The sequence below is a fragment of the Pezoporus occidentalis genome, unplaced genomic scaffold (assembly GCF_034315485.1).
Source record: "Pezoporus occidentalis ecotype Australia unplaced genomic scaffold, CSIRO_AGI_Poc_V1 ctg20, whole genome shotgun sequence".
Classification (NCBI taxonomy): Eukaryota; Metazoa; Chordata; class Aves; order Psittaciformes; family Psittacidae; genus Pezoporus; species Pezoporus occidentalis.
Window position 1 is genome coordinate 5,643,725 of NW_026913856.1, and position 117,606 is coordinate 5,761,330.

Consider the following 117,606-nt stretch of genomic DNA (forward strand, 5'->3'; position numbering starts at 1 on the left):
GTATTTTCCTTAAAGGCCAGTTGCTGGAATCGGCAGAGTCCATGAGACTCTTAGTGTTTGTTTAAAAAGTAAATTACAAACTCCCTTGGTTACTAAGAAAGCTTAAAAACAGAAAGAGAAGGCACCCCACAGCTTTAGAAAACAGAAAGCAAAGAACTGAAAATTTGCCTAGACAAACCAGAAACTGTAACGACTGTTGTGTTTACCTCGGGTGGGGACATTATTAATATATCACTGCATTATTAATGTGTGATGCAAGTGACTAAGCATGAAAAAAGCTCAGCCCATGAAGTTGACAGAAGAAGAGAGAGTTTGCTGGTTGGAAGTGGCATATTTCAGAATCAAGTGTTCCACTCTCTTTCTTATGACTTCCCTTTTTCTTTTTTTGCCCCTGTTAACCATAACAAAATCTGTCCTTGTGAAGGAGAAGAAAGTGACATTTTTTTTTTAATTTAAATTAACTAAAAGGCCCAGGCTGAAAACTTGATTATAGATTCTGTATGCTTAAGGGGCCTTAACAGTGTGCTTTCACCCAGGTGGAATCAGAGTACAAAGAGGAAGAAACCTTTGTTTCATACTGCCTCGCTAATCTCAGCAGTATATCGTTCATTATTCTGCACAGGATTAAAGGTAAGCTCTGTACTGCTGCCTTTGGGACTCAGCAGGGCTGGTCTCCTTTGCAGAAATGGGGTTAAATACTTCTTGATGTGTGGCAGGAAGGTTCTGGAGAGAAGACAGCTGGGTTTAAATTACTCGGCAGAGCCTTCTATGTTCTAGCTTTTGTCTAATAAAGTACTCTGTAGCTCAGCTCCAAAATAAGAGGAATTTGTTAATCATAAATGAAATCTAAAAAGCATTTTATTTGAAAGAGGGAATGGTATCTTCAAATTACTGGTCTAGTCAAAATAAAAAAGGTGGAAAAAACAGTTTGTGTGTATGAAATTTTTAATATCATTACAAACATACACAAATAGGTTCCAGGACACTCAGCTAAAGATAACCAAGCTATTTTTAATTCCCTCCATTTTGGAGATCAAGCTAAAAAAGCATCTGTAAATTCAATTGCTATGTTCTCTATTCTAAACATTGTCTCCTGTTAAATGACAGATATGTTACACGGTTTCCATTGAAAGAAGGTTGGTTGTTTATTCATGTTCTTCTCACTGTTGGTAAAGTTCAGATTTAGTGTTTGTTCTTAAAACAGCAAATACAGCGTGTAAGTTCAGATTTTCAGTCATATGTTACTGATTGAGGTGTTGGTAGCTGCCACTCACAAACCTATTGCGAAGCTTATGAATTTCGTAGGACAAAAATCTGTTGGGAGATGCAAAAGGCTTCTTATATGTAGTTTTTAATATGATAAGTGAAATAATATGACTCTGTCTATATGTGAACGCATGTATTTGCGAAAGAGCCTGTCATGTGGTGGCTGGTACCTGCTTGAATGTCTGAAAAATGGTCCTTTGCCAACAGAGGCTCTTCTGAAGCTGCAAAGTTAAATTTGCTCTACACGGTACTCAGGAGACCATTACTGCAGACCACGGGCCTCAGCAAATTTGCACAGGTTGCAGCACCGTGTCTTCTCCATCTGCAGGCGCCTGAGCAGGGTACCCCGCAGAGTACACAGCTACTCCGATTTGTTCTGCAAGCTAGAAGGCAGTCTGAGAGACCAGAAAACTGCACCAGCCTATACTAAATATCTAATTTATTCAGTATTTTAGTCATTAGTAGATATATTGTCTAAATTGTCTCCCCCCTCCTCCCCTCGTTAACAAATACGTTAATAAGATTGGGTTTCCATGCTGGGGTCTGTGTACCTCACCCAATACTAACTCCTACCTTGATCTGTTGACGCACAGGATCTCTAACACTGTATATTAAAAAGATGCTTATCATAAAAAGTAGAACAGAAGGTTTTGACCCTTTAATGTGACTCATTCAGTTATGACTGCAGTGCATAAAGATAACAGCAGTTGCAATAACGATTTGCATTCTATACAACTACACTGATCCTAGAGATACACCAGATGGATGCTCTTCCAAGGCACAGGCATCTGCAATGCATATCCCAGAAGAGTATTTCTCATTCTACCCCTATTCAGAAATTACCACTCAAGTACATCATTAATTTTTCAACCGTATTTTGATTTTAGTGAGAATTTGACAGGTGTTTTTACATGATTACATGCTTATTTGTATTAAGACCAGTGCTCTCTCTCCATGCCTAGTGCTTTGATTAGCTAGAGGGCTTTTCTAAACTTTTCTGATGTAGCATGTGTTGGATTAAAGCTGATCTTTGCATGAGTGAGCACAGATGGAAGGAACTTCTCCTCCCTTCCTGTGTGCCCTGAAGGAAGGCCTTAGACAACAATAAATCCCTGCAATCAGCCATGTATAAAGTGGCTATATAAAGCCATAAGGAGAAAGTCCTGGGTTATGTCTGTTTAGTGGCCCCAGGAGAGCTTCTACCACAGTAGTAAAGTCAATGTTAAGAAGACTTCTGCAGAACCAGAGGAAAATGGGTAATGACCAGCGACACAGCTCATTGCATCAGTGCTCGGTGTATGTTCTTGTCAGTGCAGCACACCATAAGATCCCTCCAGGGCCCCCTGCGATGAGTTCAGAGCAATGGTTAACTGCTCCAGTTTGGCCTTGCTCATTGCCGTGCCCAGCCTGACTTAAGTTACCCTTCTTTGTGCCTCTCAGAGCTTACAAGTGTGAGACTGGGAGGCTAAAGCAGATGATAGCAGAGCACTCTTCTCTCCTAAACTCACCCTGGGTGCTACTCTGTAGTGGGAAAGAATTTAAAGGCTGAAAGGTAACAAGGGGGAAGAGCTGGACTTTTGGTGAGCTGCAACTCACTCCATCCAGAACTATTGTCAAATGCTGTCTTTTCCCCCAGTGCTTCCCACTTGCAATCATACTGGTTTTAGGGGAGATTTCATTAGCTAAGAAAGCACAGGAGAAAAGTTTTCCTGGTTCCCTACACAGCCTCGTGCAGTTTACCTGTTCTGCTGAGGCCTTGCTAACATTAAATTGCTCACTGTTTATAGCTGCTGGCATTTTATCTCTGTGGATGCAGTGGCTGTAGTATTTTACATTTCATCTGAAGGTGTGACCGCAGGCCCTTTAAATAACTGGTGTTCTGTGCAGCGAGCAAAACTGGCGCAAGACACTGAATAAGTAGTTAGTATGTGCATAAAAAAACACACCTTGACACTTAGTTCAGATTTCTCACGTCTTTTTAAGTTTCTATTGATCATCCCAAGTCACAGAGCGAAGTTTCTGACCAACTGAAACTTAAAAAAAAAGAATTCTGACAAGTGAAAAGTTTTTTTCTGGCATAACTTGCTTTGCTATGAGGAAATACCATTCCTAAGTCAGGATACTAGCATAAAACCTGGAAGCCATATTCTGCCCAAGGCATTCTACTGCTATGAGATCTCTGGCAAACCTCCTCACTCTCTGGGCCTCATGCCTTTGAAAATGTGAAATATACTTTCCTATTTTTTTTTTTATTGTTTTGACATCTAGAAATTAAGATTAGTGCAGAAATTGGAAAGGACAGTGCTGTAATTTGTGTATAAGGACAGAGAGCAGTAACTCCTCAGAAATTGTTTTAAACATACTGCTTGCAAATCAGAAGGGACAGGGGGATTGAACTGAGTAGCTGAATGTTCTAGGATTCAGACAAACATTGCAGCAGGCAACAGGCCAGGCACTTAAAAGAGCAACCTCCCTTCCTTCATGTCAGCTTTTCTGCTAGCAACTCAAGTAGTTTATCTAAATCAATATTTACTTTAAATATTATGATTAAGTGACAATAATTTACCAAGATTAAAATGAAGCTGTGATAAGAACGGAGCCAAACATACATTAGAACACTTTTAACAAGAAATACACTTTGCAAGGAGGGTGGACCCCACTATGCTGAGATGTGCTGAGGGTGTCAGACCTGTCACACCATATGGTTGTGTTTGAAGGTGGGTCCCCATAAAGGTCGTGATTTAGGTTGTGCTGCTATGACTGGAAAATATTCTCAGAGGTCAGCTTTGTGCTACAAAGGCCCTTTGAGACACTAAAGATGATCCTAAAAACCCAATCAAGGCTTTCCAGCATAGCTGAAGCTATTGCTGTGAGGTGCTGGGATGATACAGGACTGTTCCACTAGTGACAACAATCACTGGAAGGGGCATCCTTTCCCTCCTCCCTCCAGACAGCAGCAATTGGTGCCATCTCAACAGTGGAACAGGGCAGCTGGGCAATGGCTGATGGGCCACCACGAGCAACCTCAAGTTAAGGACTAGCCTTATTACTATGTCTTGTACATAAGCAAATTTGTGTTCTTTGACAAGAGAGGAACTTTACAAAACAAATGAGTTTTTTAATAAAACATAAAAAAAATAAAGCAAGATGTCCTCTGCATTCACTGGCCCCTAGGATTCCAGCAGCCAAGCAGTTCACGTGGATGTGTGTGCAAATACCCTATTATACATCCATCCAAGAAGCAGTACACAGCTCTCCCGAGGTAATACCACTCCACTTACAGGAACTGTCTTCAGCTAGTCTTAAATGATCACAGACTTCTCTCCCACAGGTTGGCACTTGCTTTCTGATATGAAACAGGAATGACACCTAGTCCTGAGAAGGTGGCACGCAATTTCATTTGATGACCAATGTAAAATCTTCTTCAGAGTCCTGCAGGTGAAAAGTTCATAAAAGAAAAGCTTGAAAGTGAAGTTTTCTCTACAAAACTTCTGCTTCTAGGTTTTGTAATGAGAAAATCTACCTGAGTTACCGTGCATCCCGCTAAGGAGTGTAAATACTATGATGGTGCTAGATAACCTGTCAGTAAGAGTCTCTAAAATAGTTGTTCCCCCTGCCTAACGACTCTTTAACATTTCTTGCAACTGATGGGATAAAGCTATTCCACCTCTATCTTCTACATAAAAGCTGTATTTTCTTTACAGCTCCTGTGAGGAAGTGGCACCAGTTTTGTGATCATAATTTATTATATCCATGAGGCCACATAGCAATAGCTGTGACTCTGGTTCACGCCTTGCTTTATTCTTCAGGGGAATTAATCAAAACTGCATTACCAAATATGACAATAAGGCAAGGTTGAAGTTTCCAAGGCTGTATTTAGGAAAGTGTCAGTGCCAACACTATAAATTCAATTTTTTGAGGGATTTGTAATTGAAATGTAAAAATATACTCCCAGCTGAAAGACTCTCTTTTCAGATCTTAAAATACGAACTGTGATTATATTTTTTAACAATTCAAGGACCCTTTTAAAATTATAAAAAGAAAGTTAAACTGGGAAAAAAATGAAAAAAGGAAGGAAGATTTTATTCTAGTGGCTAACCTTCCTTTTAAACACACAGGCTTTGCTGGGCCAGATTCAACTCAGAGAACTGATTTTCCCACACCTCTCCTCAGTACATGTATACAGGGTTTTTTTTTGCTGAGGACTGAACCCATCACCTGATAATTATCTGTGACTGTGAAGTCCATAGTCTTTACAGGGAATTCTGTTGTCTGTGTGCTTTTGAGGTTTGACATCTGGATGACAGAGCTGCTGATTCTGACAGTAACTGGAACCTTCAGTTGTGATTGCGAGAGTGTCTGAGTACACTTCTGGAGTACTGGATGTGCTGAGTTACCATTTATTGGTTTGTTTTTAAGGATTGCTTGCTTCATCTCTATATGGCTGAGATTTTGTTACATCCAGCAATTCAATGTTATGATCTCCACTGCAGCTATGATATTCTTCCATAGACAAATTCTCTCTGTTTGATGACTCTTAAGAGAGAGTTTAATGAGATAACTCTAGGGTTGTGCAAGAAACGTTGGGAGGTTTTAGTCTTCCTTCCAGGACACCACTGAAGCACAACCACACTGAAATATGTCTAGACCAAAGCTGGGTATACTTTGCAGTAGTGCTTCACTTCTGCAGCAAAGTCTCTGAGTATCATAAAGATGGTCAACTACATGCCTGTGTGGCTTGCGAGTTGTTCAAGGGTGGTTCCTGTGCTGAAGCTATGCCATATTAGGAGGCTGTTTGTACTTGGGCAAGTGAAGCAGAACCAGGAGAGGCTGCTGAGGTTGGTATTTGCTGTAACTCAGATTCACTGTCAACGTACCCAGATGAATTCTGGATCTGACAGCTGGAATTCAGAGCATACTGTTATCTCCTGCTTGTAAAATGCCCACGATCTTGTGCACCCTTTGGCTTTCTGTGGTGTGGAGTGTGTACTTTGTGGCTTCGACCATACAAATGTTTTCGTATTAGCTTTTGCAGCTGGGGAAGTTGGCTGCTTGGTGCTAGCATTCTGTCACCCTTCACATAATTTCAAAGGCAGCTTCAACAGGAAACATTGAAGGCTTTAAAGATGAAAGGGTAAAAACAAAGCATGGGAGAGACATCTTGGTGTGACTGATACATATTTTACTATTCCTGTTTTTTTTGACTATCATGTCTCCTGTTAAGATGTTGTTCTGTGAGTTCGTAACTGCGTCACATGTTAGGAAGGGGGTCTGACTTGTGGAAAAATGTGAAGAGTCTTTAGCAAGGCAGCTCGTGAAATAACGAAGGATGATGAGCTTGTAATGGTCATTTTTTTTTATTTTGCATTGAAAATGATCCACACCCTTCACAGGTATTAGGTTTCAGGCTTTGTTTCCTTTTGTGGTGGTATATTTTGAATGCACTTGTCAATTCTGATCCTGATAAATCAGACTTATGTAAAACTCTCTGGTGCTTTTAACTATGATAAAGACTTGTTAGTTTGGCTTTGTGAGGAGTTTCCCAAATTGTCCCTACAGCTTTTGCTGGGTACAATTGACATTTTCTTCTCTTTCTAGGTAGCTAGGTAATAGTGCTGTTGATGTTTGCAAAACTTGTCCCTACCCCATTCCAGGTATCATTTTGTTTCAGTCATTTCTGCGTGTCTAGGGTGTATTTATAAAATATAATGTTTGGCTACTGTTTAACCATTCATAAAACTGAGTGAAATTATGGGAAACATTTATTTCCTTGCAGTAGATTAGATTCTAGTCTGTTAAAAGGCGTCCTTCTCACTCCTTTGTGCCAGCTACCAGTGTTGGGAGGAGAGGAGATGAAGAGCTACCTCTGCCAGACTTCAATGTTTGGGAACCAACATTTGGAACATGGGTTCTGCTGTTGTAACATGGAGCAGCCCTTGCAGAAATGGCCAAGAGCTTCCCCTGCACAGGGAAATGTGTTCCTTACAAACACTGTGACATTCCTAGCTTTGGCTTCTAGGCATTTGTTTTGTAGTCCTCTGAACTCGGTAGTCCAGAGGAGGACCACGAGGATGATGAGGGGACTGGAGCACCTCCGGTATGAAGATAGGCTGAGGAAGTTGGGGCTGTTCAGCCTGGAGAAGAGAAGGCTGCGTGGAGACCTCATAGCAGCCTTCCAGTATCTGAAAGGGGCCTATAGGGATGCTGGAGAGGGACTCTTCTTTAGGGACTGTAGTGATAGGACAAGGGGTAACGGGTTAAAACTTAAACAGAGGTTTAAGTTTAAATTGGATATAAGGAAGAAGTTCTTTACTGTAAGGGTGGTGGGGCACTGGAATGGGTTGCCCAGGGAAGCTGTGAATGCTCCATCCCCGGGGGTGTTCAAGGCCAGGTTGGACAGACCCTTGGGTGACACGGTTTAGTGTGAGGTGTCCCTGCCGATGGCAGGGGGCTAGGAACTGTTTGATCTTAAGGTCCTTTCCAACCCTAAGTATCCCATGAGCCTATGAACTGCTGTGACTTGTCCCATTTTCTGCCTGTGAACACAGGAACTTTCTCCAGGTTTGTCAAATTGGTCTGGGACAAACCCCAATACCTCAAATTCTACAGCAGTACTGGGGCTTGACCTCAGAACAGTATGACGTGTTGTCCCTGCTCTTCTGAATCCTAACCTGGTAAATACTTTCAGTACCGCCGATTGTAAGCTGAAGTGGTTGTGTTACATCGCACTTTTTAAGCGATCCACTACAACGAGTAAATTTTGACTTGAAAACCTTAACTCCAGTGACAGTAAAGTTCTAAAGCCTTTCCCTAAACCCGCTCTCTCAAAGTTCCGTTCGGTACGGCAATTCCCAGCCGCGCTAGAGACCTTTCCTCTCCGCACGAGCAGAACATACAAACTGCTAAGCGGCGGGGCAGCACCGCGCCGCCCGACACGGCAGGAGGGGGCACAGCGCGGCTCTCCCTCCCGCCTCACGGTGCCTGTGGGGCCCGCAGGGGACAGCGGCAGCGGGGAGCTCGCCTCGACACCCGCACCGCGGGGAGGCGGAGAAAGGGGGGGGGGGGGGGGGGTGTGAAGAGCCCCGTCCTGCTGAGGAGCGGTAGCACCGGCCCGGACCCGCCTGAGGGGAACTGGCACCGAGCGCCCAGCCAGCCCCGCGCGCCAGGAGGTGGCCGTAGGGGGGGGGTCACGTGACCCCGCCCCTTCCCGGTTGCGGCAGAAGCAGAAGCGGGAGCCCCGGGAGCGCGGCGGGACGGAGCTCCCCCGCCGCTGCCAGGTGAGGGCGGTCCCCGTGGATGGGGCAGCAGGTGCCGCTGGGCTGGGGCGGAGCAGCCGCGTCCCGCGCAGGTTTCACGCCGTGGGTGCGAGGGAGGGTCGTAGGGGGTGAGGCATGGGCGGGCTGCGCAGCAGCAGGTGCGAGGGAAGGCCGTGCCGGCGTGCCTGGCGCTGCCCTGAACGGGACAGGGGCTCCTTGAGGGGACCCCGCCGCCCCGCACCCTGTGGCCGCTCTCCGCCGCAGGCCAGGCTGCCGTAGAAAAAGGAAGGGAACCTTCAACTTGTGCCTGACAGCAGCCCTGTGCCGTGCATGGCTCTGCCCAGGGTGAGGGCCCCAGCGTGGGGCCTCCAGGCCATGACAAGTGTGCAGCCAGCCTTCCTGGTGCGGTTCCACTGCCCTGCGTTGGTCTGAGGGCCGCAGCTGCGTCGCGGGGCAATGCACAAAGACCCATGCGTTGATTGTAATTTACTAGCTCTGTGGTACTGCTGTGTTGGCGGTGGACATGCATACTGGCGGTGCTGTGCTTGGGTGAGGTGATGTCCTAAATTAATCCAAAGGCAGGATGCAGTGGTCCTTTTGCAGTGCTGAAAGCACAAAGAAACTTATAAATTGATGAGTCAAACTTTGAATAGCACTTCTTGGATATACTCATGAGCCTGGAAAGTACCTGCTGTGTCATGTAGGTGAAGTTTTAACAGAGTATCGATTCACCAGTGCTTATCTGTGATGTTCTTTACTAGCATGTACATTTGTAGTTAGCCTTTAGTACAGTTTTTCCTCTCTTTGTGTTATCATAAAGGGAGTTAAGAGTTGTAGACTGATCTTCAGATAAGAAGGGTTTGTTTCTGTAAAGTAGTGTAATAAAGTAAAACTAACTACACAGATTTCTGGGTAGATTAAGTAGCTTTTTTTTCCTGTGTCTATGTTCACTTGCTTACTTGTAGTGAGTCTTTCTGACTTTTTAGTCCCAATCAGTCTGGCTTTTCAATTAAAAAAAGTATCAAAACTACTCTTACTACACAAACAGTAACAGATGGTCCCAGTTCTGTATGTGGTACAGGACACCATCAATATTTAGCTCCTATGGTGGCTGTAATCAGAAGGAAACAGTCATATATTGGTGTGTGTGTCTGAACTGGAGCTTATGATATGTTTCTGTGATTGCTAGCTCACTTGTTGAATCGTGTAAGTGAAGTGGGGGTTCTTTCTACTTTAGGCTTCAATAGCTCTTCGGCAGAAGAGCAATAATGCTTCTGTTGCTCATAAGGGTGTCTTTAGCTCATACCCTGCTGGCTTAGAGGTATGCAGAAAATGGGGCAAGGAGGCTCATTATAGAGCTCTGTCTGTGTGAATAGGTAGAAATAGTGTTGATTCAAATAGTTGTGCAGTGATGGGTATAAGAAGGCTGAGGGGCACCTGTGGGTACATGTAAGAATCTTAATATTTAAAATATTAGCTCTAATAACAAGGGCTTCTGTTAGTTTTTTTTGGAGGTCTAATATGTTTTACTGTCAGGCAGCTCAATGTGACATTATTCTGAAACTGGAGCAGGTTGCCAAAGCAGGAGACAAGTGGTTAGTGGTAATGAGCAAATGTAACAGAACTCTTTCCACCTTTTCTGGTGAAGTAGATATCTTCAACTACAGCATTGTTTCACAATAAGTTAAAAACTACGGCTTAGGATTTAAGTTAGTCTAAAACTGCTCTTTGCTCTGTTTTTGGAAGAAAGAGCTACTTTAAAAGGGGAAGTCCAGTATTTTATATTCAGCGGAAACTGTTTTAAGAAGCTGCCTCTGAGAGGCAGTTCCTTTGTACATAGGGACTAATTTGTCAAAAATACTGGCGGCATTGCCTTTATATTAAATAGCTATACTTAGAAACTCCTTGTTGTTCTAAGTCATGTTTCATTTTACATCTGCACCTTGTTCTGTGAAAAGCAGAGAAGATGTATAATTTGTTATAGTCTCCTGAAAAACTATGCTCATTGAAAAGTTGAGGGGTTTATTATTGCAGTGAATTGTTACTGAAATGGTTAAACCTTGTTCCAAATCACAGCATATTCCTTTTATTACAATTCTTAATGTAAAGAGTGAAGTGAGAAGATGGGGTTTCTTTGTCAGAAAACCAGACATGCTACAAAGATTCTGTTTTTTTTTGTTTTCCCTTCCTTTCATTTCTGTTATTACAAGTCAGTGTAGCAAGACGAGTGTGGCTGTCTTGTTAGGGGCAAGCCCATGCTAATTTAAATGATCATCTGATTAGTTCCAGGGAATCAAAGAGGATCAGTTACATTCTGGCTAAAATCTTCTGCTGCTTGTTAAACTTAAAAGTTGTCTGCTCTCTTTCACTTGTAGGATTGGGATATATATATATATTTCAGTATTCCAAGGATATTCAATTTTCATATTAAAATAACAATTTATAGATACTAAGTACCAAATAACCGGTAAAATGTTTTGCAAAACACAGAGTGAGATGTGGTTCATGCTGTAGAGCATTTTAGGTTCACTGTGGGCAGTGCTGAAGAGACCACTCTGTAGTTAAGAAGGGACTATTGTTGTCTTCTCTGTAAAGGAAAAAGGTGTTTATTGGATTGGTAGAATTTAAAAAGGGATTGGGATGGCTGCACCAAACTGCTTCAGACAGATTGCACGGAAAGCAGCTAGTGACACACTGTTGAAAGACAGTTTTGTGGTATTAATGGGAGCAGAAAAAAGCACTCTTTAGTGAAGAGTAGGTCAGGAGATAGTGACATGGGGGAGGAGGATCAGAAGAAGGGGAAGCGAGAAGTGTCATGGTTGAATTAGCTATCAACACGGAAACTGAAACTGCTTATGACGGAGAGTAGTGGACTGAGGAGAGAGGAACAGAACCAGAGGAGATGCTGTGGCTGGTGACTGCATGTGCACAGAGATTTTTTTAAACTTTTCCTATTCAGGGTTGTGGTTAAGGGGGGTGTTTGGGAACTGTGGGGCAGCAGCGCCTGCTACTTGTGTGAAAACGATACGCTTCCTTCTTTGTGCATGGATGAAAGAGCAGGTTCCAGGGCATCCTGTTTGCAAATAATATTGCAGAGGAGTGTTTGGGCTTGTAGTTAGCTTTTGATGCAGTGATGTGTGGGAGACCAAAGCACAGAAACTCATGAGAGCTGCTGCACACGCATTTCTCTTTTGCCTGTTTTATGCCAAGATGTGTCCCAAAGCGTGCATACAAATACCTGCCACGTGACATGTGAGTAAGGAGAAGTAGACTGTGTAGGAGAAACAGCCTTAAGTTTCAAAAGGGCATAAACTGAGTCGTCTTAGACAAAGCCAGCATTTGTTTCAGTATTTGTATTTAGTCATATTTTCCCCTCATTTTCTTTAAATCTCTGAGGAGGACCGTTAGCTGGTTTGAATTTTCATATAGCTCTCACATAGGTTTAAATTCTTACATAACGCAAGAGTTCACACAAGCTGGTGTCGTTATTTCATGTGTTATCTTGTCACTGGATTGGTAGGCTTCCATCATCAGCACTTCCTCGCTCCTGATGTAGTATCAGGAAGATGGCAGCTCTGGCCGAAGTGCCTGTGATGCTTCTCAGACTTCAGAGGTCTCTTCAGGCAGCAAGCTCATGCTTCATTAGTAATACAGGGCAAAGAAGAACAACAAATTTGCCGCTGTTCACCATGGAAACAGTATTTTGATTATCTGAAAATGGCATTGGGAATATAAAAAAAATCATGAGAGTAGAGAAAGATTTTTTTAGTATGATTCAGATCTGTTGCAGATATTTCTCGTGTTGACATGTAGGTTGTCAATATTTAGGACAAAATGAATTTCCAGATATTTCTTACAGTAATGGAAACTAAATTATCCTTAGTTTCAAGAATTTAAAAGTTCACTTCCGGCTCACAGAGAACTTGTGAGTTTTTTATGGATCATAATTTTACAAATAACCTAAAGCAATAAAGAAATTCCTATAAGAATGGTGATATCTCATAAAAGTTACTTCTGTCTCTGTGTCAGAGAGTATCTCCATGAGCAAAGACCTCTCACTATATAAATTAATAAAAGCAGATTTGATGCTTGAAAGAAGTTTGCTAGGGTTAAAGTGTACATTTTTGATGTCTTAGGAGACTCTTTGTTTGTAATAAATTTTGCTGCATTGTGTCTACCAAAGCATCACTGGTACCTCCCTCTGTGAAGACTGTTCATACTTTCAGGATAAAATGGCAAAGATGCTGTTAATGTAAGCCGTGTGTCTACTGTTTTAAATACTGAATTTTCTCTGTTTTCTTTCTTTTTTTAGACACTGAAAACCCATAAAAGTTTGACTAAAAAATATAAAAATGCCCAGAAAAAGTATTGACTATGGAGGTCTTCCAGAGTATGAGAAAAGCCAGATCAAAAGGACCTTGGAGTTGGGAACTGTTATGACAGTATTCAGTCTTAAGAAGAGTAGTCCAGAAAGGAGGACTATTCAGGTCATAATGGAAACCAGGCAGGTGGCATGGAGCAAAACAGCTGACAAGATTGAAGGTTTCTGTGAGTATTTGCCAAGTGTACCTGAACTTGGGGTTACTAATAGATTGCTATAATTGTCAAGTGTTGATTTAATGATTCTTTGTTAACAACATGAAGTTTTTGTCTGAAAGGAGTTTGATAATTTGCTGAGAATATTCTGAGTCATTGCAATGTAGATGAAGAATCTTCTGCAACTTGTTATTTAGGTATTTAACGCTACTTAAATATGATTAATGTGCTTTTGCCCTAAGCCCTGATCTTAAAGTCTTCATCTTTAAATATGATGGTGCTTGTGTTATCTGAATTGAGTTACTGAGTGACAGCTCTTTTCCATCACTAAGCATCAAGATGTCTTGTAAATTCAAACACGCAGTACTTCTTTACGCTCTCTCAAAAAAAAACCTTTCCAAATTCAAGGAAACTGAAGTGAAATTTCTGTTTTTGCTGTTTCAGTATAGAAATCATTATTTATGACCAGTATTGGAAAGTACCAATGACTTAGAAGGATGAAGCTGTGGGTTATAAGGCATAGTTTCAGGGTCCTGAGTTGATACTGTCTCTTTAATTAGTATCTAAAGTGATTGACTAAACCCATTATTTATAACAGATTTGGGAAATGGAAGTGTAAAGATACATCGGACTGCAAAAGCTATGGTAGAAGAATAAACTGAGACTCATCTTCCGTTTTTACTGAACATGGCTGATGTCAACCAAGCTCAGCCTGTGCTTTCTGGTATTTGTACAGCTCCTGTTATTATAATGTAATCACAGTGCTTTCATACGACTTCTTTTATTTATTTAGCTCTTATCATGGGCATGATTTTACTATGCAACTGCTGAATGGTGTTTATCTTCAATAACAGAATTGAACTGTTTGTCTGAATTGCAGAAACATTTATTGGCCAGCCAGCTAATATGAGAAACATAGAGTTTAGGAACTGGGGCTATTTGGGAAAAGAAATTGTGATAAGACGTTGGAGTTTGGAGTTGGAGAGCTGGGAAGGCTGAGCAGGTAGGTATACTGAAGTGCAAGAACCTACAGAGGTGAGAATCAAAGTTACTCAGCAGACAAGGTTTTCAGTGAGGAACAAGTTAATCAAGGCCCAAGAGAAGAAAAATGGTTTATGAACACAGGAGTCTGAGGCATAGTTAAGGGAGGGGGTGCAAGACATGCACCAAGAAGCTGCATGATTTTTGAATAGTGTAGCTTGCCTTCATGCTCCTTACTTAGAAGTACTAAATCTCTGCTACTGTTTTGATTGGTTCCTGTCTCATTCCTTGTGAAACTAGAAATACAATGTAGTGGAATGAAAGACCAGTTGTCTGGAGGATGTTTTAATTATTGGTAGTGAAAATATGGTCATACAGAGTGTTATGGGGAAAAGCAAGCAGGTCTGGACACTGTAATTAACAAGTACTCTGGATCATAATCTTTCAGTGTCCCAGTTTCTCATGTGGAAAATGAGGGTAATTATTGCTTCCTGTAAAGACCTGTTAGAATGTGAGTACATTATTGGTTCTGATATGCTCAAATCCCAAAGTGAGGTGTGCCAAAAAAGAAGTCCTGAGAGAAGATAACAATTCAGTTATGAGAGAATTGCTTGAATATGCTCACCAAATAAAGCCTGAGGTTATGCATACAGCAATAAGATTAAAGCAAAATAGAAAATGACCACTTAGTGGGTGAACAAGGCATTAGAGTCCTCTGATAGAAAGAGTTTGTGATCATGTATTTGAAGGCTTAGCATAGCCATTTGCACAGAAGGGCTGAATTAAACATTGTACAGGCTGTGCATTCTGGATTTTGGGGTCAACTTTTCACTGTTTGACTTGTAATCTTCTATCAAAGCTTCCTGGGGGTGTTGTGTGTTTGTGGTAGTACATCCTGATAATTAGCTTGCTGTATGTATAGGTTTTAACCTTTTTAAAAGAAGATGAATATTGTACTTCGACTCTTACACCTGGATAATGCACCAGGGTAATGACTCACTTCCAGTTGCACAAGCAGTCATTACTAGAACGGGGAATATAGCTACAGACCTGTGACTTATCCAAAAGCCGTGTGCCTCTCTCCCTGAGAATTGTAGTACTGAAGCAGTTCTTTAGCTGATCAACATTTAAGTGACCTTTATAATGGTAGAATCTTCAGATCTGAGAATATGCCCTACTCTAAAGCATGAATATGTAAAATACTGTTTTGTTGTCTAAAAAGCAATTAATCTGCCCAAAACCAAGCTGTGTTTTGCAGGCATTGTTTCAGAGTATAATATGAACAGTTGTTACAATTTACCATGAATGGTATCTGATCTGCTTGAAATGAAAGTCACTGCAGTTTTAACTTGCTGACAGTGTTTTTACTGAAGAGGAAGGAAATATGGAAATATTTATTTATTATTTAAATGCTGCTATTTCTTCTTTTAACTGGAACTCAGGCTTTCTTTTGCTTGAAAAGTGGAAAAATTATGGATTTGAAGCTTTCATATTTGGTAACTGAATGGCTGAATTTGAATACCAATGATGGGGAATTAAACTTTTATTTCTCTAGAGCTATACTGAGGACATGGTACCACCTTTGTGGTAGAGAAAGATTATTTTGACTTGTATATATAAATGTAGATATGACCGACTCCAAGTATTCAGTGGCAGATTTTGTTGACTTTGTAAAAAGTAAAAAATAAATATTTTTTAGTGGCTGAGGGCACAGAATTATCATCTCCAGTATTATATTGCTTAATACGCTTGTGCTGTACAAGAAATAGTATTTGTGATGCAATCTTAATGGTTGCTCTTTGCATGTCCTACACTCCAGTAAGAATTAAAATTCAGTATGAGTGGGAAAGGTAAGATGGCTTCCTGTTGAGTGTGTGCTATTTTAACTCAAGCAACTGCTCTTTACAGAAGGCAAAACCCCAAATGTTTGCATCTGTTGTGGTGTTTGTGTGTCTAAATCAGATAGTGAGGACAGTTCACTTTGAGACACACAAATAGGCTGTTAATAGATAGAGAAGATGGAGACTGACTTCTATATTTTATGTTAATGCTCGTCCTTTAGAAATTAAGAAAAAGTTTTGTAGTGTTGGGAATTTTGGATGTCTTAGTGTGTGTTTTCTTGCTGGTAAACTGTAAATGTCTGAAAGACACTAAAATCCTCTAATCTAGAGTTGCTCATAATTATTACAAGGTCCTTTTTCAAGTTTGGTTAATGTTATTTTGGAAGTGATTTAAGTTAAACCTCACAATAACAAAAAGGTATCTACTCTTAATTCTGGAACCCGTGCAAAGGAGATACAGGATTAGGTATACTGATCTAAATGTTTAGACAACTCCATGGCCATGAATGTGGCAGTACTGTGTATTTGAAATTGCATTACTCTTGAAAGGGTCTCTTTCATTAAAATCCTGTCAGCAGTTCTGTTTAGAGTGGAAGAGTTGTTAAAGTTATGGCTGTTTCCTGCTCAGTGCAGGTGTTTTTCTCTGGATTAGTACGTAAAATGGAGATAATCTGGATGAGAAAGTAAAATGGAGCCACCTTTCTTTAGATAACTCTTTCTAAACCCATCCCTTCCGTGTGGGAAGACGTAAGGATATACAAAGGCTAGGAAATCTGGTTTAAACAGTCTCTGTCTTCATTGTATGACCACACCATGACTAAGTATTGGAGATTTTACATTGACCTTCTGAAAGACTTGAGTTGCCATTTACAAAAGGAATTTTCTAACAAAAACGATCTGGGGAGAAACCTCTGTGTTTTCCTTAAATGAAAGAGGACAGGTTATTTGTGTCCTTTAGGGCAGGATGTCCTATTTTGAAATTAGATCAGAAGGCCAAATTTTAAGATGATACGTACCAAGTAAATCCTCTCACTGTAATAGAGCAGCTGAATTTTTGGCCATGTTTTTAACTTGGCAAGTTACTGTGGTACTGAGAATGGTGCTGTATGATTTTTTAATTCTTCAAATACAAGAGTTTATTTCAGCTTTTGGTAAGTTTTAGCTTTACAAATCGGAGACATGACATTACGTACCAGCTCTTCTAGTGGTAGTCCTCCCTGCCCACCTGCGGGAGGGGAAGCACCAGCACAACAGTATCTGCTCACACCCTTCCTGAGTTGTCCTAACGGTGTTGATAACCTGTGCATGAGAAGCTTTCCTTTACTGTAGAGCTGTGCAGCCAAGAGTTGTGCAAGTCAAGTGAATTATTGGATGATGGGGCAATTTTTGTGAGATCAAGCTAGCTATTGAGCTTGTCCAAGCTAATCAGACTTGCTGGAGACAGTAGATTCTGCTCTCTGTAAGGGAACTCTGATCCTCTTGTACAGTGTGCATTTCTGCGGTTTACTGTGATTCTGCTGTTGTAAAATGTGATGCTTTGTAGGCCCAAACAAAGATTAAGTTAAGTGACTGTTGGTCATCTTTCCTTGCTTTTTAGCCTGTAAACTTAGGAGGCACTACAAAACTAAGCACCTTTCAAGTTAAATAAAATTTGTCCATGTTTTCTATCTGTTGGAGCTTCAAGTTTCCTTCTAGATGAAAGGAGAAAGATTAGCAATGGAAAAAGAGGGGCTGCCTGTCCTGAAATGTTTTTCAGGTTTAGTGGAGGCCAGAGAAGTTTTTAGTACTGCTTCTCTTTGGTCGTCTGCTAAAACTGCACAGTACCTTGCATACACCTTTCCTGTGTCAGATGGATCCAACACAATCCATTGTCAAAACCAAAATGCATAGAAGGGAGCAGTGATCCTTTGAGAATGTTTTTATCATGGATGTTTGGTATGCAGGGTTTCATTAGTGTATTAAAATGAATGCCAGCAACGTGCTTCCTTATGTGGGCCCGCAGGGAGCTATGCGAATGGCTGAAGGAAGCAGGTCTGAGCTAGATGTGACTGTGTTCACCTGTGCTTGGGCTTCTTTTAGTGATCTTGCTATTGTTCTGTACATGGAGACATTTAGCTCCGACATAGTCTGAGGGAAGTACTTGTAGACACTGGCTACAAAATGTCAGAGTTTTTTCTTCTGCCTCTTACTTATTAATAACATTTCCTTGTATTCTGCATTGTCCTTATTTTAAACTGTTAAAGATAACCTGAAGTTTGCTGGGTGGACTATGGGACTGCTTGTAGGGCTCAGCATCTCAGCACTGTTTATTGTAAGTTACCTAGGTCAGCGGTGGTTGATATGACTTACGGTGACAAATGTTTTTCCCTTGAGGAGTTAGATGGGTTTTGTTTGATTATTTGTATCGTGGATTTGTTTTCCCTTTGTTGTATTTTGTATGTTGCAGAGTGCTATTAATGCTTTATCAGATCACCCATGCTTTGAAGCCCTTGTGGTTTGTTCCACTCCTCCATTTATGTTTCTTGGTATGCACCCTAGCTCTATTTTCAGTGGAGCCCCTGTCATTGGTTGCAGTAGGAGAAATCTGCTCCATTTCTTGGATGAGAAGTAAATTTTGCTGACCTTTGCAATGACCTGGTGAAAGGGTAGTGACTGTCACAGAGTGCAGAATGAGGTCTTGGGGACTAAGGGTTATGCACAGGAATGGTATTTCTGACAGTGTGTATTAAGCAGATAACTTACAAGGCTAGTTCACCTGTCTGCCAGGAGACAGCTGGGAGAATGAAAGGCTCCTCCAGAGCAAAGTTTAGTTCTTGCTCTGAATTAATGTCTCCTGTAGTCTCTTCCTCTGGCCACTGAATATATCAGAAGCAGTTGGTTTAAGTGTGGGAGTTCTGTTGCAAAGCATTTTAAATGTAAAAGTGTAACTTGAACTTTGGGTGGAATTTTGAGTGTAAAAGCACAAAAATCAGGAGCACTTTTTGCAAGGCCATGGATCTAAAACCGATGGCACTAAATCTGCAGCTGGTATCGGTACCACTGCCAGGAGAAATAAGTAAATCTCTTGGAAGTTTAGGGTGGACGACAGTATGCCTCCACCACTTTTTCCTGCTAGCACAGCCTGACTTAGAAGCTGCCTGGTGCTAGCAAAGGCATCTGGCAATTTGGATAGTGTAGCAGGGGAAAGTGTGTGGTGGGGACCCGGTATGACTTGGCTATGGATTGTTTACCCATAGGTTTTATTGACCGTCGTATGTTCATGGTTTGCAGTTTAAGAACTACAGATCTTGGTAACTATAGTAGGGCCAAACTAACTTTTGTTTTACCAACACATGAGAGAAGGAAGCCTGAGATTCTTCATAGAGAGGGAGCTAAATTCCTTGTTTAATTTGTAGTGGGCCTTTTTTTTTTTTGCAGAAGCTAATTCATGCATAGTAGATACATGACTGTGAAGCTGTGACATACCAGCATGATTTTTTGCAGTGTGTTGCTCAGCAAGGCACTTCCTTATGGCTCTGCTGTGTATTTTTGTATGTTTACCCTTTGCAACTGTGTGTGGGTCTGCGTGACGGCCCCTGGGTCACACACACCCTGTGTTGTTTCTTCCCACTTCAGGCTCTCACAGGCTGGCCGTACAATGGATGTGTGTGTGTTGTGCATCACCGTGGTATCTGGGGGTCAATTCTGCCTCCACATCAGCTACACTGCTGCGCTGTTTCTTTGCTAGGATACCAAGTGGCCCACAAACAAATGTACTGTCATAGCTGAGAGAGCGGTGGAGGGAACTATGGGACAGCAGTGAAAGGCAGAAGGGAAGGAAGAGGTGGCCAAGAGTGAGAACTGCTTGTCGCTACTCTGCTAAGAGACATGTCTGTCTTGGCTGACTGAGGTTTTGCTGAGAGTACCTTTCAGTAGCAAACAGGGCCTCTCAGATTTCCTCATATTCTGGTACACACATTTATATGCATGTGAATAAATTAGAGCCCAAAGAGGTTATGGTATTTAAGGTTGTAGAGCAAGTAGGTGACAAAGTGTAAATCTCCAGGAAGCTGATCCATAATTTCCATAATCCAGAATTCATTCTTTATCAGATGCAAAGTGCTTTAAGGAAAATTATTAAGGGAAAGTTTGTGGTGATTAGAGTTTGATTAGTCACTGGAAAATGTATGAGTTTCTTCATACTCTTCTGTGAATCCTTGCATTAAGTGGTGATTCACAGGCAGGAGAATTTATGCTCTGAGAAATCCTTTGAATGTGCAAGTGTCTGTTTCTCTGTAATACAAGCATGGGCGTTTCAAGGAAGATTCTGTTGAGGATGTAAGATGATTTATCTCTTTTATTGCCTTTTATATGAAGAGGCAGTCTGCTTTTGTAAAATGATTTAAAGCATAATTTAATCCCTTAAACTTTGGAAAAGTAAGATCACTTATCTTTTTTTTTTTTGATGTGTTTGATTCATTGCAGACTACTCAAGAAATAAAAAAAGCAACTAGTGACCATTTAAGCACACAAGTAGTAGGCTTAAAGCATTGGAGGACCATGTTTGGGAAAAGTTTATATATCAGCTGTTAAAATACTTTTTGTGTATGCAGAGCAAGAGGTTAGGGTATAGGTGAGGTTGAAAGAGAAAGGGGAATAGATGTGTTAGTACTAATGTAGTCTGAAAACTTTTTGTTTCCCAGAGGGTGAGACACCTGTGTTTGGGAATGGCAGAGATGCAGACCTCTTGTCAATGTAATTGCAAATTTATGAAGCAGAGGAATAAAGGCTAATTAAATTGAGGCTTTGGATGCTTATGGTATGCCTAGGTATAACACACAGTAACCATTTCTATTTTCCTCACTCCAGAACTTTATTAATGCATTAGAGCTGTCTTATACCCCTTTTTAAGAGAAAGATATGACTGACAATGCATAACGTTTTATTTTAGGGTTAACGTGGACTGCTAATTTCACATGCATAACGTTTTATTTTAGGGTTAACGTGGACTGCTAATTTCACATTGTCTCTTCTCCTGTTTGTTTTTTTTTTTTTCTTTAATGTTTTTACTGAGTTTATAGAACAAAATGACTGTGGCCCACTTCTAGATACATTTGCCATCTCAAAAGTCATTTGTTGTTACTGATCTTATGCCTAATCTATGAAAAAGAGTTATCATAGATGGTTAAGTTCACTTGAGATTTTTCCTCCTGCTGAAAAGAGATTTTACAGAATTTGTCCTCTAGAATGTGATTTAAAGAAAAAAAACTCCAGTATGAAACCAAGTTGAATTTTCATGTTTCACAGGTATATTAAACAAGGGAGTGAATGGAAACCAAGCACGTACCTAGTAAATGTGTAGAATTAGAGCCTGTGGGAGCTGCTCTGGTTTTTCTTGATCTGAAAGTTTGCGCTGTGTTTGTGTTTTCAGATTGTGTTACGCTGCCAAGCAAAAATCACTAGTTTCTGTAAAATGTGGCACCTGGATATTTAATGATTAAAGCTCATTGGAGAAGCAGTGCATCTATAATACAGTTGTGTAGATAACATGACCAGATAAGAGGCCACATAAAATTTACAGGGCGAGGTGAAATGCAGGGATGTATAACTTAATGTAATGGCAACCTTATGTATGTTCCCACAGGCGGTGCTGTTCCAGCTAACAAGGTTTGGGTTTTTTTAAATCTTTTTTCTTGTTGTATTTAGTGAATTTTATCCCTAAAACTAAATTTTGCTAATTTGGCTTTTAAAATCTTTTCTAAAATGACCTGCCAAAGAGAGCAAATTTTGGTTCTGCACATCCTTTTGGGTGTCAGATACGTTGGGAAACTTAAAAAACTAACCTCTAACAGACTATTTATGGGAGTGGCTTGCATTCTTTAACATAGATGGGGGGGTTATTTTTTTTTTCATAGGTTAAACAGCTAATTAATTTAATCGGCATTAACAATTCTACTAATGTGAACTTCTTCTATGGGGGAAAATGAACAGCACTCCCCCACCCGCCCTTTGGATAAGATGGTATGAAGATTTATAGCATCTATACCTTTTTCGGAGAAGTGGTGAATATCTATATATTCTGCTGAGGAAAGTGAAGTGAGTGCTCCTTTTGGCTTGAATGTTAGGCCTGACCTTGCGAATTTCCAGTAGTGACTTTGGTAGTTTATTTTTTCCTGGTAGTACAATTTCTGTCTGAATTACCTTATTGTTTCAGACATACAATAGTAATAAATAAACTTAACTCACATTTGCTTTCTGTATTCTGAATACTGTTAAAAATCAGGATGTCATTGCGCAAGTGAATCCACGTTGTGCTCTTTGTGGAGTTCTTTTGTTCAAAAGAAGATTAAAACTCACCTGTTTCTGTTTTGAAATTGCTGTGCTCTGGTTGTTACCCAAGGGATCTTTGTGTAAGTCTTCTTTTGAGTATGTAGAGCTTGGTTTCTGTGGTCAAATGAAAAAAATGAATGTGTGTAGCCTTTAGCTGTTTTCAAATTATTTCTTCCCTTTAGCAGCTCAGTTCTGCAATGTTTAATGCTATCTTAGAACAACCAGAATTTCTGTCAGCGAATAGGGGCTGGAATGAACTTCATGGACCTGAATGTGGTTGATATTGGGCACATATGTAAATTTTACCTCTTCTAATCTCATTTTATGAAGGTGCCTTTTAATTTTTTAAATACGAAATCAATAGCTATTTGGTAAGTATGGCCCCTTGAATTCAGAGCTCAAACTGGGAAGGACTGTAGTATATTGTTGCTCTATTAAGCCGTCAGGTTCTGTTTTACTGTCTGCCTTTAGGTGTAACTGAAGGAAAGGTAACAGGAATTCAAACTTATAAGTATCTGACTAAATGCAACTGCAGCCAGCTTATTTGAATGGAGATCAATGGAGTTGTTGAGTGCCAAATGTTTATTGTTAAGTTTATGGCAGTGAAGAGCTGTAACAGGCACTCTGGAAGTCACTGAGCAATTAATCTGTGCAGTCTCTGAAAAGTAGCTATGTAGTAATGTAATGATGCAGTGAATTAACCGATTTGCTGAACAACACACAACAGCAGGAGCTCAAGTTCAGCAGCTATTGGCTCTGAACTACAATGAATGGTAATTCAAAGTGCCTTGGAGTCCAGTCTTGTTAAAGAGCCACTTGAGGGAGTTGTCGGAATCAACAGGTGACTGATGAGGCTGCCAAGGAGACCCTTCTAACCTGTGGAAATAATCACATGAAAGAATGGATGAAATATAAGCTGGTATTGTAGGTTTTCAGAGTGACACTAGACTTCTGAACTGTTTGGCTGGAGATGGAATGCGTTGGCAGTGTCATCCTTGTCTTGCCGGGTGTGAGTCAACTTCTCTATAGGGCATACTTTGATTTATGCTTCCTTTGGAAACGCACTGTTTTACAGAAATCACACCTGAAAGCATATTGAATTTCATCTGATACTGCAAACTGCATATGCCCAGGTCTCTGCCTTTTTTCAGGTGTGTCAGGGCCCAGCAATATCTGTCTGCAAAGCCTAGTCAGGATACAGCTCTGCAATTAGCATGTGGGATTGAGAAAGACAAAGGCTGTATTAGTGCAAGGCAGTCAGAAGATAGAGGCGATGTGCTTGTAGTTCTGGCACAGACATGAAGTTGCATTTTAACTGTTCAGTGACAGATTGTGCTATGAAAAGTTCACAGTAACTGCGTAACAGCTCAATTGGTACAGCTGATGTACTAATCTGAGTCTGAAACATGCTGTGGCCTTTCCTGGCCTGTTCCTTTCTTGGTTCAGTTGGGATCAGCCATTCTGGAGTTAGTGGGCATTGTGTGGAGGGTGCAGATGACTCCAGACTACCTGGGGAGACAGAACTGAGCGCCAGGCCAAAGTTTATGCTTGCTGTACATGTGTCTTTTCCCTCTCTGTTTTTCTGCCTTGGCTTTTCCTTCAGTAATACAGAATAATGCATCCTAAATGACACTATAAAATGTCATTAAAATATATGCAGGTAGTTTTCACTAATTTTCTGAAATTATGTATTATTTTTTCCTTTCTGTAAAAATCTAAATGTTTAATAAAACTTGTGTTTTATACATGTGTTTCATGTATTATTTGAGTAAAAGTAATGATAACTTGGCAGGACATCCATAGTATGTTGTCTCTGTTTACTGAATGTTTAACAACTGTGGTGTAGTAATCTCTTTTTCAAAGGCCAGCTGGGGAAACGATAATACTGTTACCAGTGTGAAACCTGTGCATACAAAAATCCTTGTGCCTATATTTATATACCATATGTTCACACAGGAGAATGGGATGGTAGGATTGAATGGTTGTAATGCAAGGAAAAGAACTGCAGTGAATATATATGTAACGGGGGGAAGACATTGAGTAAGTATGTTTGTTTCAGAGGTCAGTATGAGGTAAGAGCTACTTGAAATGACAGCAGCAACGCAGGTTGTGAAATCTGTTTTATTGCTGCTTATAGTTTATACTTTGAGGGAGGCTTTGTGGTGTGGTGTTCATGTGTGTGGATTTATAGGAGTCTGAAGTGAAAGGTCTGCCTTGATCTGAAGTTACAACTGTATTTTCAGCAGGGATTTGCTGAGTGAAGGGAAAGCAGAGGAGGTGACTCTTGCCCACTATTAGAATGAGCCAGCATGGTGCACAGTTTTCTGCAGCCATGCAGGTCCTTCCCGCTCTGTTTGGGTGCTTTCTGTCTCTACGTCCTGATTCTTCTCTGCTGATACTAATGTGAATTGGTGGGCTTAGATCATAGAATCATAGATTAGTTAGGGTTGGAAAGGACCTCATGATCCTGCCATGGGCAGGGACACCCCACACTAAACCATGTCACCCAAGGCTCTGTCTGACCTGGCCTGGAACACTCCCAGGGATGGAGCATTCACAACCTCCCTGGGCAACCCATTCCAGTGCCCCACCACCCTTACAGTAAAAAGCTCCTTCCTTATATCCAATCTAAACTTTCCCTGTTTAAATTTTATGCCGTTACGTCTTCTCCTATCACTACAATTCCTAATGAAGAGTCCCTCTCCAGCATCCTTATAGGCGCCCTTCAGATACTGGAAGGCTGCTATGAGGTCTCCATGCAGCCTTCTCTTCTCCAAGCTGAATAGCCCCATCTTTCTCAGCCTATCATCTTTTTCAGGTGGATATTCAGACACACTGCTAGGAATCTAAGTGAGACTTTGGATGGTAAGAGGATTAGAGTTATCAGAAGGAGCTTTTGGTTTCTGGTCATTTATGGTCATGTCATGAATTTATTTTAGAAGTTTGCATCTGAATTTAGGGGCCTTGACCAAGCAGATAGCAAATCTTAGGAGATATTTTCATGGTTTGAAAGGGTGGCTGAGACCTGGAGGTTGAGATGTGTAAAGGTCTATCTTGAAGATAATTACACGTGGAAAAGTAAGTTTAAGAAAAATGCTTGTGTCCTACGATTGGTTTAGGTTAACCTTTGAGGTCCCATTTTTCCAATGTAAGTTGTTTAATGACTGGGAGAAAGGAGTGTCTGGTGGAAAGTTTGGCTTGGGATACTTTGCAGAGAATAAGAAATTTCAAGATGAATCAATGTTTTATTATCAGGACTTTATTGATGAACTTCCTTGCTTGTCTGTCCCTTGTTTCCATGTTGGCATCAAAGAAACCCAGCATTACACAGGCTGGAGCTTTAACCAGTGTTGATCTCTTACTCGTTGGTAGCAGAGCTGCTTTTTCATTATGTTATTAACTGTCTTCTGTTTCTGATGAGGTGCTCATTTAAAACGGGTTATATTGTGGCATTCTTAAATGCATAGACAGAAACCCTCAGCTATTTTCCTTGGATCTTTCTAAGTCTGATAAGCACATTGCACTAGCAGCCATGAAATATTTTTTTTCATCCTGTAGCTCATAAGTCAAGGCTGTCCGAAAGTGGGAAGAGCTGTTTATTTGTCTGGTCCACAGGCAGAACAAAACCACTTCCTCAGTTTTTCTAATAAGTATCTTATCTTGAGAGTGCACATATTTCTATTTCAGTGCTGCCTCACTACTGTTGTGTAGGCCATGTAGCAAGGGTTTGTTGAAAAGGGAGCTGCCTTGAGAAAGTACGTGCTTGTGCAGTGCTCCCAGTCTGCTATGCTCTAATACGTACTTGTGTTCTGTAGAAAGCAGCAAGTTGAAAGTGGTACAACACGTTATGTTAACGCCAAAGAGATCTCTGTCATTTATCCAGGAAAAAAATGAAATGTTTTAATTATTAGGCTGGGTTTTTCTCTTTCTATTACTACTTCAAATATTTTTCTTACAAGTGCCACTGACTATACTAGCTGACTAGCTGACAAGATCTATCTAAGATCTGATGAATAATTTTTAGGTGGGTAAATTGGAAGTTGTATCTTTTCTTTTTTGTCTCTGAAACGTTGTCATGGCAATTGGAAATCTCTTGCTTAGAGTATATGCCATTTGTGAAATCTTGTCTTCTGTAACCTGAAAGGGCCATGTGTATACACTTTGTCTGCGGATAATTGGTGACAGTGAAATGATAAAGCTGGGGTAATTTGCATTTCTTGACCAATAAAAATCTCTACGTTTATATACAGAGGTATTTCATACATGTATGCATGCTTTGAGTTCTTCATCTTACTGTATCAGGCTCTGTTGGAATGTAAGTGCAGTTTAACTGACTGAATGTTGTTCCCTTTCAGTGGATCTGTTGGAAATAAAAGAAATTCGCCCAGGAAAGAATTCAAAGGACTTTGAGCGTTGCAAAGCAAAGCAAAGAGAAGAACACTGCTTTACTATTTTTTATGGTACCCAGTTTGTCCTCAACACCTTAAGTTTAGCAGGTACTTTTTTTCTTCTTTGTTTCTTCTTTAAACCTACCAATAGAACAAATCAAGTACATTGATGGAACAATAATGCAGAGAGGGCTGTGGTTTTGACTTGTGCAGTTCAGGAGTGCACCAGGTGTTTAAAGTCTGGAGATACACCTTTTACTTGGCCCTTCACATCCATGAACTGTTGCATTTCTAATGTCTTAGAATCATAGAACAGAATCATAGATTAGTCAGGGTTGGAAAGGACCTTAAGATCATCTAGTTCCAACTCCCCTGCCATGGGCAGGGAACACCACTTCCTTTCAGACAGTGTATTGTGTGAGTGTAGTTTCTGATTTGCACAGTCATTTCTAGCAAGGTAGACTTTGCTGGTTAAATATCTCCAATAAACTTGTCAACATATCAGCAATGCATTTGCTGTTGTTTTCAGTTGGCCAGAATATTGCCCTGGCGTTTTCAGTCTGGCCAAAATGGTTCTGGAAACAATAGTCATGAGTTATAATACAGCTGTATCACAGAAACTTTCCTGTCGCCTATGAACAACTGGAAACTAATTGAGAAAAATGAAGTTCTAGTTTGAGGTATGTGCATAATACTAATCACGTAGTAATACTAAACCTCTTCTAAAAGAGGTTTACTAGGGGACCATAAGTAAAAGTGGAAGGTGATAAACTGAAAATGAAGAGTTCTCTGTGAAACAGGGAAGTTGTATCCTGTACGTAGGGAAAGGGTTGGGGCACTTCTTACTTCAGGTGAGATTACCCATGGTCACAACTCCAAAATTTTAATTTTGAAATTAAAAAGGATATGAGTTCTTACAGTGCAGGCTGAATACAGTTTTCTACTAATGGAGTTTACTAGAGATGTATCTTCTAAATAGTTGTGATGGATCCTCGATTTAGAATCATACAGCCCATTTATTTGAAGGGGCGTGTTGCTGCACAGGACAGTGGGAGCTACTTATCATTTAAATAGTTAAATTAATTGCAAAATCTTAATGGGAGAAAAGGGGAGTGTTTTGTAAGTGTTTTAATGCTTAAATTGCCTTTTTAAAATTGAATTAATAGATTGCAGTACTAGAAGACTTTCTTTTTGCAGTCTGATGCATTGGAAATTAAAGACTGCTCATGACTAATCCACCGTTGTAGGCTTTTCACTTTAAATAAATTTTACCATTGTTGGCTGAAGTCTGTGAAGATTTTCAGTAAGTGGCTGCGGTTAAACACAACTGTGCCAGGTTGACTTCCCCTAACCTCCATCTCCATCCCTCTTCCATGGCTGTTCTCAAAACAGGCCTCTGACAGCGCTTTGGAAACACTTGGTGCCGTGAGACATGTTGCTGTAATGCTGAACTGCAGAACAACGTGTTATAACTTTCAACTAAGGGGGAAATCAGCAAGGAAAAGGAAGTGTTTTGTCGTGGTTTCTTAAAACAATATAAAATAATTGCTACTTAAGGGGAATGGTAGCTGTCATAAAGGGCAGAATTGTCTTGGGAGCAGAATTGGTTTGGCAGTTGTAGCGAGTGTTCTTTCCGAAATTGTAACAAACTGGAAAACATTTCCATGGGGAGCTGAGGCTAGGCTCTAGCTTCATCCTTGGGGAATAAAGCATTGTTTGAAAGTATGTTTAAATAAAATGTAACCTTCATCTTTTGAGAAACTGTTTTGCTTTGAAGGCAGTTAAAAGAATTGCGCAGATTACAGTTCCTGCTGAAAATAATTTTGCAGAACTGGTTTAATTGAAAATGCCTTCATGAAATTTTAGAACCAGCATGCTAAAGAGAATGGACTTTCCCAGCTGAAGGCTGTAATGATAGCATCTCATCTAAGGGCCCAAAAAGTGGTTTCAGCTTAACTGTGGTATTCCTTAGGGAAGGCTATACCCAGCACACAGTTCATCATCTTGGTTGTGTTAGGTCAAAGCAGTATCAAATGTGATCACATTAAATGATGTGGAGGACTCTTCTGGTTTGGGAAATGAAAAAGCAAATTATACCTAAAAAACCCAAGGCAGTGATAAACTGATTTGTAAGGTTGGGAGGAAGATGTATCTGGCTTCTGGTGTTTGGCTGGGTAAAGAATTTTAGACCTTTTTTAAACTTGTATTAAATGTGTTCTATAAGCTACACCAGTTTTGTACATTGCTTCCTTCCTCTTCCTCTTGCCTAAATGTAGTCTGGAACAATTTGTGTTTAAAGGCAAGGTTAGGACAGACATGAATCGGTTGTCTATCAAAAGCCAGTACTTTACAATTTATTTGTTGGTTGCTTGGAATATAATGAACTAGCTTTATGCTACACCACACTGAGTTCTTCTGCTGTGTGCTTCAAGCTGCTTTACATCTAGGTCCCTGGGCTTTTGCCACCTGGGAGGTAGGAGAAAAGAAAATGAATTTGACTGTGTTACTACAGGAGCTCACCAGCACTTCTGTAGTCTCTGTGCTGAAATACTGAAACTTGCATACCCTGAGAAACAGACTTCTAAAAGAAGGTTTTTTTCTTGTCAGAGCTTCCAGAGTTAACATCCTACCCCCAAATTTATGCTGTTTTTATTAATTTTATCATTAGCGATGTGAAGCTATGCAATGAGATTTATTAAAGAGAAAGATTCATCAACCACTTTACATACTAGGGTTTGTCTAAACATCCCAAGTTTGTGCCTTGGTTTTGTGTTGATTTTGTTTCAACGTTTCTAATAGCGTATTATTTTTTTCAGCTGACTCTAAAGATGATGCTGATAAATGGCTGTGTGGCTTGAATATCTTGTATCAAGAGGTCATTAGTGCTCCCACACCTGCGATCACAGAGAGGTATGTGGACATGTTTTCACTTCATGAGACTTGACGTTTCTTTGGAATTGGAAGTGGAAAACCTGAAAGAAACAACTACTCTCCAGTTAGCGTACGACACAGAAAAGCTCATGTGTAAACTCTTTGTCTATTTTGCTATATATGTGTTCTGGAATGCCACTCTGCTCCATCCACTAATGCAGACTTGCAATTTACTTTACTTTGTATACCTACACCAAACCAAAAGTCTCTCAATAAGATCACAAAAATAGCTGGTGTTAGTGTGCATTGACTTCTTGAAAAATTGAAGTGTCTTATGCAGTCACAGTAGGCTTGCTTTAGTAGATGTCCAAATGCATTGTATGGCAATGTGACCAGCTGACTCAGAGAGCCAGGTTGAAGATGAGCTTTTTTTTAAGGCTATCTTTTTTAGCATCCAGCCATATGATGGTGGAACTGCGCCCTTAATGCTTCATAGGAAGTTGCACGTTGAAACTACTTATGCTGAGAGTGCCAGTTTTGTTGAAGGGCTCTTTAACACTATCTCTGTACCTGATCGCTTTTTATCACTGCTGACATTTTTGTTTGTGGTCACTGCTTTTACTTGTTGTGAGGGTATACCTTGTCCTTGCTTGCTACTTGACCAATTTTGGCTTTGACATTGATATTATCTTTACCTGCTTGCTGTTCCAGTTGGGGAGACTGTATTCTTATCTATTCTCATCTACTCCATGGTAATGCAGCAGGCTACTGTAAAAAGTGCTAGTGGGTTCCAGGCTGTGTTTGTGTAGCAGAGTGATTCCTGTAGAGGCTGAGGATAAGCTTTACTAGTGACATTTTAGATCAAAATTGTGTTATGTGAATGTCTGTGTATTTACTATTAATGCTGCTAATAGTATTTTGCTGTGCACCTAATATGGACACACACTCTAATGAGGGTTTTCTTTAGGATTCTCTAAACTCCTTCCCTCTTAATTGTTAATTTTTATGCATCTAACATATCTTTGAGCCAGCAGCCTCAGCTGGCATAAATCTTGACTTGATGGAGTTACTCTGTATTAGCTGAAGTTTTGTCTTGCTTTACCACTTAGATTTTTACAGCTTCTGGTTGCTTGTTTGCTTCTATCCTGCCCACCCTTCCTGTGTTGTTTATGTGGCTTTAAAAAGTATTAAGCAGAAAAGTATGTATTTACAAAGACTTGTTATAAAAGTGGCTGAATCATTAGATGCTACACTGGAAATGTTTTGCTTTATTATAGAGATGTATCTTACGACTCTTAAGTATTTCCATTGAATTTCCTCTGTGGATTTTGGTATTCATTGGCTGTGTTTTCTTTATAATTCTTAGATTAAACCTTTTTTCTTTTTTCCCTCTTTTCCACAAGCTGGCTGAGAAAGCAGATCTATTCTGTTGATCAAACTAGAAGGAACAGGTAAGAAGCTCTCTCTTTGTTCAGTATGTTTTTAGTGAACTTTTGTTGCAGGCTCTAACATGAATGAAAAGCAATAAATATTTTTTTGTCTAATATGCGAAATAAGAGCCCTGAAAATAGTATTTGCTCTTGCTTTAACAACTTGAGTTTTGCCTTTTGCTAAACACAGTGTGTTCATAGCACTCACTCATGTTCATGCATGTGGTATAATGAAGCAAATGATGAAAAATATATAGTTTTGTTTTTTTTGCCTAGAATTAACGTGCCAGAATGAGAGAAGGGAGTTGTCTTCTTCCAGTCTTACTGTAGAGATTAAGCTCATCTGTGCAGGCATGTTAGTTTGTTTGCTTCATAGAGGTCTTTGCCCTTTCACAGCCAAGTTGGAGCCCAGCAGGTTGGACTGTATAACCTGCTGTGAGCATTCCTGTGCAGGTGTGCCGCCAGTTCTTCCTTCATTACTGAACCATGTGTGCATTGGAGTGACTACATTCTAATGTAGACAGATAGGAACCAGCTTTTAAAAGCTTGTTTGGGCATTCATAACAATGAAAGTGCATAAGCAACGTTCAACATGGGCTGCCAAAGATCATGGCAGATGTTTTAGTAATTAGCCTTGTTTCAGTCCTAACATGGCCTGAACATGGCTGGTATGCATGGTATCTAGCTTGAAACTGGTCACAGCAGCAGTGTCAGATATATCCAGAGATAGGGTTGTCCCAGCAATAACTTGAATTCTTTCCTTCAGGAGTCAGAGCTTTGAGGAGAACAGAACAGAATATTGAGAGGAAGAGGAGATTGAAGAAATAACTGAGGATATTAGGGAAGAGGAGAAGGAGGCTACTGGTATACAGAAGATACATTGAGGGTACAGATAGAAGGAATCCAAGTTAATGGTTTGGAATAAGGGCAAAATATTTATTTGTTTATTTATTTATCTTTAAGCAGTTGGCCTGGCTAAATGGGTTTGTCTCTTTCCCACATATTCAAGCACAATATTAGAATAGTCAAAGAAGTCAGAGAATCACCTCTGACCTGATGCTTCTCATGTGAAGGAAGTCCCATGGGTTATAGCTCCGAGTGTGCTGTGCAGCTGTATATGTTTGCGTTTCAGTAGTTTGCTTCAGGTCCGTGTGTGATGTGGGTTTGTAGCTCTTCGAACAGCAAAGGAGACTTGCTTTTACCTCAATGGATTCAGCCGCATACTTCTTAGCATTGCTATCAACCCTGCGACACTGAGGAGAGTGTTAGCCCCTCCTCTCTCACATCTGTTACTTTACCATGATTCTGCTCTTTGTCTGCAACATGCATTTTATTCTAAGGTGTAATTCAGTATAGAAAAGTACATATGTTTCCTCTCATTCAGGCCTTTTCCTAAAAGCAAAATAAAGTGTGATATTTCATTGTGTGAATAGGACTGTATTACTCCAGGAAATAACACCATTCTGCAGGCAGCTTGCGGCATTGTGCACCTGGCTTTAGTGTGAGCTGAGGAGCCATTTCAAAGCAGTGTTTCCTAAACTGGCCAGAATGGTGAAGGCGCAAGTACCATCCTTTTATTGGATATTGGCTTATACCTCCTGATGTATTGGAAAAGTAGCCCTGCAGTAGGGACATGTTGGTGGGGATCATGAAGCAAAAGCTAATCTTAGGGTAGAGCAGTGGCTGACAGTATGGGTCTACTGAAAGGGTTTCCTTTGTTGCTTTAGCATTGTTTCAGCACTACCAGGCAGTCCAGTTAGGATCAAGGGGGGCTTGCACTGTGTGGAGGGCAGTTTTCTGTTCTCTTGATAGGTGATTCATGCTTTCAGAAAAATTCAGGAAAGGAGTTTGTGCCGAGTTTCATTGTGTTTAGTGTTGCAGTTTCTAGGGAGGTTAATTGTAAAGGTTAGGCTTCCAGGCAAGTCCTGTTTCACAGGCTGAGTTTTTTCCAGTGCTGATGAAGTCCCAGTTCTTTGTTTTGGCTTACACTTGTTTTCCCTGAGGAAATTGCTTGTGCTTGGTGTTTAGGGTACAAACAGAGTGCTCTTTCTTGCTCCTAAAAGCAGTGTTTTTTTTCCAGAGGTCTGGCGACAAGGTGGAAAGCCAGGAATTTCCTGAGTTCTAATCTGGCTTTGGCATGGACTTTGGCTAAGTTCCTTCTTGCTTTGCCTCCTTCCCTCTCTACACAATGGAAATGAGAGTATTTCACAGGGTTGATAGCAGATCTTAGTAGCTGACCAGATACAGCAGGACTCTGGAGTTTTGATATACCTTTTTTTCTTCCCTTATTTTTTCCTCAGTATCAGTCTTAGAGAGCTGAAAACTGTCCTTCCCCAAGTAAACTTCAAAGTGAGCAGCATGAAGTTCTTGAAGGATAAATTTGCGGTAACTACCTGATAACTTCTATCTGGTGTTATTTCTTTTCAGGATGCTGCCTATATTCTTGCTTCTTACTGTGTATGGTTAAATAAATTATATCAGTTAATTTCTCAGCTTGGCTCTGCCTATATCCAAGGCTATAAGAAAATACAGGCATAAATGTTCCTTCTTTTCATTGTTTGGTTGACCAAAGCCAGCACTGCATTTTGAGCCGATACTGTGCAAGTGCATAGGAAAGTGTTTTATTTTTAAAATTAATATATATAAAAAAAAGAATATTTTGGGGTGGTTTTTTTTCGCAATTTGATCATTCACTCCAACTTGTGCTAATATGAGTAACCTCTGAAAGTCATTTCCATTCCTACAGGAATTTTAAATATCCCCACCTTTTCCTGCTTTCCAACTCTCCACCCTTAAAGCATACATTCTTGCTTCTGTTGCTCCAGCTAACAATGACTAAATGGGGCACTACTTCACTCTGTTTTTAGTGGAAACAGAATCAGGGTACAAAATGCAAGGCTAAAGATGTGGGCTGGGAGCACTAGGTTACAAACCAACAATATGTTTACTTTTTTGTATTCTTAAAAAAATAAATTAAAAAAATCCTAAGGGGTTAAGACAAATGGAGTAAAATAGAATGCATGAGAGGGTGGCAGCTAGAATAAGAGTAACTTGTTTACTGTTTGCAAATGCAGTTCGGGGAATTCTAATTTCTCTGTGTGCTGCTTTCTATTGTAGGAAATAGGTGCTCATAAGGAAGAGCTTAGTTTTGAACAGTTTCATTTGTTCTACAAGAAAATCATGTTTGAACAACAGAAATCGGTAAGCTTTTTCATAAGTAGTCTTCAGACTATTAAAGTGCTTGATCAGAATAGAGTTAATGCTGATTATTTTTGTTTCTGTTAGTTACTGATTTCCTTTCCCCCCCATTCTTGTAATAGAAAAAGAGTATAGTCCTATTCTTGAAGTGTGGATAAGTCACCATCGGCAATTTGTCTTAAGATAACGACTCAGTTATTTGTGTTGCTTCTTGTGTGTTGGCAGTACAGATATGCACATATATAATGGGGAATAACTTGAAACTGTGCGTTTGTTCAGGATGTAGAGTGTCTTTTAATTGGCTAGCCCTTCTACTGATAGGAACAAGGGTTTTCCGTACTTGTGTTAATATTTTTATTGCTAAAACATTCTGTAAATCAGATTTATCCTGAGCATCAAATAACAACAATTGTTCTAATTTTCTCTCATGCTTGGAGATTATGAGTGGTGAGTCCATTACAAGACATGCATCAGACAGGTCTTGGGAGGTGGGAATTCTGAGGAATAACATTTCAGCACTGTCTGACTACTCTTTCCATGTATTCATTGCACAGATTCATGAAGCTGGTGGAAACTGCATATGTTTAGTGACTCTGAAAGTCAGGAAGCCTTTAAATCTATGTGAAACGCAGATTTTGAAATTACTTGCATAAATGTCTGTTGATGATGTGCTTGTTGTTGTTCAACTAGTTGTTAAAATAGAAGCTTCAGTAGTCAAAGTCAGTACTGTTTCTTTTGCATACAGCTTTGTTATGCTGTTTAAAAGCAATGCTGAAATTATTGTGAAGTAATAAAGAGTCTCCATTTACTGTCAGGGTTTTAGTTTTGGCCATGAAAGTCTAGTTAATTAGCTTAAGCAGAAAAAGCTGAAGAGTGAAACGCCAGGTAAAGAGGGTATCTGACTTCCTTAAACTCTTGTTATCATCCCTTGTGCATCGTTTCAAAGAAACTCCTCAATTTGCTCAACAACTTTGGTAAGTTTCCTGTGATCTGTAACTACGCTGTGGCAAGCTGGAAGCAATGTAGGTTTTATATTCACGTGAATAAATGTAATGGATAATAAGTAGTTCCTTCTTTTTTTTTGATATCAAACAATAAAAGCTCCCAAGAAACTTAACTTGTCTGTGTATAGAAGGTGTGTTATCAACAGCAAGTTTTTGCCTCAGCATTGCATGTGTTCACACTGAAAGGCCTGAAGTGCAGTTGTCAGCCTTGGCAGTATGTTTCCTATGTGTTTAATTAAAAATGCATCTTGCCAACTTCTGTGAAGCTTCTCTAGAAGAGACAGGCATATATTTCCCCTTCTCAAACCAATGGATATTATTAGATGAAATTAGACAGAAAATTGCATATTGTTTTATTATTTATCTTTTCCCCCTTTGTTGTTTGTTTTAAGATTCTTGATGAATTCAAAAAGGATTCCTCTGTGTTCATTCTTGGGTGAGGCTCTTCATTTGTATTATTTTTCCACATTTCTCTATGTTTATAACGCTGCAGGATTGTCTTTTAATTACATCACTGTTTTTGTGTTCTGCTGCTTTAGTAGGTAAAATGAAATGATACATCTTTTTGCATACAGGAAGGTGAGCTTTGGTACTTAACTTTTCCCAGTTAATCACTTTCAAAAGTACATCAGGAATCCAGGAAGCTTCTTTAAAAGCTCAAAATACAGTAATTAGATAATACAATATTACAATATCCTATTGACATCGTAAAAACTTTCTTGGTGGTGGCAGCACATTTATACTGTAAACCCAAGATACAAATCTGTTGTAATTTTCTGCTATAACATCTGGTGACACTTGCTCTCTTATTTCTTTCCTTCACTTTCCTTTTGTTTTTTTTTTTTTTTGTTTGTTTTTTTTAAGAAATACTGACCGTCCAGATGCCTCAGCAGTTCATCTCCATGACTTCCAGAGATTCCTGCTACGTGAGCAGCAGGTGGGAATGTTGCAGTAATTCCGAGTTCTTTTTCTTGAGGTTGTTGAGCACATTCTATGTCCATTAAAAAGAAATGTGATGTGTCATAGAATATGATTAATGTCAGCTGTGACACTGGGCCTTACAAATACTTTTTCTTTGTTGCCACTGAAGTTCATAAGAACTATTATTTTTCATTTATGTAAAGACTCTGAAGGTGCACCGGAGGACGAGAGGGAGGACAAAGTAAATAAGGTTTTAACTGATCTCCATTTAGTCATGTAGATAAACAGACAAGGATAGAAATGAACACTAGATGTATGTCAAAGAAGATAGCCTGGCCTAGTTACAGCTGTCATCATAGGTACATCAGGGGTAGTGCCTTGGCCATGGCCTCATTTTAGCAGCTCTTACATAAAAAGCTGAGCTGACTGCCTACATTCCAGTCAAAGGTAATTTTCTATTGAATGGAGCCAGTTCAATGTCCCATGTCAGCAAGCAAATAAGTATGGATGGAGATTGGAACTGTGTCTTTACAGTCTTCTCTAATGTTATTTAGCATAGACACCATGGGAGAGGATTGTGCATTATTTGTTAGGTGCTGCTACCCTCCAGGTTTGCATATGTAATTGAAAAGTGAGACTTACCCTTCCTGTATAAGTTTTCTACTTTCTTTTTCTCTGTATTTCGCTGTATTAAAAGAAAGTTCAGATTGCACTTAGAAATGATAGCGGTTATAGTAGTGTGTATTTTGTGGGCCTCAAATCTTTATAAAGGTACTTAGGTGGAGATCTTATTTTTCTCCCTTAGACTTCACAGAGGAAGTATATTCACGAGTATATTGGCAGTAAATTAGCTAGATAAAGGAGAAGTAAGTCACATTTGTAGGTCTCCCTGTTTCTCATACAATTTTATATAGAATAACACCACTTCTAAAGGTTTTACTATATTATTATTGTCTGAAGGAATCTTGGGCACACGATCTCAGTAAAGTCCGAGAACGAATGACAAAGTTTATTGATGACACTATGAGAGAAACTGCTGAACCCTTTCTCTTTGTTGATGAGGTAAGATAGTGATACTTCCTAGTAGCTCCTCTTGGACTTTTCTTTCTTGTTAATAGGTTTCTTTTGCTACACTGGATTTCTTTTAGTCTTTTGAGGCAAAAACATTTAAATTCAGTATCTCTCTTTGTATTGTAGTTCCTTACTTACCTTTTTGCAAAAGAAAACAGTATTTGGGATGAGAAATATGATTCAATAGATGTGCAAGACATGAATAATCCTTTGTCTCACTACTGGATTTCTTCCTCTCATAACACGTAAGTTACCAAAAGTCCCATTCTCTATCCCTGTTCAAACAAACCTAGTGTGTGTTAGGAGAAAGTAAATTATGCCACATATACACTATGTGGGTGTGTGAAACCTTCCAAAAGTGTGATGTAAATGTGGCAAATACAGTCTGTGGGACTTGGTTTTCCCCTTTCCTTAAGATCTTAGAGGTTTTGAGATACAGCTGAGCTCAGCTGCTAGAAAACCCAAACCCTGTATCCTGTTACAAAAATAAAAAGAAGTCTTGAATTGAAACTGTTCCAGCCTCTCTGCTTTCACAAAGTTACTGAAGGAGTTTCCATTTTTTTCCAAGCGCCAACAGCCTCATTGAGCTAGTGTCGGCTCTAATTTTACCTGAACATAACAATGCCATAAGGACTCCACTTGTCCTGTGAGAAAATCTGATACTTTTAGAGTGATCTGAAGGGCAGTGGATTTCTTGCCTTGGGAAAAGAGGCAGTCATGTGTGCATGTGTATAGATACTTTGATAGTTTACAGTGTCACAAAGTGGAAAAGATTAGATCCTGAAAAGGAAAGGAATATGGAGACCTTAAATTAACACATCTACTGATCAGGGACTTGGTTATTTGCCAGCATAAGTATTAGAGCAGAGGTGCCTGAGGCAGAGGAAGAGTACAATTTGCTATCCATGCTCTTTGTTATTTCTAGCTTATTTTACAGTCAGAACTTCAAAGGCCTTTTTATATTGTCACTGGTTTTAGAATTTTGTGCTTAGTAACTTAGATGCTGGTTTCTGTAGTTTGTGTTTAAAGGTATGTATCTGTCCCTTTTCCTTGGCAGTCTATAGTATGCAAGCTCTTTAGCCCAAGTACAAACCTATGTGGTTATGAATTTGGACTATCTTCAGACGAAGGAGATCTGCTCATGTAACACTGTAATAAAAAGAAAGAAGGTGTAAAGAAAGGGAAGAGAGATGAACAAATAAAATATTGCAGGGAATGAAATAAAGTGTATATGGATATAGCTTATAGGTATATTTTGAAGTATAGGGTGGGTATCACTCTAAATACCCTCTACATCCCTCCAACATGATTATGCCTCAGCATGATGAGGTTTAGGTAAGTTTCAGAGCTCATGATTTCCTCTCCAGAAATGTGTCAGCACTGGTTGATGCTTAGATTGAGCCTTTAGCTGCCTATAAGTTGGTGCATTCAAAAATCTGCTAGCATCAAGTTCAGCAGAGTTCAATTCTTCCATCACAAGTAAAAAAGAAAGTGATAATAATAAAGAAAAAATCAGCATGCACTGTCTATGACAAGAGAAGAAATGTTGTGAGTGAGTGGGTGGGAAATGGTTGGAATTGACTGCCTGTCTTCTGCAATTTCCTTTTACTCCTTAGGTATCTGACAGGAGACCAGCTTCGAAGTGAATCCTCCACAGAAGCTTATGTCAGGTGCCTTAGAATGGGCTGTCGATGTATTGAGTGTGAGTAGAGACTTTGTGGAGTGGTTTGTAACTTGCTGCCCATACAAGCAGAGTTTCCCGTTTACCAAGAAAGAAAAAAGAATTGAAATCAAGAACTAGTTTGTTTTCTGAAGCTGAAGTTAGTCATATAAAAAGCACTGATTCCCTAAATTGTTTTTCATATGCCTCACTGTTGCCCCATTCATGTGCTGTGGTTCTTGTTCCCTTGGAATTTTAAGAGTGTATTTATAAATCTTATTTCACTGTACACTGAAACAGTCTTGGCTCTTGGACTTGAACTGGAATCACTTGTGTAGCTTAGATAAGTTTGTCTTCATTGTAATACAGACAAGCCTAATGCACAGAGATTGTAATTTGGTGCCATTTGCCATCGTGTTCAGCTTGCTTGTAAATCAGTTGATGTCTTGTGTATTTGTTTTCCACCAACTGTATATGCATCTTCATCCCTGTACCTTATTGAAAAGTTTTAATTTTGTGTTATTTCACAAGCTACTTGCTACTGCCTGTTCAATTTGGCTAATGCAGATGTATCTCAAATTAGTTTCAGGTTTAAAAATGACAAAAGACATAAACTTTCTACTTGCCACTTTTTGAGTGTATTTATCCCTGGATAATTATTGTGAGCTAGTATGCTGACAATATAGCTACCTGAATTCCTTATTCCCAGATTCCAATATGGTAATGCTTTGGGAAAATTTTATATTGTATTTGATTTATATTGCTCTTACTTAACTGAGCTTAATTTCCTCTGTGAGAAATAGAAATTAATCTAATCGAATATTTTATTAGAACATGAAAATCTCTGACTCAGAATGTGCAACACCAAAGATTTGGGTGTTTCTATGTAGTAGAATTATTTAGGTAACTGCTTAATCTCTTCCTTTTTCAATTGCTTGTCTTTCCTAGTGGATTGCTGGGATGGTCCTGATGGAAAACCCATCATTTACCATGGATGGACACGGACAACAAAGATCAAATTTGATGATGTAGTACAGGCAATCAAAGATCATGCCTTTGTTGCATCTGAGTAAGCTTTGATTCATTTTCCTTAAGCCTGTTTTCATACACTTAGAACTTTCTGAACTTTTTCTATTCTAAAGCAAAAAAGTAATAGCAGAATAATGACATTCCAGTAGTTTTCATTATTGCCAAATGTGGGTCTTTAATAGATTCTGTTTTGAGGAAAATTCCTGTTATGTAACAATTTTCTCATCAGGAAGACAGTGAGGGCCGTAAAGCTATCTGCTTGCTTGGGTCTTTTGTTAAACTGATATGTGAAACATGCTGAAGGTTACGTCTTTTTAATGATAAAGTGCTACAAGTGACAAAGTTAAGTCTGTCAGGTGATGTTTATGTTCTCAGGGAGGTCTTAGCTGAGACAATGTAGAATTCAAAGCATGCCTCCTGAACTGATAACCTGGGTTTAAATCTGCGTCTCTGCTTTGCCTGTCTATAACTTGCACTGAGATATCTTTAGCATGAAAAAAAACACTGCCTAAAAATTGGGAAAATGATAAGGCTGTGGTGTCCTGTTTTTCCACTTTACCAGCTATACATAGAGAAGTGTTATTTTGTCACATGGGACAGTTTCTGCACAGGCATATTGTGTTAATGACAGCCGTAATATATGATGCATTATGGATTCAGACCCATCAGTACCATGAATGCTGTGTGATGCTTTCCCTACTTGCATTAAGGGATACGCTACCCAGAAGGAATATTGAAATATTTCCTGGATACAGAGACAACATTAGAAAAGCCAAAGCTCATCCAGAGATGAAATTGCTGAGGGCTATGAAGGACAGCAAGAAAGACTTCTGCAGTTACAATTGCAACAAAAGGAAGCTGAAGAAAAATGTGAGCCTGCTACTGAGTTGGACAGGAGACTTAGTGACTGGAGAAAGCTGAAGTATTTGATGCTTTCTCTGCCTCAGATTTCAGTACTGGGGCCAGAGCACATGCTGGCCAAGGGAAGTTCACAGAAGTAAGCTTGTTTAGGTTCAAGAAGAGGTTAATGAGGGAGTCTGGCTGCTGCCTTCCACTACCTAGTGGATGATTGTAGGGAAGATGGAGCCAGACTTTTCTCAGAACGCATGTGAAGGAAAACAGACACTATTTTAAGCATAGGTGAAATGAATTGTCACATAATGGTGCTTTTAGCCCTGAAACTGTGTCTGAAATGCTTGGAAAGAATCGTTGTTCTTGCAGATATTCAAATCTTGGCTGAACAAAACTCTGAGCAACCTGATCCAACCTAGTAACTGGTCCTTCCCAAAGAAGGGGTTTTGACTGGATGGCCTCCAGAGGTCCCATCTGACCTTAATAATTCTTTGATTGCACATCTGTTACTAACTGTTGTGCGTCTGTTCCTTTTGTCTTCTTGCTTGTTCTAAATATTTTCTTTGACAGGGTGAGGGAGGCTGTGTTTTTGCTTGCCTTACCAGTGGTAGCAAAAAGAAATTGTCTTCATTGACCTTTGTTTTCTCCATCAAAGATACCCACTCATTCTGTCAATTGAAGAGCACTGTAGCGTGGAGCAGCAGCGACACATGGCCAAAGTGTTCAAGGAAGTATTTGGGGATCAGCTTTTAATGAAGCCTGTTGAAGCCAGTGCAGATCAGCTACCATCACCAACCCAGCTGAAAGAAAAAATCATCATCAAGGTAGGCTCACTTTGTGTGCTTGTAGGTAAAACAAGAAAACAAGAGCAGGAGCCAGAAATACTACTTCTGGCTTCACAGCTTAGCTGTTCGTTTCTGTTGACGGACAACAAACCCCATGCTTTAGGTGTGTACTAGGAACATTCTGCAATATTGCACAGAATTCTGTAAAACTGCATATTAAAGTGCTTGCTATTGGTTTTCTTTGAGTAAGTGTTGCTAGTTCAAGTGCCAGATTGAATGTCAGCTCTTTCCTAAAGGTCTTCCAGCTCCTGAAATGCTGTTGCTAAAATTTCAGGAAGGATTCACTGCTGCAGGTGCTTGTCATGATCTTACACAGTGTGGTCTGCTTAAAGACGAGTGAACTATGTTCTTTAATAGAAAGTTAATTAGTATTATTAACTTTTTTTTTCCCCCCAAATAGTGCCTCTTACTAAAATAAAACCCATAGTACTTGCAGGTTGCACAATTAAGTTGTCAGAATTACTTGCAAGCTGCAAAAGTTAATGGATGTTTACTAGCTCAGTGTGATTTGTGAATCTGATAAAGTTCAACAAGACCAATTGCAAGGTCCTGCACCTGGGTTGGGGCAGTCCCAAGCACAAGTACAGGCTGGATTGAGAGCAGCCCTGAGGAGAAGGAATTGGGGGTGCTGATTGACAAGAAGCTCAATATGACCCAGCAGTGTGTACATGCAGCCCAGAAAGCCAAACACGTCCTGGGATGCATCAAAAGGAGTGTGACCAGCAGGTCCAGGGGGGGAAGTCTCACCTTCTACTCCGTTCTCACAAGACCCGACCTGGATTACAGCATTCAGCTCTGGGGTCCTCAGCATAAGAAGGACATCAACCTGTTGGTCCATGATGATGCTCAAAGGACTGGAGCATCTCTCCTGTGAAAGCAGGCTGAAGAGAGTTGGGTTGCTCAGCCTGGAGAAGAGAAAGCTTCAGGGAGACCTTAGAACATCTTCCCATACCTAAAGGGGCCTACAAGGAAGCTGGGGAGGGACTTTTTACAAGGGCCTGTAATGATAGGACAAGGGGGAATCACTTTACACTGGCACAGGGGAGATTTAGATTAGACATTAAGAAGAAGCTCTTCCCTGTGAGGGTGGTGAGGCACTGGCACAGGTTGCCCAGAGAAGCTGTGGCTGCCCCATCCCTGGCAGTGTTCAAGGCCAGGTTGGATGGGGCTTGGAGCAACCTGGGGAAGGGAAGGTGTCCCGGTCCACGGCAGGGGTTGGAACTGCGTGAGCTTTAAGCACCCTTCCAACCCAAACCATTCTATGATTATATTTAAATATGCAATTTATGAGCCACTTGTGAAACACACGGGTGCTCCTGTTAGAAGGCAGTCACTGTTAGACTGTCTAGGCAATACAGATGTTTTACTCAGTGCTGTTGTGTTGCAACACGAGGCAGATAACCAAATAAAGATCTCTCAGTTTGAAAGTTTTAGTAGAACTTTTCACAAAGCAAAAGTCAGGTGGAATGTGTGGGCTGCTCATGATTTCTTTAGTAAAATAATAATTACTTTTGTCTCTGCTTCTGTTCCCCAGCTTTTATAACAGTACTGCATCCTGGTTATCAAACTTCTGAACAGATGAAATAAGGGTAGATATAAGCATACAGCTCTTAAAGTAGCTCTTAAATCTGCCTCTTAAAGTATGACTGGAAATAATAGCACCCCACTATAAGGTACAAAAGTTCTGTGCGTAAGGTTTTGGTTTTTTTTTTTTTCCCCTCCAATCTGTCTGTTGTTACCTTGCAGAGCATAGAGGGGAGTTGGATAGGCACATGAATAATAACATGACAGATCTGATTTAAAGGGAATTACAAACTAATATGAGTCTTCACAAGAGAACATCCATATCATTCTGTCCTGTCTAAAATAGTGTTGAAGAGCCCTTACGTGATTCAGCACCTGCCAGTAAGCCGACTGTATTGTTTGGCTTTAGTTTGGAAAATGTCAGTAAACAGCCAGAGGCTACTCCTGCTTCAGGGGCCTGTGGGTTTTTTTCAGATAAGCCTGTCAAGTTGAAATCTACCTAAATTAGGTTATGCAGAACTGAATGTAGTTGAGAACTACTAGATATGATTAATCCCATCATTAACTGCAGTTAAGTGTTTGAAGTTATTCTCAGCCCCTTGAGCTGCTGTTTTTTATGAGCTCTCTCAAGAAAGCAGAATTTAGACCCTCTTTTCATAAAGTATTTCCCTTCTGCTCAGTTTTTGTGTAGAACAGTGAATTCCCCATTCAATCTGAATTCCTTATCACTTTGTTTTCGGTTTTGTTCCTTAAGTCCTGTTCTCTGCAGAGGGATTCTTGTTTTAGCCTTATTTCTTGGTATTTGTTACTTCACATTTTCTGTCCTCTGAAGAATGGTGAGCTCATTTCAAACTAGTTGTTTCTTCATTGTTTGACTGATACCTCCAGTAAATTTTTAACCTTTAATTCCAGTGCTGTTGCATAAAGCCTTGTGGAACAGCTGTAGTTATGATAATCACAGAAGGTGGCTGTGAGGTGGAGAGAAACACTTCCTGTAATATTGTTGTCTGTGTATACTGAAATATTTTGACCGATTTTATATGATTCTATGTGAATGAATATGTGTGTTTTGTTTTGTTTTGGTTTTTTTTTGGTTTGTTTGTTTTTAAGCACAAAAAACTGGGGCCAAAGGGAGATATTGACGTGAACTTGGAAGACAAGAAAGAAGAAAAAAACCAGCAAGGAGAACTTTACATGTGGGACACAATAGAACAGGTATCACTTATGTGACATTTGCTGCAGTTTGTTACTAGGTTGTGTCATACTGGAAATTTATATTAATTTTCTCAATATTTGTCAGTTGAATGGATGTGAATGAGGGGAAGAGGTATTCTGTTTATTGTTACAACTAGTTTTGAAATGGTGGTTGTTGAGTTTTCTTCTGTCTTGTTAATGGTTTTAATATCTCTCATTTTTAGAAATGGACTCGGCACTACTGTGCTATTGCTGATGAAAAGCTTTCATTCAGTGATGATATCGAACAGAATGCTGATGAAGATTTAACAAAGGTGATGACTATGTTTTGTTATTTAAGCATGTTCTTTTTATTTACTCAGATTATTTGAGTGTCTAGAGATGCATATTTTTTTATGCCAGTGTTGAAATTGTAGAGGATGTGTGTCAGATAACAAGTGTATGTGGAGAGAAAACCCTTTTAAAAAGGTTTTTTGCCACTGTACTCCAGTTAACCCTATTTTTAATAAAAGAACATTTTCCCTTTGCTAATTTGCAAAGAGGAGTACAAATACAACTGTATTTAAATGCCAATGCTGCTGATGCTTGTGCTGGCAATCAAAGGCTTTATATGCCTTTGTCTAGACATTATTGCGGTTCTCAAACTAGACAGAATGATGAACTAAGGTTTGTTGTGTTAGCATTACAGCACACCTCTTGCACAATACATGTTCGTTTCACGTTTGGAAAGTGTTTGTCATAGGTAAGCGTGTATTACTTGGCTGTTGTGCATGAGAAATATGAAACTCAGTAAGGTTTGCAATAGCAGTGATGTTCAGGGTCGTTTATTATTCTGACCTTTTAGGTTTCCATGCATGTTGTTATGTTGCTAACATACATGTGCATGCTTCATAGTTCTCTGCACATGCACAGCATTTTACCTATTCACCTAGTTGTTAATATCAGTAAAATAATTAAGGAAGGACACAGATGAATCCTGGGAAAAGCTGATTAGAAACTGTAAATAAGCAGTAGGTTTCTTTTTTCCTTGAAAATATATACTGTTATTTGCATTGCTGCATTTTTTCAATATTTGAATAACTCTAAAATTGATCACTGCTCCAAAGAAATGGCTTGACTGGGGAGTAGAGTCAGGGGTGACTATGAAGGTGATTGGCTTGTTTGTGGAAGGGGAAAGTGCAGGGCTAGGAAGCTGAATTCTAGAAATAGTAGATTGTTATATCAGTAATAAGTACTTTGTTTCAAAATCATAAAATTAGAAATGTACTGTAAAAACTCTTATTCTCTGGTCTAGGAGGTGAAACGTACTGAACTGCACTTAAAAGAGAAATGGTTCCATGGGAAAATGAAAGAGGGGAGAACAACTGCTGAGAAACTGCTTCAGGAATATTGTGCTGAAATGGGTGGCAAGGATGGGACATTCCTAGTTAGGGAAAGTGAAGCTTTCCCTAATGATTGCACCTTGTCATTCTGGTATGGTGATTGTCATAAAAGTTTTATGTGGGTTTTGTTTGGTTTATGGCATTGTACAAAAATGTGTGTATTTTTCAAGTACACATTTATAGCTTAGAGGAAATATGAATGAAGAGTTGTTAAAATTACTATGTTATTGATGATATTGTGAAAGACTACTTTCTAAATGAAACTTCAGTCTTAATATCGTGCATTTTGGCAAAGTAGGGTTTATTTGAAGTGTTACAGTTGACAAGAGAGGACTAAGTTTGATTTCCCTCTCTCAATCTCCAGCTTTTCTGGTGCTCAGTCAGGATATAGGATTTGTTATTTCTTCAGGGCTAAAATTCAGTCTTTAAGTTAGGGATAAATTACTGGTTTCTGTGCTGTAAAGGTAGTCTCATGAGTGTACCTTTATTATCAGAGATTGATCTTTTTAATGAAAAGATTCTCTAGAGGGAAAATAATAAAGAATTTTGGGGTGTCTGTGGCTTTATGGTAGTCTGGGTTTGTTTTTTCTTCTGGTTTGGACAGTATGAAGAATAGTGTATCAAATTTATTTCTGACCAAGAGAGCTGTTGGAGCAAATTTTGCAGGGAATAAGTGTATGCCAAATTTAAAGCCATTGTGGGTTGAAAGTTACTGTTTTCAATCCTGTAATATTACTTGTCAGGATTTTTGTTGCTATTCTTCGAGTTTTTTATGAGATGACACAGATTTCTTCCTCTTCACAAGCTCACAAAGTAGTTGGCCAAGAACAGGTGAGGAAATGCTTCGAAAGAAGAAAACCTGTTATAAAACCTCTTTTCCTTATGCCTCTCTTCATTGCTTTAGGAGGTCAGGTAGAGTCCAGCACTGCCGGATCCGATCTTCGAGTGATGGGGACACTGTGAAATACTACCTGACGGACAACCTCACTTTTGATAGCATCTATGATCTCATTCAACACTACAAGGAAGCCCACTTACGATGTGCTGAATTTGAGCTGCGCCTGACTGATGCTGTCCCTAATCCCAGCCCTCACGAGACTAAAGAGTATGTATAACAGAAGGCAAGAACCAGGGCTGTTATGTCAGGGTCCATTGCATTGTTTTAGATGGTCTTTGATTTTTGCATAGAAAATTCCCCAGATTCAGGAGCACACCATTGCTTGTCAGATGTCATAGGAACAGGCTTCCCTGAAAGATGCTAAGATCACCGACTTTGTGAGAACCTGGTACAACAGTTGACTAGCAGCAACTAGGAAAATCAGTGAGAGCTGTAATGCCAATTCCTCCTTTCTCAGCTCTGTGTTCTACAGCACCCAATTGGTTGGCTTGGACATTTAGAAGTTGGCTGTGGCCTGACAACTAAGTAGTCATGATCTGTGCCATGTGGAAACTCTACTACTGGGGCAGTGAGCCCAGTTTCGTTTTCCTGTTCCCGCCCTCCACCTCACCCCTGTCGCAGTTGGTTAGGCTGAATTCGCCCCATGCTGGTAGGAAGTAGTACAGCTTGGAGTTTATTTCCAACAGGCCTTTGCCTGCTGTAGATCCTGAGCAGAGCTTGCTCTTGGTTGCTGACAGTGTAATCACTGCCCTTTGTTCTGTTTTCTTTGCAATGAGAAAAAGTAAATCTCCTTTGCATGTTAAATACTGATCTGTGACTTTAAACTTATTTTTTTGCTCCCCTGCCCTGAGATTTGGGAGTCACTGACCACCTATAGATAACTTTGGAAGCCATTGAGAGAGGAGAGTATTTTCAAGTTGGCCTTTTCTGCCTTTCTGTATGAGGTTGAGATGTACTGCCAGTATAAGTGGCCATAACTTCACTAAAGACTCATTAAATCCAAGATAGGTGTATCCCTACAGTGAAAAAAAACAAAAATACAAACACCTGGTGTTTTCTTCTTTATCTGTGTTTGGGGTTTTCCTTAAATCTACCATGTCAAAACTGAATAAACTACTGAAAACTGAATGGCCTACTGAAAGGAAGAAATGCAGATTTATGATTTCAGACAGACAAGGTGTTCTGATATGTTCTTGATTCTTTCATCCAAAATAAGCTGCTGCATTACAATGTCTTGTAATAAGCTGCTGTCACAGGTGGCAAGATGGAGAAAATCTAATGCATAATTTTTCTTGTAATATTTGAACCTATTGTTAATAACACTTCCTGATATTCTTACTGAATGGCATTGGGCAAGCTTTGTCATCCTTTGTCCATTTTAACTGTTGTAGTTGGTACTATAGCAACTTGAGTCGGGGAGAGGCAGAAGACATGCTGATGCGAATTCCTCGAGATGGAGCCTTTTTAATTAGAAAGAGAGATGAACCTGATTCGTTTGCCATGACTTTCAGGTAAGAAAAGGCAGATATGACTGCATTACGTCGTAGCACAATAGTGTTCTGATTTCCTTACTTAAAAAATAACGTGGGTGGGTTTTTTGTTTTGGTTTGGTTTATTTTTTTTTTTTTAGAGTAATAGAATTCTTGCTTTCAAACGTGCAGTAATTAGCACGGTTGGTTTATATAGTATGGGGATGTATACAAGAGTTGCTTTGTGACTGGAATAAACCTTTATGCTTTTATAAAAAATATTTGGGCATCGACTGTCCCTTTCTTCTAATACAGAACTGTGCATGGCTCTTTTTTTCTTCCTTGACGCTCCTTAGTTCAGGGTGCTATTCTGAAGTTTTCTTTGGTGCTGGTTCAGCAGTGATTCTAGGTCCTTATCCCCTGGAAATCCTAACCCATCATGTAACTGACGGAAATGAAATGTTGAAATGAAATTGTCACTTTTATTACCAGGGAATATACTTTTGAAATTGTGGTTCTTGGAATAACGGTAATAAAATGTATAGCAATGTGGTGTTCTTGATTGTGCCTTCAAATCAAATTGCGGTTCTCTGAAAATGTCTATTTCTGCAACATATAAAATTGGTTTTGAAAAAATAATACTTTTTCCTCTTATTTGCATGCCTTATTGTGTATTGAAGGTGTCCAGAATTCCCCAGTCCCCTCTGTACTTTGGTTTGAAGCTTTCTGCTGTTACCAAGGTGGATGTTGAAGTGACTGGAGCTGCAGCATCTCAATAAAACCATTTCACAGTGGGGAAAACAAGAAGCACCAAAACTTCAGCAGCTTGGAAAGGATACAGGGGTCTTCTGTGGGTGGGATGGTTGCCAGTGTTTCTACTGTGTTACTGTTATCATAACAAGTACAAATCTTGTGTTCAAGCACAAGAATTTTTTCCTTTCAAAATTGATTCCTGCAGTTATGAGAGAGATTATAGGGAAGAGACAGCAAATCGCTTTGAGGGGAGTGTGCCTGTCACTTAGGGGCAGTGGAGCATCATCGTCATCAGGACTCTTGATCATTTGTGTTCATGTGAAGGTGACAGATTACCTATGTGTAGGGGGGAAAATCTAAGCAAAACATGGATATGTTTCAAGGCCGTGTATATCACAGAAAAGTGAGAATGTCTTTTTGTGCATTTAATCAGGCAATTGAAACTCGAATAAAAGAGACTTTGGAAGAGGAAGAAATTATTTCATGTGATTCAGATGCACAAAGGCATTTGTTCCAGTTTACAGCACTGGTGCTTTCACTGCAAGTACCAGTACCTCTTACAGCACCTGCACTTCTTTCACAGAGCGGAAGGCAAGGTGAAGCACTTCCGAATTCAGCAAGAAGGTCGTCACTTTGTGCTTGGAACCTCGGCCTATTTTGAGAGTTTAGTGGAGCTGGTAACGTACTATGAGAAGCATCCGCTGTACAGGAAGATGAAATTGCGTTACCCGGTAACTGAGGAGCTGCTGGAGCGCTACAGCGTGGTGAGTGATGGTCACAGTACAGTTGCTGTAATGTACTGAGTCTCAGATCTAGCGGTGCTGGGTTTGAGTCTAGCTGTGGCAGATGCACATAGTTTTCTTATCTGTGAAACTGAGGTGGTTATACTGACTTCTCTCAAGAAGGTTTGAGATATGTGAAGGAAAGAGCTTCACCTTTGGTTACAGGTCAACTCTTGCCTTCCTCCTGGTTCGATTAGCAAACGGTGCTCTGTGAATTGGGGAATTGTTGCTCTGCTAAAATGAGTTTTTGATAATAGCCTTGCCTGCATTTGGCCCTGCCTCTGTTGCTGCAGTGGGCAGAGATCTTAAAATGATCGTGCAGAGGCCAATTGCTAAGTATTTCAGAAGAAAAGGAAGTATTCTGCTGTGCCTCTGGCTCTGGATGAGTGGTGGCATTTGCTTCACCACAGTAGAGCTATCTCACAGATGGCATCCAACTGCCTTCTGTGGTAAAAAGTGAGAGGTACTTAGAAAGCTCACTTTTTGAGATACACGTGAAGAAATCTCCCTGAGACATACTTGCCTCTGTCCATAGACTGAACTAGGAGCCTGGATAATTAGCTTAGAATAGATGCCTACTTTCTGGATGGACATGTTTCCTGATGAGAGAGGTTTGCTGAGGTAACTGGCTTTTGAAAAGCCTGAGATGACATCTTCTATGTTCAAATATATGTCTGCAGGGACACGTTAGAAAAGCTTCAGGGAAAACACCTCTGTCATGTTTGAGGAAATTAAAATCTGGGCTTTTATTTTTTCTGGGAAGACAAAGAAGGATTGAAAATATTTTAGACCTCAGGATTTTTTATTATGTTGCCTATAGCTAAGGTTCTGCATCCTAGGATCAGGTCCAAATGGGAACTCAAGGAGAGAACAAGATTAAATATATGACTGTGTGTATTGTTTTAGAATTTTTATCTAATAGTGAAACCAGCACTGGGACTAAAGTACTGTAACACAAAAATCATAAGCGTAGGTATTGTCTTCCCTGGTTGCACATAGAAGGGTACTCACAATCTCACAGCTATTTGACTGATTAAGAGACACGTTTGTGAGGTATTGCTGTTTCATTGTGCTTTACTGTTCATTAAACTGAGCCATAGACAGATTAAATAACAAACTCACATTCAGCTATATGCAAGTATAAAAATGAGCGTAACAGGTGTCTTGCTTCCCTCCTCTTCTGTTTGCCTAGGTATTGTCAAAAGGTGGTTTCAGTAATGAATGCTCATTCAGTACTTCTATGATTTTTGATTCTTGTAACTTCATTTTTTTTCCCTTTCTTCCTGTTTTTAGGAAAAAGATATTAACTCCCTTTACGATGTCAAGATGTATGTGGAACCCAGTGAAATCACCCCTACAGTGGTATGCTTAAAGAGAGATATTCACACTTACTGTAGGCTTCTGAGATTTATGAGACTTGCTTGTTGATTTCCTGTCAGCAGTAAAGAAAAGAATTATTGAAAGCGTTAGGCTGCTTGATTTATGGGGGACAGGACAGCAGAAATTTAAAGGGTGTGACGCTTTTCTAGCATTTCTTTAAAAGTTGTACCCACATGTTCTTATTTATATGCTTTCTGTATAAAAATGGTGGCTTTGGTTTATTAATGAATTATTAAGGTTTGTCCTCCTTTAGGATATATATGTTTTAAAAACAAGTGGCACAGCGAATGTCTACTTATCTCTGGGTTTTATTATGCCCTGCCAACTTGTAAATTCCCATAAAAATTTGCCTGCTTGTAAATTTTGTTGGCTGTAATTCTTTTTCGTCTTTTTGGCCAGTGAATTTGCATTGCCGCTGAAGAATTTGGGTAGTAGTAAATCCAAGATAAAGAAATTGCTTGTCCTGCTAAAACTGCATGTCTTCCTAAAGGAAATGTGACCAGCAGGATAGCTGGTGTGGTTTGGAAGTGGAGGCTTTGTAGGCACCTAAGCCTCCAGCCTCCAGCTGTGTATGAATACATGTAATGAAGATAGAGGACTAATATTTCATTATGTGGTTCTCCTTTTTCCCCCCTTTTTTTTTGAGTCTGTGTGTGTCTTGCAGTAATTATGTTACAGCACTCATAAAAGAAAGATTCTTTTTTCCTTTTTTCCAAGCTGGTAACTTGGAAGAATAGCATTTAAGTACCATCACTTGCTACCACCAATAGATGTCACTCTGGAACTTTTGTATTTTAGTAGTGTGTTTTCTAAGCTTCATTACTGAAAAAAAAAAATAAAAAAAAAAAGGATCCAATCCCCTTTTTTAATTTTTTTGTTTGTTTGTTTTAAATAAGATTGCATTATTGATTATTTTATAACCCATCCCCCTGGATAACCCCTTTGCTCTGTTTCTCTTAAAGCCTCAGAGAACTGTGAAAGCCTTGTATGACTACACAGCCAAAAGAAGTGATGAATTGAGCTTCTCTCGAGGAGCTTTAATTCATAATGTCACAAAGGAAACAGGAGGCTGGTAAGGACAAAGACTCCTCGTAGGAGAACTCCTGGTGACTTCTTAGATGGACTTAAAAATTGACCTTCCAGTAGTAGTTTTTAAAAGATTTTTATTGTCTGATTGCTCCTTTCTGACTGTGGCCTTACAAATCTTAATGCCAAAAAAACCAAACCGTCATCCTCAAGTCTTCTTTCATGTCCTTTCCATTTTTCTATCCTGCAGCAATAACCTCAGCCTGCAGAACCTCCGTAGCCCAGTGTATCCAGTATTTCTCCTTTACTACATTAATCCTTCCTGAACACTTGTGTATTCTGGGAAGTCATGCATCTGTTACCATTGACATCATTGCTCTGTTTCTACCCTTGATCTGTTAAGTACTTCTCGGGAATCAAACCCACCTTTTCTAGTTCTCTGTACAGTCTCCTTTCATAAGAGGTTTTCTTTCTTAGAAGGCTTGTAAATTGCTTGGAAAGCTTGGGAATCTAATGTTTCCCTGTAGTTTCTGCAGGGTAATCAACCACATAATAGTATTTTTAGTACTGGAGGGGGAAAAAGCCTCTTAAGTAATTAATTGCAGTTTACAATAACTGTAATCCCTCTGAAATAGTCTGTTACTACAGTTAATGATCACTTTGTTAGAGCTTTTAGCTACTTCATCACTTATATTTTGGTGATAGCCAGCTAGACTGTCACCAGTATGGGGTTATTAATGACCAATTTCTTGAGGATTATTGCTTCATTAATGGCCTATTGAAGCTTTTGAACTATGGGAGGTTTTGTTCATGTTGTGAACTATGGGAGGTTTTGTCGTGTGTGTGTATATATATATACACACTTTCCTTTTTAAATTCAGGTGGAAGGGGGATTATGGAGAAAAGGTCCAACATTATTTTCCATCTAATTATGTTGAAGACCTGTCATCTGAAAACTCTGCTGAGCTTGAAAACCAGGTGAGGGTTAAAGTTTGTCTGCTCTCTTACCCTAGAAGATGCTGCCTGCTGGATGTGCAAGTCTGCTTTAGAGAATTATGACTCTGCATGCTGTGTTTGAGAGAACATGAAATAAAGGAATGAATGTGCTCTTCACCATTCTCTGAATGTTATTGTCAGAACACCCCTTGTAAAAAACTACTTAAGGAGATAGCTGCTTTGGTGCGGTGTTAGGAGGTTATAATGGTTTCCTGCTAATGTAAATCATACCAGTTCAGAGTTTTCAGATACTTTGGCTAAACAATAACGTACCTGAAACTTTTAACTAGTTTGCCTGTATAATTACTGCTTTAATATTTGAAATAAGAAAACTATGTGTAAAACCACATCTTAATAGCCATTTCACACTCCATTATTTTTATGCATAACTAACCCTATACTTTTTGTGAAAAGTAGCTAAAAATCTAGTGTTTGACAAAGTTCTCTTCAACAAAAGAAAACTCCACAGTAATCAGTTTTTGACATTTTTGAGTTTTAAAAATGTTGAATTGTGCTGTTCTGAAGCACTCCCAGTGACTTTCCAGGAGTCTCTGCAGGAAAGCACATATTAGATTTCCATCCACAATCATTGCAGGCTTAAGCAGACAAGAAAAATGACCAGTTGTCAGGACAGAAGCTGCACTCACTATAGTGATTTTCATGTGTTTGTCAAAGTAGGAAATTCTTGAGATGGAAACAGGCTTTTAAACATTATTGTGGGCATGCTTTCAGAGAAACTGAAATTAGGTTTAATGATGCGTGTTTATTTCTGTTAATGTCCTGTTTGTATTCATTTAAGAGAAGATTTAGGGTCAGATTTACCTCGTGTTTTTCAGATTATCGAGGACAATCCATTAGGCTCTCTATGTCGCGGCATACTGGTACTCAATACTTACAATGTTGGTATGTATTTTCTGATGCTTACCTATGGACTTCTGAGCTTTCTGTGTTGAGCAGACTCTTATGTTTTGCAGGAAAGATTAAAAATAAATTAATATGATAAAACTTTATGATACTGACTGTTGCCATAAATCAACAATGACAGCTTAGAAGAACAACTGTTGGATTTCAGTATAAACCTCTTGCTCCTGTGTTGCTCAACAGTGAAAATGCCACAAGGGAAACACAAAAAGCCTTTTGTGTTCATTCTGGAACCTAAGAATCCAGAAGATCCATGTGTTGAGTTTGCAACTGATAAAGTAGAAGAACTCTTTGAGTGGTACCAAAGTATCCGTGAAATCACTTGGAAAACTACAGAAGAGGTATTGCTAAAAATCTATCCCTTATTGTTTTTTATAATGTTCTGCTGTAAATTTACAATTGGATTTGTCTTTAGCTGCCAAACCTTGCTAACACATGGTGCTTTGTTCTGTTGCGTGTTGCTCTGTCTCTTTTATTGATGCTGTAAATCTTGGTCCCCAAAGTCTTTTGGGAATGTAAATTAGCATTTTGTGTAAATTTGTTAACAGGTTTTTTTCAGAGGTATACTGTCTGGGTTGCACTCTGCACCTCAGTGAAGTGCATGTAGTAGCACAAAGTAGATACCATTACAGATTTACGTCTGGTGGCACTGGTTCAGTCCTAGAGTTAAGCGGAAAGAAGCTCAGCTATCAGGCTGTTTCTGTTCAGAGTTGTGAATCCACTAGTGAGTATATGTGAAATCTGAGCTGCCTTTACCTAAACTCTTCTTAATTGTGAGTCCTAACTCTGCTTCCCGGTGAATGCAGTGGCACTGGTAGGGAATTGTTTGGGTAATTATTTATTTGTAACTAATAGGCGCATTCTGCATTTACCAGATCTTCAGTAGTAATATTTCCAAATCCTTGCCTAAAAATTAAAGGATTCTGACTAAGTTTAGCTTCTGTGTCCCTCTAACGGGACATGTGTGCCACTTAAAGACATTCTTCAGGACTTGCTTTTCGTGTTCTGATGTATTAATTTATCTCCCCATCAATCTTTTCTAGTATTTAAGAAGTCTTTGACATGACCAGAAAGCCCTTACAATGACTATGCTTAAGTATACTCTTTCCTTTGTTGCTTTTATTCGTGTTTTACTAAGTGGGTGGTATGAGTGCTAGAAGATATGTTTTGAGTATCATGCTGGCTTGTGCTGTTTATCTGTCATCTGGAGTGGTAATGCTCTGAGGGTCATCATAATCCTATTTATAGCAGGCAGGTTGGTGTCTCAAACAAAGAACTGCAAATTCAGCAACGGAAGAGCCAACAGGAGGTGTTGGCCTATCGTTAGGGGAGGAGGGAGGCAGTTCTTCTGCCAGGCTTCCATTTAGAAATAAGAAGAGAAATGTGACCTAGAAGTGTCTCTAAATGGAATTTTTTTAATGTACAAGCTCTTCAGGGGCTTGGCAGCTTTTTCTCCCACTGTACATTTAGAGGAGTGTTAAACACTATGTATTCAAAGATGCTTTAAAGCTTGTTTCTGTCAGTCGGGGCTTTTCTCACAGCCTGGCTTCTAGAAAGTTCACATGATAGACTGCTGCATGGAGCAGGGAAGAAGCTGTCAAGGAAAGGCCCTTTTTGATAGTACAGTAAACAGGCTGAATTTCATGGAAGGAGAAAGCATGGTGAGATGGCACTATGCTGCAATACAGGTTTTAACTGACTTCATTTTTGGGCAGTGTCCATCATACACAAAAAGTAAAACTAAGCTTCACATATCTTGTCATCTCTGCTTAATAGTGACACTTGCTATGCTCTTAGTAATGGTTGTTCATTGCTATCTCTCCTGCTTGGTTATCACTAGAGGGTTATGTCTAAAGATGAGCTCATAGCATCTAGAAGTATCATTTGCTATTTGGAACTCAGATCACTTGTAAGCAACGTCTGGGAAACTGTGGTGGATGACTAAGTACAATGAGGTTTGGACAGCTTTTTCCCAAGGTTATTTCCAAATCTAAATACCATATTCTTCTTTGTTTGTCTTAGACTTCAGTGTATAATCTCTGGTTCGGTGAAACATTCTGGAAGCCCGTGGCTTCCTAGGTCTGGTTTTCATTCCTCTTCAGTTTGTCTTGTTGAGGGAATTATTTTGGAAGACTTCCTAATTGCTGCTGCTTCATAACCTCTTGGACCAACGCTAATCACTGTTCTGTATGAGACTCTTCTAATATTGTGCAATTGTTTCTTACGTCTGAAAAGCCTCCAGCCCCAGTGTCTTCACTCAAGACAAGTCTCAGTGATTTTAGGAGTTCCCAGTCTCTGGTTGCACAGACCATTGCTCAGCTTCCACAGAGGACGTGCTTCCAAACATGGAAGTAGATAGTGGGTTTATTACTGGTGATAACAAGATTACATGTGATTTCCCACACCTAACATTATTGGTTTGGTGCGCAAATAGAAAGCTAAAGGAATAATGCTTACAGGGTTTGGATTTAGCTATTAGGGAGTTACTAACAACACCTAAGTCCTGCTCAGGACTGTAAATAAATAGATGCTTCATTATCCATTCAATTTTTCTGCATACATTTGCATTTGTGTGAGTTACAGAGTGGAAAATATAACTAAAATTGAGTAGAGTCCATTAAAAGAAAAAAATAAGTAATTGTTGCCAGGTTACTGAGTAGGACTAATCAGGGAAGCACTGAAATACTTGCTTAAGGAAAAAAGCCCCAGGAACACAACCCCTTTCAAAACATACCTCCAACTACACCCCAAACCCACTTGGTTAGCCTGTTCTCTGAATTGGGTCTTTAAGTATATTGCATTTGTGCAGGTGGCTAAGGTATCAGGTAGGAATCTGAGCAACAAAGAATGCATCAACTTTGTAATTGCATTAGAGTGTACCCTGGTGTTACTCTACCATAATGCTCAGTGTATCTGTAATCTAAAACTTCATCACATTTTACAGGAGAACAGGAGGAAATACTGGGAAAAGAATCAGTTGATTGCTATTGAATTATCTGATCTGGTAATCTACTGCAAGCCAACAAGCAAAACCAAGGACAACTTAGGTATTTCCTTTGACATTACATCTGAATTTTACCCTTTCTACTGTCTTTACAGATGTTAGTTGGTATTTTAGAACTGAGGATAAAATCTACCATTTCTATGCTGGAAAACAAACTTCTGCCTCGCCCATGCAGTTTTCAGTGGGACTTCGAAATTGTGCACTAGGGACTTGATGCTATTCAACTGTCACAAAGAAACTCACAAAATTCTAACTAGTACTAGATACACTCTCTCCTAGGTCTTTCTTGGGGAAGTTCACTAGTTATGTGTCAACTGACTTCTTTGAGATGAGAAACTCTGTCTGACGGTCACACTTGTGATCTGTTTGTAAAACCCTTCAAAATGGATGTGCTGTGCATCATGTAATTTTACTGTAAGAACCTGTTTGCTATTTGTGCAAGATATTGGAATGGTATATATAATTTCATAATAGAAATGAGAACTGGGGTCTCTGTAAGTGCTGTGTGGAATCCGACACTGAAATATGTACTACTTATCCCATTTTTTTTTGTCATTGCTGCCTGAGGATCCAGCAAATGTGGCCTTTAAGTTTCTTTGCAAAGCTGTCAATGTGGTTAAGACATTGTAATTATAGTCATTGTTTGAGGCATTGGCTAACCCTGGATCACCCTTTCTTCTCCCCATTTAAACCCTGGAAAAGACGTCTCATTTAAATATGCTATAGTGATCAGAAGTATATTATTAGCAATGAGAAGATGAGAATGTGACTATAGACTCTTATTTGCCCTTCTGCAAAGTGTGTGGCAAGCAGGTAATTTTCACTTCCAGACTTGATGCTCACCCAGTTTGCCTGCATGAAAACTGTGCCAATTATTGCATTAAAGGACAAAACAAAGCAAAGTGAAGCAAAATATTAGTAGAAATGCAGTATAAATGTCGACTGCTCTCTTCCTGTAGTAACCTTTTTCCTCCCTATCCTATGTAGAAAACCCTGATTTCAAAGAAATCCGTTCTTTTGTGGAAACCAAGGCGGAGAGCATTGTTAAGCAAAAGCCAGCTGAGTTGTTGAAATACAACCTGAAGGGACTGACACGTGTCTATCCTAAAGGACAGAGGGTTGACTCATCCAACTATGACCCATTTCGCCTTTGGCTTTGTGGCTCCCAGATGGTGGCTCTTAACTTCCAAACTCCAGGTAATGTTCTTGTTAAAAAGAATCTAAAATCCACCTTCTATTTTGCTATAAACAAGCAGCTTTCTGGCCCCTCTGTCATCCTCCTCACTGTGGTTGTCCTGTTTATTTGTGCTCCCCTGCAAGAAGTGATGTGCAAGAACAGTTTGGTTTTGAATGTGTGGATTGCTTGATAGAGCTGGTCCCCCAAAATCAGCCTCCGAAAGCACTGTTTCTGAGCTTAACTAGCTGCAAACTCTAAAAAGTTTATTTCACCTTGATTCTTATGGTAAGTAGGCAAAAGTATTTCTACTGTATGTTTCAGGTGAGTGAACAGTTGTTCAGCCACAGGGAAGGCTGTACTCCACTTTCTGGTAAGGGCCAGCTAGCTTGTGACACATTGATAGGAAACTAATTGTGAATAGAGATGGGTTTATTGGGATTAAAATTGGTAAGAAATTGCCTGTTAAGGTTCAGTTACTGAAGGGAACCAAGTCTTCCAACTTACCTTTCCAGGTCTTTCTGATAAAGTGGTGAAAGAATTGCAGAGAGGAGCCATTAGTCTGGTACTTCCTTAGCTTTATTCGAATACGGATCTTCTTCTGTTATGACTGTTTAACTCTCTCCTTAGATAAATACATGCAATTGAACCATGCCCTGTTTTCACTTAATGGACGCACTGGCTATGTTCTGCAGCCAGAAAGCATGCGAAATGAAGAATATGACCCAATGCCAAATGACTCGAAAAGGAAACTGCAGATGATTATGACAGTGAGGGTAAATCTCTTTTGTAAATTATGTTTTTCACAAGTCATAAGTATCTATAAAACTAAAACTAAAGCTATTATGTTTCAAAGCAAGATCTGACAGATTGTCAAAATACTGTTTTTAAATGTCAGTGTGTTTGAGAATAAAAACTTAATTCCACTGGTTTCTGAAAAGAAAGCTATATCTTTATCATGCTAATGAAGCACATGCTATAGCACTGAAAACAATCCTGGGATAATTTTATATAATTGCTAATAAAAATTCCAAATGAACTAACTTGCATTTCCAATCTAATGACTTCTCAGTAGCAGGGTCCTAATGGAGGTTGGTCAGCAGCAGACTAACTAGTTCAGAGATTTCTAGTGAGGAAGATAGATATTTATAATGAAATACAGAAATTAAGCAGAAGAAATAGTAAGCTGACCATCCCCTTCATCATATTTGGTTCTCTGTGACTTAATCAAAATGTCATTCTCATTTTTCATGGAGATGGGTTTATAATTAGAAAATTATGCCTTGTTGTCTTCTTGTACCAAAGAGGAATTTAACTGCTGTTCTCAGTTGCTATATAGTAGGAGATACCCTTTAAAAATATGTTTTCTGAGAAGAAACACATTGACTACATTTTATTACAGTCTAGAGAAGAGGTAAACGGGCTGTGAATGTAAAGCAGGAATGTCTTAAAATAGGTATGTAATAAAGACAGAAGAAAGATAACAGAACTTATATTACAGGCCTGGCCTGGGACCACATACTGTATGTAGTGAATGTCAGCTACAGTATCTTGCAGTGAAAATCACTGGGTTACCCAAATGGACAATATTATTAATGGTGGCACAGATAGTGAGTTTAATACATACAAACCTATTCAAGACAGGGAGGGTGGGTTTTTGCATGTTCTTCTAGATCCACCCCCCTCTAGTTCTGTAGGCTACCTTCTGTACAGAAATAATGCTGACAAGTTTCCTTTGGAGGTGATTAACTCAGAGTTGCTTTTGAAGGTTTTAGGTGCTCGTCATCTCCCTAAACCTGGCAGAAGCATTGCTTGTCCCTTTGTAGAGGTAGAGATTTGTGGGGCTGAATATGATAACAACAAATTCAAGACAACAGTTGTGAGTGAGTATCTGCAGTTTTCTGTGTTGTAGGGATATGGCTATACCTCAGGTGTGCTTAAATAAAGTGAGTAGAGGATAAGCATGAATGTACGTTGACTGTAACTGGCCTGTAACCTGTGTTGGGAGGACTAAGTTAACTGTCACCCTGCTTATTCTCTTGCTTGCCTCAGGGCCAGATAATTTGAGAAACTTCAGTGTATATCAAATTCAGAAAAAAATACTATTGCAGTTTGTAACACTACCCCCAGAGTCACAATTCTGTTAAGGTTTTGCCTGTGTACAAGTTTGTGTATTTGCATACTTTTAAAAACTGCTGTCTTGAAAGTGCCTCCAGTAGTGGTAGTCAGTTCTCAAAAGCCTGGCCCAAATGGGGAGTTAACTACTGTGAGAGCCAGACTGTGTTTAGTTAAACTCGGGGTCTAAGACTGGCATCCCCTTGGAGACAGCTTGGGTATATAGGGCTGTGAAATAGCATAATGTGCAACCCAACTGAAGTTTGGTCAAAGCTGAATTGGTGAATTCTGCATAAGGGATGTGTGTTTGTGTGTACATGCACTTCATTTAAGTGCACTGAACTGGGGCAATATCTCAGGCACTTAATAGTTCACCGTTTAATATTTCTAGATACAGCAGTGTTTTTCTAGTAGACAAGGTTCTAATTATCCTAGCCACTCATCCTACTGGAAAATAAATGTGGAATCAGGAGAAGAACATGCACTGTGGCTGTTCCATACTTCAGAGAAGAGGATTATGATTTTAACTTTTTTGGGAAATGACCAAGACTTTAGAGAGCAAACTGGGCTGTGTTTCACATACCAAATTACTCAGTGTTCTATAAATGACTCGAAGACTTGGGCCATGATACATTAGTCTTCTCAGTGCTTTTTTCATGTTTTTACTCTGATATGGAACATGAGGCTCAATAATAAAAGCAACGAATTAGCTTTTTTTTTTTTTTACAGATGTGTCCAAGTATATGTTTAATTACAAATAATAGCTTTAATAATATTAGCTTTTCTTCATGTGTTTCCATCCCTGCCAAGTTTCCTCCTATCTTCCCGCCCAAATAAACAAATACAAACCTTCTGAAGCAAGGTTACAACAGGAGACAGATGGTAAACAGGATTTTTGGGTCTTTGTATCCCCAGAAAATGTCATAGAATACATACTCATATGCGAATGAAGTGAAATTATTGCTTCATACTGCAACTGTTTCCTTTCGTTACAGATGACAATGGCCTTAATCCAGTTTGGGCTCCCTGTCCAGAGCAAGTGAAATTTGAAATTTATGATCCAAATCTAGCGTTCCTGCGCTTTGTTGTGTATGAGGAGGATATGTTCAGTGATCCCAATTTCTTAGCACATGCCACTTTTCCCATCAAAGGAATCAAGTCAGGTAAGATCAGTAGGTATAAAAAGGGGCTAAGTTAGAAAGATGCTGCTCAACACTGATGTATTGTGACTTTGCTCTCAGTAGCAGCTACAACATGTCAAAGGATAAATGATCTTTTGATCTGAGTTCCTTGAATCCAGTGTTTTTTTAGGATACTGGGTGTGTAGTGTATAAATATTTAAAATGATCCTCTCACCCTACCAAAATTTCTTCTTTTTAAAGATAGGAAAGCATTATGTAGAACAGTTTGCACTGTCTACCCCATACTCTATTTCAGCAACAGGGTTATGTGCTTTGAGTAAAATCTGGGAAGATTTTTTTTCTGTTCTGGTGTCAGTGCATTTGTTTTGTTAATTTTCTTAGATGTGGACATACGTACAGTAAGCTTTCTGCTTTCCTCTGCTTCTGGCTTCAGTTTTCAAGAGCAATTTTGCCACTCTGGCCTTTGTTTCCCTGTAGTTGTCGTAGCAAAGCCCACTCTCAGCAGCAGAGCATTTGGGTGATGAAGAATCGGCTAGCCCTTAGCACTGTATGCACCATTCTTGTGACTGCAGGTAACCCTTTGCCTTGACTCTAATTGCCCTTTGCATGTGTTTCCTCCACTGCAGGTTTTAGATCAGTTCCTCTCAAGAATGGCTATAGTGAAGATATAGAGCTGGCCTCACTTCTAGTTCACTGTGAGATGCAACAAATTCTGGTGAGAACTACCACTTTTTTTTATGCAGTTAGGGAATATGTTATCAGGTCTTTGTGGAAAGCAGGAAATTAGGATTTAGTTTTCACTCTGTGTTTGATGTGTTGTTGTCGGGCATTTCTTCTGCAGGTACTGGGAAGGATCAGTAACGCAAAGTGATTTACTCTCCCCCTGGATGGACAGATTATATAGTTGTTACACAAGAAATAATGCACTAACAAAGCCTCATTACCTCCACTAATTTTTACTGTAATAGCATGGTCATTGTCTTCCTATGTTAGCTGGCTGATGCCATGCAAAGCTAGCTAAATTCAGCTTTGACTTCGTAGAATAATCTTTTTTTACAGGTCCTGTATGAAAAGATATCACTTTAGAAGAGAAGATACTAATTTCTCTCAGTACTTCATTACAATAAACAATCCATTGTGGAAGACATTCTGTTTCCTGCAGAAGTGCTAATCTGCTTTTTTTCAGTCTTTCTAAAATAACTAATTGAAGTACCACTATTTTTAAAGGCACATGGGAGGAAATAATGATGCATCCTTGCTCATGAAGCCAGGCATTAAAGTGGCTGATCTGTGAACAGCATTTGTTGGTGTTCCAAAGGTACTGGCTGTATATATTGGTTTGAAGCAGGATTATTCTCAGACTCTCTGTATCTCAGTAATTTATGTAAGTTAAAAACACTGGTGTGGAGGCCACGTGATGAACGTTTAAAGATGCTTCTAGGAAGTGGGTATTTCAGGATGCTTTCTAGTATCCTTCAGATTCAGAGAGAGAAAAACAAAAAGAGTCTAAATTCTTATTTGTGGTCTTTTACAACCATTCAGGCTTATGCTGCAGTTCACACCAGTGTATATTATTTTTCCTGATTAAAACACCCAACTTCTGCTAACTGTAAGTCAGTATGTCTCTGGAGGGATTTGTGCCTGCAGTTGCGTACAATGAAATGGAAATTACTGAATTCAGTCACATTCTTCTTCACAAAGGAGTGGCAGTCTTTTTCAAACATCTGTTGTCAAGGGTTTTTCAAAGCCACCTTATAATGCATGATGCAAAATGACTCTCTGTAGTGACAGTGTTTGGCAGCTATGTAGGTTCTTCTGTTGGCTAGCTTAAGAGTCATGACAGCAAGACAGTGCTAGACGGTGAGACCACGTGTGTGTGTAAAGAAGAGACCTGCGTCCTTTGAAGATAAAGTTTAAAATGTGCATGTTTCATGGACACAAGTCTGACAGAGGAGGCCTGAGGAAGTCCTATTTTCTGGCTTGCTGCTTTTTTGAAAACTGGTAGCAACTCACCAGTGCCTCTTATGTCGAGCATGGACATCGCTTGTAGGTATATTGTGAACTCCTTCTGCTGTGGTTTCTCTTCAGAAATTCAGATCATTACTTGCCTGGGGCAGGAGAAGCTCTTAAAGTGATGTTCATAGCAGCAGTATGTCTCCCAATCTGTCAGCACCGAGTCCTTTGACAGTAGTACATTTCACACTCTTGAAGCCCCTTCTGCTTGTTAAGCCAAATGAAGATACAACAGAGCTCTGTATTTTTACAGTGTCTGATATCTCTGGGTGCCAATGCAGAGGCAGAAGAACTTTAAAAAAATTCCCCTTTTGTTTGGCAGTCTGCAGCAGATCAAGTCTTGCTGTAGATAATCAACCTCTAGAACTTCTGCCAGATCATTCAAGAAGCATCAGAGAAGATCAAGTCTGGCTCCATCTGTTCTTTTGCCCCCTTTTTTTTTAATGATGACCCTCCATAAAATGATATAATTTCGTAACAGGCCTGTTTATATACAGAGCCCATCTACATACTCTTAGCGATGAAATACAGAATTATGAAGGGGAGTTACAGATGGCTGTGGAATTTCTAAGGAATAGAGAAGTAAGAATATTGTAGCTGTAAGCATGCATATTTGTGAATTATTACGTGGAGCCTTGTGAAGTTTCTGTTGAAGTTAAAGAGTTTTCTTGGTAGTGTAGAAATTGTACCATACTGAGGTGGTTGTTGCATTTAGAAGCTTGTCTTATTTGCTTGAAAATTTATTTACTCGCTTCAGAAAGTGTCTCTTGTCATTCATCAACATTTTCTGATTACAGTCAGCCTTGATACTGTATATGGTTTTTAACATAAAGATTGAAATGGACATTCTTAAATGGGGTTTTAAAGTCTACCTTTGTGGATGTGTTTATTTACAAGAACAAATAGTAGTGTGGTATACATCTTGATGATTACACCTGCAAATTGGTAATTGTCAATCTTCTTTTCCCATTGCAATTTGGGAATACAAAGTGTCTTTCCCCTTCTAAAAAAATACTTTAAAATCTTAATTAGTAGCATAGCACTAAGGCCATTCCAGTTGCTTCAATCCATACCTGGGTACAAGTGTGTTTTGGGACAACACAAAGGATCTACTGAAACCCCTTGGGTATGTTTCTAACCTATGAGGTTTCCTAGATCTGGAGTGAGTGCAGAAAGAGGCATTCTTATTAGTATGCTGCCTCTGAAAATGTTTGGATTTATTACATTTATTGATTGCATGTCATTTTTGTAGGATGAGTATCTTGTTTTGCTGCTGATGTGAAAATTAAGACTTCAGTTCTGCCAGTACTATTCCCCACTAGTAACTCTATAAAGGAGACAGGTTTTGCATCCGAAGTGTTGAAGTATTAAAATAATTTGAAATCACAAATGGAATCATAATGATTATACTTTATGCTTGTGGAATATTTGGAGACCTAATGTGGGCCGTATGCAGCAACAGAAACTGATTGCTGCACATGATTCTTCAAATACTTAGTTCCTCTGCAATTATTGAATTGTCATAGCTACATAGAAACACAGGATCTCTCCTTCGCTCTTGATTGTCCAAGTACTTGCTGTTCTTAGAGGTCCCGTTTACTGGTCAGTACCTAGACGTTTAGGTCTAGTTTTTAGTAGGAAGACACCAGGATTTGTACTATGTTGCATAATACACAAATATGATGGAAGAGTCAAAAATAAACTTCAAAAAGTATTCTTAAAACTGCTACAATCCTGTACCCCATCATGACACCCCATTTGCTGTCCTTTCCTCAGTGGACTGACATGCTTTTTTAGGGAAAAATATTCCAGTGGAAGTGTTTAGGTATACATGTTTCATGACTTGTGCTGAAATGTCCCTTATGCTCCCATTAGAGGCTATTGTTGGCCATGCCTGGGGCTGAGGCATTTTTTTGTGCTTTCTTAGTTTGTTTCTGCAAAAACTACAGGAACATACTTCTATAAAACTTTCTTTAGAAGTCATAAATAGTACTTAAAACTACTTTTATAACATTTTATAAAGCTAATGGAATACATTTAAGAAAACAGAATAATCCCCCAAACTATGTCAATTCCATGTCATTTTGGGTATGTGTCTTAGAAGTTATGCTGATTTCCAGTGTTCTTTTGAAGGAAAGTGAAGAAGAGCTTTACTCCTCATGTCGGCAACTTCGAAAGCGCCAGGAGGAGCTTAATAACCAGCTGCTCCTTTATGACACCCATATGAATTCAAGGAATCCTAACAGAGATGCTATATTGAAAGAATTCAGTGTGAATGAGCACAAACTACAGATATATCAAGACACATGCAACCGCAGGTGGGTGGATAATCATTCTCATTTCCAAGGTACTCTATGAAGGCATGATTTACAGTAAGGAAATCTCAGATTTGTCAAAATGAGCATCTAAAGAGTGGTGAGGGTAGAATGAGCATATTTGTAGGAAGGAAGGGCTGCCGTGAAGCAAGGCTGGGCTGCACGCCACTAGAGGCCAGCAGATGCTGCGAAATGTCTGCTGAGTGAAATAGTGGTTTCCGTGGTCAGAGTGAATTGGGTATTCCTGTGAGTTTGTATTCCTCTTTCCTCCAGCTTTCCGGTATTTGCAGCCAAATAAATAAACTGCCTTTCTCCTTCTACACTGTTACGTCCCTGGAAATGCTGTTGGGATATTAGGTATGTGGGAACAGAAGACGCTTCCAGATACACAAACCATAAATAAGATAAAAACAGGATTGAGTTGTAACAGCACAGACTTGCTAGTTAAGTATCAGACCATTATCCAGAACTTAGAGGAAGGATCTTTCGCACAACACCCAAAGTTGGCAGCAGACGAGAGGGAGACAGACAGAGGCTTCTTGTACCAGGAGGAAGTCTCGAGTAGATCTCAAGATGGGGTGGGAGGAAGACTTTTCTATAAATATTTTTACTCTTTTTTTTATGTGCGCTGAACAGTACATGAATCACTGGGTTACTCCCATTTACTGAGGGGGAAAATCTGCAATGCTTGTTGTTCATGCAGTACTTGCCATTCAAATCTAAGTAAATTGATCTTGGTAGGCTGTTTTCATCTGGGAAATTCCTAGTAGACTTGACTTTTTCCTTTTCTTTTCCCTTAAGATTAAAGGAGAAGAAAGTCAGTAACAGCAAATTCTACTCTTAAAGCAGTCATTCTTTGATGCGTGCTTTGTGATGCAATTCAGGAAGAGATTTAACTTATCCTGGTCATCCTACTTAATGGCAGTCTCATCAGACTGAATGATTGGAAGAAGAAGAAGAGGCAGAAAGACGGGTTTCCTTATCAATTTCTTGTTACAAGAAAAACTGTTTTAATTCCTAATATTCTGTACAAAGCAAACCCTCTGTGCAGGCCAGGCCTTCTGTGTATTCAAGATTTATAAAATTTGGGGGCACGTAGTTGGATAGACCTTGCTTCTCATTATCAATACCTGAAGTACAAGTATAAATCATCCACTCTATTTGTATACGCAGACTATAGATAAGATGTTCGTAACAATTTACATGCATGGAATCACACCACTTCAGCAACCTGGCTATTTAAGATTAACTGGTAGTCAGTTTTTTTAATTTATTAAATGCTGTAAAAGCACTTCTGCACCAGCAGTGTCATGTCATGTGTGTTACTGTGCCTGCGCCAGCAGACAGTACTTCTGATACTGTATAAAATACTTCGGGCAGCTGGTAGCTCATACTCTGTTGTGTCATGTTAAAAGTTTTCTGTTACATTTTTGAGACCTAGATAATATGTAAGTTTGATTCAAATGAAATGTCCTCTGACTGTAGTTGTGTTTTTCCTGTTGAACTCTGTGTGAAGGTTTAAGAAGGCAATGATGTGTGAACTTGTGTTCACAGCCTTAAGGCATTGGAGGGAAAAGTTTTATGGTATGCAGTAGGAAATATCACTTTGTTTGCGGAAAGGAAAGGTATTACAAATTCTGGAAAGCATTTACTTTGGAATAGCATCGTTTGCAAATCCTTTCAGCTGCTAATGTGCTTAGAAATGAATTTTTTAATGAACTGTCAATTTTTAATCTTGCAATCCTACTCTAGGTGATACTGTCAAATGATAGTGTTCTGTAAATGTAGATAATTTTCCCAAAATGTATCTAATCCAAGAATGATAGTTCTTACAACTTTAATCAAATGAAGAACATGGACCTACAGATGAGAAAACATGTTAGATTAGCTAAGTGTGTTTTCCTGCCAAAGCAGAACTAATTTCCTTCAGTGACACATTTAACATCAGTTACCATAATCTGTGTATGTGTTGATTCTTTCTGCTAGTACTATCTTATTACTGTCAAATTCCAGCTTGCTTCAGGTGGAGTTTTGCTATCTATATGTTTGACTTTAACTTTTGAATGTGTGCAGAGGAGTTAAGTTTTTCTAAGTGATTTCCTGAGGAATCAAATGGTGCATTCACAGTGCTGCATCTCTGATCACAGAAAACTTGCATGGATTTGTGATTCATGACCTGGCGAAGCTGCCTCAGCAATTTTCAGTTGCTCTTGCTCCCCATGCTGAAATGACTTGTGTTGTTCCAAGAGGCACTTAATTGATGCCATTGTGCATTCGCAGATGATGGTTTGAGGAACCCCCTAGAGGTTTTATAGTAACTCTGTAAAGACAGTCTTGTCTCAAAGATGAAAGTGCTATAATAGTGTATCCCACAGTGGGTGGCTTCTGTAATTTTTTTTATTACGAAGAAAATAATTACCAATCATCCAACTGAAAAAAAGAGCAAAGTTAAAGGCATTTTCTGCTTTTCTTTCTCCTGCCTGAAATGTCTTTAGTGTTCCACTGTGATTAACCTGTTTTGAGGGTTAGATGGGTGCAGCCCCCCACCTAAACAAATTAAAACCCACATCAACTGTGGGTCTGGGAGGAGAAGCTGTAACCTAGACTGCTTGTCTGCAGAATCCAGGTGTAATATGGGGATCTAGTTGCTGTTCCTTGAGGTGGGGATACCTTTCACATGTGTGCATTTTGTAGCATGTTCCAGGATGTGGTTAGTTTGCTGGATGATCAGGCCCTGTGCTATTTATTTCGTGCAACGCCCTCCACTATTCCCATTTAATGCTATGAGAACACTGCACTGTCAGTGTTGATCAGAAAAGGTCACCCAAAGCCTTGTCTGGTGGGTCCTGAGGTTGTTGCTCCAGGTGGGACAGGATTTATAGGCAGCTGAGTCCCATCTAGGTTTGGACTGATCACAGAAGACAGGTGATTACAAGATGCTAGAGCTTAGGGAGATCAAACCCTAGAGCTTGGGGCTGTTGCTGTGCGGGGTTTTCCTTTCCTTTTGTGGGGATTTTTTGTTAAGCTCAGTTCCAGGGCAGACATAACCAAATTGTCCACTTGTCCTGGCTTCTTTTGTTGGTATGCATATTCCTGACACAGGACAGCCACTGTGTGATGAACACAGGAGTTACTTGTGCTGCTGCTGTGCAAATACTTAAAAATTAGCACATTTTATAGTCCTTTGAAAAGTTCTGTACATGTTCTTCACCCATATGTGATGTCAAAAGTGGCACTCCCTCAGTATTTATGGAAATGCATTTTATTTTACAGTAAGGCTTTCCCCTGGAGGATGTTACACCATACTCAGAAGGAAAATACTGCATTGACTCTTTTGTTGACTTGCAAGTGATGTGTAATAACTCTCCTCTTGCTTCTTGCACTCTGTTTTAACTCCAAACCCTCACCCCTCAAATCTTAGGCGGGGCAGACTCCGTAGCAACTCTTGCACAGTTGCAACTGTTTTAATACGAAAGAAGGTCTGAATGTGTGTGCTAATTTTATAATCTAGCAGGAAAATCAGTTATAAATTTTCTGAAGTATGTGTTAAACTTTTTTGTTCTTATATAGTTTTAAATCCTTAAAATAACTTAATGAATAGTTTTTGAATATTGTTTGTGGATGATGCCAGGTGCTTCTTTATTTAAGCTTTGTGCATTGAATTTCAAGATTTTTGCCAGTCATTCGAGGCATTTCTTACTGAAAAGTGGTCTGCTGGCATATTCTAGTGGCTGGAGGAAGGGCATTTGTGTGCTTTTAATATGAACTGACTTATTGATTGTTTCCATAGACATGGTTGCTGTTGCACTTCATCTGGCTGCAAACAAGCAGGGCAGAAGGAAAAGGTCGAAGATCATGTTTAACTTGCAACTCTGAACCGACTTTTTTTCAGTGATAGGTAGATAGAAACTTCAGCTGCGGTGAGCATCAGATTGATATCAGTTCCAACAGTAAAGCCTGAACAAGGCAAAGATTAAGTTTGTAGTAATTTCAAGAACATTAATTCTGATGTTCACCATAAATAGTCTGCCCCTACACTTTCTGCCCCAGTGTTACATGGGCAGAAGCGCTGCTGGCTGAATGCACATGGTCTTCATATTGTGATTTTTTTACATTGTTGGCAGTATTGGAAAAGAAAACAGACCAATCTTTTGATAAGAATCATACACATACTGAACAGGAATCAATATGAGGTATCTGCAGCTGAAGTCGTCTAGGAGGTCATGTTTGAATTTGTGAGTAATGGCATGAAGTCCACAAAATTGCTTCATTCTGGTGTTTTGTTGCCTATATTCTCACTTTTTTCCACCCCAATACATCTACCTTGTAGATGGTGAGATGGCATTAGGTATGTACCAATGATTGGTTGTCCTTGAATTCTTCAGACTGGTTGTAAAGATCTGCATGCTGCATGCAAGCTGAAGCACTGCTGTTGAATTCTGCTGTGGTCATGCGCTGGCATTTCCAACTGCAGTCTTCCAAACTGAAATTCCATTTATTGACATTAGAAATAGTAGTTTAATATAACAAAAATAAACCTTCAGAATCAGTTGGGAGCCAACTTTATATTCTGATCCACAACAGCATTTATACACATGCACAGCTATTAGTTTTAACAGAAGTTGAAGTGCAGTGTCATTCATTGCTAACTCTATGTTCTTAGCTGTTACTCCAGCAAAACAGGGAATTGTGAGCTTGACTAAAACAGAAGTAGACCCCTTAACATTTGTGTACTCTTGAATTGCAGTTTAATCCCCAGATCTTTTATAATACGTGTAAATTATCAGTATTCAGGACACTTTTCTCTGAAGATTACATCATAAATAAATATGCCACTATATTGTTGAAAGTATGTGGAAATTGATAAATAGGAATAAAGGGAAATACTGGTTCGGTCAGTTAGGAGGTGGCACTATAAAAACTGGTCTACTTTAAGGATGATTGACATTTAAACATCTAAAATAAATATATTTAACTATACACTAGAAGAATCAGTTTATGTATATCTAGCAAAGTTTTACCTTAACACACTGTATGTGAGGTTAAGCAGCTGCCCAAAGACTCTTAAAACATCATCATCATTCTTTATAGAGAGGCACTTGTCAGTTGTTAAGTAGTTTTGAGGACTAGGAAAAATAGAAGCTGTGCTATATTTTCAGTTCCACTTTTCAGTTTTTAGATGACTTTCTGGTAATTCACTTTCGGGAAACAGGTAATAGATTAAAATTTGGAAGCAGACACAACACTTGAATTAATTACCTTAATCTACTCAGCTATTCGTGCAGGAGTAGCAATAAAGAATAAATAACAGGAAGAAAGAGAATTCTTGTTGTAAAATACTTAAAATAGAACAGCTGTGACTGGCTTTATACATACGGAATTTCCAAGCAATTATAAAGTATCTCCTTAAGCCACAGATTTCCTGGTTTTATTGTGGAAAGAGGAAAAGTATTCTTCACCTCTGCTGTAGTCAGGACTTTGCTTTTTTTACTAGGTGCAGCTGAATGATGGGGATTTAATGAATGTACCAGCATGCTGTGGATGGGACTGGAGTGGCCATTGCCAGGCTGCTGACTGTTTCTCTTAACAAGCACCTGATTTAGTATCCTGTGCTCCAGTGGAAGTCATGGGCTGTTAGGACAAAATAAAGCCTCCTGTTCTGTTATCAGTGAAAAGTTCCGTCCTTGACTCCAGACAAATGGAAATGTTCATGTGTTGAGTCAGCTTCTGCAGAGTACTGGTATTTTTGGGCTGTTTTCATTTAATTATTTTTTCTTTTTTTTCTAATGTGTTCTTAGAAGCATCCTCTCCTCTGTACCCAAAAAGCTGTCCAGGGCTTTGACCTCAGCTGGTATTAACAGTGTAAATTTAGGCTTCATAAGTTTAGGACCCTCTCATAGATTTTTTCAGTAACCCCACCACTGAGCTAATTATGAATGGCAATAGCAAGAGTTTTACTTAATGAAAAGATCAGAAATAGCAGAAGAAACTCCTCTGGGGCACAGGAGTTATGTCCCATATTTTTATATGACTTAGGATGAAATACTGTTACTATGGCTCTGTGCAGCAGGCTTGTGCAATTTATCATACATTTTGTATTTGTCTCTTGCTTCTGCTGGCATTAAAATTTCTTATCTATTTCTGATAACACTGGGTCAAAACCAGAGAACTTAAAAGGGAAAAATAACCCAGTGGCTTTTGCTTGAAAAAAAAACGGGGCCTGTTGGAAAGAGAACAGCGGTCCAGTGCTTTCATGGGGTCACGACTGTCTTCTTTCTGTTTCATTAAAAAGGTTTCTTTCTTCTGCAGACTATGATGCTGTGTATTAATGACTTCTGGAAAGTGGCCTTTCTGCCACCCACATTCTGCTGGAGGCACATAAGCTCTTTATGCAGGCATGTAAAGTATGGGGAGGGGGGGTTGGAAGTAGGGAGAAAGGGGTTCAGTTCTCTCTTGAGCTGTCCCTCAAGCTGTTATGTTTATTTTCTGTCATGGTGGTTTCTTTACATACTGGTGGGAAAATGAAGGAGGAGGAAAGTCAAATTTCGAGCAACCAAAACGTAGTTAATCAACAGTGATTTTTGTTGGTTTTGGGTTTTTTTTTAAGGTAAAATTCTAAAAAAAAAAAAAACTATTTAAAAAACAATGCTGTCTTCATGCATCATACATACATTAACAAAAATCTCGATCTTTAAACATGGGTAGCAGCAGACTCTTAACTTGGTTTCTCTATTCAGGCCTTTTTGTTCTCTCAGAATCCTTTACCAATGTGGTAGAACTACTGTCTGTCTCTCCACTTCCCTATTTAAATCACAGAACAGCTTAACAGAAGGGAGTAACTGCAACTTAAACAAAATTCACTGAAGACTGGTGTAGTTTCAGCTATCTTAAAGTTTGAACAGAAGTGTAAACTTCCTAAAGGACTGTCCTTTCACCAAGAGGTACTGAAACCATAATGCTCATGGATTAAGGGAAAAAAATGTCATGATTTAACATTTTGAGGTGAAGTTTCTCCTACATTAAACTGACAAGGGAGTTGCTAGAGACAGTAGTGACCTGTACTTGACAAGGTCTTATTTTCTATTCTCAAAATCTCCACAAAATTATGACTATTGTCTTTTCAAGTGTTCATCACTCTACGAGAAAGGTGAAGTTCTAGTCAAATGGTGTCAGGTGTTAAAGAAGTGTTATTAAAGGCTAAAAATGCTGTATGAACAGTGGAACATGAATGTAATCACTTCCTGAATGTCTTTGATGGATTATTTGTTTAACCATTCAGTAATGCTGGGGAAAATCATAGGTCTTATTTATGAATGCACTTTAGCTGGCTGATTCATTTTAAACAGGCATATGTTATTGTTAGAAAAACCTGCAGATCTGTGCTGCTTCAAGTCCTTTCCTCTAACTTAGATTAACACTTGTGCGTTTTAGAGAAGTGTCATTAGATACCACAGAGGTAACTTAGAAAACACACCAGAATGCACTCATTAAAAAAACAACCAAACAAAAAAGGCATTTATTTATTGTCTAGTTGTTTATCAGTTAATCTTGGTTAGGCACATATACATTCAAGGTGGAAAGCAGAATCTGGTTTTGGAATGTGATCAAAGAATAAGTTTATTCTCCTCTGGATCATGTAGCACAAACTCTTTAGGAATAAAGGGCATGGATCAAGGATCCTGTCAGGGAGGAAGAAGGGTCAGTCTGGGGATGTTTGTTCTATTCACTGTAGTGTGCTGTTGTACCTGGAATAAAATGCTGTTACTGTAATACTGAGCTTCATGATGTTAGTGATCTGATCAATTTAACTTTGGAGAGGAATTATTTATAAAAATTACAACTTTGTATACAGCAATTCTGTTCTTTGGGGATAAAACTATTAAAGATACTTACCTGAATGACACAAATATGTGGTTGATTTTTTTTTATTCTCTGATTTCCTGTCAAAGCCAAAAGTACTCAGAGAACACAACTAAATTCTGTTCTCTGTGCTAAGCACTTCACCTTTCAGAGTGAAAATGCAGCCACAGACGGAAACCAGGAGGCCACCAAAGCAATCAGCAGTACAAGCAGTGCACCATCCCTCACAAGATGGATAATGGTGTATTTTCTTGGCTTTGCTCCACACCCCTGAGATCGGAACCACTCAATCACTTCATTCAGGCTGTACTGTTGAGGCTCGTACCCTAGCTCCTTTCTGGCCTTCTCCATGCTAAAATAATGCGTGACCCCAGTTTTGTAAACCTCTGTGCGAGTGAGGAGGGGCTGAAAATTATAAACATGGCCTACCAGAAGATGAACCACTTCAGTAAGGAATGCAAAAAAATAGACAAGGGAGAGAGGAAGACGACAGGTTGGGAACTTGTAACCCAAACCTTCCACCAGCGGGCGGAAGAATTCGAAGTTATTTACAGGCCTGCCATCTGAAATAAAATAGGCTTGGCCTGCAGCTATGTGCTTTTTGTTGGCTTTGAGGGCCTCGGAGGCAAGGATGTGAGCCTGAACCAGATTGTCTACGTGTACAAACTCTACTAAACTAAAAGGATCTCCATATACAAATTTAAACAATCCCCTTTCAATGTAACTAACAATTCTTGGAAGGTGCCTTTGTTCTCCAGGCCCATAGATGCCTGCTGGTCGGAGAGCACAAGTCCTTAGTATACCTTTCCCATGTCCAAGCTCAGCACCATTTGCCTCTAGCACCTTCATTTCAGCTAAAGATTTGGTCCGGGAGTAGTGATCTGGATGAAGGTGAAGAGGTAGATAAGGCAGAGATTCATCCCCATTTTCTATGATCTGGCCTCCAAATATCACGTTGTATGTGCTTGTATAAACCAGACTTGCCACTCCTGTGCTCTTGCAGGCTTGGATGACATTTTCTGTTCCTTTTACATTAATATCTTCTATAAGTTTTCGGTTCAACTGCTCCCTGCCAGACATTCCATAGGAAGCAATATGGAATACACAGATTACGTTTCTAAGAGCCTCTTCCACTTCAGACAGGCAACGGACATCCCCCTCCATGAACTTTATTCCCTCTGGCACAGTCTGAAGTGGCTTCATGACATCAAAGAGAATCACGTCTACTCCCTTTTGGTATATGGCACAGCCTAAACTAAAACATGACAGAAACCATATGTTAGTATATCTAGCACAATGATGCATGACATGTTTCACCTGGAGGTGAGATTGTTAACTATTTTAATACTGATTTCTTTTTTCCCTTCTTTTTCTGATGGGAACCTTAAATATTCAGCCATCTACTACCGATTCAACTGTAATACTTCAGGTACTGAATGAACTTCTCATGATCCATCAAACTCTGGAGAGAAAAGGGGAAAAAAAAAAAAAAAAGAGAACTGCTGTAAAGGAAAAATCAGAAAAGAAATAACTGAAGTGCTTCCAGCAGCCTTTTGGAAGAACCCAGATATTTCTCTGCTTCTGTCCCCAACAGATCAGCAACAGCAAACCTTTCAGATGTAAATCTGCAGCCAGATACTTAAATCTTGCTGTTTTTATCTTACTGCTTTTGTGCCATCCCAATTCTGCCACAGCGATAGGTTGGTCTTTGCTGTTGTGTTTGAAACTGATGGAGAAATGAACAAGATGCTTCTATGGTGGTCTGAATACTTTGCCACACATCTAGGTTTTACTCCAAGTCACAGGTATAAACGCAGGTATTGACAAATAGGATAAAACTGGTACTCCTTTCCCACAACCTGTATTCTTATAGCACTTAAAGGGGAGACAGTGGAAGAAAAAGCCAAACAGAAGTCGGATCTTGGGGGGGCTGCCACCCAAGACCCACCTTGAAATTTACTTTTTGGTCATGACCGTAATCTCTCACACCAGTGCAAGTGGCTGTAACTCTGAAAGTACTTCAGAATATAGTCTAAGGCTCAAAATAGGGTTTTTTCTTTACATGGCGTGCAGAGCCACCTGCAGTAAGGCAAAAATACATGCCTTATTAACAACTCTAACCCTAAAACATCACTGTCCATGAAAATAAATATATCCTTGACAGCAGATGGAGTATTTAATCCATATAGCTAAGCATGTGTGCAGGCCATGTCTTACTGTCAAAAGAAGTGTCTGCATATAGGTGTAGCCTTGCTCAGCAGAGTAGGCTGAAAGGTAGTGATTTAAATCCCCATTACAAAGGTGACCACAGAGGTAAATGTCGGCAAGTCAGTTGATGCTTGACATTTGGGAACAGAGTAGCATATTTACTTAAAGCAGGTGGAAACAGTAGAACATGTTTGTTTAAAAGCGAGATCACAAGAAGATAGGGTGAACTGGATCAGGCATTTCAAGCCCACAGATTTCTCTTTTACAGATGGATTTTGCTGCCTTGCAAGCCGCAATCTTTTACATTTACTCTGGAGTGTAATAATTACTTAATGTACTAACCGGAAGCCAAAATAGCCACCTCCTCCAGTGATGAGGACTGTTTGCTTGGCAGCCTTCTCTGGTTCCATCCTCTTTCCTTGTGCACTATATAAGGAAACTGACCTATAAAACACATTGTAAATATAACACTAAAATCAATCAGAGTTTTAATGTTGCTACACATTCTGCTCTTCACAGATCTATTTCATGTTTTAATTGAAGCCATTTCACCACCTTGTAGGCGAGGCAGAAATCCATTCTCAAAGGAGAGGTTATACATATGTATACATGTACTACCGATGATGCTGTGACAAAAGCAAGCTCATACACAACTGCCGCTACAAAGAGTTAACTCCCCTCCCCGGGCCTTGTTCCACCCCCTGTCCAGCGGCCGCATGCGGAGCGCTGCGGGCGGGTTGGGCCTTCCCACCGGCGACTGCAGGGCGCGCACAGCCGCGCTGAGGGGCGGAACGGAGCCCCCGCGGTTGAGAACCGGGCTCAGGGCAGCGGCTCCGCACGGAAGCTCGGCGGCTCCCACCCGTACCTTCTGCTCCGCCGCCGCCTTCCCTCAGCGCCGCGGTGCCGCTGGGCCTCCCGGAAACGGAGTGCAAGGGGCGGGAGCGCCGGCAAGATGGCGGCGGGGCAGTGTGAGGAGGAGTTGTTATGTGGGGTGGGAGGTTTGTCCCTGCGGGCTGGCTCGGTCAGTTGGAGCTTGCCGTGTCAGTTTATGTGCCGGAAAGGTGCTGCAGTCAGCACTGCGTTGTTTTCCCACCACCAAAACCACCTCAGCCTCTGCATTAGGTTACGGGATGCTGGCGTGTGGTGGGTGCGCTATGGAGATGCTTTGTCCCTTCTCTTCCCCAAGGACACTCAACCAGGGCTTGGCTCTCAGCGTGTGGCACTTTAGAGTGGGGAATCTCTGATTGTCTTTGGAGCCTGATCCTGTTCCAGGTGTGCCACATCCCGATGTTTGTGTCCTTCATCAGTGGGTGCCTGCAAGTGTCACCTCAGGGGTGTGAGGTTGGACTGGGACACTTGGGAGAGACCTAGTGGTTACAGAACCCTTTGAAAACACCTTGAATTGGGTGCTGCGGGTGGGTAGGGCTGTTCCTGGTCTTGCTGCTGAACATGAAGGGCCACGAGGATGATCAGGGACTGGAGCACCTCCCGTATGAAGACAGGCTGAGGAAGTTGGGGCTGTTCAGCCTGGAGAAGAGAAGGCTGCGTGGAGACCTCATAGCAGCCTTCCAGTGTCTGAAGGGGGGCTATAGGGGTGCTGGAGAGGGACTCTTCATTAGGGACTGTAGTGACAGGACAAGGGGTAAGGGGTTAAAACTTAAACAGGGGAAGTTTAGATTGGATATAAGGAAGAAGTTCTTTACTGTGAGGGTGGTGAGGCACTGGCATGGGTTGCCCAGGGAAGCTGTGAATGCTCCATCCCTGGCAGTGTTCAAGACCAGGTTGGACGAAGCCTTGGGTGTGGCATGGTTTAATGTGGGGTGTCCGTGCCCATGGCAGGGGGGTTGGAACGAGATGATCTTAAGGTCCTTTCCAACCCTAACTATTCTATGACTCTATTGAGTCTATTCTATGACAGTGTGAAGATACCAGATGACCTACCATGCATAGGAGAGCTGTGCTCTTGCAGCATCTTGGGACCATGAGTATGCACCCTTCTGGTGCACCCATCACAAGTACCACGTAACATGCTAGCAGAAATCTTCTGTGCCTCAAGCAGAGGCTGAAATATGGGTAAAATAACCTACAGTGCTGACTGAGTGATGCAGAAGTGCTCCTGAGTCAAGAATCAGCAATCTACTGCAAGCTGCATGCGAGAGTGAGCCGTAATAGGAAAACAGTGAAGAATTACACTATCAAAGTCTGCTTTGTGGTATTTTCTTATTTTCTTTCACAGAAGTGTGATTTGCTTGGGGAGTGTGACTCAAAAAGTGGATTCAGTGTCAAATCTGCTTAAAAAGCACAAGTTTCTGTTTGCAAAACCTTGATGGAAGCAAGCACGGTACACAGTGGTTTTATGATGATTGATGGCTGGCAAGAATTAAAGTGAAGCAGATTCTAGAAAGAATTCTGTGATCCATAAGGATGTTTTTTAGCAATGAATTCTTGCTGGTAAACCTCTGGTGACTCTTAAATAGCAATTTCAAGTGCAGAGCTTGTGCTGTGTAACCTGACTATGCATAGCTGATGCATCTGTGTAGATGTGCAGGGTGTCTGGTTTGGAGGGCATCCTTCAATCACATCTGATTTCTGTCTGTATGGGCAGAAGAGGCAGCCTTGAAGCATCCCTTGAAATGCCTTGCAGACATACAGATTGCCTTTGAATGGAACATCGCAGGATTGTGGAATAACTGAGGTTGAAAGGAAATGCTGTGCAAGCGGCCTGCACAAAGCAGGTTCAGCCAGAAAGGTTACTCAGGTTGGTATTTAGTATCTCCAAGAATGGAAACTTTTCAGCCACTTTCTCCTTATAGCTTATAGAGCTTTGGGCTACCTGAACAGTATCTCTAACCTTGCATTCTGTGTTGTGTAGGTGAATCATAGAATCATTGAATCACAGAATAGTTAGGGTTGGAAGGGACCTTAAAATCATCTAGTTCCAACCCCCTTGCCATGGGCAGGGACACCTCACACTAAACCATATCACCCAAGGCCTTGTCTGACCTGGTCTTGAACACCCCCAGGGATGGAGCATTCACAACCTCCCTGGGCAACCCATTCCAGTGCCTCACCACCCTAACAGGAAAGAATTTCCTTCTTATATCCAATCTAAACTTCCCCTGTTTAAGTTTTAACCCATTACCCCTTGTTCTGTCACTACAGTCCCTAATGAAGAGTCCCTCTCCAGCATCCCTATACACCCCCTTCAGATACTGGAAGGCTGCTATGTGGTCTCCACGCAGCCTTCTCTTCTCCAGGCTGAACAGCCCCAACTTCCTCAACCTGTCTTGAATAGGCAGATAGGCAGCTGTTAAACTCAGGATGATGTTTTGTCCTTTGTGGTTTGTGGTATGTCCATACAGGACAGTTTGCAGGATTGAGACCTCCCTCTCTTTCTCTCTGCATTCTGCTTTTTCTTGCTTTCTGCCTGGTATGTTATCCACAGTGAGTGATTTGTGTCAGATAATGTCAGAGTAAATAATGTGAATATAATAAAGCTGTAGTTAAGATACAGTAAAGCGTCTGCTCATAAGCCACTATCAGTTTTATTTCTCATTATAGTAAATAGTCCTTTTTGGCTTCAAATTATAGTAAGGAACATTCATTCCTTCAAAGTGGTGACACCAGTGAAAGCTGTGGTTAAATAGTGTCCTCATTTTACATTGACAGATGTGATGTGAAGATGCGAAGACTTGAGACTTGACAGTCTCGGATCTCATTATTCTGCACAACCCATTTGTTCGTGCTCTCTCATTTCCTGTGGGAACCTGCTTTTCCCAAGACTTTATGGACTTTCTGAATGTGTCAGAAATTCTGTATTGCCATCAAATAAGTGGACTTCCAGCTTTACTTTATATATAATAGAACATTTGTCCTGAGTTTTGTTGTTTCAAGTGTTTTTTTTCCCAACACGTAAACCTGGTCTCTGCTACCAATTTTCACTTTAAAGAACCAGGAATTTTGGAGGATGCCTTGCATATGTCCCAGCATGCAGGGAATCAAACTATATTACAGCCACTTGAAGAAATCAGATTTATACGTGGACTTGTGCCCTAGGGCAAGATGTGTGAGGACAGAAGCATTTGCAGTGTAAATGGTGGGGGGGGGAGTGTGTGTTTATTTTAGTTGCAATTCACCTGAAATAGGCTGCAAATAAATCCTTAAATCAGCAACTAAAAAGCTAGGTAAGCAGCTGTAGTGAACAATGCAAGTTAGAAGCAATGAGCAATGAGGTCGTTAATTATTGTTTCATAGTATGTTAGTTCATTTGGTTCCATTTGCAGTTTAAAATACTTAGCTGGTAAAATGACTTTTGTCATCAAAATACAAAGCATGCCCAGAGTAATTTCTTGGGAAGCAGGGCAGTATTTCATCTGGAGAAATACACTTCAGTCTACTGGTTTTGTATTTTTGATTGATTTCTTTTGGTATTACTTAATTGTGCTTTTCTTCATTGAGCAATGTGACAAGAGAAGAGGAAACAAACTAGGTCAGAACTAACTACATTAATGGTCTGACTAAAATGTTTAAAACCAATTGGTGACAATAGTACTAAGAAAGTACAAACAGCAACTACATTGTGAATGGAGGTACAGAGAATTGTAATGTTCTAAATTAGAATCTTCATTCAACCTAGATTAGACTAGAATATTTTTAAAGGAGGACAGGGTTATGGATAGTAACATTAGTCTGAGTTTTATTCTTGGGTCTGACAGAAGTTTCCTGAGTGACCTTCTGATCATCAATTTGTGTATCAACGGTGGCATTGCACTTCTTCGCTTTCCAAGGTTGTGGTGGTGCTTGATTTATTTGTGTTTCTGATGCTTGAATTGTAGGTGCTGTACAAGTATCAATAAACAAGGAAATCAGTAGTATGGGGCTTCAAGAGTTTAGGCAGGTATGCAGGTTAGACCCTCTGAAAATATAACATCGACTTCTTCTTGGGACACCCATTCACTGTACAGCATTGCTTGTGTAAACTGTCACACGTTTGGTGATGCAGAGACAACAAAACAAAGTTTCTTTTTCACATGAGTTCCAGAAATGGAAAAACTTAGCCTATCTCTTCCACACTAAGACAGAAAAAGGATTTCAGCATTAGTTGTGTTCACTGTTTAGTGAACACCGTTCACTAAGGCTGAGTCAAATTGTTCATCTGAACAGATGTTTTGTATAATTTTCCTCGTCTAATTCTTCTGTTTTCTCATTTTAGGAAATAACGACTTTATAGGCATTTCTAGTCCTGACTAGAAGGAGGTGCATGGAGTAGTGAATTCCTTATCAAAACTGGAATTCACAAAAATGGAAGTTAGTTTCTATTCAACAGAGCTCTTGCAAAGGGCAGAGAATTTGATTGCAGAGAATTTTGAAATCATTGGGTGAAGGAAGAAGTGTGGTGTGTGTTGCACTGAGGATGTGCGGGCTTTGCTGTATCATTCTTCCAGTCTTGTTTGGTTTAGGTTTGAGATCATCTTGAATGTGGATGCAGGTTTTGGGAGGAATGTTAATGCTAGATTTTTATACACGTCCAGAAGCAAGATCCAACTAAGATTCCATGGAGGGACTTGGATGTGACGCTGGCAGCAGCAGTTCAGGGCCCTGCTTGCACGTTCTTGTCCCACCTCATTTGGTTAAGGCAGCTCTGCTCGAAGCTGTACACGGTGAGGAGCCTTCCACAGCCTCCTATCACCAGTCAATGGCAGCATCTTGGGTCTGTGGTGCTGGGTGCAGAAGAGTGCCATCAGCTCTTCAGAAGGCACAAACTGCTCAATCTTTGGCTGTTTTCACCGCAGAAGATCAGGTTGGGTGGAAATACTGAGCAGTTGCCAGCCTAACCAGCTTCTTAAAAGTGTCTGGACGATTCCTTTTGCAGTTGTGTATTCTTCAGTGTGATCTGAGAGAGGGTGCTGTTGTACCATGGTGCTGGTGGAGCACAGATACCTGACATTATTAGTATTAGCATTATATTTGATGTTGCGGTACCAGATCTTGCAGCTTAGTTATTTCATACTGTGTCTTATAGACAACAGTTTTCATTCCATATAGCTTTTCAGAGATCAGAACAACCTGGGCTTAGTGGTCATGCCTTGCCCATCTTGAATTTTATGCACGGGTTTCACTGTGGTCATCTTTAGTGCATTAATTATGAAAAAAAAATTACTATAGAAGACACTAAAAGTGCTTTGAATTATTTTTGCAAGGATTCTTAAAGAGCAAGCTTGATTCTGAGGTGTCTATTCAGTAACATGAAGTGATGCATGCACTTTCTGAAGTCATCTGAAATGAACTTTTTTTCCATTCTGTAATGCTTCAGAAATGTAGATTAGCGTATTTTCAAAAGTAACAATTAGTTACTTATCCTAAGGGAAGGGAAGAAAGAAAGTTTACATGTTTTAGGAGAAGCAAATGGTTAGAACACACAGCTGAGATTAGCCTGTGTTCTCCCTTTTTACTTTGGTAGCAAGTAGCTGTGTATGGTCTGTGCATCTCTTTGGGCAGTCAGCAGAGCACACTGATAACCCAGTTTTCAGAATGAGTGGATGTTAATCTTCATAATCTCCATGGAGTTAAACAGTCTCAAGGGACTTTTTAAAAGCCACTCCTAAGCATTTCCCTCTTTGTGTCTGAAGTAAGTGCTTGCTCCAGCAATATTGATGTTAGGCTCTCTTAAACCTAGCATGTTCCTTTTAAGTTATAATTTGACCTGATATACTACCTGATATTCTGAAGTTCTAATACCAGTTTGTTAAAATGTGCTGCAAACATACAGAATCATAGAATCATAGAATAGTTAGGGTTGGAAGGGACCTTAAAATCATCTAGTTCCAGCCCCCCTGCCATGGGCAGGGACACCTCACACTAAACCATATCACCCAAGGCTCTGTCCAACTTGGTCTTGAACACCGCCAGGGATGGAGCATTCACAGCCTCCCTGGGCAACCCATTCCAGTGCCTCACCACCCTAACAGGAAAGAATTTCCTTCTTATATCCAATCTAAACTTCCCCTATTTAAGTTTTAACCCATTACCCCTTGTCCTATCACTACAGTCCATAATGAAGAGTCCCTCCCCAGCATCCCTATAACCTCCCTTCAGGTACTGGAAGGCTGCTATGAGGTCTCCACGCAGCCTTCTCTTCTCCAGGCTGAACAGCCCCAACTTTCTCAGCCTCTCTTCATACAGGAGGTGCTCCAGTCCCCTGATCGTCCTCGTGGCCTCCTCTGGACTTGTTCCAACGGTTCCATGTCCTTTTTATGTTGAGGACACCAGAACTGCAAGGGAGGTCTCATGAGAGCAGAATAGAGGGGCAGGATCACCTCCTTCGACCTGCTGGTCACGCTCCTTTTGATGCAGCCCAGGATACGGTTGCTTTCTGGGCTGCGAGCGCACACTGAAGCCAGCCCATGTTCATTTTCTCATCAACCAACACCCCCAAGTCCTTCTGGGCAGGGCTGCTCTGAATCTCTTCTCTGCCCAACCTGTAGCTGTGCCTGGGATTGCTCCGACCCAGGTGTAGGACCTTGCACTTGGCATGGTTAATAATACTTAACAGCATAAAAGGGTTTTATCCAATATAATTGCAGCATCATAGAGGTTAAAAGCCAAATTTTAGCCCATCCTATAATTTTATGAATTGTTTCAGTAATGCAGAGGAGCACAGAAGACTGCAAGGGCTAAAGGACTGTGCCTCTTTGTACTCAAAGGGATTATATGCTTTAAAAGCGAGTAGATTAAGAAACATCTTATGAAAAGACTAGCAAAATATTCTTGAAAAGATTTTTACAGGTGGTTTTGCCCTCAAAGTGAGGGAGGACAGGTTTTAGAATGCAGTGCTGAATGTCTTTTATTCTTAAAAGCAAGTCTTAAGTTTGAATAGGCAACAGTTTCAGCAGGTAAATATATACTTAACCTTTCAGTAGTTGTCTGATTCAGTTTCAAGGGTGATTTATGTGCATCCAGCTGTCCTTATTTACTGCCCGGATAATGAGGAATGGCTTCCCTGTTTTAGTAATTTATAATTTAATTCATCGATCTATAGGTTCACAGAAATCTTACTGTCTTAGTTAGCAAAACCAAAGTGAAGTCAGTCTGCTGTGAATTGTTGACACTAATAATTGAACATCCAGTTGATGGTTGCAGTTTTGTACTACTTTGATCTTTTGACTGCTTCACAGGCAGAAAATCGTGCTATGCCATGTGTAGAACAAACTTGAGACATAACGTGTTCTTTAATCTGTAATTTGCACTGTGTTAATTTTCTGTGTGTGAATAAGAAGTCTTCAGGCAATAGGGGGGAGGATGAGAAGAGATGTACCAGCAAGAACACCAAAGCCTGAATTTCTTGTAACATTTCTGTGGGTTCCTCAGTGGAAGCTGTATTTGATGAGGGGGAAAGGAAACATATTTGATGAGGAGATGTTATCCATCTTCACACTTACTTCTGATGCTTTCATATTCACTGTATTTAAGGTCTAAGCAGTGGTCTACCATTTTCAGGCACTTAAAACAGCAATAAAATAGAACAGACACTGGCTTAAAAATGGTGCTACCCATTTTAGTTCTGTAATTACCTTGAAAACATGGCAAAAAATTGCATAACTTTGCACATGAAGGATTAGGTAAGAGTTTGAACACCTAAGTAGGGTAAAACAACCTCAAAAAAAGGATGCAATCTCTTTCTTGCTTCAGCCATGTTTAAATAAGATAACCCCTATAAGGCTTACTTAATAACATCTTGGTGTTTACAGTAGCACTCTGTTTGTATGTGTTTGTGATGTTGTTTGTTCTGTTCCATGACACTAATGACTGTAGAATTCAGAATTCATAATTCTGAGCTATTTCTGGTACAAACCTGAGCTTTCTTTTGAAATAATTTGTTCAGAACCAGAAATTTTGAAGATTGAAGGCACTTGGTCAAGAAAAAAAAATAATGCCCTAACTCTACAAAGGGGCAAAGTTACTAAAGTTACAAAGATAAGAGTTGTAACATGCATTTATCTTTGGTTTAAAAGCCTTATGTTGACATGTTTTGTCCTGGAATGATAACACAAAGAACATGTTCAAAGTAGGAGCTATTTGACTGAGAATGTGAGTGTACTGTAACCTGAAGTAGTTTACCGCAAGGGATTCTTGTTCTTCTTTTTCATTCCACTTAACAGAAGTTGTGCAGCATCTGGTTATATCTAATTTTGGATTTTTGCTACTTTTGAGAGAGAAGCAAGATCTGAATAGCTGGGGAATTCAAGTATATATGATTTTTTTTTGTTTGATTGTTGTAGTGAAAGAATTCTGAGTTTTGCGTTTCAAATGCTGCTTCTTTATCTTTCAGAGAGTATCCAGTCCACTGAAACAGAATTTGTGTTAGTTGAAAATGCTGGATTAATTCCAGGACATGCATCAGCTTAATTCTTCCTAAGAACATGTAAGAATAAAACATCAAATGCATTATGAACATGCTTTATAAACTGAAATGTTCTTTTAAATGACTTAGAAGAACAACATGTTCTAGTAACTGGATGTGTTGTGTAATGGAATTTCTCAGGTCTAATATGTAATCTTCAAGTTATAAAAAAAATTTAAAACTGTACATAAGGAGTTCTTTAGACATTAGCTGAATAAAATTATATAGAGGAAAATTGCTTAATAAATTTAGGTATTCAGCTTTAACAAATTATTATTATTATTGTTATTATAATTATCATCATCATCACAGGAATGCCTATTTTAGCTGTCATTTTACACTTTCAAAGAGAAAGCATTATCTAGTACAGTTCTTTCCCCAGGTCTGTCACTGACATTGCCTGAGCTCCTTTGCCCTTTTAAAAAACTGTGGGAAAGCCTGGGAAAGCAGTTTGAGTGGCCAGTAGGAATCCCTTGAGTGCCATATTCTTAACAAGAAAGCCTAACAGACTTCACCGATTGTGTTTCTCGTGTAGTTTTGTTCCTGGCTCTTGTCCCTACTATCATAAATAAAGGTAATCTCTAAAGGGGAGATTAGGCATCAACTAAAGCAGTCAGTTAATTACACTTAAGCAACATGCACGTTATTAGCTTATTGAGCAGCGTCATCCAGCCTCTCATGAAGTTTTATCTGTTTACGAAGAAGATGCCTTCCATAATTGTAATTGAAAAACCAAAATGACTCACAGTTTGTAAATGTTAATAAGAATATATTATGCAGCCAGACTCTCCTTATGTGTTGTTTGCAAAGGGGTCACACTTTTGGCTTTTCAGTCAGCTTTTTGTCAGTGATGTGTTTCCCATCGTGTCCTAATGTTTACTAAAGTTTACTAACTTGTAGAGAATTTCAAAATTGGAATGATCCTCATGGGAATAGAGTACAAGTGTTCCTCCCATTTAGGTATTCTCCTAATTACCTCAGGTAAGAAGTGAAGCAGCCCAATTTCACTCAGTCCAGTTCCTGTAGATTATTATACTGTAAGAAGGGATCTCAGTTAACATCTGCTGCTACTGAATCCAGTTTTTATAGGTAATCTTGGTGCAATATTACATCATTAATGTGTTCCATAATTTAGATTTCTTAAAATTAGAGTTATTAGATTGAGTTATTGAACTTTTTTAACGAGTTGACCACAGGGTACTTCCAGCCATAACAGCCAAAGTTAATACCATGGCATGATATCTTGAGATGAAGCTGCTGTGAGTTACGAACTTTTAATTTAGTTTCTCCTTTTCTGGAATAAAAAGAGGAATGTTTACTACAAAAAATAATGCTTAACTAAATGTATATATCTAAATACTACAGAATATATTTCATGCACAGTGGTTTTAGCTTGTTTAGTGCATCACAGAATCATGCTGGAGGGTTGGTTGTACAACAGCACTCTGAGAAACATTGTCAAAGTGATTTTATTGTTTTTTTCCTTCTGATGCCTGTGTTCTGTGGCCATGTTTGCAGTCTTTGAGTTGCAGCTGTCATATTTCAGTTGCACTCTCCGGAGTCTCTGGGTGCTGGAGCTGTCCAATTTTGACTCTTTTAGTAGTTGAACTGTACTCTTGCAGGTGAGGTACCAAATGGAAACCTTTACTACCATTCAGCTAAGTCTTCATGTGCCCTTGCTATTAGTACTGATTTTATAAAAGCTTTATGTGCTCTTTGGTATTTTAGAGACTTCTTTATAACAGCACAACATGCAATTCATGTAATGGCATTCAAAAGAATAGGTGAAAATAATTGTTTCCACTTCTCACCTCTTCATTAAAAGTTTTTGTATTTTCTCTTAATATTCTGGCTTGCATTACTTGAACTTTTGTTTTAATGGATAATTTGTTGAATGTATCCCTCCATTTTTTGCAGGTGTGTTGCCGTACAATGCTGGGCTGTGGATTAGTTTTAAGAGATTTCAGTAGGTGTTTAATGTGCTGACAAAATTTCACAGATTGTAAAGTTCCAGTTTTAAAGATTCCAGTATTACTAATTTCTGTCACGTATTGATGATCTTAAGGGTCTTTTCCAACCTAAATGGTTCTATGATTCTTAGCCCTTAAGAATACCGAGCTGAGGCTCAGCTTTGTACTTCTTCCACTCTGTGAGATACCTCCTCTCTGACCTCTGTTGGTTAAATGCCAAGAGTTTTCCGCATGGAGCATCCTTTCCCAAAAGGGACACAGTGGGTGCAAGGGTCCTCTTCAGCTTCTCCCATTTGGACTTAGATTCAAGGAAGATGCCTGAAAGATGAATAGAAATGAGCCGGGTGCACAAAGATTCCTACCAGAATTGTGAAATAGAGGCAGTGCTCAGGACTGAACTTGTAGCTGTTCTGGAAAACAGCACTTTGTAAAGAACCTCCCCTGGCTTAGCATCTCACTGCTACTTTTTCAACAAATTCTAGCTGAACATGGCTCTGCTGCAGTGTAGATACAGTTTGTACCTGAGTGAAGATCTGGGCTTTGAGTCTTGTTCTGCTGGCAAGCTGGTTCAAGTCTGAACACATTGTGCCTTCAGAACCAAAAGAGGAAGAGCCTCACATTTAGAACTTTTAGACTCCTGCAATTTAAAAAAAAAAAAATATTTATTTTAAGCTAGCAATTATGCTTGGATTTAGCAATACTGAAGTTTAGTTTGTAACAGATGTGAACTAAGAGGGGGTGATAACATCAGAAAAGGTAAATAGGAGGAGTATCTTGTGTGTAGAAAACCCTTCTGTGAATCAGACCAGTGAGGTGTGTCATAGTTGGCAATTGCCCATGGGCAATATCTTCATACGGTAACATTTTTTATTCAAGTTTTTGGCATAATTCCCTTGGATTAGTAATATTTTTTTTTGTTCCTTGCCCCTCTTTGTAAAAGTTCTTTTCCTTTTTCATTTATGTCTGTCCATTTACATATGTATGTCTCGATCTCCTACAGCTGCCTCTGATTCTTCAGGGATGCTAACACCCTCTTCCGATGACCCTGCAATTCCAATCTCCAATGCCCACGTGTTTTTTCAGCTAGGCATCATTCTGCTTTTTCCCACATTTCTCTCATTCTCCAGAGGAATTCTGTATAAGCATCTACAGTGTGATTCTCTGCTGACCTTTAAAATTGTTATGAAGTCTAAAAAACATTTGATGGTCTTTCGCTTACTTGCACTCAAAGAGTACTTCTGTCATGTTGATTGCTACACCCAGCATATTCAAGCAGCAGGGTCCAGAACTGACTGCCATGATACAGGAGTTTTCATCTATGACTTTCTGACTAATTAGAATATAGTAAGGGGGCTGGAGCACCTGCCGTATGAAGATAGGCTGAGAAAGTTGGGGCCATTCAGCCTGGAGAAGAGAAGGCTGCGTGGAGACCCCATAGCAGCCTTCCAGTATCTGAAGGGGGCCTGCAAGGAAGCTGAAGAGGGACTCTTCATCAGGGATTGTAGCAACAGGACAAGGGATAATGTATTCAAACTGATACAGGGGAAGTTCAGGTTAGATATAAGGAAGAAGTTCTTTACTGTGAGGGTGGTGAGGCACTGGAACGGGTTGCCCAAAGGAGTGGTAAATGCTCCATCCCTGGTGGTGTTCAAGGCCAGGTTGGACAGGGCTTGGAGCATCCTGGTCTAGTGGAAGGTGTCCCTGCCCATGGCAGAGTGGTTGGAACTGGATGAGCTTAAGTTCCTTTCTAACCCAAAATATTCTACGATTCCATGACCTCTCTTTGCTTCAGTTTGTTCATGTGCGCTGTGGGAACAGTAATTCTATCAAATGCTCTTTAGAGCATTTATGAAAGCTAAGTGTGAAGGAAAGGAGTGTGGTTTAAAGAGAAATCATACCAACATAATTTTTCCTCAGAATACATCTTCTTTATTTGCTGCTGTAGAGTCCAATATCCAGAGTTATTAAGGCTGCTTAATTTTTGCCCACTTTTCTAAGTACAGTTGGGTGCCTCATTTCCATTTACCAGTTTGAATGTATCTGTGGGGCTAGAAGTCTGACAGATGAACCAGTTATCCAGAAATTAACTATGGGGAGGCAAAATTGTATTCCTGAGTATGCAAAGAGATTCCATGTTTTATACTCCTTTAATTTTTAAAATTTCCTTTGAATTTGACTCGTGAAGTTTGGCCAATGTCTGCTGATTTCTCTCAGTATTTCCTGTGGTCCAGTTTTCATGACTACTTTGAAAATCCCCTGCCTGTCTCTTTTCTAGAGTCATTGAATGGCTTTCTCTGGGACAGTGTTTCCTAATTTTGCACAACTCATCAGGTTGTTTAATCTGCATTGTTTAATCAAAAGTAATAGCAATAAATTCTTCTTTGTATCCAGTTATAAAGGTGAGAACTCTAAAACTTTCACACAATATTAAAATTCTAATTTTAATGGCACAAAAGCATATTTGACATGAGCTATTACTAAAGCCCCAGTTTGAAGGAAGCAAAAAATTGCCTCTAGGTTGGTACTTTTAAATCCTAGTTTCAGTCCATAAATTTGATTGTAAAGTTAAATTGAAAAACCAGAATATTTAACAAGAAACATAAAATTCTTAAGAATTGGAGGTGCTTTCTGCTTTAAAATATTAGAACGCAGAAAAAGGGAAATTGAAAACACACATGAGCTTATTATCAAAAGTAATTGAGATCTAAAAACTGCCTTGGATACTTGCATATACCCGTTTAAAGTTAATAGAAACCATATCATATATCTGAGAACTTTCCTAAAAACACATCTGGAATAGTTGTCAGGTAGGAACTATCCAGGCGTATTCCAGCTAGTTAGACTATAACTCCTGTAACTTGGAACATCTTCATGTTGATCCAGAACACTGTCAATAAGTTTACAAAAAATGTTGCCCTTCACTTACTCACAAAAATGTGGTTCAGCATTTCATGAGTGGAAGTAGGTGCCTACTGATGGCCATTTGCATCCCATGTTTCAGTACAGTTCCCAGTGACATTTGTTTGCTATGAAGGAGATATCATGACTTGCATCTCTAAAAGAGAGAGAAAAATTATACCTAATCATAGAGTATGGGTTCCCCTAATGCTGCTGTCATTGTCATGGGTTAAGAGTATAGGATATAGGGAGCTGTTAATTTTAATAGTTGTGTCCTGAATCTGCCCATATACACATATATATACATATATATATATATATAAAGAAATAAATATAAAAATCCCAGAAATCCCAAGGACAAGACACAGAACCTGTATGCCATATGACATTTTTTACAAGCTTTCCAGAATTAATCTGTCTAGGAGCTACTATGCTCAGCTTAATTATGGAAAGGCTGCATCTGTGTTCAAAGCTGTTGAGAGAGAAAGAAGAAAGTAAAAATGTCCACTAGGTTTGATTAACTGCTTTCAGCCTGATGAATAAAGACAGATGGTTACTAGTTATTTTTCCTTAATGGATTTTGGAGATCCATTTGGTGGATGAATTAAAGTTATAGGTCCCAAATCTGCCTTTGAAGCTATGCCTGCATAGACCTTAGTGATTCTAACAAATTTTGTATGCATCCAAGAGAGATGTTTGCCCTAAGGCTGTTAAATATGCTGTTAAAAAGCAGTTTTGAAATGAAAACTAAAAGTCAAATGATAGTTTACACTATTAATAAAACAAGTTACAAACTATGTAACTTGGGAAGGAGTTCCTTGCAAGGAATGATTAGGGTGAAGTGCCTGTGCAGACTTATTCCCATAGAATCTGTGCCTGTTCAGGTGTGACCTCTGCCTGGGGCTTGTCAATGTTTTAATACTGACTTGAAAACTTAGAGAAGTTCATTAAAGTTGTATTTGATAGTTTTGTCACATGGAAAGAGAAATAAATACTTTCATGGTGTAGGTTTGTTTGCACGTGTCAAATGTGGAGGAGGGCTTTAAGACAGGGTCTAATTCTGCAGGTGTGCACATGTTTAAATTCATGGGTATGAATGTTTCTGTCCTTTACTTATGTATGAATGTCTGTGTTTATTTTTAAGAATGTATTTGATTGTCTGTGGGTTTGGGCTCTCAAGGAACATTTAGTCTTGAAGGGTATTGGGACGTCATTCAGCAACCTCTTAAATCATCTGCCTAGTTTTATGTGTGAATAGTCACAGTGATTTCAGTTGGATTAGACATAACATAAACAATTAGATCTAAATCTAAACAATTTTTGAGTCAGGGGTTGAGGTTACCGTATGATATCAGATGTCTAAGATGACAATAAAGGGAAACAAAACAACAAGAAATTACACTGAGTATACTGATTTTTCCATAGTTGGTGGGTTGCCTAAAGTAAAAAACACCATTTAGCTAAAATGCTACCTGCCATAGAACCATCAAACCCCACACACATCCTGAAAGGGACCTTGAGGGGTCATCTAATTTGTCCCCAGGCACCACTCAAGGATTGTCTGTCATTAAGTAATTCCTGACAGAGAGCTGGTCTCATTGACAACATTTGAACATGATTACAGCTGTTTACAAGCAGCACAGACATTTCTGGAAAGCAAGGGGAATGCCCTTCAGATCAGCATTAAAGGAGAAATCGGTGACATTCAGTATGTAGCAAACACACGTTCAATCAAAATAATAATGTAAGTCATTGATTACACACAGAGTGAGGTCACGACTCCTCAACAGGAAAAATACATGGCTTCACCATTCAGAAGTGAGAGACTTGTCCTTCAAGTGACAGAAGACAGAATGTGTTTAGGGCAGGTGACACTTTTTCATGGTTGGTTGATCACTTAATGCTTTTCTGAATCATCACCTCATTTTTCATCTCATTTTGCTTCAGCTTTCATTTCAAAGACTAGCTGATATAACAGAGAGTAAAACCTAAAAATAAGTGAATCCATTTATGAGAGGCAGAGATGTTTTTAAGAGTTTGCAGGTGGGAGGGAAGGCATATTGCAGATGTGCATAGTTAATAACCCAAGTGATGATGGCGAGATGCTACCACCCGTTTTCTTTAATCCTCTTTGCAGAATCCACGCTCAGAGTTCAGAGACATGTTCTAGGCCTCCAAGTTGTATGTGATTTTTTTTAATGTTGTCACTATCTACCAGGAATGACAAGTTATGTCGATGGTGTAGTAAACCTCCCCACTTTAAAGGACAAAGAGAGAGAGGTGCAGATAGACTTGGAGTTGAGGATTTATTTTTATTTTTTAAATCTTGCTTAAACAATATTGGTTTATGTCTAGGTTGCACTTAAAGGTCTGATTAAAGGTGTGTGTTTATGCTAGCTGCAAGTTAGCACTGTTTGGTTAAATATTTGTAAGGGTGCTATAGGGCCCAGATTTAAATGGGAACTAATAATCTACCACATGTACCTGGAGTCCCTGGTGAGCTGGGATTGCTGAAGTTAACATCTCCATCACTACTGTTACCTGTCTTAGCTACTGAGTTTGTCTACCTGTGCTTTAATCAGGCTTTTGGTTACCATATGTGCCTCATTTTCTGTTTGCCTCCACATTCACATTGCTGTTTATGAATTTAACTATGATAAAAAATACGTGACTTTTGCATAGATATTACCTAAATATTTGAAAATGCTTTATGGTCTATTATAAACATGTGTGGAAAAGGTCAGATGTAAAGCAGATGTTTCTCCAACTTGCCATTGTTTGGAGACATGCAAGAGAAGTTACGTGAAGAAGATGCAGAAGTGCATTTTTTTTTGATGTAGATATAGAGAAACTTCTAAAAGAGTAGCAGGCAAACCAGTGGTGCATCTCAAGAATTTTAGGGAAGAGTCTGTTGCTCTCGAAGTAGTGGATTAAGATAAACTGGTATCTCTTCTTCTCTAACACTGATTGTTCTGTGAAAGCTGTTTCATATTACCTTATGAGAGAAGGAAAGCAGGCGAGTGTAATTTCTCATGAGGATAACATCAAGATAATTCCTGGCTGACTTGCTGAGGAGTACCTAATTGCCTTTAGGTTTTCTGATTCTATCCTCTTTTTGGAAAATAATGACAATTTGATTGATAAAAAATCAGTTTGGAAAGTGTACAATCCGCTTTGAGCTGTTCCTGAAAGCCTATAGATCCATAGATGTCCATAGAGAAGAAAACCTCCCTTACAAATACACAGGAGTGCTCATAATCTTAATGATTTGTCTGATTTAAGATGTTTTGTCTATTTCAGAAAATTTAAAAGGGTGATTAGGGTTCATGGAAATACCAAGGAAGACTTACAGCCTATGGCTTTATTTCATATGGCACGTTATTACAAGACCTACTACTTCAAAGCAAAGATAGAGCTGCTGCAGGCATTGGATTCACAAGGGAAAGGCAGGCTGCAATTGTTTCTTTTGAAGACTGTATAATGCTAAGATGTATGTTGCATGGGTCCCTGCCAAAAGGATTTACAAGCCCGGTTTGGCCATGAGTACAGAAGTTCCTCAGTCTGAGGTTCTTACACTTGAGAAAGTAACGAGATTTAGCTGAAGAAGTAATTACTATTAATATTACTATCTTTTGTTAAAATTATTTCTTAGAATATTGAGAAATGGTGAGCTACAGCTGTTTCTTCACTGCCAAGTGAAGATCTCCAGGAATTACTATGTTTGAATTTACAATCTTTACAATTACTGTATTTCTAAAAACAAAACCTCCTTTAGCTTGGAAGTAAAATGTATTTTTCACTTTTCTTTAATGGATACATACTTCATTTGATAAGAATTATTTCCCCAAAGGGTGTATTAAAAAAATAGTTTGAACATAAAGGAGAGGTTATACAGCTCTATTTCCAGTTACACGTAAACTTTTTTCCCCTTATTCATGCCTGTGAGTTCAGAGATCTTAATTCACAAGGTACTTGGCTACGTTCCTGGCTTTAGGCAGACTAATAGTTTTGCTGCCTTTACTGGATAATTCATGTGCTTCAAGTTGAGTGCACGAATAGATAACTGGCTGAAGGAAAAGAATTATGTCAACCTTTGTATAGCAGTTCAATAATATTTGTAAGAGCAAAGTCTGTTTGCCTAAATTAGTTTTGTGTATGCAAGTTCAATAGTTTCTGCATCCAGGATTTATAGCCTGAAAAGTGCTTGCGTAGCCGTGAAGTCCATAAAAATCCGAATGTATGAAAGTGTTTATATACTCTTAGAAGTTGTAGTCAACCAAACAAATGATTTTGTGTGTTTTCTGCTCATATATATATTTAATCAGGAGAATGATTTTTATCTTTTTGTTAATGACTCATTTGTTGAAGCAGATTCCAACCTATTTTCTGCTGAAATTGTTTTCTAAGAAAAGCCTTGTATCCAAGAACCTGCCTGCAGAGCTCAAAATGCAAATCCTTTACCCAAGCCACAAAGCACACGAAACACACAGAGCAGGGACCCTCAGGAGTAACTGAAAAAGCCTGAATCAGCAAACACAATAGAATAAAATGGAAAACTGAAGAGTTCTGTGGTAAATCCTAGACTGAACTGAAAAACAGATCTGTGACTGGCAGAGACAGAGGAAGCTGAGATAGAGACTGGACATGTAGAAGTAATGTTTCATGCTTCTAAAGAATGTAATTTACATTGCAACAGGGACAGAAGAATATCAACAGACAGCAAATATTGGGAATGGTATGTGGTACTTTGGGATGAAGGGAAAGTGCTGAAAGGAAGAATGTTGACTAGCAAATTAGTGGAAAGTGCAAAGGAAGCACATGAGAAATGTGGCCAAAGATGTGAAAAACAACACAGGGAAAGGTAACAGAAACATTCTGAAGGCCTTGTGGTTCAATTGGAAGCTTCTACTATGTTGGAACATCACAGAGGCTTTAAAAAAAGTAAACAGCAGGAAAACTTCTGAACAAGAAATGAAGCTATGAAAAGACAGAAGAGTGCTTATTACCAGAGTAATACCAGAACAGAAAAAGAGCTTGGCACTGCAGTTCAAAGAAGTTGTGAACAGGCTCAGCTTCCCCACTTTAAAAAAGGAACAGGGGAACCTGAACATTTTGCCTATTTTTGTGTTAAGAACAGAAATCGGAAGCACAGCCTGTAACTATCATGTTGAAAAATACAGAGCCAGCAAAGGATGACAGCAAAAAGCTTAAAGAAATGGGAAGGAAGTAAATTAATATCTGGGAAGAAGTGCTTGTGCCTAAAGAATGAGAATGTGGTATCAAGGGTCCCACACACTGGCGAGGTATTCATGCGTTTTCCTGGGGAAAATCTTCTTCAGCGATACTACGCAGGATGAAAGATGCTGCGACTGTAGAATTTTGGGGGGATAAAAGTTGGATTTGGACTCAAGAAATTCTACAGAGACTAGCTGTTCATGTTGGAGATTACCATGCAAGGCTCGTTCTGCATGAAAGGCATCTTTTGCCGTTGCTTTAATTGACCTTCCATAGTTAGCACTTAGCATGAAGACACTTGTGTCATGGGGCACACTTGAGATCTGCGAAGTCCCAGTTAGAAACATCAGAAACAGAGATTGAAGTGAGGGTAAGTAATGGCACAATGGAACAGTTCACCCAGGAGGCTTGTCTGAATCATGTAACCCGCTGCTGTTTGGCATTGGCATGGACTATGGAAGCAATATTCAGGCTTCAGTATAGAATATATAGATTGCCAAGGCAGAAAGGGACAGGACACTTGAGTTATTGTCTGATGCCTCTGAAAAGCTGGGAAGACAGACAAATGTCCTGGCAAAGGTAGGTCAAGCTTGGCTCAAAATCAGTTAGCTCAAATCCATCCTCCTTGTAACAGACGTTATGTTGATGCAACATCCTGATAATTTAAAGAAGCCACATCTTTTCCAGCAAAACTATCAGGAAGTGTGAGATAGGGTGTATATTCATAGCATAAGAAGGCATGGCGTAGAGAAATAGGAACACAAACTCAATCACAATCTCTTGTTAATGTACAGCTGTTAGAACTGGAGACATCCCAAAGTGGTAGAAAAGGAAGTAGATGCTTTCTTAAGATGGATACTGGGCATATGGTGATAAAACTTAACTCGTTGTGAAGTTGTGCTGAAAAGTCCTCAAGCAGCAATCTGTCACCCCTGGTTCTTGAGGGAGTTCATGAAGTGGGTACTGCAAGTTAGCGTTTCTCAGCCAGCTTTAGATCATACCCATCTGATAGCAACCCATCTCGTGGTGTGTATGCACTTACATGTAATTTTATTCACACACCAGTGTGAACACATGGTCAGTTTCTCATTAGAAGAAGCCTTCACTGGTTATATTTTATATTAAAAATATTAATTCAACTTTAATTCAGACAGAGATCAGTCCCCACCAGTTCTTCCCACGATTGTTCTTCAGTGCTGTGGGTGCAGATGGGTGTTGTGTCAGTGTGTGCATATGGCATCCCCAGCAGCCCACATATTCACCCAGCCCTCCAGTGCAGTGTGTGAGGGAGAGCATGTACACGTGCACATATGCATTTCAGTGGGGGATGTGGCAGGGGAGCACAGAGCAGACAGGAAGACTTGTGTGGAGATGCTCTGCAGGGGCACGCATGGTGGCCACCATAGATTGGCCCCTTGACCACCTCTATCTGCTCCCCGCAGACTAAGGGGAGCCAGGGTGGACATCAGGCTGGAGGTGGTCACTTCTGCCCCTTGTCCCATTGTGCAGAAGCTGCAGCTGGCTGTAGCCTCAAGTGTGAGAGTGGATGCTTTAAATGCCAGCACATCTGTGATCATCCAAATAATGTAAATAAGGAAGAGGAAGCAAAATTCTCCAAGGAAATCTGTAAGAAGATGCCTTAACAGGGGGCAAGGCATAATTGACCTGGAGACTGGTGTGCTATTAAAAAGCAGAAGCAGCAAATGGCAGAGAAGTGAAAATAGTTTATACTTCTTGCACTAGTGGCAGGATGGATGAATGAGTGTTCACAATAGTAATGACAGCAGACCTTGAGGGTAATGTCCCTTTAAGAAACTGACCTCATCTTTTATGTAAACTACCTATAGAGGTATGCTTTCATTTTTACTGGCTCTAAAAATTCATATTCAACAGATTCATCATCCCATAAAACCCCAGAGGAATCATGGAAGGGAAATGTGCTTGTGTCTCATGTTAGGTTTGCACCCTGTACTTCAATCTTCCAGTGCCTAAAGTAAAATAGGTCAGCACTACATTTTGTATTGGAAAACCAAAGCATGTTATCTGTCTGTGTGATAACTTAGGCTCATTCCCCCAAAACAATCAGTGGGGATTTTTAAAAGAGGGTTAAATATGGCTAAATTATATTTCAATCCCTTTCACTGGATGAATTTCAAAATTTTCCTGCTGCTCAAGTAACTTCCAGAGTACACGACAGGAGCTGTTAAATCTTTCAAATGTATTTAATTGATTACATTTTTTAATCCAACTTGCTGTGGGTATTGAACCAGATATTCGTGTCAAAACTAAGATGGATGTTGTCACTGGAGACAAACTGAAGATTCTATCTCATGTGTGTTACATGTAACACTTAATGAAGTGTTCTTAATGGCAAACCAGTAATCACCCTTTCTCAGCTTTTAGGCTGGCTTGATTGTCAATTAACTATAGATATTTGCTGAATGGGGAGTAGGTGACTAGCCACATGTTTGTGCTAAAGCAAGGAATCTCATTTTGGGCTTCTTGTTGTGAGAGGAAGGTGGCACATGTGTGATAAAGCACAATTCTAACCGCACAGATTGCACTACAGAGAGTAAATAACCCTGTCCTGACTCGTTTTTACCACTGCCCATCAGAAATCAGTTCCACTGAAACTACACTAAGTTTTTAGACAGGAAATTCCAACCGTTTGCTGTAAAGGAAACTGTTATGTTTTTTTTGTCCAACTCTATGAAAATGTACTTTAAACTTATAAAACATATAGCAGTTAATTTTTTCCTGAAGCCAGCGCTCGCTACATCATGTCTGTTCCCAGTGCTGTCAATCATTATCCAGTCAGCATAGTGTTCAGAAGGTGGAGCTGTCAGGCAGAAGGAATAAAAGGTAAGAAAAGGAAGGCTTCTGCTTTCTTTCTGATGCCAAGGGTAAGTGAGATTATGTCAAACCTTTAAACAGAGTCCCCTTTCTCTGCCCCACCCCCTGCCTGTATATAACACATGCTGCATTTAGCAATACCTGCTTTTACCCAGCCGGTGGTGGGGTGTGTGCGTGCCTGCTTCTCACCCTTGCTATGGATGCTCTTGCTGACAGCCCCCTTGGATGGCTCTGTGTGGGCATCACTGCGCTTTTTGGGGTGACTGTGTTCTGCACAGCCAAGAGGAGTCCAGTGGGTAAAGAAAATGTACTGGTCTGGAGCCTCATGCCTGCCTTGCTGGGGCTGCTGTGCGTGGCCATGCTGGGCACTGGTGAGGGGCTGGTGGTGTTCTGTGCCTCGTGCCTCGTTTCCTCCATGTACCTGAGTAGCACAGTGCTGCTGCCTGTGGGTGACAAAGCTGTGCTTATTACAGGTAGGGTGCTGCAGGCGTGCTTCGGGAAGCAAGACTGGCTTTTCTCACAAGTGGGCTGGAAAACTTTGTGTCCTCGGGTTAAGTATCTATGAAATGCATGCTTGTGAGGTTTTCTTTTATTGTTTGGGTTTTTTTGCTAATTTTATTTGCTTTGCCTGAGACTTTTTTTTTTTTTTAAGGTAAATAAGTGTTCTGAAATTAAGTAGAAAAGCATTTTAATAGATGCTATTATTTTTTAGTGTCTCATTTAATCTTTACAAGTAGCTTTTTAGATGTAGTTGTGAAATTAACCAGTGCAAAAAGCAGAAGAATACTTATGGTGTTCTAGTTTTTTAAGAGAGACGTTAACTTTTGGGAGCCTGTAGAACATGCTATTCACACGTTACTTGTGTTTACTTGAATTTATTGTACTGGATATGGATGTTTGGTTATCTTTTGGTATATGCATTTAGACAGTGCGTGCTGTGTCTATCCTGCATGTATTTCCAGACAGTGGTTTGGTGATATCTCTTGGAAATGATGTATGAAATCGTTCGACACGGAGTAATTTCCTTCATTAGCAGAGAAAGCTCAGAGCTAATTAATTGAGTCTCTGTTAACACTCTGATCTACTTAAACCTCACTTTTGTTTTGCAAGGATGGCATTTTTGTGGCTTTATGTCTTCTGCTTCTTCTAAAACTTTAGGTGTTGTTTATTTGTGTTAATCAAGCCTTTAAACTGGAGTGCTTGCCAACTGCTTCTTGTATTGTTAACTTGCTCTCTTTTTTTTTGTTGTTTTATTTTCTCTTTTTCTCCTCTGGAATGGTGAATTAAGTCACTTTAGTTTACATAGCTATTCCGTGCAGAATTTCGTTTGCTTTTATAGGGGCACCTGAAAATAACTTAGATTTGCTTAGCAAGCATTAATATGGGGGTTAAATGCAAAAGTTAAGAGAGAACAAGGTATGTCCTCCCCTCACAGCTGGGTTTCTCCCTGGAGGTGTATCAGATGAAGATGGATGTTGGGCAGGGGGGATCCCTCTTTTCCCACGGTTGCAGACACGGGGGTTGTGCTTGTACTTGGGCATCTCCTTGCTTTTTGTAAGACCGCAGTTCTCCAGGGAAAAGCACTCTCTGAGCTTACCTGCTGTAGAGAATATGAATTAGAGCAATATAGGGGGGTGAAGAATAGTTGGGGATATTCCAGCAAGTGATTGTGCTTTCTCTGTACCCGTGCTGTAACTGTCCTGGGGAAAGGCAAGTTTGGACACTTCTGACAGCTGACATGTCTGAGGAGGCTCTTCTTGGTCTTCCTTTGAATCCAGGCTGTTATGCAATCAATCAAGCCGTCCATTAACTGGAACAGAAGTTTTGCTCAGCACATTTCTTCGTTAAATTGTTTTGACTGTAGTGCATTTTCCCCGTACCAGCCATAGGATGTTTTGCAGGTGTAAGGTGCATTTAAATCAATTTTTGATGTCATTTTCTCCAATTTAAAAAAGACCTGAGGCAGGCACTTTGTGCGAAATGGTGATTCTGTTTATTTATTTATACTGCCATCACCACCCCTTTCAGCCCTGCAGGGTTGAGGAATGCTGCTGTGTTCTGGGCAGCTACCACATATCACTAGCGAGATGGCTGCCAAAGGATGGAGTAATAATCTGTGTGCTTATCTCTCTGGGTTTTGTCAGATATTGTTCTGGCCCTCTTTAGGCGTCCCTTGTACAGATGCTGCTCTGTGTTATTTATTTAACCTGACAGTTCACCAGAGTACCATGGGAAGGGAAAACTGCGTCCAGTTGTCAAAATGCTTTTTCACATGAATAACTGTGCACATCTGAGCCGTCCTAGAGCCTGCTTTAAGTCACTGGTGAAACAGTTGTTCTGATCCTCTTCCTGGGAGACAGCACTTCAGTGTCCTAAAACAGAAGCTCCTGGACATGCAAACACTTTAGTGTAGTTTGGTAGATCCAATACCCAGTTTCTGTAAAAAATTAGTGCGATAAAAAAATTGTGAAGATACAAAGTAGCAGGAATTGTGAAATTCTTGCTTCAGTTATCTTGTGTGGATGAGTTTCTGCAGCTAATTTGTCTTTTCATTCTTGATGTGGGGCTTGTCATTTCTGATGCCTAGTGTGAGTCTATGATAAATGCCCAGTAATGATTTAGTTGCAGTCAGTAGCGACTGCCTTTCCTATAATAAATCTTTAGATCAATTCACAAAGTTTTGGTTTTGACATACAAGTAGGGAGGAAAGAATTCTCTCTCTCTTCCCTATAGAGGATTAACAACTGTTCCAATTTCATGAGATGAAGGGTAATGTTTCTCTGGATGTCAGAAACAGGTCTGAAATTCAAATCAGACTTGTTTTGATAAAAGCTGGGGACAAACCCAATGGCAGGCACAGATGAACACTGCTTTTTATTTCCTTCTTGGAGCTGCTACACCCATCCCTATTTGGGAAGTGGCAGAGTGATCAACAAGTTAAAGCTGTGTTGTAAAAATTAATATCTGTATCTGTGGCTATGTACTTGCTGGGAAGGATGAAAGGGGAAGGATTTGATCTAGAAATAGGGTTTTTCACTAAGAAAACAGAAAGGAAAGACACCTGGCCCCCAAACGCAGAAATCTGTCTTGTCTTTGGGATATTTGCAGGCCTCTTCATGTCTCTTTAGAGAATTCCAAGAATGCAGGTTTTTTCTTCTCTTTTGGGTCAGGGCTGAAAGAAGCTAAATGTGATATACGCGGTGCTCTGGTACATCTTCAACAGACTGCAGACTTAAAAAATGCTAAAAAGCAGGTATTTTTTCTTTATTGAATTAAAAAGAGGACACGAAATTCTTTTCAACAACTTGCAGTGACTGATCCAGGCATTTAGTTTGTGTTTCTTTCACCTGAGATTAAATATTTTCACCTTTCGGGACTGAAGACCCACCTAGAAGACAGAAATTAAGATCTATCATGATTATGGTGAGTCTCTTTGCAGTTGGGTTCTATTGACTATGGATTTTGGGTGCAGGAGCAGGCCTGTGAATAGCTAAGATAATATCTGCCTCTGTGTGTCAAAGCCAGAGATTAACCCTGGTAAGTTTATGGTAGGGTTAAGTAGGGAGTATCACAGCTCTTTCACAAATGAGGAAATAGTAAAAGATCTGGTAGGAGTCCCAGCCCTTCGTCCGGCATTCACGTTTCCAGCCATGTAGGTTTGGAGGCTGAGCATTTATGTAATAAATTATTATTGCAGGAGATAGCCAAGCCCTGGGATCGCTCCATGGATCTCAGTGCACATCAACATCCAGGAGCTTGCTTTGCCGCAGTTAGAGTGGAATGTGTGGTGCACAATCACAGCACATGCTGATGTGTCTCTGCTTTACAGTGTAAAAACTGCATTAGTTACTTAAACTCCTCATTTACCTCCTGACATTGTCCTTTGCAAAACTTCTGCAGCATAGACCCTATAAACTCCTTCCCTCTCTCTAGCAGAGCCCTATGTTGCCTCATCTGGGGTCTTGGTGGGCAGATAGGTGACACGTTTCTTCCCTTGCTGAGAAGCTTCTCTGTAGGCGAGAAGAATGGGAATCAGAGTTAAAAAAGACATCAGGAGAGAAAACACCTTCTTAACATATCTTAAAATTGCAAAACGCTGCGACAAAGGGAGAGACTTGTGAATCAGCTGAATTATTTGTTAAATATTTCTCCTTACCTGGTTGAAGGAATTGCACAGTTGTTATCGCAGCAGTCGTGTGTTTGCTGCAGTTGTGCTTCCTGCGTTTGGTAGTTCAGTGCCTTATTGTAAGAAACAGTTTGGGAATAAGTTTGGATAGATGGGATGAGAGAAGTTCTAATTAGTGTTAGCATGAATTAAATAGCTGGTGCTGTTTGGCTTAACCTAAAAATGCCACTCAAGGGCTTTCTTGGGGTTTGAAATCATTGAACTCCTTTGCAGGTAAAGAAACAGTTGCTTGGCTTTGGCTTGGTTGCAGCCTGTGACAAAAAAAGTATTTATCAGAAGGATCTGGACAGTAGATGTTTGAATAGAATAATGCTGCTTCTTTGAAGTAAGAAATAAAACCCAACAATTTGAATTCCAATGTCCTGTAATTGCTTTCTCCATCTGAGATTTCAAATTAAAGCGTGCATGTTTTTATTTTCCCTAGACACTTTTGTTAGAAGGTTTCAGTCTGAATAGTTGTATAAACCCAATCTATGGTTTTATTTCCGCTGTGTGTATGGAGTATGTCTTGGAATCTGTTACTGGTAGAGCATGAAGTGATGCTGTCAGCAAGAAGGCAAGAACACATGGTCTATCAAGCTTTGTGGAACATGCGAAGGTCCAGCTCCGCAAACCTTCGTATCTGAACTTCCAACTGTCATACGTATTTCAGTGACTTTATTTCATCACCCTTCTGGTTACATTTGCATGTGTTTCCATTACACATTACATTTGCATGTGTGTGCCTTTAATAATGGTTTAGGACAGACCTACTTTTCAAGTCTTTTTGATGCTTTCAGGAAGTGACACGGGGATAGGACATGCACTGGCTAAATACCTGGATAGCTTAGGCTTCGTTGTGTTTGCTGGGGTTTTGAATAAGGATGGACCTGGAGCTAAGGAACTGAGACGGACCTGTTCTCGGAGACTTTCTGTGCTGCAGCTGGATGTAACCAATGCCAAACAAGTCAAGGAAGCCTTGCTGAAAGTCTCAGAGAGGGTGCAAAATACAGGTAACAGTGTATTTTTCCCATTATAACAGGAGTACTAATGTAGCTGCTTATAAGCTGCATCTCTTAACTTTTGGGTGCAGCATGGCTTCTGTGTGTCACCTCCATTCCACTGTCTGTAGGCAGTCCAGGGTATTTATATTAATGATTCCTGCTTTCTGGGCCACATGAAAAATGGTGATGGCTGTTCATAGAGTGAGCACTGTGTGTCTGCAGCTGCAGATCATCAGTGTTTTCATCAGTTCGACCTTTGTGGAGTATGAAGACAGGCTTAGAAGGTTGGGGCTGTTCAGCCTGGAGAAGAGAAGCTGCGTGGAGACCTCATAGCAGCCTTCCAGTATCTGAAGGGGGCCTGTAAGGATGCTGGGGAGGAGCTCTTCATTAGGGACTGTAGTGGTAGGACAAGGGGTAATGGGTTAAAACTTAAACAGGGGAAGTTTAGATTGGATATAAGGAGGAAGTTCTTTACTGTGAGGGTGGTGAGGCACTGGAATGGGTTGCCCAGGGAGGTTGTGAATGCTCCATCCCTGGTGGTGTTCAAGGCCAGGTTGAATGAAGCCTTGGGTGACATGGTTTAGTGTGAGGTGTCCCTGCCCATAGCAGGGGGGTTGGAACTGGTTGAGCTTAAGGTCTTTTCCAACTCTAACTATTCTATGATTCTATGATTTCATGCTGTTAACAGACTTATGCCTTTTCTTCTTCCCAGGACTCTGGGGAGTCGTGAACAACGCAGGCATCCTGGGCTTCCCTGCTGATGGCGAGCTGCTCCCCATGAACACATACAGGATGTGCATGGAGGTGAATTTCTTTGGGGCTGTAGAAGTGTCCAAGACCTTCTTATCATTACTCCGGAAATCCAAGGGGAGGCTGGTTAACATGTCCAGCATGGCAGGTGAGCTGAACTAAAGTGCCAAAAAAACTGCTAGTGCAACGGCAAAAAATCCTAACTTTCTTGGCAAAAATGTGGAGGAAGGTGTTGGTTGTTCTTGCTTGTCAATACACCAAGGGAATTAATATCTATGTAATAAGTGCAGGTTTTTCTTTTGATTGGGATGCTGTTTCCAGAAATCAGCCCTTAAAGAATCAGCTAAAGCAACTAAAAATAGGCTGTTATAGGAAAGATGGTGAAATTTGGATCTTGTGTTACAGATGCTTTGAGTGATGGCTGTGTGAGCTTCCAGAAAGATGAGTGGTAAATCACAGATGTTCCTATAATATGTTCCAGCAGAAGTCTGTGACCATGTCTGTGTGCCATTGAACCACACTGTGGAGATGCCCAAAAGCTTTCTCTGCCTTCTGCAGAGAAAGGCTTTATTCCATTTGGGCTGGTTACATATAAAGTTTCAACCTTTTCTTAATACTTTGGGTTAACCAGAGCATAAATATCTTTTGGGTAAGTGCATGACATTTGTAACAGTCTCTAATAAATGTTAGATATTTCACTTGGGCAGCTCCACCTTTCCACCCCTGAAGGGCTCAGTTACTATAGTTAGGGTGAGAAAGCACAATAATGAATCAGCTGCTGAAGAAAAACATTAAATTCTTCAAAACAGAGTTTTAATTTTTGCTGAATCCGATGGTTCTTTTTAGAGTACACAGTCCTAGAGCATGGTCTGCTAAAAACCTGGGAACTGAAGAGAGTGTGTGTATTTCTGTAAAAATATTTTCAATTTTTTCTTAAAAATTACTTTAGCCTAACTTATTAGGAAGATGGTATTTTTTCATGAGTGAAACAACTTTTTAAAAATTAATAGCATGTGATATGATTTCCAGTTTTGTCCCATAAATTGTACTTGCTATATATATATATGCTTTTATAACATGACTTCTATTCTAGGAGAACAGCGGAGATTAAGATGTAGGAACTGAAGTAATACAGTATCTGGTTAGCCAACAGCTGAGGAGCAAGAATGCTCCTTTGAAATGAGACCTGCTAGAAGCAGGATGTCATGATGCTGGGAAGTATTTTGGTTTAAGACCTCTTAAGGATCTACTGTATCATCTGCTTCCCAAATGTTCCTTTGCCCTGTCTGCTTGGACCCTTACTTCTGCACAGCTTCTGTCCCCCCAAGTCCTGCTGTGCTGCTGGGGTGGCTTGTGAAGGTGTTACCTGGTGTTCATGGCTTATGCTGAGGATGTGGCTGCAGGCTAGCTCTGACACTGCAATCTTCTTTTCTCAGTTTATAATCCCAAGTATTTTTTTGTATCTGCATGCCTGTGCTTATGGTTTGTTGCTGACACTTAAAGGCATCAGCCCTGAACTGTCAGGACTTTTTTGGTGCTTCTCTGCCCACCAGCCCTTGCAAGCACAGACCTGTTTTCTCTGAGCACACAAGTGAAGCTTGCACTTACAGTGTTTTGGGGCAGAGGTCTTGATTCCGGGCATGAATGCCTGAGCTTGTTTGCAGGGTTAAATGGAGAGCTGAATGATTTGCCTTTACAGGAGTTGATAATGACCCTGCTTAAACTATATCTGTTTACACAGATGTTCTTGCTCACCGGCTGGTTTGAGTAAATAACTTTCTCTTAATGCCAGGTCTGAGGGTCCTTTGGTAAAACATTAACAGAGAAGTTAGTGAGGTCTCATTGTGCTGGATCTATTCCTGTCTGTGCAGAGCTAATTTAACTGAATTTGAGGTTAGCCTGACCTCAGAGAGAAAGAGTCTCTGATTCAATTGGCTCAAACCAATTGAAACGCAAACTTATTCGGATGCATACAGAAGAATAATTAACATAAAATTGGCCTGAATTCTTCAAAGATAAGAAAGTCCAGTGATACTTTGGTTGTTGTGGTAGAAAACCCAATAAACAGCACCAGTGGCTCACCTGAAAATTCCCCTGTATCAAAGTATTTTGTTTTAAAAGATCAAACACATTGAGATAAATATGTAATGTTTGAAACAGTCTGTACTGGAGCATGTGCCCAACTGCTTCCTCAAGAGGAAGGGCTGCCCATTCTGTTCCCTCCTCCCTGCAGTGCTAACACAGCCTGTGGTGGCTGTGATGACCCCCAAATCTGCAATGGTACTCTGTGTGGTGATAACACCACACTTGTGGAGAAAGTAAAGAGGGGGACGATGCTCAAATTAAAGCATCTTGGTATTTTTCTAAAGCTGAAGAAGTGACAGTCTACCAGTTTTTGGAACAGAGAAAATCTCTGTATTTGGAAGGTACTATTTTTTGGAAGATTTGGGTTTGTAAAAATACAGATTTATTTTAAATCCACCTAAAATACTGTCTGTTTTCTATCTTTTCCATCTGATCAACTGCTGCTGGGTTTGGAGAAGATAAGATAAAACTATAGGCAGGGGTCTGCTTCTGTGATGGGTGTTGGGGAATCCTGTTGCCCTGAGGGGTGTGATTCCAGACACAGAGGTTTTTTGCCCACTGTTGTCTCTAGTTTTCTGAAACTAGCTGGAAAGAACTTATAAGTTAGCTTTATAAAGCTAGAATTGAGATTACTTACCCTGTTGTAACTGTAGTTTATAATAAGAGCTTGAAATTCATGTTACAGTAAGAAGAAGAAACAGCAGCATTAAACTGTTGCTCCACTATTTATATGAACTAAAACATCATCTGTGTTTCTGAAACCAACAGTCATGATTTTCAGCAGTTTTTATGCTTAAATGCACTAAGGTTTATTTTTTTCTGCCACACAAGGTGTCTTGTCAGGTGTTAGTGAGCATAACTGCTATAAGCAACTGCTAATTTACGACTTTCACTTTTTTTTAACCTCTAGAAAGAAATCAATCCCCTACTGACTTGTCTTTAACCTCAGTGAGAGACGCATAATTTTGGTTGTGCTATAATCTTCCTTCTAAATCATTAAAATAAAGGCTGGAAAGATCTACCGTTGAGCTTCATTATGTTTATATTGCTCCTGCAGGAGGCATTCCACTACCAAGGTATGCTGCATATGGTGCATCAAAAGCAGCTCTGGCCATGTTTTCTGGAGTAATGAGGCAAGAGCTTTCCAAATGGGGAATTAAAGTTGCTGCAATTCATCCATCAGGCTTCCGAACAGGTTGGTATTTGACATTTTGGGTAGTTCTTTCTGCCTCGCTTCTTTCCCTATAGTCAGCATCCTCAAACAGAGCCCTGAGTGATTCTCAGCACTTGGACTTTTTCTCCCATCCTTTATGTTGTTTATGGAAATGAAGATCTGCATTTTTTGTGATGTCCTCTCCAGTTCTGCATCTGCTTGCCTCTGCCTTGCAAGTGCAGCCTTTATCCTAGGCAGAGCTTTCCTTGCTTTAAGACAGAGCAGGGTTCATGCAGTTTGTGTCTTCCTGTTGCTGTAGCTTTGCTGAAGTTAACAAACCAAGCGTCATGGTGTGTTGGGTTTGAGTGTTATCCCTTGCTTGAACTGCATGAGCACTTCAGGGCTCACTGTCAGTCGTACCTTTCTTAATACCAGAGCTGTCTTTGCTGAACTCTCTCATCTTGCATTGATGTGCCTGCAGCAATACCTGTTATCCTGCCTCCTTGCTGTCCATGTTACTCTGGTATTTCCTCTCCACTCCTTCCCTCTGCTGCACTCCTACTGCTTTCTGTTCCAAACCCTTCTCTTTCCACTGCTCTGAGCACTTTGTGCAGAGCCTGTCCAGGTTACAGACTCACCTCCTGCTGCACCCAAGAGCAGGATGGGTGTCATACATGTCCCTGCTCTAGGACATGCCTGGCAGCTACCTGAGGACATCAAATCCCACATCTCTCTACTCAGCAAGTCCTGGTGACTTCATGGAGACCTTAATTCTTAAGCTGATGAAAAGCAAAATGGCCATAAATCCCTGCTGCCCTAAATGCCTCCCCTCCAGGGCAGAGGCTCTGCAGAGCACTGGCCTCTGACGGTGCCTTTGTGGTCAGTGGTACATGACTGAGGTTTTACTGTCACGGCCCCATTGTCAGACTTCTGGATGAAAAATTAATGCATCAAAACAAGCCCTGGTATTTGAGATTTAAGTGTTTATTTAAAGGTTTTATTTATTTACAATGCTTAATGAACAATAGATGGGCAATAAATGCACTGGAAAAGCCACTGATTTCATTCCTACATGATACTGATGGGGGGGGATTAATAACTTTTAAAGAAATCTGGCCTAATACAAGCTTTATTCTTCACAAAGCTAGTTATTGAAGTACCAGCGTCACTTGTGAAAGAGGGGCTTAGGACTTGGCCAACACAAGTAAATCCTGTTCACCTCAGTTTGCCTGTCTTTCCTCAGTGACTCTCACATGTTAATAAATACTGATTAGAAACACCCACAAAATGAGTAAGGGCTGAATGGTGAGGGGTAAGAGGAAGAAAAAAACACTGACGTGGCTGTGAGAGGCTGTTTAGGTGGAGCTGGTAACCAAATAGTGCATGTGCCCCATGCATTTTTTAGTAGTCTGTGCTTCGTACTTTCTCCTCAGGGTAAAAGCACTCACAGCTAACTGGCACTTTTCTCTGTTCTTCACTGACCCAATTTAGAACAACTTTGAATCAGCATCATGGTGAAGAACAACTTATTGACTATTAATTATAGATAATTTTGTTTAGTTCGGCCCAAACCCACTTGCTGTACTGTGATGTTGCTGTTTCAGGTATACAAGGTACATCTGACATGTGGGATAAGCAAGAAAAGGAGCTGATGGAGAACCTTCCAGCAGACACAAGGCAAGCCTATGGTGATGAATACCTCCTGGGGCTGAAGACCTACCTCCTGCGTATGCCTGCGTACTGTGACGCCAACCTCTCACCTGTGCTGAATGCTGTCCTGCATGCTTTGCTGGCCAAGAGACCACATGGCTTGTACACCCCTGGCAAAGGGGCTTACATGCCCCTCTGCATCTTTTGCTGCTTTCCTCTCTGGTTCTATGACTTTTTCATTAGTAAGATGCTGAGTTCTGAGCCTGTCCCAAGGGCACTGAGAACATCAGAAGAAGAAAGCAAGAATCTCTGAGGTATCCATTAGCATTTGTCTTACTTGATGAGATAACTGGGGAAAACTCTATTTTAAGACACTGCTATTTATTGTACTGTCTTTGTTAAATGACATCTACACTTCCTTACAAACAGAAGTAAATCTTTGTGTTAAAAGTAATGTTCAGGAAAAGCAATGGATGATCAGAAATAGAAATCTATTCCCAGATGGGGCATTTTTGGAGGAGTTTGAATGTTTTCCGGGTGTTTTTGTATCCTGCCTTCTGTGTAAGGTATCTCATGAGGTTACATATTTCCTGTCTGCTTCAAAAGGCACCACCATCACACAAACAGATGTATAACCTATTTTTTTTCAAAACAAAGCAATCCTTGAAGATCAACAACCTTCTTAAACATCATGAAGAGTTACATGTATTTCTATCACTGAAGAGATTTAGAAATGCCTGATGCAAATCCTTCTTGCTCCATCTTCAGCCTAATACATCGCAGGCTGTCTTAGTTCTGCTGCTGTTGAACCTGAGAAATTATTGACCTTTTCCCCATCAAGTTTTGTGAAGTATAGTTGTGATGTTTATCATGTATCCTCTTTGCTAGACTAAGCAACTTATATTAGTTGAGGGAAAATGAACGAGGACAGGTCAAGACTTTCATGAAGAAGTAGTCAATCTCCTTCCTACAGTATTAGGAAAAGTAATGATAAGAGTATCAGCTGCTAATTTTATATGACTGTCTTTGGTTATTCTGACTCTTGCTTGTTTATGTCTGTGCTTCCTTAATTATTAGTATACTCTGATCTCGTGTCTGCTTTCTATACAGTTCCTTGCTTGGCTCTGGTGTTACGAAGAACTCATGGTTTTGCCCATTACTCCTTACACCTTCCTATGTCACCCTCTGTTTTGGGGGGAGTTTGTGCTTACTCCTCTAAGTCAGTTTTCAGGCAGGCTTTACTGGAGTCCAGTGTCTATCTTCTGCTGGATTTTGGTCACTCATTTTCCCTAAATTCATTGTAGGAGTATTAGTTACGCTCCCTGCTGCTGGTTGTCCCTGTGCCCCATACCACAAACCCCTCACCAGTGCCAAGAGACTGGGCAACTCACCTATATTTCCTCTACCCCACTCCCATTTTTCATTGCCTGTCACATCCCCTGGCTTTGAAAGGCTGTGATATTTTGAAAGCAATCCTCATGCTCCCCCTGCATTCCCTGGTTTGGCCATCTGTCCTGTGCCTCGCTTTGACAAGATGTATTCCTTTTCTGATGATGAAAAAGTAAAAGTTGTTACATTCTGGGTTTTAAATGTAGATAGACTTTTTTTTCTCCTTCTTTTCTGAGCAAATTCCAGTCTTCTGTCATAATCCTCCTCATGTGATGTACTCTTGCAGTCAACTGAACAAAATCACAATTTAATTTGATTCTGTAGTACTTCTTCTTGTAGTACCTCCTTACATCTTTTACATTAGTGCAGAACTCTCGTTAATGCACAGAGGATGGTCAGCAGACTTGGCCCACCATTTTAGTTTGTGCCTCAGTGTGGAAATCATCCTGCCCTGTACATTTTGTTATGATTACTTTTACTACTGTTTTTACTACTGAGTCTGATGTCCTTGCAGCTTCATATCAATCTGCTGATTACAGACCTTTGTTTTCCAGTGAGAAACTGTGACCAAATGTTTTTCACTCAAAATCTGGGACTATGTCTATCTCTGCCCATTTCTTCCTTTATTTTCCAAATTTTATTATTTGTCAGCAAAAATGCCTAATAAAATATCATTTAGTAACTGTATTGTTGTGACTTCTTCTTTCTTATCTTACCCTTTGAGCTTTGTGCTCCCTCCCTGTGCTGCCCTTTGTTCCCTTAGCAGGAGAGCATTGAGGGACCTCCTCCGGGGGAAAGGGGCAGGGTGACATTTGGTGCCTTGTTTTGGGCAGGACATGATCCCAAATGGCTCAAAGGTAGCTTGTGAGCTGAAAGGAAAGGCGGGTGCAATGGGATAGAGAGCCAGGGCAGCAACCTCCGAATTTTGGCTACCTTCAGGGCAAGGGAACATACTGCCAGTTAACCTATCTCTATCCCCATCTTTGATGGATGTGGTTGTTGCATTTCACACACAATTTAGGTGTAACTTAGGTGGGCTGGAATTTTGCCATCAGGTACATTATATAATGTACAACCAAAATTCCTCTTAGCAGTCAGTTGTCTGTTTTGAGTAGCAATCTTCATGCTAAACTTTAATTCATAGAATCATAGAATAGTTAGGGTTGGAAAGGACCTTAAGATCATTCAGTTCCAAAACCCTTGCCATGGGCAGGGACACCTCACACTAAACCATGTCACCCAAGTCCTTGTCCAACCTGGCCTTGAACACCACCAGGGGTGGAGCATTCACAACTTGCCTGGGCAACCCATTCCAGTGCCTCACCACCCTCACAGTAAAGAACTTCTTCCTTATATCCCATCTAAACTTCCCCTGTTTAAGTTTTAACCCATTACCCCTTGTCCTGTCGCTACAGTCCCTAATGAAGAGTCCCTCCCCAGCATCCCTATAGGCCCCTTTCAGATACTGGAAGGCTGCTATGAGGTCTCCACGCAGCCTTCTCTTCTCCAGGCTGAACAGCCCCAACTTCCTCAGCCTGTCTTCATATGGGAGGTGCTCCAGTCCCCTGATCATCCTCGTGGCCTCCTCTGGACTTGTTCCAACAGTTCCATGTCCTTTTTATGTTGAGGACACCAGAACTGCACACAATGCTCCAGGTGAGGTCTCACAAGAGCAGAGTAGAGGGGCAGGATCACCTCCTTCGACCTGCTGGTCACGCTCCTTTTGATGCAGCCCAGGATACGGTTGCTTTCTGGGCTGTGAACGCACACTGAAGCCGGCTCATGTTCATTTTCTCATTGACCAAAATCCCCAAATCCTAGAATCATAGAATGGTTTGGGTTGGAAGAAGTCTTAAAGATTAAGTTGTTGCTTTGTTATTTGGTTGTGTTTGTAAGATGTAATTTCTTTTTTCCTCCCTTTTTGTAACAGGAATATTATCTTCCACATTGCAGACATATTCAACTAAGCATCTACATGGAAGATTTGACTTATTTTTTTTTTGCTTTTCCTTCCCAGAAAATTTGTGTTCTAAATAGTCATTTTGCATCTCTTCACCTAACTACAAAGGTATTTTAGCAAGCATCAATAATTGTGGTATCAAAGATTGTTATGGCTTTGTTCCTATAGGGATCTTATTTTGTCTCTCAAAGACAATTCTGTTGTAAGACATTATTGAATTATGTGCTATCTAATGGCTGTAATATTAGAGGTAAGTTTCTTTTTGCTAATGGTTTGCATTGCAAATAATCCAAACCGTGAGGCTGGAAGAACTGCAGAATAAATTGTGGGTATTTGTGGCCAACAAACCCATGCAGATATTAATGACAATGCCAGCTTATGCTCTCAAAGACCAATGCCTATGATGTGTCATGCTCCTTTGGTTACATATATACCTAATGCTATGGTTACATATATACCTAATGTTACATATATACCTTTGGTTACATATATACCTAATGCAAAGCTATTTTAGGTGTGGGAAGAGAGGATGTTTAGTTCAAGCACTGGAAACTGATGTGTTAAAACCCCCAAACTAGCGAACTTGATTTGGGTCTATTTTCAAAGGCAGCATTTCTAACAAAAAGCATATGGCATGAAGAAAAGCATCTGATAAGTTGAAGAAATTGGCTCTAACCCTAAAAAAGGTCTAATAAATAATACTCAAATGTAACTTAGTGCCCCACGCTAGTCAAGTGTGTATATATTAAACCCACATGTGTATAGTTTAAAAGGGGTTATAAGCTGCAGAAATCATTATTAAAGAGTAGGTTTTATACACTTTCCTCTGATCCAGCCTCTGGAATGCAGGTTGTGACTGAGATGTAAATGCTGTTGGATGCGTTTTACCAAGCAAATTCGTGACTGTTGTCCTGGGCCTCCCACTCTCCTGTGTTGCTTTTATTGCTCTGGCTGACATAATGCTCTTACTTGATGTGAACAATTGATTTTCAGATACGTAGCTTTGTGAGACAAAAGACGAATTGGAACATAGTTTGCTTCTGTAGCTGTTATTCTGGATCCATTTTTCCTCTCTACGGGGCCCCTAATGGTCACCTTATCTAATGCTTGCTTCTAGCATTGCAAGCTGGAGAAGACAGATAAAATATCAGGCCTTTTTGTGGTTATGTCAATAGCTGGCCATGGCAAGAAGCCATGGTAGGGAAGTTTTGGTGGCCACTTGCCAGAGGACGGCCTCTGCATTTCAAGAAGAGCAGGAAGGGTCAACATGTCCATGTGGCTGGAAGTAGGGAAAAGGCCTGGAAAATTTAAAGAATGTTCAAACAAGAGCTTTGATAGTGAATTTCGGGTTGGATATAACTGGTGGCATAGGAGAGTGGGGAGTTTTGGGTCACTGAGGGATATGGACTCATGTGAGGACAGGGATTAATTGTAAAACTGCTTTCAAGGTCTGTAGAAGGTTGAGCAGACAATTTTGTGCTGGCTGTCTTGGTAATGGTTATGCACAACTTCTTTTTTCTTCAAGACAAAGCCATCAATATAGCGTCAAATACATACAGTAATCCCAATGCCCATTTTTCAGTAGCAGAGGCCAAAAATGGAAATGGAGAGAAAAGGAATAGTTGCTTTTTTTTATAATTTAATGATCATGAAAAGAAGCTTAGGTATTTCTAAACTGAAGTATTTAAATTTTGACTGTGTGACCATTAAAATAACTTCTTACTGTTAGGGCATACATGAATATTAGAGAATCTCCAGATTTTGCCAGTTTGAGTCCCTGCTATACTAAGAAGAAAGGGGATAACATCCACGTTCCTATGAGTGCATGCTCCGTATACAAGGGGTATGTTTTATTTATAGTTGCCTAAACAAAGTCATTATAATACTTGTATGTATTTTTTGTATCTAAAGGATGCTTCCAGGGAACTTTCAGATCTCAGTGATATCAAAACCCACTGCCTTTGCTGTAAATTAAGTAGTCCGGGCACAGCACTGCACAGATGCAACTAAAATAGATCACGTTTTATTTGCTTGGATCAGATGGCCATAAGCATCCATTTGTGCACAAGTCAGTTTTCCAGTGTGTTTCGGTCAAATACATGAGTTTGCTCATTTTTAGAATCATAGAATCATAGAATAGTGAGGGATGGAAAGGACCTTAAGATCATTCAGTTCCAACCCCTCTGCCATGGGCAGGGACACCTCACACTAAACCATGTCACCCAAGTCCTTGTCCAACCTGGCCTTGAACACCACCAGGGGTGGAGCATTCACAACTTGCCTGGGCAACCCATTCCAGTGCCTCACCACCCTCACAGTAAAGAACTTCTTCCTTATATCCAATCTAAACTTCCCCTGTTTAAGTTTTAACCCATTACCCCTTGTCCTGTATTATTACGAAGAGTCCCTCCCCAGCATCCCTATAGGTCCCCTTCAGATACTGGAAGGCTGCTATGAGGTCTCCATGCAGCCTTCTCTTCTCCAGGCTGAACAGCCCCAACTTCCTCAGCCTGTCTTCATACAGGAGGTGCTCCAGTCCCTGATCATCCTCGTGGCCTCCTCTGGACTTGTTCCAACAGTTCCATGTCCTTTTTATGCTGAGGACACCAGAACTGCACACAACGCTCCAAGGGAGGTCTCACAAGAGCAGAGTAGAGGGGCAGGATCACCTCCTTCGACCTGCTGGTCACGCTCCTTTGGATGCAGCCCAGGATACGGTTGCTTTCTGGGCTGTGAGTGCACACTGAAGCTGGCTCATGTTCATTTTCTCATCAACCAACACCCCCAAGTCCTTCTCCACAGGGCTGCTCTGAATCTCTTCTCTGCCCAACCTGTAGCTGTGCCTGGGATTGCTTTGACCCAGCTGTAGGACCTTGCACTTGTCATGGTTAAACTTCATGAGGTTGGCATCAGCCCAGCTCACAAGCGTGTCAAGGTCCCTCTGGATGGCATTCCTTCCCTCCAGCGTATCAACCGAACCACACAGCTTGGTGTCATCGGCAAACTTGCTGAGGGCACACTCAATCCCACTGTCCATGTCAGCAACAAAGATGTTGAACAAGATCAGTCCCAACCCCGATCCCTGAGGGACACCACTCGTTACTGGTCTCCAGCCGGACATTGAGCCATTGACCACAACAGTTTGCGTGCGTCCATGCAGCCAGTTCTTTATCCACCGAGTGGTCCATCCATCAAATTGATGTCTCTCAAATTTAGAGACAAGGATGTCGTGTGGGACAGTGTGGAACGCTTTGCACAAGTCCAGGTAGATGACATCAACTGCTCTACCCCTGTCCATCAGTTCTGTAGCCCCATTATAGAATGCCACCAAATTGGTCAGGCAGGATTTTCCCTTAGTGAAGCCATGCTGGCTGTCACCAAGCACCTTGTTGATATTCATGTGCCTTAGCATGCCTTCCAGGAGAATCTGCTCCGTGATCCTACCATGCACAGAGGTGAGACTGACTGGTCTGTAATTCCCCGGGGCATCCATTTTCTCCTTCTGGACAATGGGGGTTATATTTCCCTTTTTCCAGTCATCAGGAACTTCACCTGACCGCCATGATTTCTCAAATATGATGGCCAGCGGCTTAGCAACTTCATTCGCCAGCTCCTTCAGGACCCGTGGATGGATTTCATCAGGTCCCATGGACTTGTGCACGTTCAGGTTCTTAAGATGGTCTTGAACCAGATCCTCTCCTACAGTGGGCCCAAGGTCTTCATTCTCACAGTCCCTGCGCCTGCCTTCCAAGACTTGGGTGGTGTGGTCAGAGCCTTTGCTGGTGAAGACCGAGGCAAAGAAGTCATTAAGAACCTCAGCCTTCTCCAAATGCAGGGCAGCCAGTTCTCCTGAGAGCTTCCAGAGAGAGCGCCCGTTGTCCCTAATCTGTCTTTTATTTGCAATATTTTTCCTAAAGAGACTGGTTCTGGGATCCTTTCTGGGGTAAAACATTGCCTGGTTTAGCTTTTTTATGGCTGTGTTTTGAATCACCTGGATTCTCAAAATGATGCAACACCCAAGCGTGTTGTGGATCATGGAGTCATCATATTTCTAGGAACTCCTAAAGAAAATTCCTTTGAAATAAAAATCATGCAGACTTCAAAGGAAAAGCATTCAAACAAAAGATCTTGGCTCTTGCAAGGACATTAACAGGAGGGTGTCTTTTTTTCCCTGTTTCTTTAGAGTGTTAGGATACATAAATGGGAAGTATTGCCGCTGCCAGGAAACACCCAGCATATTGGATCCTGACATGCCTGAGGTGCAATCATTCCTGCTGAAACTTGTCAGCTGATGTAGTGCTCCCTGGTATGCAGACACCATCCTAGGCAGTATTTCAATAAGCAATGCTTGTGTCATCCAAGCTGAACATTAAAGCTGTTGCTGTTCAATTATAGATGCATTGTGGCAACCTTGAGGCAGTGGGCTTTTACCATCATAAGAGAGGTAATTGCTTTTGCTTTTAAAGCATGACCCAATAACAAATCAAGAATCACAGACATCTCATGACAGGAGATGAGTTTTAAATCTCTTTAATAGGATGAATGGGTTTTAAGCATGTTGTATAGGTCATTGTAATTTAAGCTAATGAATCTGGCTTTAATAACCTGCATGAAAGTAATTATGGTGATATAACAGTCTCCACAGGTTTAATGCCTAGAATATGTAGGTTACACAATCCAAATTTATATCCTTGTTTGGAGAGAGCACTGAACAAGCTGGAAACTAATTCTGTGAGCTAAGAATTTGGATTTTGGCATCTGCCATGTGTGAGAGAACAAAGGATGGCTCAGTAAGCAAAGGATGGCTTTCAAATCCTAGTGGAGCCAGCTCAGCCTTTGCTACTAGTCTGATAAATCAGGAGAGGTCTGGGAGGTGCAGAGTGTGTAGCTCTTTCTAGAAGTGACCTCATAATTAAGCTAGTTTTCCTCCATCAGTTTTGCCTTCCAGCCATGTTTCCACCATCTGGATTTGGGACTTTGCTCTTATGTTGTAAAAGGACATGTTTCAGACTTCAGAATAGAAGCTGAAAGATGAAGCAAAAATCAAGGGGTGTGAGAATGAAAGATCTAAATAAAACAAAATTACACTGATTCATATAAACGGCAGATGGTGACGGAAGGAAGCACAGTGGTAATCAGGACATGTGTTTGAGCTGGTTCAGCTCTGTTGGCACATCACACGTTTGGTCATGTTAACCTACCTGCTGTCTTCCACACCTCCTTCACCAGGGGAGATGACTTTAAAAAGTGCCACTTAAGAGATTGTGAACTGTGATAAAATTATTTACTTTGAATCCTTATTTGTGCTCCTTGGTTTTGTAGCATCCCATCCCACAAAACCTTGGGATGGGGTTGCCTGTTCTGACGTCAGTGAGGACAGTGGGGGATGCTCCAAGCTTGACCTTCTCTCAGTGGCTTTGGGTGGCAATGGGAGAAGCAGATCTTTTATTTCCACATCCCCAGGAATGGGGAGGAGATGT

The 117,606-nt window shown here is 40.1% G+C and overlaps 3 protein-coding genes across 4 annotated transcripts; 2 read left to right on the forward strand and 1 right to left on the reverse strand.

Annotated features, from left to right (window-relative positions):
* The first annotated feature begins 359 nt into the window (after positions 1-359).
* On the forward strand, positions 360-70,528 carry PLCG2 (phospholipase C gamma 2). Its single transcript, XM_062618311.1, has 33 exons — positions 360-630; positions 12,835-13,070; positions 26,545-26,685; positions 29,394-29,487; positions 30,852-30,899; positions 33,179-33,263; positions 33,996-34,079; positions 35,473-35,516; positions 35,945-36,017; positions 36,962-37,063; positions 37,199-37,317; positions 38,689-38,774; positions 39,681-39,801; positions 41,269-41,437; positions 44,093-44,197; positions 44,401-44,490; positions 45,471-45,649; positions 46,463-46,663; positions 47,848-47,967; positions 49,262-49,442; positions 50,754-50,822; positions 51,803-51,912; positions 52,748-52,844; positions 53,699-53,765; positions 53,967-54,124; positions 56,728-56,830; positions 57,775-57,984; positions 58,592-58,737; positions 59,730-59,844; positions 61,072-61,239; positions 61,845-61,933; positions 65,365-65,549; positions 66,348-70,528. The coding sequence occupies exons 2-33, from the start codon at positions 12,875-12,877 to the stop codon at positions 66,388-66,390; spliced, it is 3,798 nt and encodes a 1,265-aa protein (XP_062474295.1). The 5' UTR covers positions 360-630; positions 12,835-12,874; the 3' UTR covers positions 66,391-70,528.
* A 1,942-nt stretch (positions 70,529-72,470) lies between these two features.
* SDR42E1 (short chain dehydrogenase/reductase family 42E, member 1) lies at positions 72,471-76,567 on the reverse strand. Its single transcript, XM_062618312.1, has 3 exons — positions 76,480-76,567; positions 75,957-76,058; positions 72,471-74,661 (listed from the first exon to the last, which is right to left on the reverse strand). The coding sequence occupies exons 2-3, from the start codon at positions 76,022-76,024 to the stop codon at positions 73,554-73,556; spliced, it is 1,176 nt and encodes a 391-aa protein (XP_062474296.1). The 5' UTR covers positions 76,025-76,058; positions 76,480-76,567; the 3' UTR covers positions 72,471-73,553.
* A 21,150-nt stretch (positions 76,568-97,717) lies between these two features.
* HSD17B2 (hydroxysteroid 17-beta dehydrogenase 2) lies at positions 97,718-110,853 on the forward strand. Of its 2 annotated transcripts, none has more exons than XM_062618315.1 (5): positions 97,718-97,979; positions 102,936-103,148; positions 103,852-104,037; positions 107,032-107,169; positions 108,732-110,853. In XM_062618315.1, the coding sequence occupies exons 1-5, from the start codon at positions 97,898-97,900 to the stop codon at positions 109,088-109,090; spliced, it is 978 nt and encodes a 325-aa protein (XP_062474299.1). In that variant the 5' UTR covers positions 97,718-97,897; the 3' UTR covers positions 109,091-110,853. The 2 variants fall into 2 exon arrangements, with proteins under 2 accessions (XP_062474299.1, XP_062474297.1); XM_062618313.1 differs by lacking the exon at positions 97,718-97,979 and adding an exon at positions 98,091-98,443.
* Positions 110,854-117,606: the final 6,753 nt, after the last annotated feature.

Coding starts and splice junctions, on each gene's coding strand:
- PLCG2 (XM_062618311.1), top strand. CDS start 12,875: ATGCCCAGAAAAAGTATTGACTATGGAGGTCTTCCAGAGTATGAGAAA. Junction 26,686..29,393: donor CAACACCTTAAGTTTAGCAG/GTACTTTTTTTC, acceptor TATTTTTTTCAG/CTGACTCTAAAGATGATGCT. Junction 59,845..61,071: donor ATTCAAGACAACAGTTGTGA/GTGAGTATCTGC, acceptor CTTTCGTTACAG/ATGACAATGGCCTTAATCCA.
- SDR42E1 (XM_062618312.1), bottom strand. CDS start 76,024: ATGGAACCAGAGAAGGCTGCCAAGCAAACAGTCCTCATCACTGGAGGA. Junction 74,662..75,956: donor GGTGGCTATTTTGGCTTCCG/GTTAGTACATTA, acceptor GTCATGTTTTAG/TTTAGGCTGTGCCATATACC.
- HSD17B2 (XM_062618313.1), top strand. CDS start 98,167: ATGGATGCTCTTGCTGACAGCCCCCTTGGATGGCTCTGTGTGGGCATC. Junction 104,038..107,031: donor TAACATGTCCAGCATGGCAG/GTGAGCTGAACT, acceptor TTGCTCCTGCAG/GAGGCATTCCACTACCAAGG. Junction 107,170..108,731: donor TCCATCAGGCTTCCGAACAG/GTTGGTATTTGA, acceptor TTGCTGTTTCAG/GTATACAAGGTACATCTGAC.